The sequence below is a fragment of the Molossus molossus genome, unplaced genomic scaffold, assembly GCF_014108415.1.
Source record: "Molossus molossus isolate mMolMol1 unplaced genomic scaffold, mMolMol1.p scaffold_m16_p_3, whole genome shotgun sequence".
Classification (NCBI taxonomy): domain Eukaryota; kingdom Metazoa; phylum Chordata; class Mammalia; order Chiroptera; family Molossidae; genus Molossus; species Molossus molossus.
In genome coordinates, this window is record NW_023425366.1 from 120227329 (window position 1) to 120349224 (window position 121896).

General features: G+C 41.7%; 3 protein-coding genes and 1 pseudogene across 11 annotated transcripts; 3 read left to right on the plus strand and 1 right to left on the minus strand.

Annotated features, from left to right (window-relative positions):
* The first annotated feature begins 7962 nt into the window (after nucleotides 1-7962).
* LOC118642386 lies at nucleotides 7963-12052 on the plus strand (annotated as a pseudogene).
* Nucleotides 12053-46093: 34041 nt separating this feature from the next.
* Nucleotides 46094-95957, plus strand: MEIOB (meiosis specific with OB-fold). Of its 2 annotated transcripts, none has more exons than XM_036280310.1 (13): nucleotides 46094-46174; nucleotides 48830-48887; nucleotides 51974-52105; nucleotides 54304-54376; nucleotides 57815-58010; nucleotides 60462-60562; nucleotides 61931-61983; nucleotides 62073-62168; nucleotides 69447-69548; nucleotides 70114-70267; nucleotides 80641-80824; nucleotides 81564-81650; nucleotides 95883-95957. In XM_036280310.1, the coding sequence occupies exons 1-13, from the start codon at nucleotides 46106-46108 to the stop codon at nucleotides 95913-95915; spliced, it is 1338 nt and encodes a 445-aa protein (XP_036136203.1). In that variant the 5' UTR covers nucleotides 46094-46105; the 3' UTR covers nucleotides 95916-95957. The 2 variants fall into 2 exon arrangements, with proteins under 2 accessions (XP_036136203.1, XP_036136202.1); XM_036280309.1 differs by lacking the exon at nucleotides 95883-95957 and adding an exon at nucleotides 85102-85488.
* FAHD1 (fumarylacetoacetate hydrolase domain containing 1) lies at nucleotides 95559-97169 on the minus strand. Its single transcript, XM_036280311.1, has one exon. It carries the CDS (start codon nucleotides 96898-96900, stop codon nucleotides 96235-96237), a length of 666 nt encoding a protein of 221 aa, XP_036136204.1. The 5' UTR covers nucleotides 96901-97169; the 3' UTR covers nucleotides 95559-96234.
* A 166-nt stretch (nucleotides 97170-97335) lies between these two features.
* On the plus strand, nucleotides 97336-121081 carry HAGH (hydroxyacylglutathione hydrolase). Of its 8 annotated transcripts, XM_036278575.1 has the most exons (10): nucleotides 97336-97450; nucleotides 97721-97861; nucleotides 101113-101295; nucleotides 102037-102101; nucleotides 104264-104398; nucleotides 107977-108085; nucleotides 110719-110852; nucleotides 111251-111352; nucleotides 120192-120271; nucleotides 120756-121081. In XM_036278575.1, exons 3-10 carry the CDS (start codon nucleotides 101184-101186, stop codon nucleotides 120853-120855), a joined length of 837 nt encoding a protein of 278 aa, XP_036134468.1. In that variant the 5' UTR covers nucleotides 97336-97450; nucleotides 97721-97861; nucleotides 101113-101183; the 3' UTR covers nucleotides 120856-121081. The 8 variants fall into 8 exon arrangements, with proteins under 8 accessions (XP_036134468.1, XP_036134472.1, XP_036134463.1 ...); XM_036278579.1 differs by lacking the exon at nucleotides 97721-97861 and having other exon boundaries at nucleotides 101113-101288; nucleotides 104281-104398; nucleotides 110749-110852; XM_036278570.1 differs by lacking the exon at nucleotides 97721-97861 and having other exon boundaries at nucleotides 97342-97450.
* Nucleotides 121082-121896: the final 815 nt, after the last annotated feature.

The following is a 121896-nucleotide window of genomic DNA, read 5'->3' on the forward strand; positions in this document are numbered from 1 at the left end:
AGATGGAGTCTTCTTTTTTTTTATGGATAATTTGAGAAAAGTAATGCCAGCATATTAGGAATAGAGCCAGGACAAGCCCCATTTTGCTCTAGCTCTGTTTCCTAGCCAGGAATAAGGACTGCAGCTCAGCGCACCACCCCCACCGGGTGGATACTCCCCTCCCGCCCCATCAACAGTCCCTCAAGATCAGGACAATGCTGGCTGGCCAGTGGGAAGGCTCCAAAGAGCAGGTGACACAGGAATAAATTTATGAATGAGCACAGATAACCTGTCCACACGGGTGTCGGTTTTCCTACTAGTGGAAGAACTCCAACAAAAGAATTTTTTTAAAGTCAAGAAAAAAAAGTAAAAAAAACCTCCCACAGTCACTTGCCTCATGGACTGTGTCCCTAGAATAGAATGGAGTGCATTGAATTTCACGAGCCCTTTCTCTGAAACCCAATGTCTGAGGGAGCGGAAGGCTGATTATTCTAAAATCTGATAAGAGTCTAATATTCAAAATGGCACAGTTATGTGCACAGTGTCAAAAGGAGACAGAGCCAGATGTTCCCAAGACTCACTGGCATTACTTTGTCCTCTAGAGGACACAGTAATGTTTTTGAAGAATGATTGTATAAGACAGCTGAAGATTTTCTGTCATTTGAATGCTTTTTTATAGACACTCCCGGTCTTGATCATGCCCCTCTCCTCTCAACAGTGGTAGCCACAGGACTGTGAATAAATATAGGTGCTGCACCAGGCACTCATCAATGCAAGGACATGGGTGGGAATTCTGCAGATCACACCCCTCCACTGCAGCCTGGAGAGCGAAGGGTCTGTACAGGACCCAAAGAGGAAGTGTGGCTTTCCATCTTGGGATCCACTGGTCATGAGGAGCAAAAGCCCTTGAGGCTGGGTTGAGCTTTTCTTTAAGAATTTAGCTTCATCTACCTGTCACAAAAACTGAGTTTGTAATTCAGTAAGACAGAGCAGGATATCTTTCTAACAAAATCCTGCAAGCCCTGGCCGGTTTGGCTTAGCGGTTGGAGCGTCGGCCTGCGGACCAGAGAGTCCTGGGTTCGGTTCCCGCTAGGGGCACGTACCAAAAAAAAACCCCAACAAACAAACAAACAAAAATCCTGCAAAATCTGGGTTGTTAAAAAGTGTCCATAGCAGATGTTGTTACTACCAGTGATAAAGTTAAACCATACAAAAGATTCCTAAATAGCAGTGTTAAAATATAGTTTTAAAGGACAGACCATCCAAATGTCTCATGGTATGTGTCCCCTAAGCAAGTCAAAGATTCATTCTGATGGTGGAAGTTACTCGAAGGTGGTGTGTGTGAGTGTGGGTGTGGCACTTTTTCTGGAGTTAGTATCCCTTGTTCTTCTCATTCTGGTCTCTTTATCTGCATCTGTTCTATAGATCCCTGGAAAGGGGGTAGGGTGCTGGATCAATAAGAGAGGGTACACATTTACAAATCGATACAAATTATATACAAACTGTGTGCTGCTACACACCGGTATCTCTGATTTGTACACTTATAGATTCCCCTTGGGATTTCGAATTTGAAACCAGTCCAGGCAGCTCTGATTTCGACAGACAACTCTTTCAGTGAAGCTGTCTCAGATAGAATCTATGTGCTCTACAGTGATTTCAGGGCTGACTAGGGAAGACACTTTTTTTTTTAAGCTAAAAGTGTAACTGCCAATGCCACCTTTCCAGAACAGGAGATTGCCAGAAACAAGAATATGTAGGTGTTTCCCTTACAATCCATTCATGTAGGAGGTTCTGGATGTCTAAGAAGAGATACTTAGAACATAATTTAATTTTAAGAATGCAATAGACTCTAGCCCCAGCAGGGTGGCTCAGTTGGTTGGAACATCACTGCATACACCAGGAAGTTGTGGGGCTGATTCCTGGTCAGGGCACATACCCAGTTTGCGGGTTCAATCTCCAGTCGAGGTGTGTGCAGGAGGTGGCTTGTCGGTGTTACTCTCTCACATCCATACTCTCTCTCTCTCCCTCTAAAAATCAATAAAAACATATCCTCGGGTGAGGAATTTTTTTAAAATTAAAAAAAGAATGCAATAGACTCTTATCTCAGAGATGACAGCATAGTCCAGTGTCCTATAAATAAAGCTTGGCTGCCATTTAATGGGACTAGAAAGAAATAAGTGAGTTCTATATATGGCATGGCAGGGACAATTTCAGAGCTAGTAGCTCTTGGGAAGGCCACTGAAGAGGGCTTGCCAGGATCCCGGGGCCTTTCCTTTGAACTTGGGCAGCAGCTCTGACAGGGTCCTGGCAATACAGATGCACCTTGACTTATGATGTGGTTATGTCCCAATAAACCCATCATACGTGGAAAATATAGTAAGTTGAAGATACATTTAATACACCCAATCTCCCGAACACCATAGCTTAGCCTAGGCTACTTTAAATTGTGCTCAGAACACTTACATTAGCCTACAGTTGGGCAAAATCATCTAACTTGAGCCTATTTTATAATAAGTGCTAAATATCCCATGTAATTTATTGAATACTGTACTGAAAGTGAAAAACAGAATGGTTGCAGGGGTATTCACCAAAAATGTGCATGACTGAAAGCACACTGGACCTGAAGAATAATAAAAGTCTTCATTAACAACTACTGAGAACTGATTACTGTGTTAGATACTGGACAACATGCTTTTAGGAACTAGCTCATTTACCCTTCATGGGGACTCCATGAAGTAGGTTCTATTTTTCTCTCCTTTTTTTTTTAAAAAAAAATTCTCACCCCAGGATATTTTTCCATTTATCTTCAGATAGAGTGGGAGGGAGGGACAGAATGAGAGAGAGAGAGGGAGGGAGAGAGAGAGAGAGAGAAACATTGATGTGAGAGAGACACATCGATTGGTTGCCTCCCACCCAACCCATGACTCTTTGGTCCATGGCCAATGCTCAAATCACTGAGCCAAACTGGCCAGGGCTTTAACCTCCTTTTCATAGTTGTGCAAACTAAGACACAGAAAAGTCAAGCAACTTGTCCAAGTACACACAGCCATCCTATCCTCAAACTCAAAGAATGACCAATCTCCACACAAACCTAGTCGATACAGGCTTAAGACTTCTTCCCTGCCCCTTACGCAAATAAAACCAAACCCAAATCTTAATATAAAAATCGCTTTGATTGAAGAGATTATTAAGGTTCAAATGGAGGACAGTGACCTTCAATTGTCAGAAACTTGGATTAGTAAATTATTAGTAATTTTCTTTATTAAATATGTACTTGGATTCTTTTTAAAAAAAATTGTTGACCTGTGCAGGCCAGTTTGGCTAAGCGGTTAGAGCATTGGCTTATGGACCAAAGAGTCCTGGGTTTGATTCCAGCCAAGGGCACGTACCTCGGTTGTGGCTAGTCCCAGGCCCCAGTTGGGGTCGTGCAGGTGACAACCAATTGATGTGTCTCTCTCACATTGATGTCTCTTTCTCTCTCTCTCTCTCTCCCTCCCACTCTGTCTGATTATGAATGTAAAAATATCGTTGGGTGAGGATTAAAAACAACAACAACAAAAAATTGTTGACACTTTTACAGATGTTCCCCCATTTCTTCCCCTTTGCCTCCCTCCACCCAGCCCCTGAACCCTCCTCTCCTGACCTTCTGTGCTTGGATTCTTTAAAAATGCTTTCTAACACCTCAATAATTCCCACTCCTATGAATCCTACACCAGAGAGTCAGCAGAGAAGTTAACAAGAATGTACCAAAGTGTCAAAGTAAAAATTTAGATTAAATATTGCCAAGTGTATCTAACATCTGTTTCCGTGCATTCTTACTATTTTAAATGCTATTATTACTCATTCAACATTCTCTTTCCAGTAAATGCAACCATTGGATGAAGGAATGAATAAGTAATACCTTTACAGTTTACTGTTTTCATTGTCACTACTCTGAACAAATAAAATTAAATTACAGTCCTTTTCATTTCATTTTATGTATTCTTCTCATTTGAAGTACAAATAAATATGATATTATTTCACCAGTAGTAACAGCACATGGCCTAAATACAACTTCATATTTTGTACCTGCAATGTGATTCTGACCACCTTTAAGGTTAAGATTTCACTGGGCAAACTTTCTTAAAGAAGTAAAATAGATTTTTTTTTTAAAAGAGGCAAAATAAATAAGTGAATAAAATTCTTGCTGACCACACACCTAGTATGGATGAAAGCAACGTGAGCTCTCATAGGAAAATGGTGTTAATCTTGAACAAATTACTTTGTGAGTTACTAGATGCTACTGGGACTCCCTCCACCCCCATTTGTGTTATCAGCAAGTTTCGGATTGATTATCTTGGGGAACATTAACCACAGTAAAACGTTCTGGACAGGGGTATTAGTAAAAATCTCTTTATTAATTAAAAAAGGAAAAAAGTAATTATATTCTCTGCTAGGCCCTTTAAATCATTTTGTATTTGCAAATTCTTGTATCTGCTTAAGATTTGCTCAGATCCTTACACAAGGTGGTTGAAGAGAAACAAGTGTGAGCTTGCAGTAAACATTTAAGAGTTTGGTTGCAGCCCTGGCCGGTTTGGCTCAGCGGTTAGAGCGTCGGCCCGCAGACCAGAGAGTCCTGGGTTCAGTCCCTGCTAAGGGCATGTACCTCAGTTGCAGTTTGTCCCCGGCCCTGGTTGGGGACATGTAGGTGGCCACCAGTTGATGTGTCTTTCACGTCAATGTGTCTCTCTCTCTCTTCCTCCCTCCCGCTCTATCTGAAGTTAAATGCAAAAATGTCCTCGAGTGAGGATTACAAAAAAAAAAAAAAAGGAGTTTGGCTGCTGCGCCCTGGCCAGTTTGGAGCAGTGGTTAGAGCCTTGGCCCTTGGATCAGAGTCTCGGGTTTAAGTCCTGTCAAGGGCACGTACCTCAGTTGCGGTTCAGTCCCCGGCCCTGGTCAGGGTCGTGCAACCAGTTCATGTGTCCTTCTCACATTGATGTTTCTCTCTCTTTCTCTCTCCCTCCCCCTCTATCTGAAAATAAATGGAAAAAATTCCTCAGGTGAGGATTAAAACAAAACAAAAAAAAGAGTTTGGCTGCTGAGAGGGTTGGGCCAAGCTAGGCTTGAAGACCTAAGTTATTTTGCGGAGAGAATCTGCTGATATCTCCCCTTCCCTGTCATCTGGTGATTATTTTCAGGACCTTTCTAAGCATCCTCCAGCTCCTCACCAAGGCTACAATGAGCAGGAGGGAGCCTGTGTAAGGCACTACTGACTCTTGAGGTCACATGTTTTATCATGGGACTGTCCTGGGCACTGAGGGATGTTTAGAAGCATCCCTGACCTTTCCCAATCGGTGCCAGTAGCACCTATGCCCCAGTTGTGACAACCAACTGTCTCCAGACATCCCAAATCCCCACCCCCATCTGGAAGAGTGTGCAGGCCACCTTTGGGGGTGGATGTCAGATTTAGCAAATAAAACACTTTTTTTAGTGTAAATCCCAATATTACACGGACCGTACTGGGCATCCTGTATTTTATCTGGTAATGCTAACTGGCTGCAGTGGCTGATGGGGAAAGGTTGAGACTGGGGGAGAAATAAGACACCTAAATGAGTCCTCATATGGAGCCAAAGCCGCCACTGATTTAGAAACAATCCAGGGATCAGAGGTAATTTCCAGAAGGTAGTTTATTTCTTAAAAAAATATTTATATATATACACATCAACTGGTTGCCACCTACATGGTGTGGTTAATCCACACCGAGGATATTTTTAAATCTTTTTTTTTAATTGATTTTTAGATAGAGTGGAAGGGAGAAAGGAAGGGAGGAGGAGAGTGAGAGAGAAACATCGATGTGAGAGAGACATATAGATTGGTTGCTTCCCGTAGGATCCTGACCAGGGCTGGGGATCGAACCTGCAACTCAGGTATGTGCCCTTGACCAGGAATCAAACCGGAGACCCCTCTGTCTAAGGGCTAATGCTCTAACTGCTGAGCCAAACTGGGCAGAGCTAAAATACATTTTTCTTTTTTATTGATTTCAGAGAGAGAGGAAGAGAGAGGGAAAGAGAGATGGAAACATTGATGAGAGAGAACATCAATTGGCTGCTTCCTATATGTCCCACACTGGGGATTTGGTTCACAACCTGGGCATATGCCCTGACCGGGAATCCAACCAGCAACCTTTTGCCGTATGGGTCGATGCTCAACCACTGAGCCACACCAACTGGGCTATTTTTATTTATTTTTTTCATTGACTTTTTATAGAGAGAGGAAAAGAGAGTGGGGGAGAGATCGAAATATCGATGAGAGAAAAACTTCACTGAGAATGAAACTGGTGACCTCTTGATGCATGGGTCCACGCTCAACCACTGAGCCACACTGGCCGGCCAAACAGTTATGGATATTTTTATTTTATTTTATTTTAGTTAAATTATGTTTTAATAGATTTTTTAGAGAGAGAGGAAGGGAGTGAGAGATAGAAACATCAATATGAGAGAGATACATTAATCAGCTGCCTCCTGCACTCCCCCTACTGGGGATGGAGCCTGAAATCTGGGCATGTGCCCTGATCAGGAATTGAACCTGGATCTCTCAGTCCATGGGAGGATGCTCAACCCATTGAGCCACACTGCAGGCAGACCTCACTGATTTTTATTCTTTGAGCTCAGACTACTTTTAAAATTACAGTTACTGGAAAATAACTTTGAGTGCCTTTTTTTCTTTTCAAAATAAAAATAACGCATAATTCAAAGTGTTTATGGTAAAACAAAAAAAAGGTAAAACAAAATAGATAAGTGTAAAGTGAAAAGTGAAGTCCCTTTCTCGCTGTCTTTGATCTCCTAGTCCCATTTCCAGAAGTAATCACTACAGACAATTTCTAATGAATTGTTCTGTATTCTACCAGAAATTTCCTGTACATAATCAAGCAAATAAACATGCATGTCCTTCTGTGGTGGGCAGCCTCTGAGATGGTGCCCAGTGTCCCCTGAGTCCTGGTGTTTATGTCCTGTGTCGTCCCCACCCCTTGAGTGTGGGTGAGATTGATGATTTGCTTCTGTCCAAGAGAATACAGCAGTCGGTGGGATGTCACGTCCATGATTAGATTACAGAAGATTGTGATGCCGGTCTTGCTAGATTCTTAACCTCCCTAATGCCGCGACTCTTTAATACAGTTCCTCATGTTGTGATGACCCCTAACCATAAAATTATTTTTGTTGCTACTTAATAACTGTAATTTTGCTACCGTTATGAATCGCCATTGGAAATATGTGTTTTCCGATGGTCTGAGGCGACCCCTGTGAAAGGGTCGTTCGACTCCCAAAGGGGTCACGACCCACAGGTTGAGAACCGCTGTGCTAGACGATTTCATTCCTGTTCAGCGTTCATGCTTTGATGAAGCAGCTGCCATGCTGGGAGGCTCATGGCAAGGAGCTGAGGCCCTCAGCCCCACAACCCTCAATGAACTGAATTCTGCCAACACTGCACGAGCCTAGAAGTGAATTCTTTCCTAGCCGTGCCTTCAGATGTGACCTCAGCCCTGGATATCACCTTGATCGCAGCCTTGTGCCACACCCTGAACAGAGGACCCAACAAAGGACTGCCCAGATTCCTGACCACAGAAACTGTGATGATTATGGGTGTTGTTTACACTAAGTTTTGTTATAGTTTGTTACATAGCAAGAGATAACTAATACACTTCCTTTTACTCAAATGGAATCATACCCTATATGCTGTTTTGAGTGTCCCAAGAAGTTAGATACAAGAATAGGTCAAAAAGGATAAATACCAGAACATTATTAAGGAGTAAAGTTGGTTTCTCGATCTTTGAGCATTACAGTCTAGTATTACAGACCAGGTACACCGCAGGGCCCTTGTTTAACTGACTTTTTAAAATGAAACAAAAAAGTTACACCTTACATTTAAGAATAGGTGCAAAAAAGCAATTAACACAAGAGAAGTGCCCAAAGCTAGACCTTTCAGCACTGAGTCAGAAATCTTGGAATGACAAACGTTTTTGTGAGCTTTGCTCTGTGGGTTACTTAGTATTATTATGGCTAACATTTGAGGTTATACATCTGAGCAAAATGAAACACCATGAGTATCTAGCTATCATTAACTTTAGATATGGAATAATAATATGTCAGTAATTCCTTATTGACATTTTTACTATAGGTTTTTTGATTTAATGCTCTCAAGATTTTAAAAGAGCACTTTTATGGTACTTCTCAAATGCCCTTGGTCACAGTTCCCCTGGCAAAATATCAGAACAGCAAGAGCTGAGCCTTTTGACTTGAGATTAAGCCTACTTGAACTCTCCTTTGCTAGTAACACAAAGCCTTAATTTATACAGAGAGTAAAACCAAGCCCTCCAGAATGTAACAGCTAAATCTATTCCTTTCTCAAATATTAACCTGTCTCACAAATCAGCAGTGTGTTTCTAAAACATACTGGCTGCCACCCAATCTCCTCAAATGAAGTTATTTTCCACTCTATATAACAGATGCATTTCAGCCTTGTTGACCATAAAGCAATCCCTATATAGAAATCATTGATTTCTAGGATCAAATAATGACAATGCTCCCAGGAAAAGATTCTCCAATAGAGTAAGTTGTACTTTTAAAAAAATCCTTGCCTGAGGATATTTTATTGATATTTTAGAGAGACAGAGGAAGGGAGAGAGAGGGAGAAAGAGAGAAACATCAATGCGAGAGAGAAACATCAATTGTCTGCCTCTCCTGTGTGCCCCGGCTGGGGATCAAAGCCACAGCATTTTGGTGTGCAGGATGATGCTCCAACCAATTGAGCCACTCAGCCAGGGCAGGCAAGTTGTGCTTTTTGATGGCTAATTTTTGTTACTGAGATCCATCAGTGTTTTTAATACTCAGAAGCATAATATTTCTACCTAACACTAGCCACCTTGCTCAACCTCCCAACACAGCAATGTCTTTTATGCCTAAAGAGTATCTAGAAGAGGGGGTCAATAAACATTTTCTATAAATATCTAAGGTTTAGTGGGCCATATGGTCTCAACTTATGATGGGGTTACATCCCAATAAATCTACTGCGAGTTGAAAACATTGTAAGTCGAAATGCATTTAATACACCTACTTACCAAACATTATAGCTTAGCCTAGCTTACCTTAACTGTGTTCTGAACACTTACATTAGCCTACAGTTGGGCAATTATCTTGAGTTTTATTTCAAGAGTAATTGCCTTCCTCTTCTCATCAGAAGCAGGAAACACAGATGGGTATCTTGTACACATGATGGAGTGGGAAAACACAACACACAATATCCAAAAAATGCTTGGCAACACAGTCCACTGTAGAGTATTGGCTTTTACCCTGGTGATTGTGTGGCTGACTGGGAGCTGCGGCTCACTGCTGCTGCCCAGCATCACTAGAGAGTATCGGACTACCTACCACTAGTCCAAGAAAAGATCAAATTCAAAGTACGGTTTCTACTGAGTGCATATCACTATTGCACCATCATAAAGGAGAAATTTTATAAATCGAACCATTGTAAATCGCGACCATCTGTATTCAACTCTCCCGTTGCAGTGTGAAAATAGTCCTAGACTATAGGAACATCAAGGGGTGTGATTGTGTTCCATTAAAAGTTTATGGACACTTAAATTTGAATTTCATATAATTTTCATATAGTATGCAATATTTATTCTTCTTTTGATTTTTTCCAACCATTAAAAATTTAAAAACCACTATATGGCTCACCAGTCATGCAAAAACAGATGGTGTCCAGATTTAGTCCATGAGATAGGTAGTTTGCCAACTCCTGATCTAAATGGTACATTTTATTCTCTCAACTCCCAAAACTCTGTCTTCTGGGTTTAGATATTTTCAATGCCTATGAGAGTTAGATTACACAATTGCATATTTTCAGAAGGTGCAAATATCTAAAAGATCATATTTATCCATTCATTTATATAAACTTTAAAAATCCCATTTGTCAATTTTTGTTTTTTCACTGGTAACTGTAGTCCATTTACAACAATGGTCATTATTGACATAATTGAATCTGTTCCTACTATCATTTCAGTTTATCCACTTTTCCTGTTTCCTTTGAATCTTCTCTTTTTAATTTAATTTTTATACTTTTTATTGATTTTTTTTAGAGAGAAAGGAAGGGAGAGAGAGAGATAGAAACATTGATGTGAGAGAGATACATTGATCAGCTGCCTCCTGCACGGCCCCTCATGGGGATCAAGCCGGCAACCCGGGCATGTGCCCTGACCAGGAATCAAACCAGGACTTCTCAGTCCATGGGATGACACTCAATACACTGAGCCACACTGGTCAGGCTAATCCTTTCTTACTTAAAAATTGATATCTATATTACTCACATCACAGTAGAAGAATTAGGCACATTCTCATTCCTTAGCCTTCTCTTACCCTATTATGTTGGTAACTTTAAATTCTGTCTTAAATATATCTTTTCTTTGTACCTAGTCTTAGAGATTTCTTAAGAACAACAATAATATTTTTTCAAGGAATTTTAGCACTTTACTTGCAGCTTCTCTTGTGTGTTTTTTTACTCTTATTTAAATACTTCATCCTAAACAAGTTTGTATGGGTCTTGTATCTTCCGTAATGGGTCTGTAACTTCTGAGGCCTCATATGTCTTAAGAATGTTTTTAATACTGTCACCAATAAAAATAAATAAATAAATAAATAAATAAATAAATAAATAAAGTAACATAACAATAGAGTTTCAAGTATATCAGTTAGATAAAAAATACATATATATACATATATATTTGTATATAAATATATGTATATATATATTTTTTTATCGTGCCCTCATATATATTTTTTAAAAGAATAGTTTATTGATTTTTAGAGAGAGAGAGAAACGAAGAGGGAGAGAGAAATATCGATGTGAGAGCACAACATCAATTGACTGCCTCCTGCCCCCTACTGGGATGGGGTCTGCAACCTGGGCATGAGCTCTGACCAGAAATCAAACCAGCAACCTCCTGGTGCATGGGGTGATGCCCAACTAACAGCCACAGGGGCCAGTGCTCATGGCCTCATATTTGAAAGTGGTTTGATTGGATCTAAAATTCTAAGTTTTAAGTTATTTACCTTTAATATTTTGGAAATACGATTCCATTTTCCTTTCCTTTCCTTTCTTTTTTTTTTAGCTTGTAGTTTCACTGTTGAAATATTTGTTACAAGGTCCTGGTTTTGATCTTTTAAAATTATTATTATTGAAATATAATCTATACTTTTCAAAAAATCCTCACCAGAAGATATGTATATTGATTTTTTTAGAGAGCGGAAGGGAGGGAGAGAGAGAGAGAGTAACATTGGTGTGAGAAACATTGATTGGTTGTCTTACGTATGCGCCAACAGTAGGCACCCAACCAGGGATCAAATGTGAAGCCTTTTTGGTGCACAGGACAATGCTCCAACCAACTGAGCAACCCAGCTGGGCTGGGCTATACATTTTTAAATGTACAATTCAGAGATGGGCTAAGGTTTCGAGACAGCATCTCTGCTGGGTCTGAGCCTCACCAGGCCCTCCCCATCTCCCCCAGGATACAGTTGCCAACCCTTGGTCCTGTAACCACTTGCGATCAAAGGCGATGATCAAAAATGCTGATGTCAAGCCCTTGACGGTTGGGCTCAGTAATTAGAGTAATGACTTGAGGACAAAAAAGTCTCAGGTTTGATTCCGGTCAAGGGCATGTACCTTGGTTGTGATTTGATCCCCGGCCCTGGTTGGGGTCCTGTGGGAGGCAACCGATCCATGTGTCTCTTACGCATTGATGTTTCTTTCCCCCTCTCTCCCGCCCACTGTGTCTGAAAATCAATGGAAAAATATCCTTGGGTGAGGATTAAAAAAAAAGCCGATGTTGGAGAGAGACTTAACAGAAGTTGGTGGAATGTGCTCCTCAGGCATTGGAGAAATATAACACAGAGAAGGACATTTAGGGTCTGACAAGAAGTACAGCCCCACCTGGCACTGCATCCTGGGGAGGAACTTTGGTAGTTACCTGGCACATGAAACCAAACACTTCATCTACTTCTGCCTGGGCCAAGTGACCATTCTTCTGTTCAAATCTGGTTAAAAGCATGGGCTTTGCCAAACTCCCAGTGATCCAGCCAAAACAAGTACTGCAGCTTTGATTCCAAAAACCAGAGACTGTAGTCTTCAGCCTTGCCTAAAGGAACACCTTGATCTTGGACCTTTATTGTGTTGTTTCTTTCTTTCTTTCATTCTTTCTGGTTTTTACATCCTTGGTTAAATTTATTCCCAGGCCCCCTTCCTTCCTTCCTTCCTTCCTTCCTTCCTTCCTTCCTTCCTTCCTTCCTTCCTTCCTTCCTTCCTTCCTTCCATCTTCAGATAGAGTGGAAGGGAGGGAGGGAGGGAGGGAGGGAGAGAGAGAGAGAGAGAGAGAGAGAGAGAGAGAGAGAGAGAAACATCGATATGAGAGAGACATATCGATTGGCTGCCTCCCACAGACCAGGGCTGGGACCAAACTGGAACCAAGACAAGTGCCCTTGACCAGAATTGAACCTGAGACTCTTTGATCCGTGGACCGATGCTCCAACCACTGAGCCAAACTGGCCAGGGCTATTGTGTTCTTTCTTACAGTGCAATCTCTATACTCATTTGTTGTGGTGATAAAACAATGAGCAAAATAGCTTACTATTTTTATTCCAAACCTCTCTACCTCATGGTTTGTTTCTCTCTTCAAAATTCATTTCTTAAAAAAAAAAAAATCTGTTGAAGAAAAAAAATGTACAATTCAGTGGTTCCTAGTATATTTACAAAATTACGCAACCATCACCACTATCTAAGTCCAGAATATTTTTATCTTGAAAAATAAAAGCAAGCCTGTACTCATTAGCAGCCACTCCCTGTTTCTACCAGCCTCCAGCAACCACTAAGCTTATTTTTGTCTCTGGATTTGCTTATTCGGGACATTTCATACCAATGGAGAAAACCATGCTTACTCTTCACCCCATTAAATGACCCCTCAGATCAGGTCTTGACTATCTCCTCCTCTTATGAGTTGAATTGTATCTCCAAAAGCTCTGTCTCCATCCTAACCCTTAGTACCTCAAATTGTTACTATATTTGGAAATAGGGCCTTTGCAGATTTAATCCAGTTAAGATCTAATCTAATATGACTGGTGTTCTTATAAAAAGGGGAAATGTGGGCACAGTTAGCACAGAGGGCAGACGGCCACGTGACTGGTGTCTACAAGCCAAGAAACACCAAGCAAACAAGGATTTACCCCTGGAGCCTTCAGAGGGAGCATGGCCCTGCTGACATCTTGGTTTTGGATTTCTGGCTTCCAGAATTGTGAGACAATGGTTAAGCCACTCAGTCTGTGGCACTTTATTAGAGCAGCCACAGGACAGCAGTGCCCCCCCGGGGCGGGGGGCAGCGGGGGCCTGAGAGGAGGGGTGGGAAGCCTCTGTACAGACACTCTGGCTCACCTGCTCCATCATGTCTCAAAAGCACAGGGCTTTCGTGCCCTCCTGATATTACCTGAGGACACTTGCCCACGGCCATGGGGCTGCTCCTGTCCGGGCACCCAGGGCTGCTCACAGATTGATCCGTTTTGTCTGTCCAGCCCCTCCAGGGCGGAGGGAGCCGCTGTTGTGCTAATCCTGCATCTTGGTCAGAACAACCCCACCCACCCAGTTATATATTTAAAAAAACATTTATTGGATACTTTCTCTGTACCAGGTTCTGTGCCAGGCACTGGATATAAACGAGGTAAAAATACAAAAGATGCCATCCTGCTTTCAGGATGCCTACAGCCTGGTGAGGGAGGAAGGAACACATTTCAAGGGTAGACAGTGGACCTGCCCCCCACCCCCTCAAGCTCTGGATTAAATCCCTTAGCGGCCCCTGCCTTCCTCCCCAACAGCATGTCATGCCCACCCCCTTGCTCCCTGCATGCTAGCACCCTGGCCTGGCCTCTCCTCAGTTCCTTGAACATATGCTGAGTAATAGAAATAAGAAAAAAGATTATTTTAATTTTATAGGTTAACTGCAGATCAGAGAAGTTAGATAATGCCCCTCAAATCTCTCATGTGAGTGATATTGTAGAGGGATTAAAACTCAGGCCATCTGCATGGCAGAAATGGTTGATTAATACCCTGCCCCATAACATTCTCCCCTTCTTTGATAATAGAAGCTTGAGTTTTAGCTGGTTACTCTGCCTCCTGCTTCCCTAGACCCTGGATCATGAGACACAAGTGAAAGCATTACATAGTTCTCCAGGAAGTCTCCCGCAAAGGAAGGAGGCAAGCCTCTCTTCCCACGTCTACCTTCCTGATACTTGGGACACAGAGTCAGCTTAGACCAAGAGGATGGGTCCACACTCGAGGGATGGCAGAGAATGAGCTGAAAAAAGTCTGGGTCCCCCAAAAGCTTTGCCAAATCGCCTTTGGACTTGTACGTGAGAAAGAAACACACTTCTATCTTTTTAAAACCTCTGTTATTTTTTTTACTATTATTTGAGGTCAGGTCAACTTCATGTGTGTGAACTTGTGGTCTAGGGTTCTCCACTTAGAAGGTCCCTGCATTTGCTTTACTTACTGCGGTGGCCAACGACATTCTTAATAACATTTGAAAAGGGGCTCTGTGTTTTCATGTTGAACTGGGCCCTGAAATTTATGTAGCTGGTTCTGTTTGTAGTTGAACCTAATTTTAAACAACATAGTTAACTCTGAAGCTCATATTTTTTTCTATCTCCCAGTCAGTCATTGTCTGAGTTATTCAGTTCTAAGATGAACCTTTTGTGTCTGGATTGTAGGGAACATGTGTTGTTTTGGCCTCTTAGTGTCCATTGGCCTTTCTGTTAGAAGCCCTCTAGGGTTGGGCATCTGAAATAGGCCCAAGACAGTTAACGCTTCCCATTCCCTGGTCACAGGGATCGATTCAGGATGGGGACAGTGACCCACTCCCAGCCAATGACTGTCAGATCCATCTGGAGGAAAACGAGCTCCGGCAGGATGAGGAGAAGCTAAGACTTGACACCATTGGGGCCCCTGAACTGAGTTGTGCCTCAGCCACCCCCACACTTTCTACTTACTAGAGACAATGACATTTATCACTACCACCACCATCTTTTTCTTTAAAGCCAGTTGAATTGTATTTTCTGTTACTTGCAATGGCATAAGCCCTAATTAATTCATTAAATTTTCTCAAATGCAGGGAAACCGTTACGATAATATCTTAATGAATATATTATTTATTTATTTATTTATCCTCACCTGAGGACATTTTTTGTTCAGATAGAGTAGGAGGGAGAGAGAGAGAGAGAAACATCGATGTGAAAGGGACACATCGAGTGGCTGCCACCCGCACGACCAACCAGGGCCGGGGACAAACTGCAACCAAGGTACATACCCTTAGCGGGAACCGAACCCGGGTCTCTCGGGACCGCAGGCTGATGCTCTAACCGCTGAGCCAAACCGGCCAGGGCTTAATGAAAATATTAACAGGACTATTATCTTTGCAGAATTTTTATGTTTTGTTTTGTTTTCTGGGCCACGTTAACACAGCAAATCATATGTGGGGAAATGATCAAGATGCCTCCTGGGCCCTGGGCAGCTAAGGGTCCTCTTCATGTCTCCATAGCACAGTGTCTTAAAGAATCTGTTAGGCTACACTTTTAGATCTTTAAGAAGTATACTCAGGGGTACACTGGAAAGTAGAAATGCAATAAACAACATAAAATTTTTCTATAAAATTTATTAAACAACTATTTCTGCTATCATCGGGAGAATACGGAAGTGGACAATACTACAATTTTCTTGAAAATGTTTAACCTCAAGTTGGTACAATTCATAGAGCTGGTATGATTCAATCTCTTTTGTATGTGTGATAAATTTACATAACATACAATTTACCATTTTAACCATTTTTAAGTGTATATTTCAGTGACACTATATATTCACAGTGTTTATAAACCTCAGCATTATCTATTTTCAGAACTTTTTCAGCATTCTAAATGGAATTTAATCTATTATACTCCAATATATTAAAATGACAACAAAGAACACTGACACACAAATGAACTTTGACCCAGTTGGGAAACTTTTATCTTAATACATTGACTCTTTTTTTTTTTTAAATCTTCACCAGAGGATATTTTTTTAATTAACTTCAGATAGAGTGGGAGGGAGGGACGGAGGGAGACAGAGAGAGAAACATTGATGTGAGAGAGACATCGACTGGTTGCCTCCAGGACCAAACCAAGGTAAATGCCCTCAACCGGAATCGAGCCCAGTTTTCATTGGTCCCTGGGCCAATGCTCTAATTACTGAGCCAAACTTGTCAGGGCCATTTGACTCTTTCTTTCTTTCTTTTTAATCCTCACCCGAGGATATTGGATATTTTTTCATTGCTTTTTAGATAGAGTAGGAGGAAGAGAGAGAGAGAGAGAGACAGAGTGAGAGAGACAGAGAGAGAGAGAGAGAGAGAGAGAGAGACATTGATTGTTTGCCTCCCACACCACCCCCACTGGGGCTGAGGATCAAACCTGCAACCCAGGTACGTGCCCTTGACTGGAAATTAAACCCACAACCCTTTGGTCTGCAGGCCAATGTTCTAACCACCGAGCAAACTGTCCAAGACCATTGATTCTTTCTTAAAAGCTATACTAGCAGACATAGATTTGTGCCAGGACTCTGGAAGCATTCATATAAGTAGGTAAAGGATTTTCAGATGTTAATGGCCTAAGATGTTAATAGCCTAGAGATAGAATTTAAATCTATCATTTTAAATTTCTCACTCCTTACAACATATTACTGTCTTGCCCAATGGGTTACTAAGTTAAAAATTGTATTAAAGCTTATAAATGCATAATGTATCCTGTATCAATATTGCCTATCACATAATAATTATTTATAAGTGAGTCTGTATGGAATCACTGTTGTAAACTTTAACATCTTTTCTGTATAGTTATAGTCCAAAGAACATTTTCCCCTCAAAAAAAATGTTCTCAAGTTTCCCTCTGCTTACACATCTAAAGAGACTGATATAATAAATGCATCTTCTTTGAGAGACTGGCAAAATTTAAATGAAAAAATAGGACATGAAAAGTCTTATTTTCTATTAATCCATGGCTTAAAGCCTTTAAAATAAGCTCATCAGTGGCTGGTATTGTGTTAAATGGTGACCACAAAACAGTCTGCTAGTTTCCTGGCATGCCATTTTTCAACAGTGAGCAGTAACTATAATGGACTTTATTGACATAATAAATACGACAGCACAGGCGGTATCCATTTCAAGATGTTTAATTGAAGAAATGAAAGATCTTATAATATGGAGTTGACATAGAGAATTTGTCAAGCCACAATAAAATTTTTCAATAGCTGTGACCTTGGGGGTCATAAAATGACTGATCAAGAGGAAAACATGTTTATGACATAGAAGGGACTACTTTGACTTATTTATTCTTAGCTGCAATGCCAAAGGTGAGAGTGAATAGCTTCCTCCTCCACCTTGTCTAAAGCTGAGTGGGAAAATCTATACAAATACTGTCTGAAATCATAATCTAGTATTAAATAATAAAATATAGTCAATATTTATTTATTTATTTATTTTTAGAGAGAGAAGAATGGAGAGGGAGAGAGAGATAGAAACATCAATGAGAGAGAACATCATTTGGCTGCCTACTGCATGCCCCCAACCAGGGATTGGGCCCACAACCTGGGCATGAGCCTTGACTGGAATTGAACGGGCGACGTCTTGGTGCATGGGTTGATGCTCAACCACTGAGCCACACTGACTGGGCAGCCAACTTTTATTTTTAAGACTATTGAATAAAAGAGTGCAGTTTCCTGAAATTTTATTATACAGCCTTTCAAAGCTAATGTCAGCATGTATAAACACAAAAACATGAAGAAAAAAATCAATGATTTTTTAAAAAAACAGTAATTGAGGCCATGTTACAGAATTCTTTCTCATGCAAATCAAGATGTAAACATTAAAATAATATTTAATTTAGGGCAAAACATAAAAAGTTGTGCAAATTTCAAGAATCTTATTTATTTATTTATTTATTTATTTATTGAATTTAGAGGGAGAGGGAGAGAGAGATAGAAACATTGATGAGAAAGAACATCAATTGGCTGTCTCCTGCATGCCCTCCAATGGGGATTTGGCCCCCAATCTGGGCATGTGCCCTGACCAGGAATTGAACCGGTGACCTCTTGGTGCATGGGTCGACACTCAAACACTGAGCCACCAGCTGGACCCAAGAATCTTTGAAAAAATAAGCTGAATGCTTCAGCTCAACCAGTGGAACAGAACTTTGCCTTATATGCAGCTTGTCATTCATTGCCTCCCCATGACAGCTGTGGTCAGAGTTAAACGATATTTGGCAAAGAAGCCTTTGATTATTGTGCATTTTTAAAGGAATTCATAATTGAAAAACTTGAATTTAAACACATCAAAAATGTGTTATACATGGGTACCTTTTTTCTCAACCTCCTCTATAAACCAGAACTTTTAGGATGGTATAGGAATTTCTGGAAGTTCTCTGCCAACTTGAAGTGTTGAATTTTCCAGTGCCAAGAAGTTCACAGTTGTGCAGATCATAGTTAAGGCATGAACAATGAAGGAAGTTGAGGCTCATCAAAAATATATAACAGAGAGAGGAAAAAATGGCGGCAGAGTGAATGGAAGCGACACAGACCATCTCCCAGGACCAAACTGGAATTACAATGAAAATAAAGACAAATCGTCAGGAAGGGGCAACCGAAAGACAGCTTGGAGGACCACATAACCAGGAACACTGACTCAATCCTGGTAGGTTTGTGAGGACATGAGAGGGGGCCGGGAGCCCACGGTCCGCAGCGGCCTGGGCTGGGACCTGCTGCGGCCTCGGCTGGGACCAGTGGCCTCAGCTGGAAGCTGCGCCCTCGGCTAGATCCTGTGGCCTCGGCTGGGACCAGCAGCTGCCTCGGCAGTGTCCTGTGACCTCTGCTGGGTGCTACGCCCTCTGCTGGGAGCAGACTGGACTGGAACTGAGTGGGGAGACTCGGGATTTGGAGGGTACTCAGAGCTTTTGCTGAGTGCAGCCACACAGGACTGTGGTCATCTTACTCCTTCCCAGGGTCCTGGGGAGAGGCATCCCCTCCCTCAAAGATTCAACCCCACCTGGTGTCCATTGAAATGCTAATTGAGGCCCATTAACAACCAGCATCTGCCCCACCCTCTGGAAATCCTCTTTTTTTTTTTTTTTTTTTTATCCTCACCCGAGGATATTTTTCCATTTTTTGTACAGATAGAGTTGGAGGGAGAGAGAGAGAGAGAAACATCGATGTGAAGAGACACATCGAGTGGCTGCTACCCGCACGACCAACCAGGGCCGGGGACAAACTGCAACCGAAGTATGTGCCCTTAGCGGGAACCGAACCCGGGTCTCTCCGGACCGCAGGCCGACGCTCTAACCGCTGAGCCAAACCGGCCAGGGCTGGAAATCCTCTTACACTGAGCACCTGAGGGAGTTTTTCAGTCAACTCAGAAACCAAGGTTCTTCAGGTGACCTCTACTAATAGCCTCCAGGCAAAAAAAACTAGAGGATAACTACCATTCCCTGGGCTAGCAACTCTAACCAGGAAAGTTAAGACTTGACAGTGGTGTTTAAAGTGGGTCCTTCCTGCCTCATCCAAACCCAGGAGAAGGAGCCACAAACAGCAGAACACCAACACCCACAGGGAAAAATTTGGCAGACTCCAAAGCCCACTGTGATAGCCAAAATAGTGAAAAAGAGAAACAAAAGCCAAATGAAAGAACAAGAGACCTTTACCGAAGATGAGATAAATGAGGTGCAGTTAAGCAAGTTAACAGAACTAGAATTCAGAGCCATGATCTTGAGGAATCTCAACAGCATGTGTAAGGACATGTGCACCATGAGTAAAGACATAGAAATGTTGAAAATCGACCAGTTGGAAATTAAAAACCACCAAGAAGAAATGAAGAATGACATATCAGAAATAAAAAACACATTGGAAAGTCTAAATAGCAGAGTAGAGGAAGCTGAGGACCGGATCAGTGAATTAGAAGATAGGGTAGAAAAAATCAACCAATCAGAAAACCAAAAGGAAAAAATAATTAAAAAACAGGAAGACAGCTTAAGAGAACTGTGGGACAACTGGAAATGTAATAACATTCGCATCATAGGAGTCCCCGAAGAAGAAGAAAATGAGCAAGGGTTAGAGAATATATTTGAAGAAATAGTGACAGAAAACTTCCCTAATATGGTGAAGGAAGAAAGCATTCAAGTTCAAGAAGCACAGAGAGCCCCAAGTAAGAAGAACCCAAACAAGCCCACACCAAGACACATAGTAATCAAAGTGCCAAAAATTCAAGACAAAGAGAGAATCCTAAAAGCAGCAAGAGATAAGCAACAGGTTACCTACAAAGGAAACCCCATAAGGCTCTCAGCTGACTTCTCACAAGAAACACTACAGGCCAGAAGGGAATGGCATGAATCGTAATCAAGGTCATGAAAAACAAGAATCTGAATCTAAGACTACTCTACCCAGCAAGGCTATCATTCAAAATAGAAGGTCAAATAAAGAGCTTCTCAGACAAAAAAAGGCTAAGGAAATACATTAGCACCAAACAAACACTGCATAAAATGTTAAAAGGACTGCTGTAATTAGCAGGAGAAAGAGGAAGAAAAATATAACCACACTAAACAAAAATAGCAATAAATAAGTACATATCAATAATCACCTTAAATGTAAATGGATTGAATGCTCCCATAAAAAAACACAGAGTGGCTGATTGGATAAGAAAGCATGACTCATCTATATGTTGTTTTCAAGAGACCCACCTCACAACAAAAGACTCACATAGGTTGAAAGTGAAGGGATGAAAAAAAATTTTTCCAAGCAAACAGAAAGGGAAAAAAAGCTGGGGTAGCAATACTCATATCTGATAAAATAGATTTCAAAATGAAGGTCATAACTAGAGACAAAGAAGGCCACTACTAATATTGAAAGGATCTATCCAACAGGAAGATATAACCTTGATAAACATATATGCACCCAATATAGGAGCACCAAAATATATTAAAAATCTTCTGGAGGACTTCAAAGGAGAAATCGATAGCAATACAATCATAGCAGGAGACTTCAACACCCCGCTGACATCACTGGATAGACCCTCTAGACAAAAAAGTTAGCAAGGAAACAGAGATTCTAAATGAAGCACTAGACCAAATGGAATAGATATCTACAGAGAATTACACCCCAAAACTACAGAATTCACATTCTTCTCAAGTGCACATGGGACATTCTCAAAGATAGACCACATGTTAGGGCACAAACTAAGTCTCAACAAGTTCAAGAAGACTGAAATGATATCAAGCATCTTCTCAGATCACAATAGCATGAAACTAGAAATCAATTGCAAGAAGACATACAAAGACATTTTAACACATGGAAGCTAAATAGCATGTTATTAAACAATGAATGGGTTACCAAGGAGATCAAGGAAGAAATTAAAAACTTCCTGAAAACCAATGAAAATGAACACACAACAACACAAAATCTATGGGATGCAGCGAAAACAGTTCTGAGAGGGAAGTTCATAGCACTACAGGCCTACCTCAAAAAACAAGAAAAATCTCTAATAGACTATCTAACCTCACAACTTAAAGAATTAGAAAGCAAACAAAAAGAATACCCCAGAGCAAGTAGAAGGAAGAAAATAGTACAGATCAGAGCAGAAATAAACGACATAGATTAAAAAAAAAACCCAAAAGAATCAATGAAACAAAGAGCTGGTTTTTCGCAAAGATAAACAAGATTGATGGACCCTTAGCTAGACTCACCAAGAAACAAAGAGAGAGAACCCAAATGCACAAAATCAGAAATGAAAGAGGAGAAGTAACAACTGACACCACAGAAATACAAAAGATCGTTAACAACTACTATGAACAATTATATGGCAACAAATTTGACAATCTAAGCAAAATGGACAAATTTCTAGAAACACATAGTCTCCCAAAACTGGACCAGGAAGAGATAGAAAACTTGAACAAACCAATAACAACTAAGGAAATTGAAGAGGTAATCAAGACTCTCCCAGCAAACAAAAGCCCTGGCCTGAATGGCTTCATTGGGGAGTTTTACCAAACATTCAAAGAAGAACTAACACCCATTCTCCTCAAACTATTTCAAAAAATTCAAAAAGAAGGAAGACTTCCAAACTCGTTTTATGAAGCCAGAATAATTCTAATTCCAAAACCAGAAAAAGACACTACAAAGAAAGATATACAGGCCAATATCCCTGATGAACATAGACGCCAAAATCCTGAACAAAATACTAGCAAATCGGATCTAGCAATACACCAAAAAAATTATCCACCATGACCAAGTGGGATTCATCCCAGGGATGCAAGGCTGGTACAATATTCACAAGTCAATAATTGTGATACACCACATAAATAAAATGAAGAAAAAAACCACATGATCATATCAATAGATGCCGAAAAAGCCTTTGACAAAATCCAGCATCCATTTCTGATAAAAACTCTCAGCAATGTGGGAATAGAGCGCTCATATCTAGACATAATAAAGGTCATATATGAAAGACCTACAGCCAACATCATACTCAATGGGCAAAAACTAAAAGCATTTTCCTTAAGAACAGGAACAAGGCAAGGATGCCCACTTTCGCCACTCTTTTTTAACATAGTACTGGAAGTCTTAGCCACTGCAATCAGACAGGAAGAAAAAATAAAAGGGATCCAAATTGGAAAGGAGGAAGTGAAACTGTCATTATTTGCAGATGACATGATACTATACGTAGAAAACCCCAAAGACTCCATCAAAAATTTACTAGACTGAATAAATGAATTTGGAAAAGCAGCAGGATACAAAATTAACGTCATGAAATCAATGGCATTCTTATACACCAATGATGAACTCACAGAAAGAGAAACTAAGAAAACAATCTCATTTACCACTGTGGCAAAAAAATTAAGATACCTAGGAATAAACGTAACCAAAGAAATAAAGGACCTATTTGCAGAAAACCACAGGTCATTGAAAAAAGAAATAGAGGAAGATATAAAAAAGTGGAAGCACATACCCTGTTCATGGATTGGAAGAATTAACATCATTAAAATGTCCATACTACCCAGAGCAATCTATAGATTCAATGCAATCCCCATCAAAATACCAACGGCATAATTCACAGAATTAGAACAGGTAATTCAAAAGTTCATATGGAACCAAAAAAGACCTCGAATAGCCACAGCAATCTTGAAAAAGAAGAACAAAGTTGGAGGGATCACATTACCAGATTTCAGGTTACACTACAAAGCCACTGTAATCAAAACAGCCTGGTACTGGCACAAGAACAGGCATATAGACCAGTGGAACAGAACAGAGAACCCAGAAATGAACCCAAGGTAATATGCTCAATTAATATTTGACAAAGGTGGCAAAAGCATCCAGTGGAGTAAGGACAGCCTCTTTAATAAATGGTGTTGGGAAAATTGGACAGCTACATGCAGAAAAAATGAAACTAGACCATCAACTTACACCCTACACAAGAATAAACTCAAAATGGATAAAAGACTTAAACGTGACTCATGAATCCATAAAAATCCTAGAAGAAACTGTAGGCAACAAAATTTCAGACATCATACGCAGCAGAAGTTTCACTGATACATCACCTAAGGCAATAGAAACAAAGGAGAAAATGAACACGAGACTAAATCAAACTCAAAAGCTTCTGCACAGCGAAAGATACAATCATCAAAATGGGAAGGCTACCCACTGTATGGGAGAGCATAATTGCCAATGATATATCAGATAAGGGGTTAATTTCCAATATATATAGAGTGCTCATACAACTAAACAAAAGGAAGACAAAGAACCCAATTAAAAAATGGGCAGAGGAACTAAATAGACACCTCTCCAAACAGGACATACAAATGGCTAAGAGACATATGAAGAAATGCTCAACATCACTAGTCATCAGAGAGATGCAAATTAAAACAACTAGGAGGTATCACCTCACACCTGTCAGAATGGACGACATCAACAAATCATCAAACAACAAGTGTTGGCGAGGGTGTGGAGAAAAGGAGACTCTAGAACACTACTGGTGGGAATGCAGACTGGTGCAGCCACTATGGAAAACAATATGGTGTTGCCTCAAAAAGTTAAAAATTGAACTTCCATTTGACCCAGTGATCCCACTTCTAGGAATATACCCTAAGAAGCCTGAAATACCAATCAGAAAGAATATATGTACCCCCATGTTTGTAGCAGCACTATTTACAATAGCTAAGATCTGTAAACAGCCCAAGTGTCCATCAGTAGACAAATGGATAAAAAAAGCTGTGGTACATATACACAATGGAGTTCTACGCAGCTGTAAGAAAGAAAGAATGCTTATCCTTTGAGACTACATGGAGGGACCTGGAAAGTATCATCCTAAGTGAAACAAGCCAAACAGAGAAAGACAAGTATCATATGATCTCACTTATTTGTGGAATATAATGAACATAACAGTCTGAGGAATGGGGTAGTCCCAGAGACGTGGAAGTGGGGTACAGACTGACAATCCCCAGAAGAGGGGGTGGTGGGGGACAGATAAACCACAGAACTTATATGCATGTATGCATGAACAATGGACATGGACAACAAAGCTGGGGACAGGGCAGGGAGAAAGGGGGAGTGGGGAATCAGTGGGGGGAAAAGGAGAAAGCTCTGTAACAAAAATTAATTAATAAAAAAAATATATATATATAACAGCCCTGGCTGGTTTTGCTCAGCGGTTAGAGCGTTGGCCCGTGGTCCAGAGAGATGCGGGTTCGGTTCCCACTAAGGGCACGTACCTTGGTTGCAGTTTGTCCCCGGCCCTGGTTGGGTCATGCAGGTGGCAGCTACTCAATGTGTTCCTTTCACGTCGATGTTTCTCTCTCTCTCTCTCTCTCTTCCTCTCTTTCCCTCCTACTCTGTCTGAACAAAAATGGAAAAATGTCCTTGGGTGAGGATAAAAAACAAAAACAAAAACAAAAAAATATATGTAATAGCTTTATAAGATACAATTCACCTTTTTTTTTTTTTGTATGTGCCCCTAGTAGGAACCGAACCCAGGACTCTCTGGTCTGCAGGCTGATGCTCTAAATGCTGAACCAAACCGGCCAGGGCTACAATTCACCTTCTTAAAGTATATAATTGAGTGGTTTTTAGTATATTCACAGAACTGTGCAAACTTTATCACTCTAGTTCCAGAACATTTTCACCACCCTGAAAAGAAACCCCATACCCATGAAGCAGTCACTTCCCAATTCCCCATCCCCAACCTTAGGCAATTACTAATTCACTTCTGTCTAAATGAGTGTGCCTATTCTGGTCAATTCATATAAATGAAATCGTATAATAAATGTATCTTTGTGACTGGCTTCTTTCACTTAGCATGATCATTTCAAGGTTCTTCCATGCTGTAACATGTACCAGTACTTCATTCCTTTTTATGGCCAAATAATATTTCACTGTATGGATGGGCTATTTTAACCATTTCTAAATATATCTATCTACAATGTAGGGACATTTGGGTTGTTTCCATTTTTTGGTTATTATGAATTATGAACATTTGTATATAACATTTTGTGTGGACATGTTTTCAGTTCTTTTGGAGAGATGTCCAGGAGCGGAATTGCTGGGTCATACAGTAATTCTATATTTAACTGTTTGAGGAACTACTGGGCTCTTAGTCACAGCAGCTGCACCATTTTACATCCCTACCAGCAGTCTATGAGAGTTCTGATTTCCCTGAATCCCCGGCAGTACTTGTTATTGTCTGTCTTTTTAATTATAGTCATCTTTGTGGCTATGAAGTGGCATCTCATTGTTGAAGCTCACTTTTCTTTCTTTATTGATTTTTATTTATTTATTTTTAATTCATTTATTTTTTATTGATTGATTTGTTTTTGTTACAGATGTTTCTCATTTTCCCCCCATTGACACCCTTCTCCCCTTCCCCCCTGTCCCATTTCCAGCTGTGTTGTCTATGTTCATCGGTCATGCATACATGCATGTAAACTCTGTGGTTTATCTCTCCTCCCCCATCCTCCCTCCTCTGAGGCTTGTCAGTCTGTACTCCACCTCTATGTCTTTGGGTTAATTTTATTCAGCAGTTTGTTTAGTTCATTATATTCCACAAATAAGTGAGATCATGTGATATTTGTCTTTCTCTGCTTGGCTTGTTTCGCTTAGCATAATACTCTCCAGGTCCTTCCATGCCATCTCAAAGGATAAAAGATCTTTATTTCTTACAGCTGCATAGTACTCCATTGTGTACATGTACCACAGCTTTTTAATCCAGTCTTCTACTGATGGACACTTGGGTTGTTTCCAGATCTTAGCTATTGTAAATAGCGGTGCTATGAACATGGGGGTACATATATTCTTTCTGATTGGTGTTTCAGGTTTTTTAGCTATATTCCTAAAAGTGGGATCACTGGGTCAAATGGCAGTTCAATTTTTAACTTTTTGAGGTAACACCATATTGTTTTCCATAGTGGCTGCACCAGTCTGCATTCCCACCAGTAGTGTTCTAGGATCTCCTTTTCTCCACACCCTCGCCAACACTTGTTGTTTGATGATTTGTTGATGTCGTCCATTCTGACAGGTGTGAGGTGATACCTCCTAGTTGTTTTAATTTGCATCTCTCTGATGATTAGTGATGTTGACCATATTTATTGATTTTTAGAGCGAGAGGAAGGGAGAGAGGTAGGGAGAGACAGAAACATCAATGAGAGAGTACATCGATTGGCTGCCTCCTGCATGCCCCTCACTGGGGACCAGGCCCACAACCTGGGCATGTGCTCTGACTGGGAATTGAACCGACGACCACTTGGTGCATGGGTCGATGCTCAACCACTGAGCCACACCGGCTGGGCAAGCTCACTTTTCTTTCTTTTTTAATTCTCACCTGAGGACACTTTTTCCATTTTTTGTTCAGATAGAGTAGGAGGGAGAGAGAGAGAAATATCGATGTGAAAGGGACACATCGAGTGGTTGCCACTGCATTACCCAACCAGGGCTAGGGACAAACTGCAACAGAGGTACGTGCCCGTAGCGGGAACCGAATGTGGGTCTCTCGGGACCGCAGGCTGACACTCTAACTGCTGAGCCAAACGGCCAGGGCGGCATGGCCATTCTTGATGGAGGTCAGCTTAGTTACAACACATTGCAGACAATTCATGACTTTAATGGATCTGGAAACTTAGGATGTCTGAAAGTGTGGAGTGTGAAAGAATGATACATTTTTTTGACAATTTATAAAATTTGAGAAATGCTAAAATGCCCTAGAGATGAGAATAAAATACAATGTGAGATAGTTTATGCTTTAGTTACATGAAAACTAATTCACAGCTTTAGAAGTTTAGATAGTGGTTACCTGGTGGGGAGGAGGTAGGGAGAGAAAGGGGTATGAGGAGGATTCTGGGGGACTGGTTACCTTCTGCTTCCTGCTCTGGGTGATGGTGAATGGTCCTCTTTGTGAAAATTTATTGAGTGGTACACTTACAATCTGTGCACTTCTCTTTATGTTACATTCAATAGATTTTTTAAAAAATCTTCACCTGAGGATATGTTTGTTTGTTTTTCTGTTGATTTTAGAGAGGAAGGGAGAGGGAGAAGAAGAGGGAGAGAGAAACATTGATATGAGAGAGAAACTTCGGTTGCCTCCTGTAAGCGCCCTGACCAGAGATTAAACCACCTATCGGTTTTCTCCCACATGTGCCCTGACCAGGGATTGAACCTGCAACCTGGGTATGTGTCCTGACTGGGAATTAAGCCCAGGACCCTTCGGTGCACAAGACAGTGGTCCAATCAACTGAGCTACCTGGCCAGGGCCAGACTGTTTTGATGATCTTGACAGTTTTAAGGACTGGTCAGGCATTTTGTAAAATGCTTCACTATTGGGACGTCTTAAGTTTTTCTCATGACTAAATGGGTTATAGGTTTTTCAGAGGTCTAATAGTACTTAGTAAAACTTTTTGAAGGATGTTGCTTATCATGTTCCTTAATGGCCTGGAACTTTGTGATATTCTTTTTTTTTATTTCACAAAAAAATAAATAGGCCTGTCTCTTTAATTTATACATTCTCTTTGTTGGAGAATCAAAACTATATAATCCAATGTGGTTTCTTTTGTGATTCAGTTGCCAGAAAAACCACCTAAATCTGCTCATCTGGGATGCCTGAACACATTTGTTCTCTCTGCTGTGTGTATAGGGTGGCTCTTTTGATGCTTCATGAATAATTTTATTGGTCTTTATGATCAACTTGTGAATCCCCTGTATTAATTTCCTAGGACTGGCATAACAAATTATCACAGACTGGGTGGCTTAAAAAAACATAAATGTATTCTCTCACAGGTTTGGAGGCTAGAAGTCTGAAAGCCAAGTGTTGGCAGAGTTGGTTCCTTCTGGAAGCCCTGAGGGAGAATCTTTTCCATGCCTCTCTCCTAGCTTCTGAGGGCTGCCAGCAATCCTCGGTGTTTTTTGGCACATAGACACATCACTATAATCTCTGCTTCATGGTCACATGGCCTGCTGCCTGCTTGTCTGTGTGTCCTCTTCTCTTCTTACAAGGACACCAGTCATTAGATTTAGGGCCCACCCAAATCCAGTGTGACCTCCTCTTAAAAATGACGTCTGCAAAGCCCCTTTTCTAAAAAAAGATTACATTTGAGGTTCCAGGTGAACATGAATTTGGGGGAGACACTATTCAACCCAGTGCAGTACCTCACATTATTTTGGAGGTAGATGAACATAAATGCTAAATAAATGAAAATAATATGTGTCACTCCTTACTAATCTACTGACTCATCAGTCATCAGGATTTTCATACATGTGTAAATAGTCTTTTTTAAAAACTAATCTTTATTGTTGAATGTATTATAGGTGTCTCCGTTTTTCCCCCATTGACCCCCCTCCTGCCTTCCCCACACTATTGTTGGTGTCCATTGGTTATGCATGTATGCTTAGAAATTCTTTGGTTTATCTCATCCTGCCCTCCCTCCCCCCTTCTCTTTGAGGTTCATCAGTCTAATAACAAATTTGTACTTTTTTTTTTTTTTATCCTCACCCAAGGACATTTTTCCATTTTTTTTGTTCAGATAGACTGGGAGGGAGAGAGAGAGAGAGAGAAACATTGACGTGAAAGGGACACATCGAGTGGCTGCCACCCGCACGACCAACCAGGGCCGGGGACAAACTGCAACCAAGGTACATGCCCTTAGCGGGAACCAAACCCGGGTCTCTCAGGACCACCGGCCGACGCTCTAACCGCTGAACCAAACTGGCTAGGGCCCAATTTGTACTTCTTAATTTCTTCATATTTTTCAATCATCCCTCCAGCCCATCTGGCAAGCAATAAAAAGTTCTCTGTATCTATATGTCTGTTTCTGTTCTGCTTGCTCATTTTGTTTGCAGATTCAATTGTTGATGGATATGTATTAATTGCCTTTTTATTGTTCATATTTTTTGTTCTCCTTCAAGAAGACCCTTCAACATTTCATATAATATTGGTTTGGTGGTGATGAACTCCTTTAGCTTTTTCTTGTCTAAGAAACTCTTGATATGTCTATTGATTCTAAATGATAGCTTTGCAGAATAGAGTAATCTTGGTTGTAGGTCATTGCTTGTCATCACCTTGAATATCTCTTGCCACTCCTTTCTGGCCTGCAAAATTTCTTTCGAGAAATTGGCTGACAGTCTTATGGGAGCTCCTTTGCAGGTAATGAACTGCTCTTCTTTTGCTGCTTTTAAGATTCGCTCTTTGGAATTTTGATGATGATGTGTCTTGGCGTGGACCTCTTTGGGTTCATCTTGTTTGGGACTCTGTGTGCTTCCTGGACTTGTATATCTGTTTCCTTCACCAAGTTAGGGAAGTTTTCTGTCATTTTTTCAAATAGGTTTTCAATTTTTTGCTCGCTCTCTTTGACTTCTGGCACCCCTAATGATGTGAATGTTGCACACTTAAAGTTGTCCCAGAGGCTCCTTACACGATCCTAATTTTTTTTTATTCTTTTTTCTTTTTGCTGTTCTGATTAGGTGTTTTTTGCTTTCTTATATTCCAAGTTGATGGTTTGCTTCTTGGCTTTACCTACTCTACTATTTTTTTTTTTAATCCTCACCTGAGGATATTTTTACATTTATCTTCAGATAGAGCAAGAGGGAGAGAAGGAGGAAGAGAGAGAGAGAGAGAGAGAAACATCGATGTAAGAGAGACACATTGACTGACTGCCACCCACACGACCCCAGCGGGGGCCAGGGACAAACTGCAACCGAGGTACATGCCCTTGGCCGGAATCAAACCTGGACTCTTTGGTTCATGGGCCGACGCTCTAACTGCTGAGCCAAACCAGCCAGGGCTACCCACTCTACTACTGATTTCCTGTAAATTATTCTTTATTCCAGTTAGTGCATCCTTCATTTCTGACTGGTCCTTTTTTATGTTGTTGATGGTCTCACTAAGTTCCTTGGAGTTCTCTTTAAGTTCCTTGAAGGTCTCACTAAGTTTCTTGAATGTCTCATTAAATTCCTTGAGCAACCTTACAAGTGTTTTGAACTCTGGATCTGACTGATTGCTTATCTCCATTTTGTTTAGTTCTTTTTCTGGAGTTTTGCTCTTTTCTTTCATTTGGGACTGTTTCTTTGTCTCCTCATTTTGGTTGCTTCCCTGTGAATGTTTCTATGTATTAGGTAGAGTTGCTATGTCTCTTAGGCTTCATAGGAGTCCTGTACCAAGGGCACATACCTCGTGTAGAGTCCAATGGCACAGGCTTCCTGATCACCCCAGCTGGGCCCTCAAGGTTCACCCCTAGTGTGAACTGTACACCCTTCTGTTGTAATTGAATCTTGATTGCTGTTGGTATATCAATGGGAGGGATTTATTCAGGTTGACCAGCTGCAAGGACTGGCTATGCCCACTGACCACTGGCCTCTGACTACCTTGGAGGATCAGCTGTGGAGGCGCCTACCACATGGAACAAGACTTACTTCATCAGGGCTCTGGTACCCACTGAGTCCACTCATTGTGTGTGTCATTTGTGGAGGTGGTTGTGTGGTGGTGTTTTGATGTGGTCTGAAGCTGTCCACTGGGTGTGTTGGCTCTGGGGCAAGCCCAGCCACTGCCTGTATTCTATCCAGGGCCACCTGGCATAAGCTACAAAGTGATCTGACAGTGGTTGCTTTTTGTGCTGAGCTTGGAGGTGCCAGGAAAAGCCAAGTTGTGAACCAAGGCTGGCTGCTTCTAGTGCCAGGCCTGGGGCCACTTAATGAGAGGCATGGGGCTCACTGAGACCAGGTGCTGCTTGTTTCAGAGATTTTAGGAAACTCTGACGCAGGATCCAAGACAGGCCAATCCTATGGTAAAGCCTCTGGAAACAGCTTGGGTGGGCCCGAAGGTTGGGGCAGGGCCTCAGGGAATCACCAGGGTGGGGCAGTGTGAGCCAGGTTGCTGGAGTCCCAGATATGGCGCCGGTCTGCTACCTCAGGAAAGGGCTCACCAAAGAAACAAAGGCCTCCGCTAGCTCATCTGTCTGAGAGAAAACTGCCCCTCTAGCCCTTGTCCGGAGGCCAAACAGCTCAGTTCTTCCCCGTATGTCTCTGGTGCCTGTCAGGCTGCCTCCCCTCTGAGCTTAGAGGGAACAAGTCCGAGTAAGTCCATGTGCAGGCCCTTTAAGAGGAGCTGCCTGGGGCTCCAGCAACCTCAGCCTCCCTGAGCCTCAGTTCCCGCTGGTTTCATAGCCAGAAGTTATGGGGATTCTCTTCTTGGCACTGGAACCCTGAGCTGGGCACCTGGTGTGGGACAGGGACTCCTCACTCCTCAGGGAGGACCTTCCCAGCTGAGGTGTCCTCCTGATTTTTATCCGCCACACGTGGGTGTGGGGCCAGCCTGTCCGCGCCTCCACCCCACCTTCCAGTCTCAGTGTGGCGGCTGCTTTAATTTTGTAGAGTTAGGACTTCCATTCAGCTTGATGTCAGGCGATTCTGAAGGATGTGTACTGTAATTTAGTTGTAACTTTGATGTGGTTGTGGGAGGAGGTGAGTAAGTACTGAGTTACCTACTGCCATCTTGACCAGAAGTCTGACTCAATAGTCTTAAAAGAAAAAAAACTGCCAAATAAAACTTTATAGTTGAGCCCTGGCCGGGTGGTTCAGTTGGACCTCCCATACACCAAAAAGTTGTGGGTTTGATTCCCAGGCAGGGCACAGACCTAGGTTTTGGGTTTGATCCCTGGTCGGGGTATGTATGGGAGGCAACCTGTCGATGTTTCTCTATCACATCTCTCTCTCTCTCTCTCTCTCACACTCTTACTTTCTCCCTTCTCTCTCTAAAATCAATAAACATATCCTCGGGTAAGGATTTTTTAAAAAGTAAAAAAACCCCCACAAAACTTCGTAATTCACACTGGTTTTTAACAACAACAAAAAAAGTGATATGAAAAGTGTAAGGGAACTGCCCTGGCCAGTTTGGCTCAGCAGTTAGAGCGTCAGCCCATGGACCAGAGAGTCCTGGGTTCAGTTCCCGCTAAGGGCACATACCTCAGTTACAGTTTGTCCCCGGCCCTGGTTGGGGTCATGTGGGTGGCGACCAGTTGATGTGTCCCTCTCACATCAATGTTTCTCTCTTTCTCTTCTCTCTTCCCTCTCCCCTGCTCCATCTGAAGATAAATGCAAAAATATGTCCTCGGGTGAGGATAAAAAAAATTTTTTTTAAAGTGTAAGAGAACCAACACAAGGGAACGGATTTCCTGCTTGAAGGCCTGTGGGTATCTCCTGCATGGAATTTGCAGGGCTCTGTGTGGTTGTTTCCATCTGACCTCTAACAAAGAAGGCAGAAGGATAAATTGATACTCCCTGGGAACTTGTGACGATTGTCTGCTTCTTTTGTGTAACAGAATCTAAGGTTAATTTAGAGGAAATTGAGTTGAAAAAGGAGAGTAGTAGAGCCATTTCAACCTGTTTTTATAGCCTGCCTAGGCAACCATACTATAAAGCAGGAATACCAATTACAGTAAATGGCACCTATTTAGTAATTGTTATCAATGGAATGTGGCCTTCCATGTTTTCCCAACCATTATCTCATAGGATGGCTGTACTATTACCCTTACAAGTTTAAAAAGGGGAAGTCATGCTTATTTACATTTTACCTGTCATTTGAAGGTCTAGAGAAGTTGAGTAACTCTTCTAAGATGATATAGCAAATTAAAGTCTAGAACTAGAAACAAGCTCTATAATACAAATCTGCTGATATCCCCATCATGGTGCACAGCAGCCTCTCTGCACCCTAAATGGATAGAATGCCCTCTCCCTTTTACCGCTTTGCCACATCTTAGAAGCTATTCATGACTATCGAATGATTCATTCAGCAAACACCAGTCATGTGCAAGGCACTGCATTAGTGGTGGGAGGATTCTGAGGTGAACAAGCTTTCAAAGAGCTTCCTTCAGTCTAGAAGAGATGGACATACACACAAATAAATCTGCATTTTCCCACAGGGTCTGTACCTTTGTATTCACCTTTGTCCCACTGGATCTGTCCAAACCTTTTGTTTAGACAGACAGGGAAAATGAAGCTCAGAGAGTTTCGTTTGACTGACACAGCTAATTAGTGGCAAAGCTGAGACTCTGAGCAGACAGACTGACTTTTAGTTTCTACAATTCATGCTAGCTTCTCCCAAACTCCATTTATTTTCTCATTTTGTGTGATAAAACTGCTAATATTAGAGAACTCTGATTGTGTACTGAAGCTAAGCATGTTGAGAAGTACTATTGTTCGTTTCTCAGAGTAGTTGAGGTTTTCTCCTGCTTCCTTTAGTAAACACCAATTATGTGAATATTACAGCTACTGCTGTTCCCAAACATGTCAATAAACTTAACAAAGAACAAAGTCTGGGATTTGAACCCGGGGAAGGAAAGCACAGTGCTGTAGGGGGAAGTCTCTGCTTTTCTCAAGCATCCATATTTTTACTGGGTAATAATGTTGGACTTGAAGATAATCAATATGAGTAGTAGTTATTCAGAATGGTATAGTGGCTTCAGGTGTCAAAAATGTTGTCTAGAAGTAATAATGAAGTGATGAGCATCAACCTAATGGACAATGAAGTGGAGAAAAACATAGAAAAAAGATATTGCTGTCACAGTATCAGTCGTTGTTACATAGTTTTGAAAATATGTGTATATTTGCAATGCGGGAAATTATTTCTAAACATAAATTTGTTAGGTATACAAAAGTCTTGGGGAAATGGGCATATTATAGAGAAATGATGGAAAAGAGGGTTAGAGTTTTATTTTTATTTAAGTTTATATTTTTTTCAAACTCTTTTTAAAATCCTTACTGGACGATATGTTTTTCATTGATTCTAGAGAGAGAGGAAGGGAGAGGGGAGAGAAACATTGATGTGAGAGAGAAACATCGATCAGTTGACTCACGCACATGCCCCAACTAGAGATCAGGCCTGTAACCGGGGTATGTGCCTTGACCAGGAATCAAACCCTTGATCCTTCAATGCATGAGATGATGCTCTAACCATTTAGCCACACCAGCCAGGGCAAGGGCTAGAGTTTAAATTGAGGGCAAATTCTAGAAAGTGATGAATGCCAAACTAAAAAAGTGTTACTTTAAACCAGTATAATGCCATCAGGGCCTAAATGAAGCTGGTAGTAATAGAAATGGGGAGACAAGGGTAAACTTAAGAGATATTCCAGAAAAATAAAACCTGACCCCTGATTAGATAAAAGTGGAGCAGAAGAGGATTCAAGGCCACCTACAAGGTTCTGAGATTGAGTTACCAGATATATGATTATGTCAGAACTGGAAGAAGGGAAGCTGGCCTGGGGTGAGCTTCTGAGTTTAGTGTTAGGTATACCGACCTTCGAAATACCTGGCCTCTCAAGTGGGTGGAAATGCACACAGATGATTGGCAATGTGGAGCTGGAACTTGAGAGGTCAGTGATATGGTTCATTGCAATGTAGCTGGTAAAGATGTGTTGCAATAATTTAGAAAGGTTTAAAAAAAGTATGTAGGTCTAATATAAATTGTGATGAAACATGGCCCATGACAGCCCTCCAAAGAAATGGGACCTTCCTAATGTTGTCACATGAGTAACTTTCCAATGGAGCCAGCTTGGGGGCAGCTAGATTCTCTTCCAAAGACCAAACCCTGTGCTTTGTGTGTTCATGGACTTCTCCTGCTCTCTCCATCAACACATTCTCTTCAGTAGAGTGTACATCAGGCATGTAGAGCATGAAAGGGGCACATGGCCACATGTAGCTGTCCCTGTGCACAAATGACAGATACTAAATTATTCCAAGCCCTGCCCATTACTCACTTTACCATACATCAACTTGTACAGCAGGCTTTTAATAGGTTTTCCAGTTTCACTTCGTAGTTCAACCTTGATTCTTAGTATTTCCAGTCAAATGCCAATGTTTATGTTTCTCCTCTCAGTTGCTTTGCTTGTGGAACAAATCAAATTTTTTATTGCTTAAGCCACCCAGACTTGAGAAAGGATTTGTTCTTCTCATAACTCCACAAATCCTGACTCAGCAGTTTGCATGGATTCTCCTCCGGAATTTTCCAAAACATTCCTGGACTCTCAGTCCTTAGGCTGCTCCAGAGTTCCCACTGCTTTTTTTTTTTTTTTCCATGAACTCTCTTCTTTCCAATGCTTCTTCAAACTTTCCTGAATCCAGATCCCCCAAATGTCCTTTCTACTCTCTCTTATTTCCTCTCAGTTGCTCCAACAGATCTTAAATTGCTCTGATTAGCACACAAACCTGATTTCCATGTCTAGTTCTTTCAACCCTACTCACAGCTTATCTCACTCCTCTTCTCCAGACATACTTTTGCAAAATCTCATACAAATATCTGTAACTGTTAGCGTGCCTCCAATCTATTTAAATGTTGATTGGTCCCTCAGTAAATGGAGGAGTAGGCAGTGAGACTAGTAATTGATCTATCTGTATTTCAGCTCCTGGTAGGGATATTGTAATCACAGGAACAACTTTAGAAAAGTTAGTTTGTTGTTAAATAAAAAGTGGCCTTGTAATTCATTAAAATAATTGTCAATTTTTCCTACTGATTAGTATTAGTATATCGTCATTACTATATATTTTCCCTGTTACCCCTTTGTGACATGCTCCTAGATGGTTTGACAGCTGGTGTGCCCCAGGGAGGTGACAGTTATGGCCTCATACCATTTCTTTAGCCAGACACACAAGCTATTTCAGCTCTGACCTTTGTTCACTCACCCTTGACTTCTACATCAAATAGCAAGTCTAGGCATTTCTTGTCCTTGCATCTGTTCACATCCATCCAAAATGTATTGACAAGTCAATTCTACTATTAAGAATAAATCAAGTTCACAGAATTATTATAAATAATGAAATAAAAGAATTCTTTACACATTAAGGGGGTCCCAATCTCATTGTTAATATCGACAATTCCACTCTTTTAGGCTTGTGTCCTGGTGAGGCTGACTATGCTTGCTTAATTGCAGATAGCTTTCAGCAACAATTAATTTACTAAAATATGAAAAAATACAAAAACCAATGTAAGATTATATTTCCCCACTGAGACTCAAGTGAAAAATGCATGCAAACTATTTTTATACCTTCTTTAATTTTTTTAAAAAAATTGATTTAAAATGCCAGTTCATTCTTTTGGAAAGATCAAGGTATATTTTTTTAAAGACAAAGACTAAAAAGAAATATGGAAATAATTGTAAAGCTTTCTCTATTAAATTTGAAATGATGGAAATGCAGGTACTTTATTTTGCTTTCCATTATATATATATTTTTTATCCTCACCCGAGGACATTTCTCCATTTTTTTGTTCAAATAGAGTGGGAGAGAGAGAGAGGAAGAGAGAGGAACATTGATGTGAAAGGGACGCATCGAGTGGCCACCTCCCACATCACCCAACCAGGACTGGGGTCAGACTGCAACCAAGGTACATGGCCTTAGAGGGAACCAAACCCGGGTCTCTCTGGACTGCAGGCTGATGCTCTAACTGCTGAGCCAAACCAGCCAGGGCTTGCTTTTCATTATTATTTGGGAAATAAATAAATAACAAATGAGGAAAAATAAAAACTATGTTTTGATAATAATATAAAACTTACCTCTGATATTGTTTTTCTTTTTTGTAATATATGGCTGTTTTTTCATTTCAATGGAAAGTTTTTTTTGTTTTTTAAAAAAATAATTTATTTCCCTGGCCGGTTTGGCTCAGCGGTTAGAGCGTCCGCCTGCGGTCCGGAGAGACCCGGGTTCGGTTCCCGCTAAGGGCATGTACCTCGGTTGCAGTTTGTCCCCGGCCCTGGTTGGTTGTGCGGGTGGCAACCACTCGATGTGTCCCTTTCACATCGATGTTTCCCCCTCTCTCTCTTCCTCTCTCTCCCTCCCACTCTGTCTGTACAAAAAATGGAAAAATGTCCTTGGATGAGGATTAAAAAAAAATAAAAAATAAAAAAAATAATTTATTGCCCAGCCAGTGTGGCGCAGTGGACTGAGCGTTGTCCCATTGACTGAGAGGTACCAGTTTCTTTCATGGTCAGGGCACCTGCCCAGGTTTCAGGCTCGATCCCTAGTAGGGGGCATGCAGGAGGCAGCCAATCAATGTTTCTCTCTCACATCAATGTTTTTATCTCTCTCTCCCTTCTGCTCTCTCTAAAAGATCAATAAAAACATTTAAAAAATTTTAAAGTTTCTTTATTTTCTAATAGAGAGAGGAAGGGAGAGGAGAGAGATAGAAACATCGATGAGAGAGAAACATCAACTGGCTGCCTCCTGAAAGTCTGCTACCAGGGATCAAGCCCGAAACCCAAGCATTTGCCCTGACTGGGAATCCAACTTGTGACCTGTTGGTGTATGGACTGATGCTCAGTCCACTGAGCCACACCAGCTGCTGTTTTTCCTTTTTTATCCTCACTAGAGGACATTTTTTGCATTTATCTTCAGATAGAATGGGAGGGAGGAGGGAAAGAAAGAGAGAAACATCAATGTGAGAGACACACATCGACTGGTAGCCACCCACACAACCCCAACCAGGGCCAGGGACAAACTGCAACCAAGGTACATGCCCTTAGCGGGAACCAAACCTGGGACTCTCTGGTCCGCGGGCTGACGCTCTAACCGCTGAGCAAAACTGGCTAGGGCTGTTTTTTCTTTTAAATAGAAAAGCTCAATCATTTATTTTTATATATTAAATTTTTTAAAATTTAAGTGTAGTTGATATACAGTTATATCAGTTTTAGGTGCACAATAGAATGATTCACCATTTATATACCTTACAATGTGATCAACACAGCAAGTCTAGTAATCATCTTTCACCGTGCAAACTTATCACAATATTATTTTTTACTATATTCCTCTTCACCTTTTTCACCCATCCCTCCACCCCCTCCTATCTGGCAACCATCAGTTCAAGCTCTACTTCTATGAGTCTTTTTTTTTTTTTATACTCACCCGAGGACATTTTTCCATTTTTTGTTCAGATAGAGTGGGAGTGAGGGAGAGGAAGAGAGAGAGAGAGAAATCGACGTGAAAGGGACACATCGAGTGGCTGCCACCCGTAGGGCCAACCAGGGCCGGGGACAAACTGCAACCAAGGTACGTGCCCTTAGCGGGAACTGAACCCGGGTCTCTCTGGACCGCAGGCTGACGCTCTAACTGCTGAGCCAAACTGGCCAGGGTTCTATGAGTCTATTTTTGTTTTGTTTTGTTTATTTATTTGTTTTATTTTATTTTTTTAGATTTCGCATATAAGAGAAATCATATGGTATTTATCTTTCTCTGACTTATTTCACTTAGCATAATACTCTGTAACTCCATCCATGGTTTCAAAAGTGGCAAGATTTCATTCTTTTTTAATACTGAATAATATTCCATTATATATTATATATATATATACACACACACACACACACACACACACACACACACACTTGCCACGTCTTCTTTATCCATTCATCTATCAATGGATACCTAGTTTGCTTCCATATTTTGGCTATTGTAAATAATGCTGCTATGAACATAGGGGTGCATATACCTTTTCAAATTAGTGTCTTCTTCAGAAAAATACCCAGAAGTGCTGGGTCGTATGGCAATTCTATTGTTTCTTGAGGAATCTCCACAGTTTTTCATAGTGGCTACACAAATTTGCAGTCCCACCAACAGTGCACAAGAGTTCCTTTTCCCCACATCTTTGCCAACACTTTATTTGTTGACTTTTTCATAATAGCCATTCTGACAGGAGTGCAGTGGTATCTCATTATGATTTTGCTTTTCATTTCCCTGATGATTAATGATGTTTAGCATCTTTTCATGTCTGTTTGCCATTTGTATGTCTTCTTTGGAGAAATGTCTCATGCCCTCTGCCCATTTTTTAAACATTGGATTGTTTATTTTTGTTATTGAGTTGTATGAGAAGCTCAATAATTTAAATAATGCTATAGTAGACAGTAGTTGGTGACAAATTTAATGGAGTTATTTGTTGGATCTTAACTTATTTGCCCCTGAGTAATTCTCTATTAACAGAAATTATAAGTCATTAGACTAAAAAGATTTCCATATGGTAGTAATTAAAAACAAGAAGAGCTGTTATCATTTGTGACAACATGGATGAACCTAGAGTGAAATAAGTCAGAGAAAGACAAATACCATATGATTTTACTTAAATGTGGAATCTAAAAACAAAACAAAACACAGAAACAAACTCATAGATATAGAGAACATTTTGATGGTTGCCAGATGGGAAGGGGTTGATGGAATGGGTGAAAAGGGGGGAGGTATTAAGATGTACAAATTTCCACTTATAAAAACAGTCACAGGACTGTAAAGTACAGCATATGGTATATAGTCAATGATATTGTAAAAACTATGTATGGTGTCAGATGGATACTAGACTTATCAGGGTGATCACTCTGTAAGGTATATAAATATTTAATCACTATGTACACCTGAAACTAATATTGTATATCAACTGCCATTTTAAAAAATGAAGAGCTGGCAAATGCTTTATCAGGTTCACCTAAGTCCAGTAGTTACTACATGTAATTAGGTATGCAGTCTATCTCTGAAATGATATAAATATTAGTATCATCAGGAAAATGTCATATTGATCTAGTAGTCTCACCTTCCCTCACACTCCTCCAGCAAGTCACCAGGGTTTACATCCAGCACCTGCCCCCTTTTAAAGCCCTGTCAGCAATTGTGCATCTGTGCACTTTCTTCTTCTTCTTCTTTTTTTTTTTTTTATCCTCACTCAAGGACACTTTTCCATATTTTGTTCAGATAGAGTGGGAGGGAGAGAAGGAGAGCGAAACATCCACGTGAAAGGGACACATCAAGTGGCTGCCACCCACACGACCCAACCAGGACCGGGGACAACCCGCAACCGAGGTATGTGCCCTTAGCGGGAACCGGAACCGGGTCTCTCTGGACCGCAGGCCGACGCTCTAACCGCTGAGCCAAACCGGCCAGGGTCACTTTCTTCTTTTGAGATAATTAGAGTCACATGCAGTATAAGAACTAATTCAGAGAGATCCCTGCTACACTTGACCCACATTTTCCCATCAGAACATTTTGCAAGATCACAACTAGGTCACTGAGGTGACTCAGCTCACCATCTTGTCTAGATCTCCCAGTTGCACCTGCACTCATTTGTGAGTGTGTTCAGCTGCTATACTTTTCTGTAGCAACGTCCTCTGCACTTCTGACGGGTTTCTTCAGAAAGGACCACTAGCAATTGGCTGAGCCACTGGTCTCAGTGCCCCGAACTGCTCTCTAGACTGGAGGACACGCTCCGGAGGGAAAGAAAGGGGAACCACTCGCGCCCTGGTCTCCTCGTCTCCACTCTTTCCACTGGGATTGAAGAGGAACTGCTCAGCCGGCCCAAGGGAGCAGAGCGGAACAGAGGGCGGAGCGAGGGCCGCGTTCGCTGGGCGGGGCCAGCACCAGGTTTGGGCGTGGGCGGTGTCGGAGGCGGGTGCGCGGGGCGGGGCCAGCGCTAACGGTCGCCGGGTAGTTCTCCAGCTGCGGTGCTCGTCGAGCTACTGCGGGCGGCGAGTCCTGTGGAGAAGCTGCGAGCGCGGGCCCGTCAGGCGAGGCGGCGGGGTGGGGCTTGTGAGCAGCACGCGGCGGTCCTGAAGCGAGGAGAGGCCGGGCGCTGGGAGCGCTCCGGGGCGCGGCGGGCGCGCTGCTGAGGTGAAGGCCTGGCTCCGTGGCTGCTGCGGGCAGCGGGCAGCGGGCAGCGGGCAGCGGGCTCTCGTCCGCTCCTGAGGGCTGGGCTCCGGGCGGCGGCGTCCGCGGAGGGGGCGGCCTGGGCAAGGTGGTCGCGAAGGCCGACCCTGCACGGCCGGAAGACGGCGGATTGGAGTGTGGGACACGGCGTCTGTGAAGCCGACAGACGGAGGTCTCCCACAGTCGGAACCCGAGGGGACAGTGGCACATCGAATGCGCGTGTCCTGTGGCACCGTGCGGAGCGCGTCGCCGCGCGTGGAATGAACGAGCGCCGACAGACGCGCGTGTGGTCAGGGCGGAATAGTCACGCACATTCCGCAGGGACTCCAGGTGCGGCGATCGCTCACGCTGGGGTTCACTCTCGGGGTTGGGCCTTCTGGGGGCTGACCAATGCCACACGGCACGTGTCCACGGCGAGAGGACCCCACAGAGCAGTTTCAATGCCCCAGAAGTTCCTGTCCCACCACCTCCCTCCCTCCCTCGACCCCGGCAACCCCGGACCCTGCGCCAGCTCCCCGGGTGTTGCCTTTTCCAGGCTGTCGCAGGGTTGGGATCATCAGAATGCATTTCCAAACCCTGACTAACAAACAGGGAGCGTCCCGTGTCACCGCAGGGCTTTCGAGGGCCTGCATGTCAGGCGGGGTTACCAGGTGCAGACTGTGAGGAGGGCATGGCATGGTAAGCTTTCGGAAATAGTGTCGGAATGCAAGTCACGCAGGTTTGTTTTTCTTTTTAAAATTTTTAAAAAATCCTCCTCCAAGAAAACTTTTCCATTTACCTTCAGACACAGTGGGAAGGGAGAGAGAGGGAGAAACATCCACGTGAGGGACACATCAAGGGGCTGCCTCCCTCGTGACCCCAACTGGGGCCAGGTTGAACGGCAACTGAGGTACGGGCCCTTGGCTGGAATCGAACCTGGGACTCCTGGTCCGCAGGTTGACACCCTACTGCTGAGCCAAACCAGACAGGGCTGAACTTTTTTTTTTTTTTTTAATCCTCACCGGAGGATATTTTTTAAATTTATCTTCAGATAGAGTGGGAGGGAGGGAGGGAGGGAGAGAGAAACATCCATTGACAAGTTGACACGCCCTTGACTGGAATCGAACCCTCGACCCATTGGTCCGCAGGCCCACGCTCTAACTGCTGAGCCAACCAGCCAGGGCATCACTGAGATCTTTTGATCTAGACAAGCTCCACTTGTCTAGAATAGTAAGATATAAATCGTATTTGCTCTCGTAATTTAAATACATGATATAAATGTAAAATTAGCTGTTAACTAAAATTCTATCTAAAAAGCTAATTATAGCAATATTATTTAGCTATTTAGGACTCATTCATTAATTTAGTCGATAACAACCAGCAGCAGCTATGCACAAGGCAATAACTAAACTAGGCACTAGGAGACAAGATAAGGCTCAGCTCAGTCATCATGGAGCCAACCTTCTAATGAGGGACAAAGACAGATAGTACATGAGCAACAATTATGAATTAGGAATGCTAAGAGGAGAAATAGAGGTTGGGAGATACTTGATGTAGGCAGAAGGAAAGGCTTCTCTTTGAGACCCAAAGAATGCTGAAGACCTGAGGGTGGGGTTGGGGAGGGTGCTCAAGGGATAAAGAACTGCATATGCCAATGCCCCTGTTCCTGGTTGAGGAAAGGAGAGCAGCCAGGGAGACTGGAGGGTGGTTATCCAGGGGGAAAGTGATAAGAAATGAGGAAGAGATGGGCAGAGGGCAGATCAGCTGGGCATTACAAGGCTGTAGTAAGTAGTTTGGATTTAATTCGGTGTGCAGTTGGGAAGAGTTTAAGCAAGGGAGAGATGATCTAATTTTTAAAAAGAATTCTGTCATGTGGAGAAGAGATGGAGGAGGCAAAAGTAGAAGCAGAGAGTGGTAAGGACAGGGAAATGTGGGGAGGCGATCAGATTCAAGAGATAATTAGGAGGGAGAATTAGCAGGACTTGGTGAGGATTGTTTTGGATCTGGGCAGTCAAGGAAAGGAAGTGTCAATGATAACAGAGTAGACAATGATGGAATTTTCTGATGGCAGAGTCAGGTAGCTCTGGGGCATCACCAGCATAGGACTTGGCACACAGGTCTTCATGAATAACTGTTGCATTGACAGGAATAGAACGCATACACAGGAGGCACAAACACATACACCTCTTCCTGGCCCAGGAAAAAAAGTTTATGGCAAATGCCCCTCTACCCCTATGCTCACAACTGCCCAAACCTCAAACTGACTAACTCTGGCATGCGCAGAATTTGAGACCATAGCTTCAAAACAGGAAAGTTGGTGGGCTTTGTCCTAAGGGTCTGACCAACAACCTTGGCTGACCTATGGACCAGAGACTTCTCAGAGCCAGTAGCTAACGGTGTTCCTTCTGTGGGTCCAGAGTCCCCTTTGTCCTGTGCCAGAACCCCAATGGGAGTTAGGACTAAGCAATGCAGCTTTCTTCTGTGGAGGAACTTCACCAAGAAAGGCTCTGGCCCTGCTATACCCTCATGAAACCTAAAATAAGGGACCAGGAAGGTCCTGGGAGCAACAGGCCAGGTCAGGCTGGGCTCTGGGTCAGACAAGAGGTCACCCTTCAGAAGTGGAAGGAAGGCTTAGAGCTCAGGGAGGGAAATTTGGGAGACCTGGGGAGTGGGGACTGTCAGAGATCATCATGGTGTATCTAGTATCTATAGTATAGGGCCAGCCACACAGCAGGCACTCCAAAACTATTACCTGTGACATTGCTACCATGTTATCGTAACTGGACTAGTTCTAACATCACCTCCTCCTCTTTTCCTCCACCGTTGCCAAGGATCTGGATCAGTGGCCTTGAAACTGTACATATCTGGTCTCACATCTGGCTCTCTGTTTTCATGGCTCTTCTCTGAGGCTCTGGGTGGGAGACTAGCCCCAGCCCTACTCTGTCCTGATTCAAGGCCTGATACATACCAGACACTCAACCCATATGTGTTGAATGAATAAAATAGGTACAAATCAGGTGATTGCAGTACTCTAGGTGAAGAATGACTGTGTCTTGGCCTGAGGAGATGGCACTGGAGATGGAGAAAAGGAGGCTTATTTAAAATATATTTGGAGCCCTGGCCGGTTTGGCTCAGCGGTTAGAGCGTCGGCCTGCGGTCCTGAGAGACCCAGGTTCGGTTCCCGCTAAGGGCATGTACCTCGGTTGCAGTTTGTCCCCGGCCCTGGTTGGTTGTGCGGGTGGCAGCCACTCGATGTGTCCCTTTCCCATCGATGTTTCTCTCTCTCTCTCTCTGTTCCTCTCTCTCCCTCCCACTCTACCTGAACAAAAAATGGAAAAATGTCCTCGGGTGAGGATAAAAAAAAAAACACACACACACAAAAAAAAATAAAATATATTTGGAAAGTAGAAGAGTAGTTGCTGATGAATGGTGTAATCTCTGGATTATCATAGTAAGCTCTTTATTTCATGTTAACTTTGTATTTCTCAAAATATCCAAGTAGAGAAGCAAGTGGTCATTTTTTTTCTGTAGAGAGACACTAAAGTATATCACCATGTATTTTGAATAACAGTAGAAATTGGAGGAACTTCAAAGAGTTCATGTAATATCACATAAATCTGTAACCAAACCACTAAGAGATATTAAGGGGTAAAAATCTGGACAACTCATTTAGTATGTAGGTGGGTAGTGTTTTTATACATAATCCAGCTACTGAATAGTTCATCCTCTCCAACTTCAAGTGTCTAGCACTTCACAGACTCTCAGTAAATGCTTGTTGAGTAGATGGATGAATGAATGAATCTGTCAAGATTTGGCAAGTATTTCAGAGACTGAAATTGCATGGTGAGACAGATCAGACCACACCAAAGAATGAGTGGGAAGCTTAACATTGCTTAATTCCCATTGTTTTTGCTGGCACCAAAGGGCCGTGAATACAGAAATTTTTACATTGGGTAAGAATGAAAAGCAGTGTTCTTATCTCTTGAGAATCTGAACTTCTAGGCACCTTATATCCATTATTCTAATTCTCAGACCAACCCTGTGGGGCAGATATAATCCACATTTTATGGATGAGGACAAAACATTGACTACAAAATAGTGACACTGGAATTCAAAATCATATTTGACTAACTTCACAGGTTCCCTGAAACTCTTGTTATGGGCATGTCCTAAAATCGAAGCTTGTGGGTGAGGGCATTCACAGTTAAAGAGGCCATGTATTTTGAAGTGAAGTTGAGTAAATCTGCTAATTTGGTGCAGTTGACAATTGTTGCTACACCAAAACCTTTTATAGTGATAACACCAAGGGACAAGCTACCATTTCATTTATTTGGTATTTATTGAGCGCTTTTTATGTACAAGGTAGCAATGAAATACACACTTGAAATATGTTAGATGCCACCTCTCCTCTCATGGAGCTTACCATCTAGAGATGAGGTTAAAGTCACTACCTATTCTACACACATTGTAATCAAATGCATGATTTGAGGTATTTACAATAGAATTTTGCTATATTAAAGTGGGATTTATGCTAAACTTTAAATCCACAAATGTCCCATTGAATCTTCCCTCATCTGAAACTCTACATTTGCAAGGTGCTCAAAAATTGTAAATTATACACATTTTGGAAAGTGAATTTAAAAGTGAAAAACTGTATCATTCAGAACTATGAAAGGACATTTTGAAACATGTTTGTTACATGTTGAATCTATATTAACTTACATTTCACTGTTATAATAAAACCTTTTCCCAAACAATAAGTAAACTATCCAGTGCTTTTCTAAATAAATTACTTTTTAAATTTTGGGATTTTTCATGATTTATTTCATTTATTTAATTTATGCACCTAAATTATGTTTTCTAAAATGCAGATAAAAGAATGGCAGACTTCTTTACATCGAAGAACTTCACTACACTTTCAGATCTGCATCCAAATATGGCTAATCTGGTAGGCTTCAATGATGTAGTGGTTTAGTTCTATAATAAAATTTTCTGTGGTAATATTACATTACAGCATTGATTATTTTGACAGATGCTTATATAATTGATGAGTATATAGGTACTCATTGCATTTGTATAATTGTTTTATATTACATACTCCTAAATGTCTTTGTATTCATGCCAGCTAAATGAAAATTAGTCTCTTTTGTCTACAGAGTAGGAAATTGTATATATGACTAGTGATTGTTCAAAATGATGCAAAGTTTATTTGTATTATTTTAATTAAATATTTAATAACCACTCAAATTTAGCATTGTAAAATTAAAACATTTTTGTTCAGCAGTATCTATTCTCTAACCAAATTATCCAAGTTATAGACTTAAACACTTGCCATTATGCTGCTTTTATGACATAAAAATACACAACAAGTATATTCCTGAAATTATTATATGACAGTTCATTTTTAGGGGGAGATATTATGGGGGAGTTCAATCATTTCAAATTTAATAAGACTCTTATTTATTTAAAAGAAATCCAGGTAGAATTATAAGGTGAATTTATTGTAAAGCAATTATCATAGTCCCTTATCTTCCGTGCTCCTGAGCAGTCTGCTATTTACATTTGGCATTTGCAAATCTGATTTTTTTTTTATCCTCACCCAAGGACATTTTTATTTTTTTTTGATATTTTGTTCAGATAGAGTGCGGAGGGAGAGAGAGAGAGAGAAACATCGACATGAAAGGGACACATCAAGTGGTTGTCACCCGTACAGCCAACCAGGGCCGGAGACAAACTACAATCGAGGTACATGCCCTTAGCGGAAACCGAACCCGGGTCTCTCCAGACCGCAGGCCGATGCTCTAACCGCTGAGCCAAACCGGCCAGGGCAGCAAATCTGACTTTTTAAAATAGGATAAATTTACATGTAACTTTAATAATTTGCAATAAAAAGTGTTCTTATTTATTTATTTATCCTCACCTGAGGACATTTTTGCATTTATCTTCAGATAGAGCAGGAGAGAGGGAGGAAGAGAGAGAGAGAAACATTGATGTGACAGAGACACATCGACTGGTTGCCACCCACACAACCCCAACTGGGGCCGGGGATGAACTGCAACTGAGGTACGTGCCCTTAGTGGGAACCGAACCCGGGACTTTGTGGTCTGTGGGTCGACGCTCTAATTGCTGATCCAAACCAGCCAGGGCAAAAGTTTATTTATTATTATTTTTAATACTCACCTGAGGATATTTTTCCATTTATCTTCAGATAGAGTGGGGAGAAGAGAGAGAGAGAAACATCGATGTGAGAGAGACACATTGACTAGCTGCCTTACACACAACCCTGACCAGGACCGGGGACCAAACCGCAACCGAGGTATGTGCCCTTGACCAGAATGGAACCCGTGACTCTTTGGTCCTCAGGCCAACGCTCTAACTGCTAAGTCAAACCAGCCAGGGTGCAATGAAAAGTTTATTAAAGTTGCCTGGCCAGTGTGGCTCAGTGGTTGAGCGTCGACCCATGCATCAAGAGGTCACCAGTTCGATTCCCAGTCAGGACATATGCTCAGGTTGTGGGCTGGATCTCCAGTGAGGGGCATGCAGGAGGCGGCCAATCGATGCTCTCTCTCATTGATGTTTCTCTCTCTCTCTCTCCCTCTCTCTCTAAAATCAATAAAGAAAAAAAGCAAAACATTAAATTGAGGTATATCCTTTAAAATATATATATATAAAGTTTATTAATATTAAAATTAATTGTTGCTATTATAATTTTTTTGAATGGTAAACTATTTGATAATTGCCTCTTCAGTTAGAAAGTTTTACTCAATATTTCCATTAGTTGTGTTTTTCCAACAAAATTCAGTGAGATCTGCAACCATATGGAATTTAAGAAATAATAGCAGTGTGTATAAATGTAGTAAGACTAGCTAATAGCTCACCTAGGATATGGCGGTCTTAAAAACTTGAATGTATTTTAAATTTAACAGATTATTATAAGGTTAAAGTCAGTTGCTAGATTAATAATGTAAATTTAAGTTTATCCTTTCAGAAAAAGGTATATATTTTTATTAAAGCACTTTTTAATGTTTGATTTTTCTTGGTTGTCACTAAAGAGAACATTAAAAATTTTAAGGAGATGTTAATATCTTTAAGGTTTAAGATCTAGGACTTTAGAGCTTAAATTTATTAGTAACAATATACAAGTTCTGTTACAATCTAATTTATATTACTATCCAGCATGTTTGGATTAAGAAGCTAAGCAATTTTATGTGGATTGTTAGAAAACCCTATATAAAAGAAAGCTTTGAAGACCATGGCGAATTAAATTGCATTATACATGTGCTTTGAATGAATTCACTAAGGATTGATAGAATAGGGCAGTTACTGTGCTCCACCTAGTGATTGAAAATAAAGTAGAAACATACTAAGTATTATATGATTATATTTGTAATAGCAGTTAACTATCTTATTACTTTGTACTATTCCTTGTGGGATTGAACATTTATAAAGTTTTTTTAGATGTTCATCTGGAATAAATACATGTAAATGGTTCCTAGTCAAAAATGTTTGTTAGAACCAGTAAAATATAACAAGTCCATGAAATTAAATTTACCATCTACATCTGTGTTTAATATTTGTCTTCTATAACCTTTTTGTTTTTCAGAAAATAATCGGTATAGTTATTGGGAAAACAGATGTCAAAGGCTTTCCAGACAGAAAAAGCTGAGTTCTGTTTAACAACTTGCTTCATTTTTATCAATTGTGGCTTATGACTACAACAAAGTATATTTAAGTGATTAAATTTTTCATGCCTGTTTAACTCCTTAAGAGCAGTGGCCATGTTCTATATTGTATGGTAAAGTACTCCATTTAAGTATATATGCATGAGGACATTAAAATAATTTAAAATGATTTTATTTGATGTTTCTCAAACATAATTTTAAAAGCTTGTAATATAATACCAAAATAACTAGTTAAATTGATCAATTCATTAATATGTATCAATGTGTATTTACTAAGTACCTCTACTATGTAATCCCCGGATAAAGGTAACAGAGGGCAATTGTAGTCTCATAATATCTTTAGATATCATGTGTCTGAGAATATGGACTTATATAGCTAGATTGACTGAGCTCACTTAATCACTGAGTGATCTGAAATTTGTCCTATGTGCAGCTATGAAGCTGAGATAAATAGAGCTGGTGTGAGAATTAAATATAAGGGTATGTGACCTGTAGTAAGAACTCCTAAGAGATACAGGTACACAGGTAAATCTCAAATAAGACAAAGTGATAAGAAAGTTTTCAAGCAGGGATATGTCATGATAGAGTAGTGTTGAGGGAGAGAAGTATGGCAACAGTAGCTACGTATTTACTCAAACAAACCAGACAATTCAGTGAAAAAAATTCATCTTTCATTGTGAAAAATAGTTAACTATGTCCTTAATGATTCTTACTGGGTTGCTTGAACTGTACAAAATGGAATTTTTTTTTCTTTTTTTTTTTTAATCCTCACCTGAAGATATATATATTTTTTCCATTTATCTTCAGATAGAGTGGGAGGGAGAGAGAGATAGAAATATCAACATAAGAGGGACACATCAACTGGTTGCCTCCCACAAGACCTGACAAGGGCCAGGAACAAACTGCAGTCAGGAACCACAATCGGGGTACATGCCCTTAGCTACAATGGAACCCGTGACTAATTAGTCTACAGGCCGACGCTCTACTGCTGAGCCAAACTGGTCAGGGTGACTAAAACTGAATTTTTAAAATTAACTTACCTTCAAACTTTTGTAGTTAACCTGCAAAGATACAAAATAGAATATCAAATCTAGCAATTCATTACTATTAGCTTTAAAAGTGTCAGTGGTGTTTATTAAAGGTTACAGTGTAACTACTTCCATACAGCTTGAGGAAATCAGAGCTCTAGTCTGCCAGCCAGTAATTTTGGAAGAAAACATTAATTTTGCTTGAATCACCTGAATAATTGTGATTGTGTTAGTTGACTCATGGTATAGCGATAGGTACCTTTATTTTTATTTTATTTCATGTAATATTCTGTTATTATTTTTGAGGTAGATAACAAAGATGTCATTTCCCATTCTTACTCATTTATGTCTTCACTTTATTTCATCATAATTAATCAGATCAGAAGTACCATTTGAATAATTTGAGAAAGTTTAAATGTCTGTTTTCTAAGCTTTACAAAGGATAACTTAAAATACATGAATTATATAGGGGGATAAATGGTGATGGAAAAGTCAATATTTAAATATTAGCTAAAATTACAACAATGAAATATCATTTTCACCTATCAGACTGTGAGGGTAGTGGACCACTTCTGTACTGTTTGACTGCTTTTTAAAATTATGTGTACAGTATTACTTTTTTGTGTGGAAAAAATGTGCTTATTGACTTTAAAAAACATTACACAGCCCTGGCTGGTTTGGCTCAGCGGTTAGAGCATCGGCCTGCGGTCCAGAGAGACCGGGTTCGGTTCCCGCTAAGGGCGCATACCTCGGTTGCAGTTTGTTCCTGGCCCTGGTTGGTCGTGCGGGTGGTGGCTACTCGATGTGTCCCTTTCACGTCGATGTTTCTTTCTCTCTCTCTCCCTCCCACTCTGTCTGAACAAAAAATGGAAAAATGTCCTCCGGGGAGGATAAAAAACAAAACAAAACATTACACATATAATATAAAGAATATATTTTCATTAAAATTTCAAGCAGTATAGAAGGTTGTAGAGTTGAAAAGTAAAATTCTTCATTTAACCCCCAACTCTTCCCAGCCCAGTCCCTGCCCCAAAATTAAACACTAATTACAGTTTGGTAGATTTTTATAATTTGTATATGTATGTTAGTTTGTGTTACTTTTTTTTTTTTTTTAATCCTCACCCGAGGACATTTTTCCATTTTTTGTACAGACAGAGTGGGAGGGAGAGAGAGGAAGAGAGAGAGAGAGAAACATCGATGTGAAAGGAACACATCGAGTGGCTGCCACCCGCACGACCAACCAGGGCCGGGGACAAACTGCAACCGAGGTACATGCCCTTAGCGGGAACCGAACCCGGGTCTCTCCGGACCGCAGGTGGACGCTCTAACCACTGAGCCAAACCGGCCAGGGCTGTGTTACTTTTTTTTTTTTTTTTTTAAGCCTCACCCGAGGACATTTTTCCATTTTTTGTTCAGATAGAGTGGGAGGGAGAGAGAGATACATTGACTTAAAAGGAACACATTGAGTGGTTGCCACCCACACCACCCAACCAGGGCTGGGGACAAACTGCAACCAAGGTATGTGCCCTTAGTGGGAACTGAACCTGGGTCTCTCTGGACTGCAGTCCAACACTCCAACCGCTGAACCAAACTGGCCATGGCAGTTTGTGTTACTTTTTAATTAGCAAAAACAGTAACAAAATTTTATTTTGGAAAAAATGTACTTGCTGTCCTCTAGTGGTGTCATTTAGTAGCACATATTTATTTGTTTTCAAATACAGTAATTTAGATCTGAATTTGGCTTAGGTTGAAACAGTAACAGTAGGAGAGAAATGGAGAATCTAAGCTAATATCTGGATGGTTTAAGCCTATGTGTCATTTCCCTCCAAATATACAGATAATTGGGGAAAGGGAATAGAGGGGTTACTTTGGCAGCTTTGAAATTCATGAAAGCAAGCGTAACTTATTATAAAATTATATCTGAAATAATATTTTAAACCATGTGTTTGAGTATTGTTATTATCATCATAATAATATTTGTTCAAAAGTATAATGAAACATTTCATTTGAAAAATAAAAGCATTGATTTTCCCTTAGATATTGGGTCAGAAAGGTACACTTTCAGTTTCACCATTCGTGATTCACCAACCCATTTTATAAATGCAACATCCTGGGGCAACAAAGATTACATCAGATCACTTTCTGACAGCTTTAGGGTTGGCGAGTGTGGTAAGTTGGCATTGATTCTGAAATTGTTTTTATTATAGTGTTATTACTTTGTTATGTTTGTTATGTTATGTTACTTTGTAACTACCCTGAGGGAGTCAGAATGTGATACAGTAGTCCCCCTTATACACAAGGGATAAGTTCCAAGACCCCCAGTGAATGGATGCCTGAAACTGCAGATAGCACCAAATCATATACTATATATATAAACTGTTTTTCCTATACATATATACCTATGATAAATCTAATTTATAAATTAGGCACAGTAAGAGATTAACAACAACAATAATAAAATAGAACAAGTACAACAATATATTATAATGCAATTTATATAAATGTGATCTCTGTCTCTCAAAATATCTGATAACTGATCTGATAAACGACTCAGCCATTAAGTGACTAATAGGTGGGGACTGTATTTAGCCTCAGGATATGCTAGACCAAGAGATCATTCACATCTCAGGAGGGATGAAGTGGGATGGCTCAAGATTTCATCATGCTATGCAGAATGGCACACATTTTAAAACGTATGAATTGTTTATTTCTGGAATTTTTCATTTAATATTTTTGGACTGCAGTAGACTGCAGGTAACTGAAGCTGTGAAAAGTGAAACCATGGATAAGGGGGAACTGCTGAAAGACACAATTCATAAATCTCAAGAACCTTATCAGAAAAATAGTCAAGATTTAAGAGCATAATACAAGGCATTCAGCATTATTACTTGAAACATACAAATGTGATAATCACTTATTTTTACTGGGTAGTTTTATATCTTTGGTTTATTTCATATTTCAATTTACATCAATCCCTATTGTTGCTGCAATCATTTAACATAATAGGGCTGTAAATAGACTTTGATAAAATATATTTGAATTTTTAATGGATTTTAAGAAACTTTACTTTTAGTCTAAAATACCAAATCTTTTACATCCTCTCCCCACTCCAGTATCCTTCTAACAGTACAATATAGTATAACAGAAAGAACAAGGACTTTGAAAGCAGACAGTTCCTAGTTCCAACATTTATTCATACTTAATCTTGTTGGGCCTCAATTATGAATTAATACCCTATATATTCTAGTGAAATTTAAATGAGATAGTGTGCCTGGTATAAAGTATAAAACTTAATCACTCAATAGATGACAGATCTAGCCTCAAGTAACAAGAGAGTACATATACCAGTTTTCTTTCATGGTAGAAAAAAAGGGGAAAGTAATGCAGATAACTAAACTACTCCTGTCCAATAGCGTAGTATGAAGCAGCCTATTACCCATATCAGTTATTTAGCACTAATCATATATTGCCTTGTGTTATTAACTTTCAGGGTTATATGTAGTATCTAACTGAATAATAAAGTAATTGAACATATGGAGTTGAAGGCAGAAAATGTTGCAGACTTCACAGGTCCCACTACAGTTAGAAACATTCCTTGGATGAATGCCAGACATTAGTTATATAGAGCTAACGATATATTTTGGTATTAAAATATGTTATATGTTGACAGTGGTTGTGAGGATGAATGAGATAAGGGATTTTAAAAGTGTAAAGTCAACAATGATTATAAATCTAAAAAGCATTTATAGATTTTTGAATCAGAACAATTCTAATTCTAGCTCTGTTACTTTTCAAATATAAAACCTCAAGAAAGTTATTTAATTTTTGTGAGCTTCAATTTTTTAATTTGTAAAAAGGGAATGATTATGTGAGTAATTAGCAAAAGAGAGCACACAAAGGTTTAACTTAGATCATAAGAAAATTATTAAGTTGTGGAACTCGAATCAGGACTCAGATTTTGCATTGCTCTTTCTACCTTACCACTATTATTTTCAGAGAGCAACTGTGAATTAGGTGAAGATCAATTAAGTGTTTATAGAAGGTACGTTGTAATAAAATCAAATATAAAAGGGCATCTTATAATAAATAAAATGTTCAGTGTAACTAATCAATAAAGTAATATTAATATGGGTCATATGTTGGATTTTAAACACAAAGCATAAGAAATGTCATCTGCTATAAAATTGATGGTCATACTCCAGGATTCTGTTTCTCACAGTGACACAAGAAAATGATTGGGAAGGATATATAATACTAACTCAGAAATTAGAAATAACATTATAATTTTGTTTATGATTATGTACACTTGTTTGTTATTTATCCTGTTACTTTTTTGTAATAGCATTATACTTTTCCCTCTGTTTTAGTGATCATTGAAAATCCCTTGATCCAAAGAAAGGAATTAGAAAGAGAAGAAAAATTCAGCCCTACAACTCCTAGGTAAATATTTAGCACAGAGATCAACATGCTGTGTGCTAGAATGATCATTACTAATGGATTTTTGTGTGTCAAATTAGTAGATAGCTTACTTAAAGGTGTATACTTCATTTTGAAAATTAGGACTTAAGTCTTCTTCACAATGTTTATACTTTAAATTATTACTTTTCATTTTTATGTTTTTTCTTTTATTGATTTTATTTATTTATTTTATCCTCACCTGAGGACTTTTTTTGCATTTATTTTCAGATAGAGCAGGAGGGAAAGAGGGAGGAAAAGAGAGAGAGAAACATTGATGCAAAAGAGACACATTGAGTGGTTGCCACCCACACGACCACAACTGGGACCGGGGACAAACTGCAACTGAGATACATGCCCTTAGGGGGAACCAAACCTGGGACTTTCTGGTCTGCAGGCTGACACTCTAACCACTGAACAAACCAGCCAGGGCTCCTTTATTGATTCTAGAGAGAGAGGAAGTGAGAGGGAGAGGGAGATAGAAACATCGATGAGAGACAGCATCAATTGGCCTCCTCCTACATGCTCCTCACTGGGGATTAAGCCCACAACCTGGGCATATGTCCTGACCGGGAATCGAACCAGCGACCTCTTGGTGCATGAGTTGATGCTCAACCACTGAGCCACACTGGCGGGACAATTATTATTATTTTTAATTCTTACCTGAGCATATCTTTTTTTGTATTGATTTTAGAGAGAGAGGGAGGGGGAGAGAGAAAAACATCAATTGGTTGCCTCTGACTGGGGGATAGAACATGCAACCCGGGTATGTCCTGACCCAGAATCAAACCTGCGACCATTCAGTGCACAGGACAAAACCCAACCAACTGAGTCACACCAGCCAGGGTACACAATGTTTATTTTTATTAAAATTTTTTTTTCTTTATTGATTTTTGGAGAGAGAGGAAGGGAGAGGGAGAGACAGATAGAAACATCAATGAGAGAGAACATCAACCAGCCACTGCCTGCATGCTCCCCACTGGGGATTTGGTCCACAACCTGGGCATGTGTCCTGACCAACAATCAAACTGGCGACCTCAATGCTCAACCACTAAGCCACACTAGCCAGGCTACAGTGTTTATTTTTTATTATGAAATAATTTACTTTGATATAGGGTCACATGAAAAATGGCTGTTTTTGGTACTTTGATTCTCATTCTTAGATTTACAAAAATTTGACTGTAGTCACATTAAAGCTGAACAATGAGAAGAAATATGTATTTTGTTAATCCTCACCTGAGGATATTTTTTCCATTGGTTTTTAGAGAGAGTGGAAGGAAGGGAGGGAGGGGGAGAGAAAGAGATATATAGAGAGAAACATTGATGTAAGAGAGATACATCAATTGATTGTCTTCCACATGTCCCCAGAGCTGGGAATCAAACCTGCAATTCAGGTTTGTGCCCTTGACAGGCAATTAAACCTATGACCTTCCAGTGCACAGGTAGATGCTCTAACCACTGAGCACACAGGCCAAGGCTGTATATTTTCATATCAAGGTATAATTCTACTCACATGCCTTACTATGTTAGTTCAGGTTCTGTGGAAGCAGAGCCTGGAGGAGGATTTCTGTGCAAACGATTTGTTGAAGGTGAGCTCTCAGGAGCAGCCTATAAGGGTAGGGTTGGATGAAGGGGTGCAGGGTGGGAGAGTGAGCTGAGCGAAGAGGCAGGTTCAGTTGGAGTCCAGTCTCAGCCTGACTCATTTGCTCCTTATCCTCTTTGAAGTGTCCGCTTGAATATCAGCTCCTTAGACCTTTCCCATCTACTCTGTCTGTAGTAGCCATTCTAGTTCATTACTAGGACTTCATCCTCTGCTGTCTGTTATCAAATCCTCAATCATTATAAGAGATTATTTAATTAATTGTCTTGTCTCCTCACACATGTAAACTCCATGAGATCAAAAGTCTTATCTATCTTCTTCACCACTGTACCCCTTGTTCCTAGACTATGGTCTAGTACAGAATAGGCTCCCAGTAAATATTTATGACTGAATGAATTATTGGAAGAGGGAACAAACATGAAAACTTCTGGCATTTTCCAGAACAGTTAATAGCAAGTTGAACCATATAAAACTGGTGATGTTTGACTATTTTTTGTCTAAAAAGGTCAGTTTCATAGCTAGTAGTCTGATATGGCTGATATAGGACAAGGGCAGGGGAGCAGCAGGAGGAAAAGCTTGAGAGAAAAACAGAAACATTTCACAGACAGCTTTGCCCATTATACCAACTTCATTCTTTGGTAATGGCTACCTGGAAGGTCTTTGAGCTCGGAAATAATATACTCATACTTGTAGGTTAGGAAGATTACTTTGGCTACCTAAGGAGGATATTGTAGGATGAGACAGGGCCATAGTTTGGGTGAGAATTGATGAGGTAAATACCTAAAGCAATAGTAGGGGAGGAGACCCTGCATTAGAGGGCTGGAAAGTGACTCCATGAAGGTAACTTGGGAGTTGATTGACTGGAGAGGGAAAAGTGCTTCAATTTAAGTTCAGTTGTTAATATTGTGCATCTACTTCATATAGAGCACTGCAGGAGTAAGTGAAACAGTCCTTGATTTAAAGTGTGTAGGCAGGGTAGTCGGTATTATAGAGATACAGAGAATAAGCTGTATCTGCATACAATAACAAACATGGTCTAGAGTGCTTTTTTTTTTTTTTTTTTTAATCCTCACCTGAGGATATTCCATTTATCTTCCGATAGAGTTGGGGGGTGGCATAGAAACATTGATGTGAGAGAGACACATCGACTGGCTGACCCCCGCATGACCTCAACCAAGGCCTGTGACCGAACCATAAGCAAGTCACGTGCCCTTGACTGGAATCGAACCCTCGACTTTTTGGTCCACGGGCCAACACTCCAACCACTGAGCCAAACTGGCCAAGGCTAGAGTGCTGTTATATCTTTATTTCATAGAAAAGGAAACTGAACCTCATAGTCTTGGGCAAGGTCAGACAGCTAGTATGCTTAGCACTCAGGCACAAATTGTCTTCAAAACATTTCTTAATGAAAATATATTTTAGTCTGGCCAGTGTTGCTCAGTGGTTGAGCATCAGCCCATGCACCAAGAGGTCGCCAGTTTGATTCCCGGCCAGGACACATGCCCAGGTTGTGGGCCTAATCCCTGGTGAGGGGCAGGTGGGAGGTGGCCAATCAATGTTCTCTCTCATCAATGTTCCTATCTCTCTCCCCCTCTAACTTTCTCTCTCTCTAAAATCAATAAAGGAAAAAAAATTAAAAAGAAATTCTATTCTAGACAAAAAATATTTTACTACATTTTTTCAATGTTTCTGAGAGTAAAGTGTATAAATTTTCTTAATATAGTCTAAATTGTAATAAAAAATAATTTAACTATGAACCTAGAAATATTTTGCTATTAAAAAAATAATTTGATATTAACTTTTTGTGTGTTTTTGCAATTTAGTGACTGTAAACTATTGCTCAGTGAAGATCACTCAATAGTAAAAGTTTGTTCCAGTTATGAAGTGGACACCAAGTTACTTTCTTTGATACATGTACCTGTTAAAGAGTCTCAGGATTACTATTCATTGGGTGATATTGTTGCAAATGGACACAGTCTTGATGGGAGAATTATTAATGTGCTTGCAGCCGTGAGGTCGGTAAGTTTAAAACTCAACAAAGCCAAGTTCAATTTGGCAGGGGAGTTCTATAACTTAATTTGTGTTTGGAAAGTAGTAACCAGCTGGAATAAATGTTCCTCTGTATCTTGATCTATAGTCAGTTGAATTAAGAAAATGATATCACTTCTCATTAAAGATTAAATAGCATTTTATCTGTGAATGAGTAGCAACATAAAATTGTATTTAAATGGTAAATGCAGGCCACACTCATAAATGATCTGCTAACTATATGAAAGCCTATTATACTTTGATTAAAGATGCAAATAGAAAGGGTAAATTCATTGACTTGAAGATTTCCATGAAGTTACTTAAAGGGGTATAAGTTGTATAAATCAAGGAATTATTTGCCTGTTCTCAGAACTGTCCTGAGATGGGGGAGAGAGTGAGAATACCCACAGAACTGTAGTAGGGGCCTGGTGACCTACTGCACAGCACCATGTGGTGAAAAGCAGGGAAGGACAACACTCCATGGAGCTCTAGAAGTGTTTCACCATTTGTTGCATCAGAATCTCCCTCTTACTTATCGCCCAAGTTTTGAACTCTGTTGGACAGACTGGAGTCACTTAGCAGGGACTAAGAGGTGGAGCTTAAAATTAAAGTTTCACAAAATAAAGTACACAAAAAACACAAAAGGGCAAGATTAGTTCCTCAAAGTATGGAATGATAGTATATTCAAAAGACCAAAAAAAAAAAAAAAAAAAAAGGGAAATTGACTTAGGTACTTATAGTTAATGTTAAGTAATTGCTAATTGGTTTCTGTATTAATTAACTGACCAATAAGAGAGTCAGCTATACCCGATGGCAGGCCCCTGATGGCAGAGGCGTGTCTGCTTTGTTCATCACTCTATTTCCAGCCTAGCATAGTGCCAGCCATGCAGTGAGCACTCAGTATAATCCAGGATGGAGGACTAAACACCCTACATGACAATCATGAAAAATACCAGTCACTTTCTCAGCAGTTTAGGTTCAATCTTAGTTAAAGTCCGGATATGATCTCTCACTTTTCCTGCAATCCTATATAATGTCATTATATTGCAATGTAGTAAGAATTTTCTAACACTCAGTATGAATATAAGCAAAAACCTGCAATAGCTTTTTCCACACACACCCCCCACCCCACCTCCACCCCATGAGTCTGGTACCCTCTTCCATAGGATTACATTGCTTCTTTTTTCACTGCCTTCCTTCTCCCATTTTACTTCCAGCCCTCCCACATTTCCTTCACATTTTTAGTTAACTTGCTCTCTCTTCCTTCTTACCTCTGCTTAAGGTCTCTTTAACACTCCTTTTTGTACAATTTTCTTGTGTGCTATCATATGGAAAACGCCTCTTTCATACTCTGGCTGTCCTTTCCTCTAACTTTCTTTCTAAATACTATCCTGCTGGTAGTTGTGAGTCTTCCTTCAGCTTCTTCCCATGGAGTTTAGCCCTGCTGATAGATGCAGTGGTGACAGTGGCATAGGGGTAGTCAGCTGATTGTCTGTGCTTGGGTCATTGCGATATGGCTGTCAGAGGTGCCTGCTGTCCCATGTAAAACCCCCTGGGGTAGCATAAGGGCCCCTGAGTTCACCTTCATTTCCACAATCCTCTTACCCACAGTGTGGATTGAATCAGACTGTGTCAAAGCACTTTGCCATACATCCCTTATTTGGTCCTCACCACCTTATCCTTATAAAGGCACAAAGGAGATATTAATATTCATACCTGCACTAGAAAGATGAGGACACCAGGGCTCAGAGAGACTGAGTTCATCTAGTCATATGAACTCTGTGCCAGGCCCCATATGTACTAAGCCATGGAGATACACAGATGTTGAAAATATACTTTCTATCCTCAGTGAGTCCACATAGATTCTACCCGTGAGCTTGTCATGGAGCATTTGTTCTGACATGTTGAAAAGACCCCACAGTCTTAACTTAAAATACATATATCAGTATTTCTCTTCAATCAAGCTGTGTAACTTAACATCAGTTAAATGCACCTAGTTTAGATGTTTTTGTGTATGTATGTATGTATGATGTATGTATTTGTTAATCCTCACCTGAGGATATTTTTCCATTGATTTTTAGACAGAGTAAAAAGGAGGGAGGGGGAGAGAGAGAGAGAGAAACATCAATGATAGAGAGACACATCGACTGGTTGCTTCCCACATGACCCTGATCAGGGCCTGGGATCAAACCTGCAACCCAGGTAGGTATGTGTCCTTGACCGGGAATCAAACTTGTGACCAGAGGCTGACACTTTAATTGCTGAGCCAAACCTGCCAGGGTGAAGATGCTTTTAAATAATCAAATATATATTAGTGATTCTTGCTATTTTGATACTTTTTATTTGCTGTTTAAAGGGTAAACACTGAGTATTTCCATCAGTAAATATTTAGGTACCTCTATAATTATAGGAGAAGAGTAATAATTTTCTTCCATTTCTAAGGTTGGAGAGCCAAAATACTTTACAACTTCAGACAGAAGAAAAGGCCAGAGGTGTGAAGTTAAACTCTATGATGAGATGGAGTCTTCTTTCGCAATGATATGGTAACCTCCCATATCTGTTCCAAAATGTAAAATCCCTGCTATTACCATCAAGACAGAACATTTTTATTTTATTTTAAATGTGTTTTTATTGATTTTTAGAAAGAGGAAGGGAAAGAGAGATAGAAACATTGATGTGAGAAACATCGATTGGCTGCCTCCTGCACACCCCCTACTGGGGATCGAGCCCGAAACCAGAGCATGTGCCCTGACCTGAAATCAAACTAGAGCCTCTCAGTCCATGGAATGATGCTCAATCCACACCAGCTGGGCAGAACATTTTTATTTTATCAAAAAGATGATGGATTTAATTTTAGGAGCGGAGTAATGATAGGAGAGAAATGATGTTTAAAAAATGAACCTCACTCTTATATTTTGTTACCCTTATATTTTGAGTTGTTACAGTTTGTACTGTAAGATTACCTTAAAATGAGATCTTTAGATGACATGGGATTGCTTAGATGGACTCACTGTGACTGGTGTATTACTATGCTCTCTTTTATTAAAAATGGTGATTTATTAGGTCCCATTGATAATGAACATGCCAGACTTCCCATGATTTCTTGGGTAGTACCCTGGAGCCAGGCCATGGAAAGATAATAGAAAAGCAAGCATTGTCATAGGCTGAGTTCTTTGGGGCTCCTGGTGTTTCATATGTGGGGCAGGGCTACATTCTGAAGTACTGCAGGGTATTACATGGCATTGTTTAGTCTCCAGATGCCTTGGTACCAAAGAAGGCACTTAATTTGAAATGAGCCTTCAATCCATCAAGTCCTCTGAGCAGTTTATTTGTTGTGGGGGCCCTCACTTAATAGTCTAAAAGTGACTACTCTTGTAGTTACTCAGTTTTAAGTAGCCAGGAGTGAACTGAATGATGGGAAAGAAAGAACTGATGGAGCAGAAATTGTTAGAGATTAATGGAATTGGAGGAATGATTGATCACGTAGATGTTAAATGCTCTGTGGAATAGAGAGTGTAACCCTGCAAGACGCAGAAGAAACCAACATCTTTTTAAACATTTTTATTTATCTTCAGATAGAGTGGGAGGGAGAGAGGGACAAAGAGAGAGAGAGAGAAACATCCATGTGAGAGATACACATTGACTGGTTGCCACCCACACAACCCCAACCAGTGCCGGGGACAAACTGCAACCGAGGTACATGCCCCTATCAGGAACTGAACCCGAGACTCTGGTTTGCTGGCTGACGCTCTAACTGCTGAGCCAAACTGGCCAGGGCAAAACCAACATCTTTAAATTGTGCCTTTGGGCACATGGGGGATGGTTAACCCCAGCCCTTAAGATACTCTGCCAATTTACTGCCAGTTTTTTCTAATGTATTCAATTTTTATCATTTTTTACAAAATGTACAGTTGGGATAATGAATCCATTCTACTTGCACAGAGCTGGATGCCACGAGAAACAGGTATCATACTACAGTGATTGTGTTCAATATTTGTCATTTTTTAATCTCCTCCATGTAATAATTTAAAATGGCCTTTCCCCCCCAAACAGTAATATTTGCCTCAGACGTAAGAATAAATTTTGACAAATTTCGAGACTGCATGACAGCAACTGTAATCTCAAAAACCATTATTACAACTAATCCAGGTAAAAAGTTATCTGAAATTTTTTATCCTTTTGGAAATGATTATATCATATATTCCAATATTTGTGTATTTATAAATGAAAGCAAAGATTAGAATTCATTTGGATTAAAAATGAAAGATTGTTTTATATGATTTTTTAAAATGTACAATAAGCTATATCTTTGATATCTTTACTAAAGAAATATGAAGAACCAGACTCATTAAAAAAATTTTTTTTCTTTATTGATTTTAGAAAGAGAGGAAGGGAAAGGGAGAGAGAGATAGAAACATCAATGAGAGAGAACATTGATTGACCGCCTCCTGCATGCTCCCCACTGAGGATTTGGCCCACAACCTGGGCATGTGCCATGACTGGGAATTGAACTGGCCACCGCCAGTTGCATGGGTCGACGCTCAACCACTTAGCCACACAGGCCAGACAGCCAGACTCATTTTTAAAGCATCATTCCTTGTGATAATTTTTGAGAGATCAATACTATTGATTGGATAACCTAAATTATTGACTATTTAAAGTAAATTCATTTTCACTACAATTAAATAACTTAGGGCTGGAGCACCGAGAACATATATGTGTTTATTTTTTTAATTTTTATCCTCACCCGAGGACATTTTTGCATTTATCTTCAGATAGAGTGGGAGGGAGAGAGAGAGAGAAACATCGACGTGAAAGGGACACATCGAGTGGCTGCCTCCCACACGACCCAAACATGGCGGAGGACAAACTGCAACCGAGGTATATGCTCTTAGCAGGAACCGAACCCAGGACTCTCCGGTCCACGGGTTGATGCTCTAACCGCTGAGCCAAACCGGCCAGGGCGTATATGTAGTATCATTAGTTTATAACTGTAATAAAGTGTCCATCAGACCCACTGGAGTGGTTGTTGAAATTCTAGCATGAATTCAAGGGAGCAGAACCTGGGGAGATAGAGGATTGGTGCATTTAAGCATCCTCGGAGTGCTTTGTGGTGCAGAGAGAGGTCAGCCCAACACTGAAGAAGAGTGCAGAATTTCCAAGAATGGAATCGTCCTTCACAGTCTCAAGAAGATATAAACATAGTATAGCGTGTCATTTTATTTATTTTTAAATTTTCCTTTATTGATTTTAGAGAGAGAGGAAGGGAGAGGTAGAGAGACATAGAAACATTGATTGGCCACCTCCTGCATGCTCCCTACTGGGGATCAGGCCTACACCATGGGCATGTGCCCTGACTAAGCATTGAACTGATGACCTCTTGGTGCATGGGTCAACACTTAACCACTGAGCCACACCAGCGGGGCTAGGGTGTCATTTTAAACACAAGCTTATTCTACTGGTCAATAACAAAGCATCAATAGTTATTGAGAACTATAAAGTAATTTTATATTTTTGACCAAACCATTATTAGAATTTTTTAAAGTAGAATTACTGTGATATATGATGTAAAATAACAAGACTCTATTTTTTTTTAATCCTCACCTGAGGATATTTCTTCCATTTATCTTTATTTTATTTATTTATTTATTTATTTTTAATTCTCACCCAAGGACATTTTTCCACTTTTTGTTCAGATAGAGTGGGAGGGAGAGAGAGGAAGAGAGAGAGAGAGAGAAACATCGACGTGAAAGGGACACATTGAGTGGTTGCCACCCACACGACAAACCAGGGCCGAAGACAAACTGCAACCAAGATACGCGCCCTTAGTGGGAACCAAACCCGGGTCTCTCTGGACCACAGACCGATGCTCTAACCGCTGACCCAAACTGGCCAGGGCTCCATTTATCTTTAGATAGAGTGGACAAAGTGGGGGAAGAGAGAGAAACATTGACGTATGAGAGAAACATTGATTGGCTGCCTCCTGCACTCCCTTACTGGAGATAGAGCCTGAAACCCAGGCATGTACCCTGACTTGGAATCAAATCGATGATCTCTTGATCCATGGGACGATGCTGAACCAACTGAGCCACACTGACCAGGGCTGTATTCTTTTATGTCTTTACTTTTTACCATTAAAATAATTTTGAGCCCTGGCCGGTTTGGTTCAGCGGTTAGAGTGTCAGCCTACGGACCAAAGAGTCACGGGTTTGATTCCAGCCAAGGGCATGTACCTCGGTTGCAGTTCATCCCCATGAGGGAGGCAACCAATCGATGTGTCTTTCTCACATCAATGTTTCTCTCTCTCTCTCTGTCCTCCCCACGTCCCTTCCACTCTATCTAGAGATAAATGGAAAAAAATATCCTCGGGTGAGGATTAAAACAACAACAATAATAATAATTTTGGGCCCAGCTGGTATGGCTCAGTGGATAGAGTGTCATCCCATGGACTGAGAGAACCTGGTTCAATTCCCAGTCAGGGCATATGCCCAGGTTGTGGGCTTGATCCCCAGTAGGAGGCATGCAGGAGGCAGCCAATAGATGTTTCTCTCTAACATCGATGTTTCTCTCTTTCTCTTCCTTCCTCTCTCCCTAAAAAAAGCAATAAAAACATATTTAAAAAATAAATAATTTTGGGTCACATGAAAATTACAACTAAACTGCAGAACAACCATCATTCAGAACTACCTGAAATTGAGCTGAATGGAAGTCCTGCAACTTGGGAATTAAAGAAACTATATCAAGACTGGTAAGAGGCACCTTGGCTGATTTGGCTCAGTGTTTATAGTGTCCGCTGCAGACCAATGAGTTGTGAGTTTGATTCCGGTCAAGGGCACATACCTTGGTTGTGATTCGTCCTCAGCCCTGGTTGGGGTCATGCAGGAGGCAGCCACTTGATGTGTTCCTTTCATGTAGATGTTTCTCTCTCCCTCTCCCTCTCCCTCTCCCTCTCCCTCTCCCTCTCCCTCTCCCTCTCCCTCTCCCTCTCCCTCTCCCTCTCCCTCTCCCTCTCCCTCTTTCTTTCCCTCTCCATCTCCCTCTCTTTCCTTCCCACTCTATCTGAACAAAAGCGGAAAAATGTCCTCAGGTGAGGATAAAAAAAAAAAAAAAGACTGGTAAGAGGCGCAGAGACGTGGACCAGGCTGGTGCCACACTACATGTGGCAGATAAAAATTGGGAAGGATATCTTGGCTTCAGAGTTTTCCCCTGAAGAGCAAGGGGTTTCAGACCCACATCAGGCTCCCCAGTCCAAGTTTCCAGTGCTGGAAAGAGAAGTCCCTATAACTTCTGGCTCTAAAAACCAGCATGGATTAAAGCTGAGGGAGCTGGCGTCTTCTAGAGTTCCAGGCAGTTCCTCTTAAAGGGCCCACACACAGGGTAACTAGGGTACACTCCCTCTGAGCTCTAGCAACAGCTTGAAAGATACCAGAGACATATGGGGAGGAACCAAATTGTCCAGCATCAGGGCAAGCGCTGAGGAGAGGCAGGCTTTCTCCCAGACAGAAGTGCTGGCAGAGGCCACTCTTCCTGTGATGAGCCCTCCTCCCAGAGCTGGCAGATAGGTGCCATATCTGAGACTCTATCAACCTGGCTCACACTATTTGCCTCATTCTGGTAATTCTCTGAAACTCCGTCCGACCCACTCAACTTAGGTTCTTTCCAGTGGCTTTTCCATATGAATGGCCCGTCTTGGTCATGCCTCAGATTTTTTTCATACAAGCAGCATCTGGCCTCAGCAAGCCCCATACCTCTCACTCAGTGGCCCCAGGCCTGGCACTAGCAGCAGTCAGTCTTGGTTCACAGCTTGGCCTGGCCTGGGTACTTCCAAGCCTAGCACAAGTAGCAGCCATCTTCAGATCACTTTGTAGCTCATGCCAGGTGGCCCTGGGCATAATACAGTGGTAGCTGACCTTGGCCTCCACTTCCTGGGATGCCCCAGAGCTAGCACACCCAGTGGACAGCTTCAGACCATGTCGAAGCACCACTACCTAACCACCTCTGCAAGTGACACACTCAAGGGGCAAACTCCGTGGGCACTAGAGCCCTGCTAAAGTCAGTCCTCCTATGTGGGTTGGACCCCAGCACAGCTGATCCTCCTCAGTGGTTGGATGTTGGTGGTCAGTGGTCACAGCCAGTACCTGCAGCTGATCAGCTGGGGGATAAATCCTTACCATTGACATGCCAACAGCAATCAAGGCTCAAATACAAGAGCAGGGTGTACACAGCCCACATGGGTGGGTGGGCAGCCAGTTTGGGTGAATGGGGAGGCTATGCCATTGGACCCTATAGGACACCTACTAATTAGGCTGCTCTACCAAGCCCAGGAAATGTTGCACCTCTACCTAATACATAGAAACAAACACAGGCTGTCAAAATGAAACAAAGAAATGTCCCAAATGAAAAAATAGAACAAAACTCCAGAAAAAGAACTAAACAAAATGGAGACAAGCAATCTACTAGATGCAGAATTCAAAACACTGGTTATAAGGATGCTCAATGAACTTAGTGAGAACTTCAACAGCATAAAAAAGGACTAGTCAGAAATGGATAAACTAACTGAAATGAATAATTTACAGGGGATCAACAGTGGTGTAGAAGAAGCCAAGAATCTTATAAGGGATTTTTTTTTTTTTTTTTTATCCTCACCCGAGGACATTTTTCCAATTTTTGTACAGATAGAGTGGGAGGGAGAGAGAGAGAGAGAAACATCGATGTGAAAGGGACACATCGAGTGGCTGCCACCCGCACGACCAACCAGAGCCGGGGACAAACTGCAACCGAAGTACATGCCCTTAGCGGGAACCGAACCCGGGTCTCTCCAGACCGCAGGCCGACGCTCTAACCGCTGAGCCAAACCGGCCAGGGCAGAAGCCAAGAATCAAACCAGTGATTTGAAGTATAAGGAAGCAAAAAACACCCAAATAGAACAGCAAAAAAAAAAAAAAAAAAAAGATTCCCAAAAAATGAAGATAGTGTAAGGAGTCTCTAGGACAACTCCAAGCATACCAACATTGACATCATGGGTGTGCTGGAAGGAGAAGAGAGAGCAAGTAATTGAAAACCTATTTGAAAAAATGACAAAAAACTTCCCTAACCTGGTGAAGGAAATACACGCACAAGTCCAGGAAGTGCAGAGAGTCCCAAACAAGATGAACCCAAAGAGGCTTACACTAAGACACATCTTAATTAAAATACCTAAGGTTAAAGATAAAGAGAATCATAAAAGCAGTGAGAGAAAAGCAGTTAGTTACCTACTAGGGAGCTCCCATAAGACTGTCAGCTAATTTCTCAAAAGAAACGCGGGCCAGAAGGGATTGGCAAGAAATATTCAAAATGATGAAAAGCAAGGATTTACAACCAAGATTACTGTACCCAGAAAAGCTATCATTTAGAATTGAAGGACAGATAAAGAGCTTCATAGAAAAGAAAAAAAACGAGAGGAGTTTATCACCACCAAACCAATATTACATGAAATGTTAAAGGGTTTTCAAGGAGGAGGGGGAAGGGGAAAGAGCCCTGGTTGTTTGGCTCAGCAGTTAGAGCATTGGCCTGTGGACTGAGGGTCTTGGGTTCAATTCCAGTCAAGGCACGTACTTGAATTGCAGGTTCCGTCTCTGGCCCTGATCAGGGTCCTGAGGGAGACAATCGATGAGTCTATCTCACATCAATGTCTCTCTCTCCCTCCCTCCCTCTCTCTCTACAAAATGAATGGAAAAATATTTTTGGGTGAGAAGAGAGAAAGAGAGAGAGAGAGAGGGAGAGAGGAAGGGAGGAAGGGAGGAAGGGAGGAAGGAAGGAAGGAAGGAAGGAAGGAAGGAAGGAAGGAAGGAAGGAAGGAAGGAAGGAAGGAGAAGAAAGAGAGAAAGACAAAATATAAATAATAAAATGGCAATAAATACATATCTATCAAGAACTGAATCTAGCCCTAGCCGGTTTGGCTCAGCGGTTAGAGCGTCAGCCTGCGGTCCACAGACACCCGGGTTCGGTTCCCGCTAAGGGCATGTACCTTGGCTGCAGTTTGTCCCCGGCCCTGGTTGGGTCGTGTGGGTGGCGGCCATTCGATGTGTCCCTTTCACATCGATGTTTCTCTCTCTTCCTCTCTCTCCTTCCCGCTCTATCTGAGTAAAAAATGGAAAAATGTCCTCAGGTGAAGATAAAAAAAAAAAAAAAAAAAGAACTGAATCTAAAAAACATAAACAAACAGCAGCTTGGTCATTGTGGCTCAGTGGATTGAGGATCAGCCCATGGACTGAGAGGTCCTGGTGATTCCTGGTCACGGCACAGGCCCAGGTTGTAGGCTTGATCCCTGCTAGGTTGTAGGCCTGATCCCTGGTGGGGGGGCATGCAAGAAGCGGCCAATTAATGTTTCTCTCTCACATCCATGTTTCTATCTCTGTCTCCTTTCCTCTCTCTTTAAAAAAAAAAAAAAAAAGGCAGAACAGAAACAGACTGCATAGATGGCAGAGAATGTTTTGACAGTTGCCAGATAGGAGTGGGTTGGGGGGATGGGTGAAAAAGGTGAAGGGATTAAGAAGTACAAATTGGTTGTTACAAAATAGTCATGGGGATGTAAAGTGCCTTATTGTATAGGGAATATAGTCAGTAATATTTTAATAACTATGGTGTCAAATGGGTACAAGATTCATCAGGATGATCACTTCGTAAGTTATGTAATGTCTAATCACTGGGGTGTACACCTAAAACTAATAATGTATATGAACTGTAATTGAAAATATAAAATGTAAAAAAAAAAACCAATAAATTTAGGCTTATATAGGAATAGAACTTTGTAGCTTAGAATAAATAGGCAATAAATATTTATGACTGAAAAAAACATACATTTTTAGGACAGTAAAGTTCTGTATACTGTCTTTATACCCTAAATAGACATGCAGAAAGATACAGTGAGTTTATGCTTTTGCCTAATTTCACATTTAAACATTATATTTGTTCCAATGCATATAACACAAATTGGTGGTAAAATATTATTTTTTTAAAAGCACCTCCAGAATGGGATTAACAAAAGTCTATTTGTGTACTTCTCTTAGTTATGTACTCTCCCTTACATTCTTTTATTTCATTTCCTTTTGTTATTAAAATGGGCAAAGGTTAAAAAAATAATTTGGGTCATTCACAGTTATTTAAAAAGTGATTAGTTTGAGCCCTGGCCAGTTTGGCTCAACAGTTAGAGCATCGGCCTACGGACCAAAGTCATGGTTTTGATTCCAGTCAAGTGCATGTTGTGGTTTGGTTCCTGGCCCTGGTCAGGGTTGTGCGGGAGGCAGCCAATGGATGTGTCTCTCTCACATCAATGTCCCCCTACCCCTATTCTATCAGAAGATAAATGGGAAAATATTCTCAGGTGAGGATTTAAAAAAAAAAAAGTAATCAGTTTTATTTTTAATTATTATGCATTTTCAATTTAAGAGACACCAGAAGCTAACATCTTATTGAATTTTATAAGAGAAAATAAAGAAACAAATTCTCTGGATGATGTCATTGACAGTTATTTGAAAGAATCCGTAAATTGTAAGTGACCTTTAAATATTATTTGAATTTTTAAAAGGCCAAAATTGGGGCCTATAAAGTTTTGTTTTACATAGTGAAAGATACCATATTCTTATTCTGTAACTGCTATAGTTCCACTTTTAACAGTAGTTTAAAACTCTTAGAGTTTTCTATAACCTTTTGCCAATCTGACGAGAGCTAAAAAATTGAGTTGACTGTCTTTTTCTCATTGATTTTTAAGACTTTTTTTAGATATTCTGGATATGAATCCTATGTCTCTTTATAGATTGCTAGCATATCCCACTGTGTAGGTTGCCTTTTTACTCTTCTAATGGCATCTTCTGATGATCATAAATTCATTTTAATGAAGACTAATTTTTCATTCTTTCCCATTTTTTGTAATTTTTTTATTTTATGTCCATTTATATAATCAGTTTTAATATAACAAATATAATAAGTTTTCTGTTACTTAACTGAAACTTATATATGTTCTTATTTGAACTTTGTACCTTTTCTATTTGGATATAATTATTTGGAGTTCCTAGGATATATAGAGAGAGCTATAATAACTTCTTTTTATTTTTAGTAAATACAATAGTTGATGTCTATACAGTTGAACAATTAAAGGTAAAAGCTCTGAAGAATAAAGGAAAAGCTGTTCCTTTTTATGGCATTCTTTACGCTTACATTTCTACACTGAACATTGATGATGAAACTACAAAAGTAGTTCGAAATAGATGGTAAGCACCCAAACTACTTGTAGCAAATTCATTCTTGTAAGAAATAAAAAAGTTATTGTTAATAAATTTTAAGTCCTATAAAGGTGTAAGCTATTCTTGGATATCACAGTGATTATACACTTGAGAGAAATGTATAAATAAATAACCTATACTGAAGTTTCCATGGCAAACTATTTAGATTCAAAGATTATAATGACCATTTAAAGCAAAATTTAATACGGTGTTTCTGCGGTCCTAAATTTTAAAGACTGGATATAGCCAGAAACGTTTAACTGGAATGACAAACTATTGTTTTATAATATAGTAGAAAATTGTTTTGGTTGCCATGTTCCATAGCAAGTGACAGCATTTTTAAAAATTATTTTCAACTGCATGATGAATGATTTTCAACAACTCATAGGTAAAAATATCTACTTGCATAGAAAAGTAAACCGCAGTAGAGTTTTGGATCTTCTTATCCAAAAAATGGTTGGCAAGAAGTGTCTAATATATTATTGTGAAAATCTCCCTATGGGTTTTTGTAATTGAAATTTTTATAGAGAGAAACCTTGATTGGTTGCCTCCCATACACAACCCAATAGGGGTTCAAACCTGCAATCTGGATTTGTGCCCTGTCTGGGAATTGAACCTGCATTCTTTTGGTGTACAAGACAGTGCTCCAAGCAACTGAGCCACTTGGCCAGGGCTGGATTTTTTTTTTTTTTTTTTTTTTTAAGAGAAAGGAGACAGAGAGAGAGAGAGAGAGAGAGAGAGAGAGAGAGAGAGAGAGATCAAGTTGTTGTTCCAACTTATTTATTATGCATTCATTGGTTGATTCTTTTGTTTGTTTGAACTGTTTTAAAAAATCTTTATTGTTGAATATATTACAGATGTTTCTCATTTTTCCCCCATTGACCCCCTCCTCCCCACTCCCGCTCCCCTTCCACCTTTTTCCACACTATTGTCTCTGCCCATTGGTTATGCATATAAGTTCTTTGGTTTATTTCTTCCCACCCCCCAACCCCTTTCCCTTTGAAGTTTGTCAGTCTAGCAATGAATTTGTACTTCTTAATTCCTTCACCTTTTTCACCCATTCCCTCAAACCCCCCCTCCCATCTGGCAACCAACAAAATGTTCTCTGTATCTATGAGAATATTTCTGTTCTACCTGCTCATTTTGTTTGTAGATTCCATTGATAGATATGTATTCATTGCCATTTTGTTTGTTCATATATTTTATCTTTTTCTTCAAAAAGACCCTTCAACATTTCATATAATAACGGTTTGGTGGTGATGAACTCCTTTAGCTTTTTCTTGTTTGGGAAAGTCTTTATATGGCCATCGATTCTAAATGACAGCTTTGCAGGATAGAGTAATCTTGGTTGTAGGTTGTTGCTTTTCATCACTCTGAATATTTCTTGCCACTCCCTTCTGGCCTGCAAAGTTTCTTTTGAGAAATCAGCTGACAGCCTTATGGGAACTCCCTTGTAGGTAACTAACTGCTTTTCTCTTGCTGCTTTTTTGTTGTTGTTGTTAAAGATGTTTCTCCTTTTTCACCCCATTGACACCCTCCTCCCTATCCCCCCACCCCATCCCCGGCTTTGTTGTCCATGTCCATTGGTTATGCATACATGCATATAAGTTCTGTGGTTTATCTCTTCCCACCCCCCCCACAACCCCCTCTTCTGAGGGTTGTCAGTCTGTACCCTACTTCCGTGTTTCTGGGACGACCCTATTCCTCAGACTGTTATATTCATTATATTCCATATATAATGATATCATGTGGTATTTGTCTTTTTCTGCTTGGTTTGTTTCACATAGGATAATACTTTCCAGGTCCCTCCATGTCGTCTCAAAGGATAAGAGGTCTGTCTTTCTTACACCTGCATAGTACTCCATTGTGTATATGTACCACAGCTTTTTTATCCATTCATCTACTGATGGACACTTGGGCTGTTTCCAGATCTTAGCTATTGTAAATAGTGCTGCTATGAACATGGGGGTACATATATTCTTTCAGATTGGTGTTTCAGGCTTCTTAGGGTATATTCCTAGAAGTGGGATCACTGGGTCAAATGGCAGTTCAATTTTTAATTTTTTGAGGTAACACCATATTGTTTTCCATAGTGGCTGCACCAGTCTGCATTCCCACCAGCTGTGCACTAGAGTCCCCTTTTCTTCACATCCTTACCAACACTTGTTTGAATGATTTGTTGATGGCGGCCATTCTGACAGGTGTGAGATGATACCTCATAGTTGTTTTAATTTGCATCTCTCTAATGATTAGTGATGTTGGCATTTCTTCATGTGTCTCTTGGCCATTTGTATGTTCTGTTTGGAGAGGTGTCTATTCAGCTCCTCTGTCCATTTTTTTATTGGGTTCTTTGTCTTCCTTTTGTTGAGTTGTATGAGTACTCTATATATTTTGGAAATTAACCCCTTATCTGATGTATCATTGGCAATGATGTTCTCCCATACAGTGGGTTGCCTTTCCATTTTGATGGTTTTCTTTTGCTGTGCAGAAGCTTTTGAGTTTGATGTAGTCCCATGTGTTCATTTTTTCCTTTGTTTCTGTTGCCTTAGGTGATGTATCAGTGAAAATTCTGCTGCGTATGATGTCCAGAATTTTGTTGCCTACATTTTCTTCTAGAATTTTTATGGATTCACAGGTCACATTTAAGTCTTTTATCCATTTGGAGTTTATTCTTGTGTATGGTGTAAATTGATGGTTTACTTTCATTTTTTTGTATGTAGCTGTCCAATTTTCCCAACACCATTTATTAAAGAGGCTGTCTTTACTCCACTGTATGCTCTTGCCACCTTTGTCAAATATTAATTGAGCATATTGCCTTGGGTCCATTTCTGGGTTCTCTATTCTGTTCCACTGGTCTATATGCCTGTTCCTGTGCCAGTACCAGGCTGTTTTGATTACAGTGGCTTTGTAGTATAACCTGATATCCGGTATTGTGATCCCACCTATTTTGTCCTTCTTTTTCAAGATTTCTGTGGCTATTCTGGGTCTTTTTTGGTCCTATATGAACTTTTGAAGTATTTGTTCTAGTTCTGTGAAATATGTCGTTGGTATTATGATGGGGATTGCATTGAATCTATAGATTGCTTTGGGTAGTATGGACATTTTAATGATGTTAATTCTTCCAATCCATGAACAAGGTATGTGCTTCCACTTTTTTATATCTTCCTCTATTTGTTTTTTCCAATGTCCTTTACTTCTTTGGTTAAGTTTATTCCTAGGTATCTTAATTTTTTTGCCGCGATGGTAAATGGGATTGTTTTCAATTTCTCTTTCTGTGAGTTCATCATTGGTGCATAAGAATGCCGTCGAGCCCTGGCCAGTTTGGCTCAGCGGTTAGAGCGTCGGCCTGCGGTCCGGAGAGACCCGGGTTCGGTTCCCGCTAAGGGCACGTGCTTCGGTTGCAGTTTGTCCCCGGCCCTGGTTGGTTGTGTGGGTGGCAGCCACTTGATGTGTCCCTTCATGTCGATGTTTCTCTCTCTCTCTCTCCCTTCCTCTCTCTCCCTCCCACTCTATCTGTACAAAAGATGGAAAAATATCCTTGGGTGAGGATAAAACAAACAAACAAACAAAAAAGAATGCCGTCGATTTCTTGACGTTAATTTTGTATCCTGCTACTTTGCAAAATTCATTTATTAAGTCTAGGAGATTTTTGATGGAGTCTTTAGGGTTTTCTACGTATAATACATTTCATCTGCAAATAATGACAGTTTCACTTCCTCTTTTCCAATTTGGATCCCTTTTAATTTTTCTTCATGTCTGATTGCTGTGGCTAAGACTTCCAGTACTATGTTAAATAAGAGTGGCGAAAGTGGACATCCCTGTCTTGTTCCTGTTCTTAAGGCAAATGTTTTTAGTTTCTGCCCATTGAGTATGATGTTGGCTGTAGGTCTTTCATAGATGGCCTTTATTATGTCGAGATATGATCTCTCTATTCCTACATTGCTGAGCGTTTTTATCAGAAATGGATGCTGGATTTTGTCTAATGCTTTTTCAGTGTCTATTGATATGATCATGTGGTTTTTATTCTTCATTTTGTTTATGTGGTGTATTACATTTATTGATTTGTAAAATTTCACCAGCCTTGCAACCCTGGGATAAATCCCACTTGGTCACGGTGAATAATTTTTTGATGTATTGCTGGATTCAATTTGTTAGTATTTTGTTCAGGATTTTGGCGTCTATGTTCATCAGGGATATTGGCCTGTAGTTTTCTTTCTTTGTAATGTCTTTGTCTTGTTTTGGAATTAGAATTATGTTGGCCTCATAAAACGAGTTTGGAAGTCTTCCTTCTTCTTGAATTTTTTGAAATAGTTTGAGGGGAATGGGTGTTAGTTCTTCTTTGAATGTTCAGTAAAACTCCCCCATGAAGCCATCTGGGCCTGGGCTTTTGTTTGCTGGGAGAGTCTTGATTACCTCTTCAATTTCCTTAGTTGTTATTGGTCTGTTCAAGTTTTCTATCTCTTCCTGGTCCAGTTTTGGGAGACTATGTGTTTCTAGAAATTTGTCCATATTGCTTAGATTGTCGAATTTGTTGCCATATAATTGTTCATAGTAGCTATTAACAATCTTTTGTATTTCTGTGGTGTCAGTTGTTACTTCTCCTTTTTCATTTCTGATTTTGTGCATTTGGGTTCTCTCTCTTTGTTTCTTGGTGAGTCTAGCTAAGGATCCCTAAATCTTGTTTATCTTTTCAAAAAACCAGCTCTGTTACATTGATCCTTTGAATTATTTTTTTTTATCTCTATGTTGTTTGTTTCTGCTCTGATCTTTACTATTTCCTTCCTTCTACTTGCTCTGGGGTTTTCTTTTTGTTTGCTTTCTAATTTTTTAAGTTGTGAGGTTAGACAGTCAATTAGAAATTTTTCTTGTTTCTTGAGGTAGGCCTGTAGTGCTATGAACTTCCCCCTCAGAAATGCTTTTGCTGCATCCCATAGATTTTGTGTTGTTGTGTGTTCATTTTCATTGGTTTCCAGAAAGTTTTTAATTTCTTCCTTGATCTCCTCGGTGACCCATTCATTATTTAATAACATGCTATTTAGCCTCCATGTGTTGAAATGTCTTTGCATGTTCTTGTTGCAATTGATTTCTAGTTTCATGCCATTGTGATCTGAGAAGATGCTTGATATGATTGCAATCTTCTTGAACTTGTAGAGATTTAGTTTGTGTCCTATCATGTGGTCTATCTTTGAGAATGTCCCATGTGCACTTGAGAAGAATGTGTATTCTGTAGTTTTGGGGTGTAATTCTCTGTAGATATCTATTAAATTCATTTGGTCTAGTGCTTCATTTAGAGTCTCTGTTTCCTTGCTAATTTTTTGTCTAGAGGATCTATCCAGTGATGTCAGCGGGGTGTTGAAGTCCCCTGCTATGATTGTATTGCTATCGATTTCTCCTTTGAAGTCCTCCACAAGATTTTTAATATATTTTGTTGCTCCTATATTGGGTGCATATATGTTTATCAAGGTTATATCTTCCTGTTGGATGGATCCTTTCAATATTATGTAGTGGCCTTCTTTGTCTCTAGTTATGGTCTTCATTTTGAAATCTATTTTATCAGATATGAGTATTGCTACCCCAGCTTTTTTTTCCTTTCCGTTTGCTTGGAAAATTTTTTTTTCATCCCTTCACTTTCAACCTATGTGAGTCTTTTGTTGTGAGGTGGGTCTCTTGTAAAGAACACATAGATGAGTCATGCTTTCTTATCCAATCAGCTACTCTGTGTCTTTTTATTGGAGCATTCATTCCATTTACATTTAAGGTGATTATTGATATGTACTTATTTATTGCCATTTTTGTTTATTGTGGTTATATTTTTCTTCCTATTTCTCCTGCTAATTACAGCAGTCCTTTTAACATTTCTTGTAGTGCTGGTTTGGTGCTAATGTATTCCCTTAGCCTTTTTTTTTTTGTCTGGGAAGCTCTTTATTTGACCTTCTATTTTGAATGTCAGCCTTGCTGGGTAGAGTAGTCTTGGATTCAGATCCTTGTTTTTCATGACCTTGATTACGACTCATGCCATTCCCTTCTGGCCTGTAGTGTTTCTTGTGAGAAGTCAGCTGAGAGCCTTATGGGGTTCCCTTTGTTGGTAACCTGTTGCCTATCTCTTGCTGCTTTTAAGATTCTCTCTTTGTCTTTAATTTTTGGCATTTTAATTACTGTGTGTCTTGGTGTGGGCCTGTTTGGATTCTTCTTACTTGGGGCTCTCTGTACTTCTTGAACTTAAATACCTTCTTCCGTCACCAAATTAGGGAAGTTTTCTATCACTGTTTCATTGAGTATATTCTCTAACCCTTGCTCATTTTCTTTTTCTTTAGGGACTCCTATGATGCGAATATTATTATGTTTCCAGTTGTCCCACAGTTCTCTTAAGCTGTCTTCCTGTTTTTTAATCGTTTTTTCCTTTTGGTTTTCTGATTGGTTGATTTTTTTCTAACCTGTCTTCTTTTTCACTGATCCAGTTCTCAGCTTCCTCTACTCTGCTTTTTAGACTTTCCAATGTGTTCTTTATTTCTGATATGTCACTCTTGATCTCTTCTTGGTGGTTTTTAATTTCTAATTGGTTTATTTTCAGCATCTCTATGTCCTTACTCATGCTGTTGAGCTTCCTCAAGATCATGGCTCTGAATTCTAGCTCTGTTAACTTGCCTAACTGCTCCACTTTGATATCATCTTTGGTGGAGGTCTCTTGTTCTTTCATTTGGCTTTTGTTTCTGTGTTTCACCATTTTGGCTATCACAGTGGGCTTTGGAGCCTGCCAAATTTTCTCGGTTGGTATTGGTGTTCTGCTGTTTGTGGTTCCCTCTCCTAGGTTTAGATGAGCGATGGAGGACCCACGTTAAACACCGCTGTCAAGTCTTACTATCCTGGTTAGACTTGCTAGCCCAGGAAGGGTACTGTTATCTAGCTTTTTGCCTGGAGGCTAGCAGTCCTGGTTACTTGAAGAGTTTTGGGTTGTTAGTTAATTGAAAAACTCCCTCTGGTGCTCAGTGTAAGGGGATTTCCCTAGGGTGGGGCAGATGCTAGTTGTTGGTGAGCCTCAATTTGCATTTCAATCAATGGTCCACAGGGTGGGGTTGAATCTCCGAGGGAGGGGTTGCTGCCTCTCCCCAGAGCCCTGGGAAGGAGCAATATGACCACCATCCTGTGTGGCTGCAACTCAGCAAAAGCTCTGAGCGCCCTCCAAATCCCGAGTGTCCCCACACAATTCCAGTCCAGTCTGCCCTCCCTCTGTCGGAGCCCAAGGTGAGTGGCTGTGGCTATTTTAGCCTCTGTCCCGGCTCTGCGCTGTGGAGCCGCTTGGAAGTTTAACCCGAGGGCGTTGCTCACAGCTAAGGCCGCTGCCAAGCTGCCAACCATGGGCTCCCAGCCCCCGTCTCGTGCCTTCACAATCCTACCTGGATTGAGTCAGTGTCCCTGGTTATATGGTCCTCGCAGGCTGCTTTTCTGTTGCTTTTTCTCGTCGATTTGTTTGTGTTTTAGTTGTAATTCCTGTTTGGTCCTGGGAGACAGTCTGTGTAGCTTCCATTCACTCTGCCGCCATTTTGGAATGTCCCCTCTCTTGCTGCTTTTAAGATTCTCTCTTTGTCTTGAACCTTTTGCATTTTGATGATGATGTGTCTTGGTGTGGGCCTCTTGAGGTTCATCTTGTTTGGGACTCTCTGTGCTTCCTGGACTTGTATGTCTGTTTCCTTCACCAAGTTAGGAAAGTTTTCTGCCATTATTGTTTCAAACAGGTTTTCGATTTCTTGTTCTCTCTCTTCTCCTTCTGGCACCCCCAAGATGCTAATGTTGGCACGCTTGAAGTTGCCCCGGAGGCTCCTTACACTATCCTCATTTTTTTGGATTCTTTTTTCTTTTTGCTGTTTCTGATTGGGTGTTTTTTGCTTCCATATATTCCAAATCAATGGTTTTCTTCTTGGATTTACATACTCTACTATTGAATCTGTGTAAATTATTCTTTATTTCAGTTAATGCCTCCTTCATTTCTGACTGTGCATCCATCATTTCTGACTGGTCCTTTTTTATACTCTTGAGGCACTCACTAAGTTCACTGAGGTTCTCACTAAGTTCATTGAGCATCCTTATAAGCAGTATCTTGAACTCAGCATCTGTTATGTTGCTTATCCCCATTTTGCTTAGTTCTTTTCTTGGAGTTTTGTTCTGTTCTTTCATTTGGGACCTATTTCTTTGTCTCCTCATTTTGGCTGTCTCCCTGTGTTTGTTTCTGTGTATTACTTAACAAGAGGTATGGGGCTAGCTGAGACCAGATGCTGCTTGTTTGAAAGAATTTAGGAAAACCTGGATCCCAGACAGGCCAATCCTATGGTTAAGCAACTGGCAACAGCTTGGGTGGGCCTGAAAGTTGGGTGGGGTGGGGTGGGGTGGGGTGGGGTGGGGTGGGGTGGGGCGGGGCAGGGCCTCAGGGAATCACCAGGGCGGGCTACCAGTGTGAGCCAGGTTGCTGGAGTCCCAGATATGGCGACTGTCTGCCGCTCCAGAGAAGAGCTCACCAAAGGAACAAAGGCCTCTGACAGCACATTTGTCCCGGAGAAAGCCCCCTCTCCAGCCCTCACTCCAGTGCCAGACAGCTCAGTTCTTCCCTGTATGTCTCTGGTGCCCGTTGAGCTGCCTCCCCTCCAAGCTTAAAGGGAGAGTCCGATAAGTCCGTGCGCGGGCCCTTTAAGGAGCTGCCTGGGGCTCCAGCCATGTCAGCTTCCCTGAGCCTCAGTTCCCACTGGTTTTTCCAGCCAGAAGTTATGAGGATTCTCTTCCTGGCACTGGAACCCTGAGCAGGGCGTCTGGTGTGGGACGCAGACCCCTCAGTCCTCAGGGAGGACCTTCCCAGCCGAAGTGTCCTCCTGATTTTTATCCGCCACACATGGGTGTGGGACCAGCTCGTCGTGCCTCTGCCCCTCCTACCAGTCTCGACGCAGCTTCTTCTTTAATTTTGTAGTTGTAGGCCTTCCATTCAGCTTGATTTCAGGCGGTTTTGAATGATGGTTGTTCTGTAGTTTAGTTGTAACTTTGATGTGGTTGTGGGAGGATACAATACCGCTTTTACCTACGCCGCCATCTTGACCGGAAGTCTCATTGGTTGATTCTTATATGCACCCTGACCACAGATCAAGCCCACAACCTTGGTGTATGGGGATGATGCTCTAACCAACTGAGTTATCCAGCCAGGGTAGTTGACCTATGGATTTATAAAACATATTATGATGTGGTATTAAAGTTGAAAAAACTAATTTGGAGGCTACTGTGTAAGGCAGGTATTTATTTTTTGAAAAATATTTTTCACAAATTTATATAATTTTTGTCTCATTTTTCCTACATCTTTAGTAATTATATGTGAAGAAAGGCATCTAAAATTTACTTTAAAAGTGATCTGTGGCTAGATAAGAAACCACTGTCTTCAGATCACCCCCACTTCTTGAAAAATTTGAAGTAGTTCTTTCCAAATTGGCTAAAACAAGATCTGCTTCAAAAATATGAAATAGGTCCTGGCCAGTTTGGCTCAGCAGTTAGAGCACTGGCCTGAGGACTGAAGGGCCTCAGGTTAGATTCTGGTCAAGGGCAGGTACCTGGGTTGCAGGTTTGATCCTTGCTCTGGTTGGGCTGTGTGGGAAGCAACCAATCAATGTGTCTCTCTCACATCAGTGTTTTTACCTTCCTCCCTCCTTTCCACTCTCTCTAAAAATCAATGAAAAATATCCTCAAGTAAGGATTAACTAAAACAACAAAAATAAAAAGATATAGGATGTAATTACCACTTTAAAGAGGTGAATGTGTCACTGGCAGTACTAACAACACTTAGGATGTGAACCTGCCCACCCCTAGGGTTTCTCTGTAGGTGTACAGAAGACCTAATACAGTACCATCAAGTGAGCATTTGTAGAACCTGGGCTTTCTAGGCATAAGACACATTTCCTGCACTTAGAAAACGGAGCCAGGGAGATAAGATGGACATACCTGTAATAAGGAATAGGATGTGACAGGATATAGTCAGTGCTGAAGTGTAAGTTCTGCAGCTCTTCAGAGAAGGGAAGGGGTGAAGCCTGGGGTACAGGAAAGAAAGGCCCCAGTAGGGAAATGAGCCTGGCAGGACTCAGCACGGGGAAAGTAGGAAGCAGGACAATGAGCTTATCCCAGTTTCAGATGACTCACAAATACTGAAAATGGGATTGAGACACTGTTGTATATAATTTTATAGTTTTGTATACCTGTCTTATATCCTGCACAGTGCTGAGCACTCTGAAATTACTTACTCTGATTTAGACTTTTAAGTGATAATTCTTCTGCTAGAAAGCAGATTTGTCACTTAGGGCCTTCTTATTTTATCATTGTCCTTTGTTTCTTTTCAGTTCAGGCTGTGGTTACATTGTAAATGAAGCATCCAGCATTTGTACAACTTGCAACAAAGATTCTTCGAAGTTTAAATCTGTTTTTCTCAGCTTCGATATGTTAATCGATCTTACTGATCACACAGGTACCCTCCATTCCTGTAGTCTCACAGGAAGTGTTGCTGAGGAGACTTTGGGCTGCATGGTAAATAGCAAAAAGGAAACCATGTTTAGAAATATTTCCAAATTGGATTTTCTTCCTCCAAAATATAGGTTATTTTGGTGAACATTTGATAGAAATTAACTTATTAATAAAGAGGTCTGTGAAAAATTTATCTTGATTTAAATATGATTGCTTTCTTTGATAAACAAATAATTACATATTTTATATTGAAATCATAGCTAATATTATTAGGAATGATGACAGAGGCCCTGGAACATAGTTAAGAACAAACAAGACATTTATATAGTCAAGTAACAATGGCTAAAACAACACAATGAAGATGTCGATCAGTTATGAGGTGGCTCTTCCATAAGGAGGGTTTGGCAATATTTCACACGTTCTGCTGTATAAAGTCAGTCACAAGTGTTCTCCATCTGCCACTATAGGACAGCAGCAGATACTTAGAGATTAGATTGTACACTTGATGATAAGCACTTGTTTTTTATTGTTAAAACCAGCTCCTGAAGTTTACCATTAAACCTCAGTTCCAAGTGATTTCCAGTTTGTCAAGGGCAGTTTTCTGTGCCAAGCCACCTGATTAGCTTCAGAGATTCAATTTAAAGCAGGTCTTGGGCCTTATCTCCTCCATCAAGAGAATTGAGCTGTAATTGCTATGAATAAAATTCCACTTCTAGTGAGCAAAGTGAATTTATCCTTGTTGTCAAGATGAGTTATCTATATGTACTTTGGAAATACTTGTTTGATTTTTTTTTTTAACCAGGTAAATGAGTTTCTTGCAATGACGGATGAACAGAAAACAGCATTGAAGTGGCAATTTCTTTTGGAAAGAAGCAAAATTTATTTAAAAGTTAGTATATTTTACAGTACTATGTTATTCTATATATTCAAACAAAAGGAAATCCTAGAGTGACCTAATAAATTAGGAAATTTGTTGTTTTAATAATGCCCAATTCCCCGATATACAGAAGGATTTGGCTACTGCAGAAACAACGAAAGTAATCAGGTTTTTGTTTTTGTTTTTGCATTTATCTTCAGATAGAGCAGGAGGGAGAGAAGGGGGGAAGAGAGAGAGAGAGAGAAACATCAATGTGAGAGAGACACAGTGACTGGTTGCCACCCACATGACCCCAACCAAGGAAGGGACAAACTGCAACCAAGGTACGTGCCCTAGTGGCAACTGAACCCAGGACTCTCTGGTCCGCGGGCCACTGCTCTAACTGCTGAGCCAAACTAGCCAGGACTAATCAGGTTTTTTTCATATAGTGTAAAGTAGTTACAAATTGCACCAATTAAATAGGTCAACAAAGAAAATATCGAGTAATGTTAGCTCCAAGACTAGGTACCTGGCTTTAGAGTCAAGCTGGGTCTCCCCCATTTCCACAACCCATGTGCAATCTCCTCACTTTAGTGAACAGGATACAAGAGCATATAGTTAAATGCTTAAATGCTTAGATGCTGAGGTGAGACAGACTCAGGTAAGAATCCCAATTCCACCATTCCTCAGCCTGTATGATCCTGGGGAGGTTAATTAACTTCCCTAAGCCTCTAAAATTCTGTGATCCCACAACTCTGATCAGACTCCTGCAGCACTAGCAACACCACAGTATTGGAGGATCATAGAATCTTAATGTTAAAGGTGCCAAAAAGGAAGTGAGACAAACTCCCCTTATTTTGCAAATAAAGAAAATGGGAACAAGAAATGTTGCCAGCTAGCCCCAAGTCACAGGTGAGAGAGGACTACTCTGCCTACAAGATTTCTCTCCTCCCATTGTTCTCAAATGTTTTCTCTGTTACATTCTTAACAGTTTTAAAGCTCTTGTTTGAGTTTTGTCTGTATTACTGTACTAGAACTTAACATTGAGAATAATGTAAAACATATTCATGAGCATGCATTTCATTAGCTGTAGTGATATCTCAGGTCGCGTAGCCTCAAGAAAATTACAGTGCATTCTGGTGAAAAAATGAAAAAAAAAAAAAAAAAAAAAAGGCAAATGACATCTTAGTATTATTAGGAAAATCGCTGTGATCTGATAGATACCCTGAAAGAGTCTTTGAGAATACTGTATCACTCCATCTCAGCCTCATAAGCAGGTTTTTCCATTTTCCAGTGTTTTCCTTCCCTTGTGGCCATAAGTATATCTGAATAGGTTTCAGACATGGAGTCACCATGGTCTCACCAATAGTTCTAGGAACTTGGTGCAAGGATTCTTCACTACTAGGCTGAAGGGGAGAAATTACAGTAATTTCACAGAAATTACAGTAATTACAGATTTACTGTATCTCTTCTACATTAGACATAAACATTGTCTATTAACAGACATAACTACTATCTATTCCCAAATCAGAATATAGTCAGATCCTTGACCAACTTTATTTTTCCTCCAAACAGGAGATGCCTGCCACTTGCTAATGAGTTTAATCAATTTAAATATATGGCAACTTAGTTTTCCAAACTTGACTCAAACATAACAACAAATTGCTCTTAAGTAAAGGGATGTTATACTTTTCAAAGAATATATTAAAAAGATGTTTAAATCAGATTTAACAAAAAATTTAAGCAGATATAAATGATTATATCACAAAATGTGGTAAAGACAAGAATCAAATACAATTTTAATTGTTATAAATTAGTTAAAATAGAACTTTTAAAAATAAGAACTTAAAGAGACTGGGGATAGGGGTGTAGGAGCCCTAATATATAGTGACAGAAAATTATTTGGACTCTGGGTCGTGGGCTCACAGTGCAATATACTGATCTTGTAACAGAGATTCACACCTGAAACCTATATGATCCTATTAACCAATTTTACCCCAATAAATTTAATTTAAAACAATGTTAAAGAACTTATATTGCTCTGCTAATATGATAAAAAGAAAGTATTCTATGTAGAGTGAACAATTTATATATTTATCATATTTCAATTAAAAATAATGACTACTCAAAATGGTTCTCTTGGAGAGATTTCAAAGTGAGGTATTCATTTTAATGTTTCAAAACATATGGTGATATTAGACTTACAATATCCTTGTAACTCTGATATTAGTGTTAAAGAATGTTCCCAATGTTCCCAAAGCCCTGGCCAGTTTGGCTCAGCGGTTAGAGCGTTGGCCTGTGGTCCGGAGAGACCCGGGTTCGGTTCCCGCTAAGGGCACGTACTTCGGTTGCAGTTTGTCCCCGGCCCTGGATGGTCGTGCGGGTGGCAGCCACTCAATGTGTCCCTTCACGTCGATGTTTCTCTCTCTCTCTCTCCCTTCCTCTCTCTCCCTCCCACTCTATCTGTACAAAAAATGGAAAAATATCCTCGGGTGAGGATAAAAAAAAAAAAAAAAAAAAAAAGAATGTTCCCAAAAAGGGTAAAACCATGACTCTCATACAAAAAATAAAATGAACACGTCAAAGATTTTATCTAATTCATTAATTAATAAAGGAACCAATAAGGTGTTTTTTAAAAAATGAGTTCAGAGGAAAATTGGAAGAATAGACACATATGCAGACAATCAGGAATGCTAAAATGAGTTTGCTTATAGATGCAAAACTGACCTCTTCTACAGTACAGAATCAATTGCATCTTCACCCAGACAGAATTAATTTGGATTTTTATGAGCGACATCTGTATCACTATCAGTTTTTATGACCTACAGCCAATGCAATTAAATGTGCAGACCATTGTACACTCAGACAACTTGAAAGGTACTCTAGCCAACACCAGCCATGGAGAAGCATTTCACTGAAAGATGCCAGCTCATCTTTACTGCCCATTTCAAAGTCTTCCACAGTGTTTCCTGACGTTATTACATTTTTTCCTATTAGTCTTTGAAATTAAAATGGCTAGCTAATGTGTACTTCCACTCCATATTAAATAAAATGTTGGTGAAAATGCTCTGTTAATTGTAAAAATTAAGACATCATTATTAATAGACTTCATCATCATATTCCTATTGTCTAACAGATTATGTTACTACTACCATATATTAGGTTAACTTCTCACAACTGATAGTTTAAACACACTTTAAGCCCTATTTTTCTACATGTTAGATTTGAAATCCCAACTTTCCTACCAGAGAGAAATGTCATGAAAAGATGACATGAATTTTTTTTACAAAAGCCAGATCTGTAATTTCTCTACTTAACTCTGCCTGAGACTTGACCTCTTTTCATCTCAGTACTTGAATTGACATGTTAACATCTGTAAGCAAAATTTGCATTTCTCTATTGCATTCTCTGGTCTGGTTATTGTTTTTCAACTTTATATACACAGTGATTTTTAAAACTAATTCTCTCTTTCTTTTCTCCCTAGTTTTTTTTATCAGACAGAGCAAGGGGTGGAATGAAAATTAGTGTGCTCTCATGTAAGCTTGCAGATCCTATTGAGGCAAGTAGGAACTTGTCTGGACAAGGAAAGATTTAAACCAGATATCATTGTAAACTCTGGAAAAGAATATGAGTTTTAACTCCCGTTGATGTGGAAATGAGTTTGAAAATTATGGATAAATTTAATTTTTGTTCAAATGTGGTAAAAATGTTTCTATAAATTGTTATGTTTCCTTCTGGAGTTGGTTTGAGGGTAAGCCTTAAATATCTATATCACCCAGGCTTAATTCTTAGAAGGCCATTTCTATCAGCTTTGCCTTCTCTCTTCCCACGTTGGAAAATGTTTGTATGAATAATAAACAAATTTAATCTTTCCCACAGATTGATTTCTTTTTTTTTTTTTAATCCTCACCTGAGGACATTTTTTCGTTTTTTGTTCAGATAGAGTGGGAGGGAGAGAGAGAAAGAGAGAGAGAAACATTGATGTGAAAGGCGAACATCGAGTGGCTGCCACCTGCACAACCCGACCCAACCAGGGCCGGGACAAACTGCAACCGAGGTACATGCCCTTAGCGGGAACCAAACCCGGGTCTCTCTGGACCGCAGGCCGATGCTCTAACTGCTGAGCCGATGCTCTAACTGCTGAGCCAAACCGGCCAGGGCTGATTTCTTAAGCCCCTTTCCTCTTTGCCTTTTTCTATGAGAAAGATCAGAACCTGTAAAAATGACTTATTAAGCCCAGCTGGTGTGGCTCAATGATTGAGCATCTACCCATGCACCAAGAGATCACCAGTTCGATTCCCAGTACGGGCACATGTCCAGGTTGTGGGCCTGATCCCTGGTTGGGGGCATGCAGGAGGTAGCCAATCGATGTTCTCTCTCATCAATGTTTCTATCGCCTTCTCCCTCTCCCTTCCTCTCTCTCTAAAAAATAAAAAAATCAATAAGGAAAAAAAATTTTAAAAACAATTTACCTAGAGCTTGGCAATGGCTCAGTCTGCTTTCCTAGAGCTGCAAGGGCTAAGACGAGAGGCCAGGTAGGAACAGTAGAGGTCTGTGGGCAATGTTGTGCAACTGCTTTAAAGACTGTAGAGCTCTGGGAATCCCTTGCCTTCTCTGATGATACATTGCAGCTACCCAGTACTTGCGAAGGCTTGCTGACTCAGGGTTGACATTTATGAGTCTAAATCAACTGGGAGGAGACTGACTTCAAAAGTTATATGAGTGATGCTGAGTATCAGAAACTTGGAAGGGTGGGAGGCCTGCTTGGACAGTGGGACAACAACCTCCATTCTACCTCAGCCATCCTTACAGGAGCCCCAAAACACTCTCCTCAGCTCCACACCATTCTGAGTTACTTGCTTCAGGGCACAGACCCACCTACATGGTCCACATTGATCCACATTCTGGGAGGTTTGGCCAACATTTGAGGTCTGTACTTCAGAAGGTTACACTTCACCCACCTTAGGAGTGAAAAAAAAGTATATGAAACTTTTTTTTTTATCCTCGAGAACATTTTTTTTGTATGTATATTCAGATAGAGCGGGAGGGAGAGAGGGAGGAAGAGAGAGAGAAAGGCATCAATGCGAGAGAGACACATCGACTGGTTGCTACTCACACGACCCCAACCGGGGCCGGGGACAAACTACAACTGAGGTATGTGCCCTTAGTGGGAACTGAACCTAGGACTCTCTGGTCTGCAAGCTGACACTCTAACTGCTGAGCCAAACCGGCCAAGGCTGAAACACTTTTATAAAGCTGGTGTTGGGAGATAAACTTATCTTGTCAGTAATGTTTTCTCTGGCTTTTACTATATGCAGCCATGGAGGAGGGATATGAGTTGACTGCTAGTATGTCCAAATTGTGGTAATAAGCAAGGTAATGAAGGATTTGACCTCGTTGTGCAAACAAGTGTGCCCAACTAAGAGCTTTCTTTCTCTTGGGTTGGGGAACAGGTATGTTAAACAAGGTGGATTGAGAGGGTGGTATTCCATTGTATGGATGGACCATATTTTGTTTAGCCATTCATCTGTTAATGGACACTTGGGCTGTTTCTATCTTTTGGCTATTGTGATTAACCATCATAACTGCTATGAACATGCATGAACAAGCCCCCCCCCCCCCACTTTCTTATGTTTTTCCTGACTTTCTGTCATCAATCCATCATTCTGTATTTAAATATACAATATACAAATACAGGTTACACTATAACCTGCTTTTACACTCAATAATTTATAACCAACTTAAAAGAAATTTTGTTTTCTTTATTGATCTTAGAGAGAGAAAGTGAGAGGGAGAAAGAAATAGAAACATTGATGAGAGAGAACATTGGCCGCCTCCTGCATGCCCCACACTGGGGATCAGGCCCACGATTTGGGCATGAGTCCTGACCGGGAATCGAACCGATGACCTCTTAGTGCATGGGTCGACACTCAACCACTGAGCTACACCGGCCGAACTATAACCAACTTTTTCACATCATAATGATTCACATCATTAAACATCCCACATAACTTTAATAACTTTAATCATCTTTATATAAGTATAGGATAGTGAGTACAATCAATCCAATATTATTAGACAGTTAAGATGTCTTCCATTTTTTGCTATTATAAAAAACAACTGTAGCTAAAGTTTTGTCCACATTTTTTTTAAATTTTTTTATTAATTTATTTTTGTTACAGATGTTTCTCCTTTTTCTCCCCAGACACCCTCCTCCCCTTCCTCCCCACCCCATACCTGGCTTTGTTGTCCATGTCCATCAGTTATGCATATATGCATATAAGTTCTGTGGTTCATCTCTTTTCTTTCCCCACTACTCCCTCTTCTGAGGGTTGTCAGTCTGTACCCTACTTCCACATCTCTGGGTCTACCCAATTCCTCAGACTGTTATGTTCATTATATTCCACAAATAAGTGAGATCATGTGATATCTGTCTTTCTCTGCTTGGCTTGTTTCGCTGAGGATAATACTTTCCAGGTCCCTCCCTGTCGTCTCAAAGGTTAAGAGATCTTTCTTTCTTACACCTGTATAGTACTCCGTTGTGTATATGTACCACAACTTTTTTATCCATTTGTGTACTGATGGACACTTGGGCTGTTTCCAGATCTTAGCTATTGTAAATAGTGCTGCTATAAAAACAGGGGTACATATATTCTTTCTGTTTGGTGTTTCAGGCTTCTTAGGGTATATTCCTAGAAGTGGGATCGCTGGATCAAATGGCAATTCAGTTTTTAATTTTTATTTTTATCCTCACTCGAGGACATTTTCCCATTTTTTGTTCAGATAGAGTGGGAAGGAGAGAGAGGAAGAGAGAGAGAGGGGGAAACATTGACGTGAAAGGAACACATCCAGTGGTTGCCATCCGCACAACCCAACCAGGACCGGGGACAAACTGCAACCAAGGTACATGCCCTTAGCAGGAACTGAACCTGGGTCTCTCTGGACTGCAGGCCGACACTCTAACCGCTGAGCCAAAACGCCGAGGGCCAATTTTTAATTTTTTGAGTTAACACCATAGTGTTTTCCATAGTAGCTGCACCAGTCTGCATTCCCACCAGCAGTGTACTAGAATCCCCTTTTCTCCACACCCTTGCCAACACTTGTTGTTTGATGTTTTGTTGATGACGGCCATTGTGACAGGTGTGAGGTGATACCTCATTGTTGTTTTAATTTGCGTCTCTCTGATGATTAGTGATGTTGAGCATTTCTTCATATGTCTCTTGGCCATTTGTATATCCTGTTTGGAGAGGTGTCTATTTAGCTCCTCTGCCCACTTTTTAATTGGGTTCTTTGTCTTCCTTTTGTTGAGTTGTATGAGTACTCTATATATATTGGAAATTAACCCCTTATCTGATATATCATTGGCAAATATGCTCTCCCATACAGTGGATTGCCTTCCCATTTTGATGATTGTATCTTTTGTTGTGCAGAAGCTTTTGAGTTTGATGTAGTCCCATGTGTTCATTTTTTCCTTTGTTTCTGTTGCCTTAGGTGATGTATCAGTGAAAATTCTTCTGTGTATGATGTCCGAAATTTTGTTGCCTACATTTTCTTCTAGGATTTTTACGGATTCATGGGTCACATTTAAGTCTTTTATCCATTTTGAGTTTATTCTTGTGTATGGTGTAAGCTAATTTTTTGCATGTAGCTGTCCAATTTTCCCAACACCATTTATTAAAGAGGATGTCTTTACTCCATTATATGCTCTTTCCTCCTTTGTCAAGTATTAATTGAGCATATTGCCTTGGGTCCATTTCTGGGTTCTCTGTTCTGTTCCACTGGTCTATATGCCTGTTCCTGTGCCAGTACCAGGCTGTTTTGATTACAGTGGCTTTGTAGTATAACCTGACATTCAGTATTGTGATCCCACCTATTTTGTCCTTCTTTTTCAAGATTTCTGTGGCTATTCGGGGTCTTTTTTTGGTTCCATATGAACTTTTGAAGTATTTGTTCTAGTTCTGTGAAATATGTTGTTGGTATTATGATGGGGATTGCATTGAATCTATAGATTGCTTTGGGTAATATGGACATTTTAATGATGTTAATTCTTCCAATCCATGAACAAGGTATGTGCTTCCACTTTTTATATCTTTCTCTATTTCTTTTTTCAATGTCCTGTAGTTTTCTGCAAATAGGTCCTTTATTTCTTTGGTTAAGTTTATTCCTATGTATCTTAATTTTTTTGCCACAATGGTAAATGGGATTGTTTTTTCAGTTTCTCTTTCTGTGACTTCATCATTGGTATATAAGAATGCCATTGATTTCTTGACGTTAATTTTGTATCCTTCTACTTTGCCAGATTCATTTATTAAGTCTAGGAGATTTTTGATGGAATCTGTAGTTTTCTATGTATAATATCATGTAATCTGCAAATGACAGTTTCACTTCTTCTTTTCCAATTTGGATCCCTTTTAATTTTTCTTCATGTCTGATTGCTGTGGCTAAGACTTCCAGTACTATGTTAAATAAGAGTGGCGAAATAAGAGTGGACATCTCTGTCCTGTTCCTGTTCTTAAGGGAAATGCTTTAATTTTTGCCCATTGAGTATGACATTGGCTATAGGTCTTTCATATATGGCCTTTATTATATCAAAATATGATCCCTCTATTCCCACATTGCTGAGTGTTTTTATCAGAAATGGATGCTGGATTTTGTCTAATGCTTTTTCAGCATCTATTGATATGATCATGTGGTTTTTATTCTTCATTTTGTTTATGTGGTGTATCACATTTATTGATTTGCGAATATTGTACCAGCCTTGCATCCCTGGGATAAATCCCACTTGGTCACGGTGAATAATTTTTTTTGATGTATTGCTGGATTCAATTTGCTAGTATTTTGTTCAGGATTTTGGCATCTATGTTCATCAGGGATATTGGCCTGTAGTTTTCTTTCTTTGTAGTGTCTTTGTCTGGTTTTGGAATTAGAATTATGTTGGCCTCATAAAACGAGTTTGGAAGTCTTCCTTCTTCTTGAATTTTTTGAAATACTTTGAGTAGAATGGGTGTTAGTTCTTTTCTGAATGTTCGGTAAAACTCCCCTGTGATGCCATCTGGGCCTGGGCTTTTGTTTGCTGGGAGAGTCTTGATTACCTCTTCAATTTCCTTAGTTGTTATTGGTCTGTTCAAGTTTTCTATCTCTTCCCGGTCCAGTTTTGAGAGACTGTGTGTTTCTAGAAATTTGTCCATTTTGCTTAGATTGTCAAATTTGTTGCCATATAATTGTTCATAGTAGTTGTTAACGATCTTTTGTATTTCTGTGGTGTCAGTTGTTACTTCTCTTTCATTTCTGATTTTGTGCATTTGGGTTCTCTCTCTTTGTTTCTTGGTGAGTCTAGCTAAGGGTCCCTCAATCTTGTTTATCTTTTCAAAAAACCAGCTCTTTGTTACATTGATCCTTTGAATTGTTTTTTTGGTCTCTATGTCATTTATTTCTCACATTCTTTTAAAAAAAATCATTTTATTGGTCCTGGCTGATTGGTTAGAGCGTTGACCTACAGTCCAGAGAGACCCAGGTTCCGTTCCCACTAAGGGCGTGTACCTCGGTTACAGTTTGTCCCCGGCCCTGGTTGGGTTGTGCAGATGGCAGCCACTCGATGTGTCCTTTTCACATCAATGTTTCTCACCCCCCCCCCCCCCACTCTATCTGAACAAAAACTGAAAAAATGTTCTCAGGTGATAAAATTTTAAAAAAATAATAATAATTTTATTGATATTTAGAGAGAGAAGAAGGGAGAGAGAGAGAAACATTAGTCACCTTTCAGTGCACAGGACGATGCCCAACCGAGCCACACCAGCCAGGGCTTGTCCACATTCTTATTTCCTTGGGATAAGTTTCTAGACACTAATAGCCAACCTTATTAAGTGATTTTTATGTGACGGACATTTTAATAAGCCCTTATAGTGTCTGATTTATCCCAGTAGTGCTACTTTGCCCATTTCACTGGTGGGATATGAAGGCCCAGCTAGAGGAGGTAGAATTGGAGGTGGCCATGTGTGTAGGCTCTAACGCAACTGCTGCTCCTAGGATGGTCTACAGCTTTGATCTTTCTTTGCAGTTCCCCTTTTGTAAATACTTATAACAATACCAACTTCTCTTGGCAACTGTGAAGACTAAGTTAGTTGATATATGTAAAGTGCTTAGACTCCTGCACTTAGCACGTGATTGATAATGATCAGTTATTGTAAATGTTGAGGTGTAGCATTTTCATTGGCACTCATATTTGGCTTTTAATATTTTTTTATATGGATTCTATTCTACTTTTATAGTTTGAATTCTTTCTAGTACATTATTACACTTATAATTACTTTACTCTTTCCCTTTAAAATATATGGTATTAGCCCAGCTGGTGTGGCTCAGTGGTTCAGCATCTACCCATGCACCAAGAGGCTGCCGGTTCAATTCTCAGTCACAGCACATACACAGGTTGTGGGCCTGATCCCCAGGGAGGGCATGCAGGAGGCGGCCAATTGATGTTCTCTCTCATCACTCTCTCCCTTCCTCTCTCTCTAAAATCAATACAGAAAAAAAATATATGGTATTAGCATATTTGAATTAATTGTATTGAAAAGAAATATACAACTTATCTGAAACCAAAGATACTACACCAACATTTATACCACAAATGTGCCCAGTAGTCTTGTTTTAAAAAATGGATGTAAGCATATGAAAATACATCAATTTCATTATTTTATGTTTTTTTTTTTTAAATCCTCACCCGAGGACTTTTTTTTTTTTTTTTTTTTTTCATTTATTTTCAGATAGAGCGGGAGGGAGAGAGGAAGGAAGAGAAACATCTACGTGAGAGAGACACATCCAGTGGCTGCCACCCATATGACCTCAACCGGGGCCAGGGACAAACTGCAACCGAGGTACATGCCCTTAGCGGGAACTGAACCTGGGACTCTCTGGTCCACGGGTCAGTGCTCTAACTGCTGAGCAAAACTGGCCAGGGTACTATTTTTTTTTCTTTATTGATTTTTCCTGAGGAAATAAATGCCAAATGATGTGTGTGGAGGATGTTCCTTACATGATTGTTTCTAATAGCAAAACACTTGAAACCTATGTAACTTATAAGAGAATGTTTACTTACATATATGCACCTATCCCTCAGCTTCCATGAAGGTCAGACAATTACTGGGAAAATTATGGGAAAAGGGGGAGCAGATTCTAGCAATGACTTACCCTTGGACTGAAGCTTGACTCCACTCAGACCTCTTTCTTTCTTAGTTTACTCCCTGCCCTTTCTGCCTCCTCGTCACCTCTTTTCTCCTGAAAGCACTCCTTCAATAATTTACCTGAACAAGATTCCCCACCTTAGGTTCTGCATCTGGAAGTATATGACTGCAGACACAGTCAATAAAAGTGATTATGAAGCTGTACATTCACTAATCTGAAAAGATGTTCTTGGTATATTAAGTAAATGTAGAATACTCATTTTTTTAAAAATAAAAGCCCACTGAACATTTTTTAAAAGTCTGGAACAGACGTGAAGCCATATATTCTGTATAGACTAATATATTATGGAATAATTTTAAGTGTGGTAATGGTATTGTGGTTATATAGTAGAATGTCCTTATTTTTAGGAGATGCACGCTGAAAGCATAGAATGTTTCTGCAATTTACTTCCAATTTTCATATATATATATATACACACACACATACACACACACATACATACAGGGTGGGGCAAAAGTAGGTTTACAGTTTATCGATCAAGGGCACATACCTGGGTCTCAGGTTCGATCCCCTGCCCTGGTCGGGACACGTGGGGGAGGCAACCAATTGATGTGTCCTCTCACATCGATGTTTTTCTCTCTCTCCATCCCTCCCATTCCTTTTAAAAATTGGTGGAAAAAATATCCTCTGGTGAGGATTAACACACACACACAAACAAAGAAAAGAATACAATAATTAATAATAAAAGAATGGTCCAGTCAGTGTGGCTCAGTGGTTAAGTGTCGACCCATGCACCAAGAGGTCTCCAGTTCGATTCCTGGTCAGGATACATGGCCAGGTTGTGAGCCCAATCCCCAGTGGGGGGCATGCAGGAGGCAGCCAATCGATGTTCTCTCTCATTGATGTTTCTATCTCTCCCTCTCCCTTCCTCTCTCTCTAAAATCAATAAAGGAAATAAAATAAAATAAAACAAGAATAAACTTGGGTACTCAAGATTGTAAAACTACTTTTGCCTACCCCTGTATGTATATGTGTATACATATGCTCTAGTGAAGGGTATATGGTTTGTTGTATTAAGTCTTTCAACTTTTTAGAAGGTTTACATTTATTCAAAATAAAAAGTTAGGGGGAAAACGTACCTTCTAGATGCTAGGATTACTGTGGTTTAGCAAAATCAGTATTTGTGGGAATTGGTGAGTCTCTAAGATTTTTATTCTTGCAGTCAAGGACTTTGTGTGTACACCTGCGATGCTGTTGTCAGCTGTTTGTAACAAAGATTGTGAACTACTGTGGTGAACATTGACCTCAGGGGCACAGTACACTCTGGGTGCTGGTTTGTGCCACCCAAGGGAGCTATATGTGAACACTGCTTTTGCCTCCTATCTTTAGCTTGCTTTCAAGTCTGTCAGTTTGATAGACTTGTTTTAGCTGAACTCTGTATCTACTAACTGGACCAATACTTTTTCAATATGAGTACACCCTTAATTCAACTCTTCTACTTGTGGGAACCTAGCCAAAGGAAATTACAAGTGTGCTAACTCTACTAGCAAATAATTAGAAACAATCTCCATGGCCAAAAATAAAGGACTGAATTCTGAATCTTATGCAGTCACTGAAAACAGTACTGCAGAAATGTACAGACTAACATGGACAGTCACAATATATGGTGGAAAAACTAGGTTATATTTTGTGTGGTATGAGCAAATGTCAAAAATTACAATTACATCTAGATTTAGAAGAATATACACCAAATGCTTAACTTTGACTCTCTGGGTAGGTGAAATTTTGAGGTTTTTTTGCATTTAAATTTTAAACATTTAAAAAAAGAAACTTGATTAAAAGATAAAAAGATAGCATAACATTTAATAAATTCAATTATGGGAATTCCTCATAGTAAATTATAATTTAAATGTGGGGGTTGCATAATACCTAAACATTGTATCTTTTTATATATCTACTTAAAAGATGCATCCTGCATTGTGGTCAAGACTTCAGGTTCTGGTCTTGGGATATCTGGGTTACATCTTGGCCTGTCACTTACCTGAGTGATTGTAGAACCAAGCTGGCTAACCTCCAAATCTTCATCTTCATGTGGCTAACAGGGATGGTAGTAATATCAACATTACAGCTTTGTTGAGGATTAAATAATACATAAAAAATTCTTGGTACAGTACATAGTAGTACTAAGGCTCAGTGTTAGTTTTTTTTTTTTTTTTAATGTTTTTATTATTTTTTTCAGAGAGAGAGGAAAGGAGAGAGAAACATTGATCAGCTGCCTCCTTCATGCCCCCTACCAGGGATCAAGCTCACAACCCAGGTATATGCCCTGACCGGGAATCGAACTGGGACCTCAGTACTTGGGAGGATGCTCAATCCACTGGCCACACCCTCTGGGCCAGTGTTAGCTATTATTAAATTAGATGTCCAAAGCTTTCAAGAGCCAGAGTCTCCTGTTTACACTAACAGTAGGAGCCTCTGCCTAAGCCTAAAGGACTTCATTAAGCAGTCTGATAGCTGTTGTGCATCTTCCCTAGCCTTTTTTTAGGGAAAGGAGTAGATGAAAGCAAAAGTAGCATTCCTAGGCCGCTCACCTTCCCTGAAGACTCCTTATTTCTGGTCAGGAGGCAGAGATGCTGATAAACTCTGTTAATAAAGCACAGTGCTCACCAGGACAAAGGTCAATGACCAAGGTCTGAAGCCTCTTAATAAGGAAGTATCCCTCCTAGCCACTATTAAGGGAAAGAAGTACACCTTTAAGCCACAGAAAAGCCAGCATATTTATTTGGAAACAGTAATTTCAAAATTATCAAACTCAGAATCTACGAACCAGGGTACAAACGAGTGAGGTCACCATTCATTGTTAACTTATTAAGTAAAATTATAAATGATTAGGTGGAGTAGTGTTTTTCCACATTTCTTAAGAATTACTTGGAGTGCTGGAGATTAATCCTGCTAATTAATACAGTAGGCCTGGTATGGGCCAGTAATTTGGAAATATTGTTTTTACAAATACCTCCAGATAATTACAATGATCAAAGAAATGTGGGAAACACTGATTTGAAACATGCTTTTCAACTTCCTTTGCAGATTTTAATTCTTGAACTACTGATCCCACAATGATTCACTGAAGTCTTACCCAGTCCAGTTTTAGTAAAGGAAAGTAAGTCTGAACATTTCATGCCTCATTGGAGGCATCACAAGTCTGTTTCCTAGATGACAGATGGCACTCTACTTTCCTTTCCATTTCTGACCCAGCTCTTCTAGAGCATGTTTTTCTTGGAGTTCCCGTCTTCCCTGAGTTGAGGCATAGCAAGACAATCAAACCATCTTTAAAAACTGGTTTCTTATTAAAGGACTGTCACTTTTAATAACCTTTGCTTGCTTCAGTCCAGCTCCCTTCTCTTCTGAAGCTTAAGAAGTTTGGCTGCTTTGTGTAGACTCAATATTCTGGCCTTTCCACCTTAAATCTCATACTGACAACCCCGTGTATGCCAGCTTGGATCTCATCGTTTACTTCAACAGGGCCAACTCCCTTTGGCGTCCCGGTCAAGATAACATCTCCTTCTTCCAGGGCCATTATCTTAGAAATGTAGCTGATGATGTAGGGGATGGTAAAGATCATGGAGGACGTCTCACCCTCCTGCCTGAGTTCGCCATTGACCTTGAGCCAGAGCTTCAGGTTATGAGGATCAGGAACCTTTTCTTTGGGCACGAACGCGCTGACGGGGCAGGAGGTTGTGAAGCTCTTTGCCAGAGTCCAGGGCAGCCCCTTCTTCTTGCACTCGTCCTGCACGTCCCTGGCGGTCATATCCAAGCACAGGGCATAGCCGGCCACGTAGTCCATGGCCTGAGCCTCCGGGACTGCATGGCCGCGCTTGCCCATCACTACGCCAAGTTCAAGCTCGTGGTGCAGGTTGCGGCTGTAGGCAGGCATGAGGATGGGCGAGCCCTCGGGGGCATAGGCGGTGGACGGCTTCAGGAAGAGCACGGGCTCGCTAGGTACTGCGCTCTGCATCTCCTTCGCGTGGTCCGCGTAGTTCCTGCCCACGCACACGATATTCTTCCCCCACTCCCAGAAGCGGGAGAGCGGCCTGGAAGCCGCCATGGCTCCAAGCTAGGCAACCCCTAGAGTCACGTGGATTCGGGCCCTGGCCGGTCCCCTGCCGCCTACGGCTACCCCGAGAGGACGAACTATCTCGGAGCGCAATCCCGTCTGCGACCGTCCGCTCTGCTTTATGTTCTGCCGGGTGCACCGGAGTCGCGGCGCTCGACCACCTAGGAACCGTTGTCCAGTGGCAGCCTCTGGGCTCCTTGAGAAGCCAACCTTGTTGGGAAAGAAGTGAGGCTCTAATGTTGTTCTCTGGCTGCAGCCGCTTCCTGGCTTCACACCCACACGGGTTTGGACGCGAGCGTTGATTGGCCGTGAGGCGTAGGGGGGGGGGGGACACGGATTTGGAGGAGAGCGCTAATTGGCCAGAAGGTGGGGTGGGGGCGCGAAGTGGGCACTGATTGGCGTGACATGCCGACGCTGCGTTTGCGGCCCGCCCACACCTCGCACTGCCGCTCGCTCTCCGCCCTGGTCATGGTGCTGAGCCGGCTGCTCTGCCGCCGGAGTCTTACCGCGGTAGGAGCCACCTGCGCCCGCCGCGGCCTGGGTAGGTCGGCCGAGTCCGGCCCGGCTGGGGCAAGGCTGACAGCGGGAGGGGACTGGGGACGGGGACAGTCTGGTCCGAGGTTCCTGGTGGGTGTCAAAGCCGGGCAACGGCAGTTAGGCCAGCTGTGCTCCCGGAGGCGTCCCAGAGGCTCCAGCGGCCCGCAGCCGGGCGTTGGGCGCGGACGCAGTCTGTGGGCCCGCGCTGGTGCGGCGGCAGGGAGTCACCGGGCCGCCGCGGTTGACGCTGTTTTTGTTTTTTTAATCGACATAGGATTTTAATTCTCGTTGACTGAGCCAGGCAGGCCGGTTGGGGTCGAGAAAGGCTGCGCAGCAGTTGGGGCAGATTTTGAGAGGGCTGAAGACAGAGATTGGGGTAACTGGTCAGCTGAGGTTGCTGAAGGATTTGTGCTAGGTAAGGAGACATGTGTTCCCCGGCGCTCGGACCGGCCTCCCTGAGGTCAGCCCCACAGACCTCATATTCCTCGATAATGGGCGGTGCGGGGTTTCCATATTTCCACCCCCCCACCCCCACCCCCACCCCACAATTCCCTTTTTTCTAATGTCCTGGGATGATGTGCCTGCCTGGAGCCCCAGGAAATGCTGTGTATGTATGTTCTCCCCAAAGTAAATCACATCTTTTCATCTGAGCTTTGGCTGTCAAGAAGAACCAGAGGCACGTATTCTAAAGTGATGACAAAGGGGAGAACGAACTCTGGAGCAATGCTTGGGTCCCAGCAAGACAGGGTCCTGTGAGCTGTAGGAGCCTGGCCCTCCATGGTTGTTTCCATCAGTGCCTCTAAAATGAGAGGCAATGGGCACTCTGGGCTCCAAGAGCCTGCTCTTCCATCTATCAGATTAGATTCTGCCCACTTGTTTTGTTGGAATATTTTGGCCTTTATTTTGAAATCTCCTTTTCTTTATTTCCTGATCTCTTATCTGGCTGATTAGCAATAGGTGCAGTAGGTTAACCACAGTCTCTGGGACCTGGTTAGCAGTTAACTAAATGGTGGGGGGGCACTAGGTAGGCAGATGGAACAAGCAGCAAAGCCATCCTTGGCCATTTTCAAATCCCACTGAAAGCAGTCAAGGTTCTGGAGTGGATAATGTATCGTCATTACTAAGGAAAGAGCCTGTTTTTTTCCATTTAGGAAACTAACTCATCAGAGTGTCAGGACTGAATTTTTGTGTCAGGAGTCAGGCAGATAGTGTAAGTGGGACTGTAGGGAATTGCCAGGAGTGTGGCTGCCTCAAAAGACCCCAGATATTTGATGCCATGCAGAAGGACTGGCCCCATTCAAAAGAAGTCAAACAAAATATATATCAGGACTTGGCCCATACCACAGGCAACAGGTTCATGCCCTCTGGTTACACAAAAGATCACAGCTGGGAGTATTTCGCAGGCTGTGGTGGGCTAGGTGATATAATTTTTGGAAAAGGAATAAGGTTTCTGGTGGTGATTGCACCAGATGAATTCTTTCCTTAGAGATAATGACATCTTGTCAGGTTCCCAAGCATCAGTTGTAAATAATGTTTTCTTCACCTGGACAGTGTGGATAATGTATGGGAAATACAAAAACGGGGCCTCCAAGCATGTGTGTACAACCTGTTGACATGGACATTGGGCTGGGGAAGGCAGGAGAGGGGTGGGAGTGGGAAGGAGGGGATCAATGGGGGAAAAAGGGGGACATCGGTAATACTTTCAACAATAAAAAAAAATTCTTGTTTTAGGATAAGGAATTTGAGGGACTCAAGGATTAAGTAGCTTGACTTAGTTACTGTATGGATCTGGAATTTAAATCTAAGCAGACTGGTTCCAGAGTCCATGGTCTTAACTATTACTTTGTACCGTATGTATGTATGTACATATAAAAACAGCCTGGCCTGTTTGGCTCAATGGTTAGAGAGTCGGCCCACAGACCAGAGAGTCCTGGGTTCGGTTCCCGCTAAGGGCGTGTACCTCGGTTGCAGTTTGTCCCTGGCCCTGGTTGGGGTCGGGTGGGTGGCGACCACTCGATGTGTCTCTCTCACGTCGATATTCTCTCTCTCTCTTCCTGCCACTCTATCTAAAGATAAATGCAAAAATGTCCTCGGGTGAAGATAAAAATAAATAAATAAATAATGTTGCCTCTCAGTTTGTGTGCATCCATTATTAAATATTCACAAGAGTAATAGCAACAAAAAAAAAAAAATGGGGCCTCCTTTAGAGGAGGAGGATGGAGTTTTGATTTTATCTTTCTACTCTCCTCCCACCCCACCCCCAACCCCAATACATACACTGCTCTCTATAGTATAGCCCTCAGGCTCAGATAGCACTATGGCTTAGGGGAGATGGAACATCACAAATGTGATCATGTAAACATGTTTGTTCTGCTGTGCATGAGGAGAAGGGCCTGGAAAATACCCAGCTGGTTGTCAAAGTAGAGGGGGGATTGGATATCTGTGTGTGATCATTAGAGCTGCAGTTCAGGCAGTTTCCCTGGCCATGGCAGATAAAGTTGAATCTGCTTTCGATGGCCTCTGGAGACTTGGCCAATCCATCTGTCAGTCAGTTGGTGCTCCCTGCTTTCTGGATCCTTCTGGGAGAGGCCCCATCCCAGCACTTACCGAGAATTTTATGGCTGCTTTCTGTCACCTGTTGTGCAGTTTTAATCCCTTTTAAGCTAAGACTTAAAGTATTATTGGAGCCTCCATGAATTTTTAGATTAAATAATAGGAGTTTCATTGTTGAAAATATTCAGGCACCTGTCTGCTGCCTGGAAGATGCTTTTGCCCTTCAGTCACTCCTGGCCACCTTGGCAGAGTCTTTTGACTCAGTTGCACACCCAAACCTAGAACAGTTGTAGCCAACTCTCCATTTCTTAGGCCCTGGTGGTTTTTGTACGTTATCCAAGTTTCTAGTTCCTGCCATTCGAAGGTGAATATTGTTTTATTTTTTGGCTGGAGGCCAGAGAAGGGCTGTGAGTAACGGCAGGTGACTCAGGCTGTATTAGCTGGAGAGGCAGCAGTGTACTGTGAGTAGGAAACAGCGCAGTTTAGCACCTTCACTCTGGGTTCTTTTCATGGTCTTCTCTGTGTCAGGTGTGAACAACCCGAACTTACAATAGTCATGTCTATCCTTTTAGAACTCTTGAAAAAGAAAATAAGGATCATAAACCTGAAAGAGTTGACTTCCATGAATATGAACATGAATTGTTTTCTATATTTTTTTAATGATGTGGTTAAATGAGGATATTCTCTTCTCTATCAAAGGAACTTAGAAAACCCTGCACAGTGAGCCTCACACTTGGATGTTCACGGCATGTTGTTCTGGGATGTCACATCCCCAGGATGCCCCTATTGCTGCTTGATCGAGGGCTTGTTTTTTGTTTTTGTTTTTAAATTTTTTTCCCTTTATTGATATTAGAGAGAGAAGAAGTGACAGGGAAAGAGAGAGAAACATCGATAAGAGAGAACACCAACTGGCTGCCTCCTGCATGCCCCCTGCTGGGGATCAGGCCCACAACCAGGGCATGTGCCCTGACCAGGAATCGAACCGGAAACCTCTTGGTGCATGGGTCGATGCTCAACCACTGAGCCACACTGGCCAGACTGAGGGCTGGTTTTGAAGTCTATGCCTGATGTGGCTTCACATGGACACTGACCAAAACTGCACTCTGTCTTCAGGTCCAGCCCTGCTGGGAATCCTCCTCTATCACACGGATTTGAGGAAGAGCTTAACTGTGGAACAGGGCGTCATGAAGGTTGAATTACTGCCTGCCCTGACGGATAACTACATGTACCTGATCATCGATGATGACACCAAGGAGGCCGCCATTGTGGACCCAGTACAGCCCCAGAAGGTGGGAGGTGTGTCCCCAGCACCAGTTCTTCATCCTCTGATGGGTTTGATAATTGCAGTGTTCTTGTAACTTGGCTAAAGCTAACTGGAAATTAATCTATTCAGTTTTTTACAAACAATTTAACTAGTGCCCAGCCACTATTATCAGGGCAAAGGACCAATGAAAGGGGTAGGAGTGACCAGAGGCTTTGGTGTTGAAAGATAAGGGCTTATGTCTGTAAAGTCCCTGGTCAGAGAAGCAGGAGCTGTCTACTTTTTTTTTTAATATGTTTTTATTGATTTTTTAGAGAAAGAAAGGGAGAGAGAAATAGAAACATCCATGTGAGAGAGAAACATCAATCTGCTGCCTCTTGCACACCCCCTACTGGGGATCAAGCCTGCAACCTGGGCATGTGCCCTGACTGGGAATCAAACCAGGACCTCTCAGTCCATGGGATGATGCTCAATCCACTGAGCCACACTGGCTAGGTGGCACTGTCTATTCTTACTTGAGGCTTTGTGCCCTTGGCCAGAGGGACTTGGAGAGGTCATGGGGGTAGGGGGGTACTGAGCTGCCAAGTGGATCAAGGGAGAAAAAGGCCACATTCACCCTGCTCTGCTGAAGTTAGGCCAAGTTGGGCAGGGTCAGGACAGGGCTCAGCAATTTCTGGCACATCCTCGGTTCTGCTGGGCACCCCCACCTTGTGGGCTGGTGAGCCAGCACTAGGAGTGTGACAGTAGCCTCTGTCCTGCCTCACATTTGGTTACAGGTTGTAGAAATGGCAAAAAAGCATGGCGTGAAGCTGACTACTCTGCTCACCACCCACCATCATTGGTAAGTGCTCCACTCCAGAAACTGAGCTCCTCCTTCCAGGCCAGCAGAGCTGATTGGGCCTGATGGTTCTGTGCCAGGCACACCCTGAGGGTGGGGCTGGGTGAGGCTCCCAAAGTTGGCAGCCTGGGTCACTTCTGCCCCCACAGCCGTGCAACTGAGGGTCTACCTTCAGTGGGATTCTGAGAAGGCTTTGGGTGTCAGCTTCCGTGCTGCTGCCCGATTCCCTTGGTCTTCCAGGCCATAGCCCCTTGGCCCTGTGACAGGGTCTGGTAACTTGGGGGCTCTGTGGGGAGATGCGTATGCTGTGGATTCTTCTGCCGCCAGAGGACCTCTAGCAGTGTCTTTGAAAGCACTTGGGCTTTGTGATGGGATGTTGGCCTCAATGTAGGGAATAAACTAGACTAGACATTAGTGTTTTTAAAAATCAGCAGCCAGCCCTGAGGTTTGGCTCAGCGGTTAGAGCGTCGGTCCGCAGACCAGAGAGACCCAGGTTCGGTTCCCATTAAAGGCACGTACTTCAGTTGCAGTTTGTCCCCGGCCCTGGTTGGGTCATATGGGTGGCAACCACTCAATGTGTCCCTTCACATCGATGTTTCTCTCTCTCTCCCTCCTGCTCTATCTGAAGATAAATGCAAAAGTGTTCTCTGGTGAGGATAAAACTAAATAAACAAACAAATACATTAATAAAGAAATAAAAATAAAAATCAGCAGCCATATTTGGAGAGGTTGTGTGTGTGTGTGTGTGTGTGTGTGTGTGTGTTTAATATTTAAAGGCTAAATGATGAAAAAGTACCTATGTTTGGGTTTAGGATTAGAGTTGTAGGTCCAAGGCCCTTCATTTGGATTTTTGAAACTTTTGAGGCTCTTTAGAGCTAAAAAAAATATGTTTATTTGGCTCTGATTTTTTTTTTAATTAAAAAAAATTTTTTAATCCTCACCCGAGGATATTTTTCTGTTTATCTTCAGGGAGAGACAAGGAGAGAGACACACACTGCTGTGAGAGGGACACATCAACTGGTTGCCTCCTGCATGACCCCAACCAGGACCGGGGACAAACCACAACCGAGGTACGTGCCCTTGGCTGGAATCAAACCTGGGACTCATTGGTCCATGGGCCGATGCTCTACCCTGAGCTAAACAGGCCAGGGCTGGCTCTGATTTTTAAAAATAACTGCTAGAGGGCAACTAATGCCTTCCAATGAACCTGTCCTTGTAGCGTTACTATAATTTAGCCTTCAGGAGCTCCGCTTCACCAGCCTCTTTCTCCCAGTAATAAAACGAGGCCTTTCACTGGGAGTGTCATATGGATATGGTTTGGCCAAAATTTGTTAAATGGTAGAAATGTCTGGGTTGATGTAACTAAGTCGCTGGGACATCAGGTGCTTATTACTGATGGGACAAGGTTCACAGCCCCATCCTTGGCCTGAGCTACTGATCGCAGCCACTCTTTTGGGAAATCCACCCATGCTGTGCTTTGGGGCTCTTGGGCTTCTATGTGGCTGTAGGAAGCCCCCCTTTTTCCCAGCTTTGCACAGTTTGCTTTTCTCTTCCACAGTAAGTAATCCCCACATCAGATGTTGCTTTTCTGGAGGGTTTTCTCAGCACCTTATGTTTATGCTAGAATATAAACTCTAAACCAGGCCCTAAACTGAACTTTAGGGTGTGGCCTGTGCCCCTCTCCCATTTATCAGTGGTGGTAGTATGCAGGCTGAGCGGCTGGCCCTGTCCAGTGTGTAACAGCCCTCCTTTTATCTCTAGCCCTGCTGTTTCTGGGCCCATCAGAAGAGTCCATGGGTGGATGTGTAGTAGTGAGGAGCAGGTGTTCTTTTGTGACCAGAAAGCCCTGGCCTTGTCCTGGAACGGTTGATCTCCAGGTGTCAGCACACTCCCTGCACTGCCCTGTCTTCAGCCCAGCTGGGCTGATGCTGGTGTAACTGACACACTTACTGAAGTTCAACTGAGACAGAAACAGAAATGCCTGGCATGGGAATGGGGTGCCTGAGGACGTTATTTTGAGTGGAGCCAAATGACAGATAAGAAGCCAGTTTCCTGTGTTAGAAGATGTGTTTCTAATTCTGAGAAACATAACTAGGCAAATAAAAATTCTGTTTGGTCAGGGTTGACAAGCAAGCAAACCTCCATTATAACAGCTGTAGCCCTAGGTCTTTTCAACTTCCAGGGACCATGCTGGCGGGAATGAGAAGCTTGTCAAGTTGGAGCCAGGATTGAAGGTGTATGGGGGTGATGACCGGATCGGGGCCCTGACTCACAAGGTTACACACCTGTCTACACTGGAGGTGAGGAGTGGACCACAAAGGAAAGCGACGTCAGGCCCTAGAATATATTGTGGTGTGGGGGCACGGTGGAAACACTGCCTCATCCACCTGCCTGTCCCCTCTGTTACTCCAGGGACCTAGAGGGGCACATAAGGGCTTGAGCTCTGGAAACAGCCTGACCTGTGGATGGTTGGAGGGCCTCTTGGAACTGCCTGGGTCTGGACAGTCCCCTCTGTCAAGACCATCATAAGCAAATCAGCCTGCAAATGATGACTAGATATAAGAAGAACTATAGGGTACAACTTAGAGCTAATTGGGGAAATTTAAATACAGACTCTACGTGGGATCACATTCTCACGCTGATGCTAAATTTCTTGGATGTGATGATAGTGGGGTTATGCAGGAGGATGTTCTTTCTGTAGTGGATGCAGCTAAAGTATTTAGGGGTAATTTGTCAGGATGTGTGTGACTTGATATGCGTGTGTGTGTGGAGAGCGCACATGCCGCAGATGTGGGAACCATCAGCATTTGGTAACTCAGGTAAAGGTCATATGAATGTTCATCTTTATTTGAATTTTTTTTTTTTTTAATCCTCACCCGAGGACATTTTTCCATTTTTTATTCAGATAGAGCTGGAAGGAGAGAGAGGAAGAGAGAGAAACATCGATGTGAAGGGGACACATCGAGTGGCCACCACCCACACGTCCCAACCAGGGCTGGGGACAAACTGCAGCCAAGGTACATGCCCTTAGCGGGAACCGAACCCGGGTCTCTGTGGACCGCAGGCTGACACTCTAACCGCTGAGCCAAACTGGCCAGGGCATGAATTTTTTTTTTAAATCCTCACCCAAGGATATTTTTCCATTTATCTTCAGATAGAGTGGGAGGGAAAAAGGGAGGAAGGAAGAGAGAGAGACACACACACACACACACATCGACACATCGATTGGTTGCCTCCCACGTGTGGAGACCAAACCACAACTGAGGTACGTGCCCTTGACCAGAATCGAACCTGTGACTCTTTGGTCTGCAGGCCAGTGCTCTAACCACTGAACAAAACCAGCCAGGGCTCAGCATTTTATTTCATTTTATTTATTTTTTTCAGATAATGGTATTTTTATTTTTATTTATTTATTTATTTTAAATCTTTATTGTTGAATGTATTACAGATGTTCCTCATTTTTCCCCCAATGACCCCCTCCTCCCCACTTTTACCCCCTTCCCGCCTTTTCCCACACTTGTCTGTGTCCATTGGTTATGCATATAAGTTCTTTGGTTTGTTTCTTCCCACCCTCCAACCCCTTTCCCTTTGAGGTTTGTCAGTCTAGCAATGAATTTGTACTTCTTAATCCCTTCACCTTTTTCACCCATTCTCCCAACCCCCTCCCATCTGGCAACCAACAACATGTTCTCTGTATCTATGAGAATGTTTCTGTTCTGCCTGTTCATTTTGTTTGTAGATTCCATTGTTGATAGATATGTATTCATTGCCTTTTTGTTTGTTCATATATTTTATCTTTTTCTTCAAAAGACCCTTCATATAATAATAGTTTGGTGGTGATGAACTCCTTTAACTTTTTCTTGTCTGGGAAACTCTTTATATGGCCATTGATTCTAAGTGACAGCTTTGCAGGATAGAGTAATCTTGGTTGTAGGTTCTTGCTTTTCATCACTCTGAATATTTCTTGCCACTCCCTTCTGGCCTGCAAAGTTTCTTTTGAGAAATCAGCTGACAGCTTTATGGGAACTCCCTTGTAGGTAACTAACTGCTTTTCTCTTGCTGCTTTTAAGATTCTCTCTTTGTCTTGAACCTTTTGCATTTTGATGATGGCGTGTCTTGGTGTGGGCCTCTTGGGGTTCATCTTGTTTGGGACTCTCTGTGCTTCCTGGACTTGTATGTCTGTTTCCTTCACCAAGTTAGGAAAGTTTTCTGCCATTATTGTTTCAAACAGGTTTTTGATTTCTTGTTCTCGCTCTTCTCCTTCTGGCACCCCCAAGATGCGAATGTTGGCACGCTTGAAGTTGTCCCGGAGGCTCCTTACACTATCCTCATTTTTTTGGATTCTTTTTTCTTTTTGCTGTTTCTGATTGGGTGTTTTTTGCTTCCTTATATTCCAAATCAATGGATTTACGTACTCTACTATTGAATCTGTGTGAATTATTCTTTATTTCAGTTAATGCCTCCTTCATTTCTGACTGTGCATCCATCATTTCTGACTGGTCCTTTTTTATGCTCTTGAGACCCTCACTGAGTTCATTGAGCATCCTTATAAGCAGTATTTTGAACTCAGCATCTGTTAGGTTGCTTATCTCCATGTCGCTTAGTTCTTTTCTTGGGGTTTTGTTCTGTTCTTTCATTTGGGACCTGTTTCTTTGTCTCCTCATTTTGGCTGCCTCCCTGTGTTTGTTTCTGTGTATTACTTAACGAGCGGTATGGGGCGATCTGAGACCAGATGCTGCTTGTTTGAATGAATTTAGGAAAGCCCGAAGCAGGATCCCAGACAGGCCAATCCTATGGTTAAGCAACTGGCAACAGCTTGGGTGGGTCTGAAAGTTGGGTGGGGCGGGGCAGGGCCTCAGGGAGTCACCAGGGCGGGGCTACCAGTGTGAGCCAGGTTGCTGGAGTCCCAGATATGGCAACTGTCTGCTGCCCCAGGGAAGGGCTCACCAAAGGAACAAAGGCCTCTGACAGCACATTTGTCCCGGAGAAAGCCCCCTCTCCAGCCCTCGCTCCAGTGCCAAACAGCTCAGTTCGTCCCTGTATGTCTCTGGTGCCCGTTGAGCTGCCTCCCCTCCAAGCTTAGAGGGAGAGAGTCCGATAAGTTCGTGCGCGGGCCCTTTAAGAAGCTGCCTGGGGCTCCAGCCGCCTCAGCCTCCCTGAGCCTCAGTTCCCGCTGGTTTTTCCAGCCAGAATTATGGGGATTCTCTTCCTGGCACTGGGACCCTGAGTGGGGCATCTGGTATGGGACGGGGACCCCTCAGTCCTCAGTCCTTCCCAGCCGAGGTGTCCTCCTGATTTTTATCCGCCACACGTGGGTGTGGGACCAGCCCCTCCTACCAGTCTGGATGTGGCTGCTGCTTTAATTCCATAGTTGTAGGCCTTCCATTGAGCTTGATTTCAGGCAGTTTTGAATGATGGTTCTGTAGTTGTAACTTTGATGTGGTGGTGGAAGGACGCGATACCGCGTTTACCTACCCGCCATCTTGACCGGAAGTCCCTATTTTTATTTCTTTTTTATTAATTTTTTGTTACATATGTTTCTCCTTTTCCCCCCCTAGATCCCCTCCTCCCCATCCTGTCCCTCCCACCCCCCTATCATTGTTGTCTGTGTCTGTTGGTTATGCATACATGCATATCAGTATCCTACTTTTGAAGGAGAAAACAAAATAAGGCCCTTTAGTTTTGCCTCTCAGCAAATACCAGGTTCTTGGGTGGTCCCTGCCCCTGGAGCCACACTCGAGAACTGAGTCTCATGCTCATCAGCAAGACCCACATCTTGCTGTGTGGTGGGTGTGGGGTCTCAGGCAAGACCTGTGGGACCAGGAGTCCATGTGCTTGTGAGCCCGAGGAGCACATGCCAACATGTGCTTTGTTTCAGGTGGGGTCTCTGAATGTCAAGTGCCTGTCGACACCGTGTCACACTTCTGGACACATCTGCTACTTTGTGAGCAAGCCTGGCAGTTCTGAGCCCCCTGCGGTGTTTACAGGTGAGGTCTCAGGTGTGTGTGCTGGTGGCTGGTGTTCTTTGCAAAGACCCTCTTGGCTTAGGGGTGGAGAAGAAGAGCATTTCTTGCCTGAAACTACACAGGGCTGAGTGAGGAGGACCACAGCCCTCAGGGCAGAGCCTGGGGCTCATCTTCAAACACACTGGGGCACGGGCAGGCGGAGTGGATATGCAAGGAGTGGCGCCTCCTGGTGGGGCTGGTCTTGTGCTTCCCTCTGACCACTGTCTGGTGCCCTGGACCAGCCTTTCCTTGAGAGACTCTACCTGGTGGAGTCTGATCCACCACTTCCTCCAGCAGCTGCCAGGTGGGCAAGGCAGTGAGCCTCAGACCCAACTCATGTGGGCCTTAACTGATGCCCTTCTGAGTGCTCACACTGCCCATCCCTCTGTGGGCTGGAGCAGAGTTGGGTTTGGCAAAGCCAGTAGCCAACCCCTGGTCAGGGTCTCCTACACAAAGCAGCCCTGAGAGTGGACTACAAGCTCGGATGGTGGTGGACAAGTTCAGGAAGTGGCTACACTCTGTGGTGGCCGTGACCCTGAGTGAGGTTTCTGGAGCACGGCCCAGCACTGGACTGTGTGAGCAGCACTCAGTCAGGCAAGCAGACCCATGAAGCAGAACGGCCCTGTGACAGCCCGGCGGTCAGGGTGGCATGCGCCATTGGCCACGGCCGAGGGGAATGGTTGAGAGTGCCCATGAAGAGCAGGCTTGTTGTTCCCGAGGAGCCCTACTGCCACCCGACTTTGTAGTGAGTGTAGCAGTTTTTATATCTTCCAGAAATTTAAGTTACAATCATGATATTGTAACTGCAGTGAGTTTGTTTAAAAACATGATGGCTGAATGCAGTGTGGGCTCCTGGATGGCTCCTGCCATGGAAGAAGGGTGTTGATGGGAAATGTACACTGAGTCTGGGGTGGAGTGTTTAGTTAATAGCAATGTAGGGATGCAGGCTTGTAGTTTTGACAAATACACCAGGTGACATAGGACACAGAAGGAAAGGAAATGCCAACCGAGTGGGGGATGTGTAAGGGGCCCCTGGAAAGAGGATCTCTGTATACAAATCCAAAATTATTCCCAGGTATAAGTTTTTCAAAAACATGTACAGCTGTTGTCAGTGTCTTCACTGCAGTGATGGAGGTGTGGGGCTGGGAGTCAAGTTTCAGGTCCCTGGGCACATGGTGGCAGCCCCTGGCCTCACGATGGGCTGAATCTGACTGTGGCGTGGACACTGTGCCATGTACACTGCCCTGAAGTGGTTTCGCCTGTGTGTGTATGGTGGGAGCAGAGTGTCCCCCGCTGAGTGCTGTAGGCCTGAACTGAGAGGAGCGTGCCCGAGGCCTGGCCTGGCAAACCCTCAGTACGTCAGACTCCTGTTTCTACTGGACATCGGTCTGCCCATCTGTCAGGGTTGTGAGGGCCTGGGGAGTGGGTGGGCCCTTGGGGACTGTGCTGTTGGAAGCTGAGCCCCACTTTGGAAGGTGTGGAGGGCTGACTGCTGCAAGCACAGGCCTGAACTGCGTCGTGCACGTGTTATTACTGTAGTCTGTGTGACAGCTCTGTCCTTTTGGTGACTTTAATAATAAAAATGAAAAATTGTGCAGTGTCCTCAATGGGAAAGCTAAGGTGTCTGTATAAGGACTAATGGTGTGGGATATAGGATGGTCCAGCAGGGCCCCAGCTGGCCTGTGTGTGCAGCCGAGGAATCTGCAGCATCCAAAGGTGGGATTATTGGTGGCCCCAGGCCTCGAGCCTAGGTCTGAGTGACCCAGGGCCACACTCCCTTTCCCTAAACCTAGGATGTAAGTGGAGGAGGTGACAGCCCATAGAAGGGTGTGGCTTTGGCCCTGGGATGTGGTGGGCGGGACTGGCCACTAACAGGCCAGGGAAGTGGCTTGGCAGGTGCTGATGGAAGAGGAATGTTGCTCGACGTCATGGGGTCACAGGCCCTCCTCACCACAGGGGCCTGGAGAACAAATGTCTGTGAGTTTCCACTTGGCATGGAGCCAGTTCTCAGGGAGGAGACTCGGAGGGAGGCAGTAGTGCATAGAGACCTGGTGGGCGTCAGGACTGGGGCTAAAGGGTGGAGTCAGCAAGGGGTGATCTGCAGGCAGCAGGTCTGAATCTTGAGGATACTTGTGGGCTATGGTCCCTTGTGAGGGCCTCTCAGAGGGCCCAGGTGGGGCCAATGAGATCATGGAGGGTGTTATAGGACAGTCCTGGCTGCCTGAGATAAGGGGAGATGCAGGGAGGCCAGACCTGGGAGCGGGGTTACTGGGTGGGTGGGGACAAGGACTGGGTAGGTGGGTCTCGGCACTACAGCTGATAGGACCGGGCAGTGAAGGAAGGAGTCAGCATGACCCTAAGGTTTGGGTTTGAGCAGCTATTTGGGAGCTGGTGGTATCAGTGAGAAAGACGAGTGAAAAGTTTTGGGGTGGGTGGAAACCAAGAGCTGTGGGTTGTCTTTGGGCCCTGTTGGATATCTAGGTGGACGAGATGTCTGAGGCTGGGCCCCAGTCAGCCCAGGGGACAAAGTGGAGCCTCGGCCCATGGATAGCAGGTGGTCAGCATTGTCCGGTAGTGGATCATCAGCCTCTTGACGTGGTGTGTCCTACTGGCAGCCTTACTGCTCCATGGCTGTCCTCTTTCAGGTGACACCTTGTTTGTGGCTGGCTGCGGGAAGTTCTATGAAGGGACCGCGGACGAGATGTATAAAGCCCTGATCGAGGTCCTGGGCCGGCTCCCTCCAGACACAGTAGGCGGAGCCCCTGTCAAGTTCCCTGGCTGGGGGTGTGAGGACATGACCTGCTCTCTCACTCTGTTCTCTTACTTTCTGTCCCATGCCAAACCCCTCCCACCCCCTGTGGCTACCCTCTCTGTGGGAAAGAGTGGTAGGGCGGGGCATTTTTCTCTAGAACTGTGGGTTTTCTCTTAATATACTTTTTTTAGAGAGGAAGGTAGAGGGAGAGAGAGATAAAAACATCCATGAGCGAGAACATTGATTGACCGCCTCCTGCATGTCCCTCATTGGGGATCAGGCCCACAACCTGGGCATGTGCCCTGACTGGGAATCGAACCTGCGACCTCTTGGTGCAAGCTTGAGGGGGGATTAATGAGTCTCTTCAGAGCTGATGGGTTTGGCTTTTTCCTCAGAGAGTATACTGTGGCCATGAATATACCATCAACAACCTCAAGTTTGCTCGCCACGTGGAGCCCAGCAACACCGCCATTCAGGAGAAACTGGCCTGGGCCAAGGTGAGTGGGATAGGCTGTGGGCACGTCCTGTGAGGGGCCTGGGTGCTGGAACTCAAGGGATCATCTCCAGAGTGGGCAGCAAGTGCTCCTCAGGGCCACGAACAAGCCAGGGTTTTAACCCACCCAACTGTGTGCAGGAACCAGGTGGCTTGTCAGATCCTGTCTGACTCAGTGGGTCTGGGCCGGGTCTGGGAGGCTGCATTTCCAGCAAGTGTCCCAGTGGGCCAGATTGCCAGATCCCTGCCCACTTCCCATGGCCTGGGCAGCAGGTGGGACTGTGTGACAGCAGTTTCGCTCTGGAGATTGTTTGTCTGAAAGGCATTTATTTCAACAATAGCCTCAAACTTGCTCCTTGGCTCAGCCCAGGGTTTGGTTTATTGTCCTGGAAGCATCTTCAGGGCAGGGGGGCGGGGGCGGGGTTGGAAACACAGCTACAGTCGCCCTGTGTAGGCAGAGAGGTTCTCCTGGACTCCAGGAGTCTGTCTTCCCACAGAGTAAACCTACCTCACACAGTTTTTTGTGGGTTTTTTTTGTATATGCCCCTAGCGGGAACCGAACCTGGGACTCTTTGGTCCATAGGCCGACATTCCAGCCGCTGAGCCAAACCCGCCAGGGCTCACACAGTTTTTGTTTGTTTGTTTGTTTTTATCCTCACCCGAGGACATTTTTCCATTTTTTTGGTTCAGATAGAGTGGGAGGGAGAGAGAGAGAAACATCGACGTGAAAGGGACACATCGAGTGGCTGCCACCCACATGACCAACCAGGGCCAGGGACAAACTGCAACCGAGGTACATGCCCCCAGTGGAAACCGAACCCGGGTCTCTCTGGACCGCAGGCTGACGCTCTAACCGCTGAGCCAAACCGGCCAGGGCTGTTTGTTTTTTAATATATCACCTGGTTTTGTTGAGCATCTTTATCAGTTTGGGGGGGGGGGGTTATAATACGTGTAAAAATTCAAATACTACCTTAATCAGCTGGTAAATATCATTTTTTTACTCTGCACATTTATGAATACTTAATATATATTCCATACACACTGCTTTGTGCCTTTCTTTTCACTTAATACTGGGTCTCAGTGCTCTTTCCATAGCAATGAGTACATATTGAACTAATTCTTTTCATGGTTACCAGCTTGTTTTTTCAATCCTTACCCGAAGATATTTTTTCATTTATTTTCAGAGTGGGAGCGAGAGAAAGAAAGAGAGAAAGATTGATGCTAAAGAGACACATTGATTGATTGCCTCCCGATGACCCTGACCAGGGTTGGTGTCGAACTGAAACTGAGTTACGTGCCCTTGACCGGAGTCAAGCCCTTGCCTCATTGGTCCGCGGGCCAATGCTCTAACCACTTAGCAAACCAGCCAGAGCAGTTATTAGCTTTTTTTTTTTACCATCCTCACCGGAGGACATTTTTCCATTCTTTGTTCAGATAGAGCAGGAGGGAGAGAGAGGAAGAGAGAGAGAGAAACAACGTGAAAGGGACACATCGAGTGGTCGCCACCTGCATGCCCCAGCCAGGGCCGGGAACAAACTGCAACCAAGGTACATGCCCTTAGGGGGAACCGTACCCGGGTCTCTCCAGACCACAGGCCAATGCTCTAAGCACTGAGCCAAACCAGCTAGGGCAATTACTAGCTTTTTTAAAATTACATTTTAGTAAACATAACTTACATACAATGAAAAGTACCCAAATGAGCATTTTACCTTTGGATAAATTTTGACCATGTATGCACCTGTGTAACCCCCAACACAATCACAATACACAACATTTACATGATCCCTAAAGGTTCCCTTGCTTCTTCCTATTCAGTACGCCCAACTACTGATCTGCTTTGTGCCACTATGGATTACTCTTTCCTAGACTTTCATATAACGTAACTGTGATGTGTCTGGCTCTTTTCCTCAGCATAATGGTTTTGAGATTCATTCATGTTTTATTTCTGAGTAATATCTTGTGTGGATATACTACAGTTTTACCCACTCGTCTGTGGATGGACACGTGGGTTATTTCCAGTTTTTCATTATTATAAATAAAGTGCTATGAACATTTGTGTGCAAGTCTTTGTGTGGATGCATGTTTTCACTGCTTGTGGGAACATACCCAGGAGTAAAATTGCTGGGTTGTATGGTAAGTGTATTTCACTTTTAAGAAACTACCTAACTGTTTTCCAGTTGGTTTTACCGTTTTGCATTCCCACTAACAATGCATATAAATTCCAGTTGCTCCATATGCTCACCAACACTTGGTATTGTTAATCTTTAAATTTTAGCCATTTTAATAGATGTATTGTGGTATCTCCTTGTGGTTGAAAATTTACATTTCTCTGATGGCTAATGAAATTGAGTGTCTTTTCATGTGCTTATTGGTCTTTTATGTCTTTTTTGTGTGAAGTGTATGTTCAAATCTTTTATCCATTTAAAAAATTGAGGTGTCTTCTTACTGAGTTGTAAGAATTTCTTATATACTCTGGAAACAAATCTTTGTCAGATATAGAGCTCAGATTTTTTCCCCAGTTTGTGGCTTGGCTTTCCCATTTTCTTAACAGTATCTTTCAAAGAATAAAAGTTTCCCCGTTTGGCCCTTGCCAGTTTTGCTCAGTGGTTAGTGTGTCAGCCCATAGACCAAAGGGTCTCAGGTTCGATTCTGGTCAAGGGCACATACCTGGGTTTCAAGTTTGATCCCTGGCCCTAGTCAGGGTTGTGCAGGAGGCAACTGAAAAAGCAACCAATCCATGTGTCTCTCGCATCGATGTTTCTCTCCCTCCCTCCCTCCCTCCCACTCTCTCTAAAACTCAATGGAAAAATATCCTTGGGTGAGGATCAACAACAACAACAAAAAAAGTTTACACATTTGGTGAAGCTCAGTTTATTAATTTTTTTATCCTTTTTGTGTCCTATCTAAAAATTTTTTTTTTAATTTTAAAATATATTTTATTTTTGTGTACAATTCTCTACAGTATTTATGGGAATAACATTTACCTACCAATAACTCTACATAAGTCCTCTCCTTCCGTGAACAACAAAATGTCAGCACTGACGTATAATTATCTTTTTTCAATTTTTCTGAAAGGTGATTATTTTTTTCTTTGTCTTCAGGAAACGGAACTGATTTTCTCATAAGAAAGCTCATTTCAGTATCATAAAACATGAATTGTTTGAAAATACTTTTTTCAGGTTTATATTGACTATCACCTACTATTATCAATATTATTTGCATATTGTGTATTTTGGGTTTGGAATAATGAATAAATAAGTAGTTCAGAATTTTGTAGGCTGTTTTGAATATTTCTACTTTTTTTTTTTTTTTGGTTACTAAAAAATCTTTGTATACCTCTACATCACAAAGACTTTCTCTCATGCTTCTCCTAGAAGTTCTATAGTCTTAGCTTTTGTGTTCATATAAATTTATCTTTACGTCAGTGATCCATTTCGAGTTAATGTTTGTTTATGGTGTAAGGTAAGGGTGGAAATGCATTTTTTTTTTGCATGTTGACATTTAGTTGCTCAGCACCATTTGTTGCAAAGACTGTCCTTTCCTCAGTGGATTACCTTGGCATCTTTGCTGAATAAAATGGACTCTGTGGGGATCTACTTCTGGACTCTGTTCTGTTCCTTTGATCTGTATGGCTTCTCCTGGTATCAATAACACTGTCTTGATTACTACAGATTATGGTAAGTCTGGGAATCAGATAATATAAGTCCTCTAACTTTATTCTTTTTTAAAACAGGTTTTGGCTCTTCTAAGCCTTTTGCATTTTTGTGTAAAATTTAGGATCATCTTGTAATTACTACCAAAAAGTCAGCTTGGCTTTTGATTGGGACTGTGTTCTAACAAAAGATTCGGAAAGAATTGATATCTTAATAATACTGAGTCTTTCCATGAACATGATACAGCTTTTCATTTATTGAGGTTCTTTAGTTTTTCTCAGCAATATTTTATAATCTTGCACATGTTGTTTAATGTATCCCTAAGTATTTTATGTTTTTGGATTTTATTGTTAATGATTATTTGTTGATAGTCTTTAGAAATTCAATTGATTTTTGTATTTGGACCTTATATCCTTGAGACTTTGCTAAATTCACTTATTCCAGCATCTTTTCTGTAGACAGTCATGTCATCAACTAATAGAGACAGTTTTATTTCTTCCTTCCCAATCTATGTGCCTATTATTATTATCATCATCATTGCTGTATTGCACAAATGGTGAGAGTGGACATATTTGGTTTGTTTCTAGTCTTAAGGACAAAGCATTTAGTATTTCACCATTAAGTATGAAATTAGCTATGGGTTTTTTTTTATAAATCCTCTTTATCAGGCTGATGAAGTTTTCTGAGAGTTTCTACCATGAGTTGGTGTTGAAGTTTGTCACATGTTTTTTCATCATTTATTATATAATTTTTTTTTTTTTTTTACTCTGTTAATATGGTGGAGTACATATATTGGTTTCAAATGTAAAACCAATCTTGCTTTCTGGATAAACCTTATTCATAGTCTGTTATTCTTTTCATGTTACTAAAACCTGTTTTTTCTGTCTGTGTTCATAAGAGATATCAGTCTGTAGTTTTATTTTCTTGCATTGTCTTTTTCTGGTCTTAATATCAGGATAATGCTGGCCTCATAAAATGAGAGAGTGTTTCCTCCTCCTAGCTTCTGGGTTTTCTGTGATTATTATTATTTTTTTTTTCTTTAATGTTTGTTAGAACTCACCAGTGAAGCCATGTGGATATTGAATTCTTGTGGAGATTTTTTGTTATGAATTAATTTCTTTGTGTAGTGTTATTAGATTTTTATATCTTTTTGAGTTAGTTTTGTTAGCAACTTGTATCTTTCAAGGAATTTGTCAATTTCAACAAGGTTTTCAAACTTATTGACAGAGTTTTTACAGTTTGTTCCCTTTTTAGTATTAACTTTATTGAGGTTTAGTTAACATGTAATAAACTGCATCAGTTTAAAGTGAAGAACTGAGTGAATTTTGACTGATGTATATACCAGTGAAACATCTGCCACTACAGTTAAGACACAGACAGAGCATCTTCATAACCCACAAGCCTCCCTCATGCCTCGTTCACTGCGCTGGCTGCAGAGAACGGCCACTAGAGCTTAGTTTGCATGTTCTAGTATTTTATACAAATGGAATTTTACAATATGTACTGTTTTCTTTTTTTTCTTCCACTCTGCAGAATGATTTTGAGATTCATTCATGTTGCTGCATGTATCTCTAGTTCATTCCTTTTTATTTGCTAAATAGTATTCCATTGTTTGGATAGCCCACATTTTGTTTATCCATTCATCTCTCAGTAGACATTTGTGTTGTTTCTAGTAACTGGCTGTTGTAAATAAAGCTGCTGTGAACATTTGTGTACAAATCTTTGTGTGACATATGTCTTAACTTCTCTTGAGTAAATACCTAGGAGTAGAATGGTTGGGTTATATTAGGTATACATTTGACAAACTAAAGAAATTGCCAAACTATTTTCCTAAGTGTTTGTACAGTTGTTCCACATCCTCACTAACACTTGGTATTGTCAGTCTTTTTAAATTTTAATAATTTTAATGAGTATGTAGTGGTGTTTCACAGTGGTTTTAAGTTTAATTTACCTAGTGTCCAGTAATGTCGAGCATCATTTTATACACTTACTGGCCATTCTGTGAAGTGTTTGTTCAACTCCTTTTGCCATTTAAAACATTGGAGTATCTTCTTCTTCTTGAATATAAGAGGATTTTTTAAAAGTATGTTCTGGATACAAGTTCTTTGTCAGATACATGTATAGTGAATAGCTTCTCTCATTCTGTTGCCTTCTATTTTCTCAACAATGTCTTTTGAAGAGCATTTTACATGATGAGATTCAGTATATTAATTTTCTTTTATGGTTCATACTTTGTCTCCTAAGAAATCTTTGCTTTTCCCAAGGTCAAAAATTTTCTCCTATGTTTTCTTTTGGAAGTTTTAAAATTTTAGCTTTTATTTTTAGATCAGTATGACCTAACCAATAATTGTTGGCTCTGTGATACCCCTTTTTTCATTTCCAGTGTTGGTAATTTGTGTTCTTTTTCTTCATCCTTCTCATCAATTTTGTTGATTTTTAAGAATTGCTTTTGCCTTAATTTTTCTTGTTTGTTTTTCCATTGCACTGACTCTTATCTTTTAAACTCCTTCCATCTACTTGCTATGGATTTACTTTGCTCTTCTTTTATAAGTTCTTAATATGGAGCCCAAGTTCATTGTTTAGACCTTTCTTTTTTTCTAATGTAAGCCCTTAAAGCTAAAAACTTCTTCCAGGAACTGCTTTACAGCATCCCACAAATTTTCAAATGTTGTAGTTTCATTGTCTTCAATTTCAAATATTTTAAAAATATCCCTTTTGATTTCGTGACACATGGATCATGTTGAATTGTGTTAAACTTTTTTTGCCTTTTAAATATTTTATTATGAGAATTTCCACATATATAGAAATGTTGAAGGAATTTCATAGTGAACATTCATATGTCTAACATCTCTCTACTACCGACATTTTACTTATTTTATCACTGTCTATCCATTCTTATTATTTCAAATATACTAATGTGTGAACGTCACTTCCATATCATTTTACCAGTCCCAGTAGAGAGACATTCAGGGTTTCCAACCTTCTTGCTCTTATGGACTGTGCTGCAATGTTTACATTTCTTCATCCTTCCTGCTTCTGTAGGAACATCACTGCACACCAACACTCACTTTAATAGATCATCTAAAAGGTTAGGACAGTTTATACTCCCCCAACTATACACGTAAGAACCTGTTTTTAAGTTATCCTTAGAAGAGTTAACTTGCTTTCTTCCCTCATTGGAGATAAGATTTCTTAGGAGAAGTTAATACTGGAGAAGCACAGGGGATATTACAAAACATTCTAAGCTTGTTCCAACCAGAAGGGAAAGAACAGAGATTAGCAGTAAACCTTCATCTTGACTTCCTGCTAGATCTCTGATGGCATCCCCCCCTTCCCCCCGTGGTTGAAGGATTTCTTCTTGATGCAGTGATCACAGTGTGGGGGTGGTAAGATCCAGACCCTCAGGTCTGCTGAGGGCCCCCGATGGTCAGAAAGCCTGGGCTTGGGTATCAGCCTCTATTGTCTAAGCTCCTCCAGGTGTGATCCTCCAGGTTAATTGGGCAAAAGGGCAGGGTTGCTGGGAGGGTGGAGACCCTAGTTGTTAATTCCGACCTTCCCATAGAGTTTTTATAGAAGCTAACAGCTGGCCAAATGACTCAGTTTTTGTCTTCTGTCTGCCTTTGTCAGTGTTGATCAGGGGCAAGACCATCCTGATTAGAGGTATCAAGGTTCCTGCTGGGCTCTTCCTAGGTGCTTCTCCCTTGGAAGCCCATGTAGGGGAAGCCCTGCCTGAATACCCCGCAGTGAGGACTCCCCACCCGGCAGAGGAAGGGGCCGTCTTCCCAGGGGAGGGACCCTGGGTACTCATCTTGCTGTTCTTCCCAGCAAGGAGCTGTGCTCAGCCCATGCATTGTCTTGGGGTGGGGCAGTGGTGTTTTCTTGTTTTCTGCATTTTTGCTGGTTATTACTTCTGTACTGTGAAACATAAACTTCATATTAATGAAAAGAAGGCTCTGTGTTCCCTTAAACCTCCAAGACAGCAAAGGAAGGAGGACAGGTTGTTGGTGGCAGCTGAAACATATCTCTTCTCCACAAGCAAGAAGGGGCCTGACTTAACACTGACCTGACTGCTCACTTTGCCTTCTCAGTCAGGTTGGGTTAAGATGTTTTAAGATCATTAGAAGGGCCCTGGCCGGTTTGGCTCAGTGGTTAGAGCGTCGGCCTGCGGTCCAGAGAGACCCGGGTTCGGTTCCCGCTAAGGGCATGTACTTCGGTTGCAGTTTGTCCCTGGCCCTGGTTGGTCGTGTGGGTGGCAGCCACTCGATGTGTCCCTTCATGTCGATGTTTCTCTCTCTCCCTTCCTCTTTCTCCCTCCCATTCTATCTCTACAAAAAAAATGGAAAAATATCCTCGGGTGAGGATAAAAAAACAACAACAATAAGATCATTAGAAGGGCCCGGCTAGTGTGGCTCAGTACATTGAGTGTCGTCCCACTCACCAAGAGATCATAGGTTTGATTCCTGGTCAGGGCACATGCCCAGGTTACAGGCTCGATCCCCAGTAGGGTGCGTACAGGAGGCAGCCGATTGAGGTTTCTATGTCCCTTTCCCTTCCCCTCTCTAAAAAAATCAATTCTAAAAAACAAATAAATGCCCTGGCCAGTTTGGCTCAGTGGTTAGAGCGTCAGCCCATGGACCAGTGAGTTGCAGATTTGTTTCTGGTCAAGGGCATGCACCTCAGTTGTGATTCATCCCCGGCCCTGGTTGGGGTCATACAGGAGGCAGCCATTCGATGTGTCCCTTTCATGTTGATGTTTCTGTGTCTATCTCCCTCCGTCCCTCCCTCCCACTCTATTTGAACAAAAATGGAAAAATGTCCTCAGATGAGATAAAAATACACACACACACTTTTTTAAAAAGATCATTAGGACCCTGGCTGGTTTGACTCAGTGGTTAGAGTGTCGGCCCACGAACCAATGGGGCATGTCCCTCGATTCCGGTCCGGGGCATGTACCTTGGTTGTGGTTCGTCACCGGCCCTGGTTGGGTTAAGCAGGAGGCAACCAGTCGATGTGGCTCAGTCACGTCGATGTTTCTCTCTGTCTCTCCCTCCCTCCCTCTTTCCCACTCTTTCTAATGATAAATAGAAAAATATCCTTGGGTGAAGAATAAAAGAAAATAATAATTAGAAGATATTTTGAAATGAAGATATTTAGAAGTTTCTGTGGTAAACCGATGTGTTTTTTTTGCAGGAGAAGTACAATATTGGGGAGCCCACAGTGCCGTCCACCCTTGCAGAGGAGTTCACCTATAACCCGTTCATGAGAGTGAGGTGAGGGTGCAGGCAGGTGGGCACAGGCAGGGGCTCACACTGTGCTTGGGCATCTTGACCTCTGCTTCATTCAAGCACTATGTCCACTTACTGATCCTCCTTCTGAAGATCCCGTATGGTGGAGGAGACTGCCCTCCAATCTTGATTAAGTATAACCACAAATCAGACACATTTTCTTAAAGGTGAGCGGGGAGCACCTTCCCTGGTGCCCTGGCAAAGGCATGGGGTCCTTTCTGACCCGAGTCAGGATTTGTAGGCGGGCAGGGTGCATTCTCAGGGGGCCTATGGTGCTGGGCAGTGCCAGGTGCCAGCTTGGGTTTGATGTCCCTGCTGTCTGAGTCACCAGCGAGACTGGGCATGTACCAGGGACCAGCATGCCATCCACAGTTAGGAACACCCAAGTTGGCCATGGGCTGTTCCTTGGTGTCTGGGAGGGGCGGTGGGCAGGGCTTTCAGCCTGCATCCTGGCTCTGGGCTTCTGCAGGGAGAAGACGGTGCAGCAGCATGCGGGCGAGACGGACCCCGTCACCACCATGAGGGCCATCCGCAAAGAGAAGGACAATTTCAAGGTGCCCCGGGACTGAGGCGGCCATGGGGCCTGGGGCCTGGGGTGCCCATGGCTGCTGACTTCAAACGCATTCTGCTATTCAGATGTTTTAGGTGAACTTTCTGCTGGGAATGTTAAGAAATTGAGTCTTGGTTTAATTTTAAATTAATTTCAAAGCCCTTTGCTTGTGTTATCAAATGTTTTAATGCATATTTATAAGAGAAGAATTTAGAAAGTATTTATTCCTGGAAGTTCTGCTTGCAGACTGTGTGTCCTCTGGCTTTTTTGTGGGGCCCCTGCATGACTCCCCAAGAGCTGTTCCTCTGTCCCCTGCCAAGGCCAGCAGCCCCACGCTCACCAGAACAGGCCCTAGAAGGGGGCGCTCTCCTCTCCTGGCGCTGCAGGAAGGGACCTGCTGCTGCGCTCATTGCTTCTTTCCCTCCCTCCCCCAGCTTCTAGAGGAAGTCATTCTCTCCAGGATCATGTGTCAGCATCTTCACAAAGTCACTTCCATGTTGATGCAGTCAGGCCTTGAGCACCTACCTGGGCTGGGTCATTGATGCAGTGAGGCCAGAGGCTGGGGCCAGGCCTGCAGGCTCAGGCTGGGGACCCCTGCCACGTGGTACCCTTGGAGGTCCAAGCTTCACACGCCCCCTCCCTGCAAAGGCTGTCCTGGGTGTTCCCAGGGACCAGTGTGAGCAAGAAGCTAACAGGAAGGACACAAGGATACCATCCCGTTGGAGAGTCACCAGGCACCCATGCTGTGAAACATGATTGTTGGCGCCTTGCAGCTCTGCCCAAGGTCTGATCCACTCAGGCCCAAGTGGGGAGAGGTTTCCACATCCTTCCTCCCCGCAGTAGTGTGGAGAGGCCCGAGGCTGAGCTCTCTATGAGGGTGTCCCTGCTGTGCAGCTGTACCTTCTGCTTTCACTTGAGAAGACAAGCTGCGGCCGTCCCGGGGAGCCACCGTGCCAAGCGTGGCTCCTTAGCAGCAGTGTCAGGCTAGTAGCCCTGGCACACTGCGTAGGCTCTGCATGTGCTGAGTCCCATCCCAGGCAGAGAGGGTGGCTGTCTGAGC

Excerpts from the sequence above, each read along its gene's own strand:
- MEIOB (XM_036280309.1), top strand. The coding sequence starts at position 46,106 with ATGGCAGACTTCTTTACATCGAAGAACTTCACTACACTTTCAGATCTG. Across the intron at positions 58,011-60,461 it reads TGCTTGCAGCCGTGAGGTCG|GTTGGAGAGCCAAAATACTT; the intron begins GTAAGTTTAAAA and ends TCCATTTCTAAG. Across the intron at positions 69,549-70,113 it reads TTTGAAAGAATCCGTAAATT|TAAATACAATAGTTGATGTC; the intron begins GTAAGTGACCTT and ends TTTTATTTTTAG.
- FAHD1 (XM_036280311.1), bottom strand. The coding sequence starts at position 96,900 with ATGGCGGCTTCCAGGCCGCTCTCCCGCTTCTGGGAGTGGGGGAAGAAT.
- HAGH (XM_036278570.1), top strand. The coding sequence starts at position 97,378 with ATGGTGCTGAGCCGGCTGCTCTGCCGCCGGAGTCTTACCGCGGTAGGA. Across the intron at positions 104,399-107,976 it reads CACACCTGTCTACACTGGAG|GTGGGGTCTCTGAATGTCAA; the intron begins GTGAGGAGTGGA and ends GCTTTGTTTCAG. Across the intron at positions 120,272-120,755 it reads AACCCGTTCATGAGAGTGAG|GGAGAAGACGGTGCAGCAGC; the intron begins GTGAGGGTGCAG and ends GGGCTTCTGCAG.